The sequence below is a fragment of the Phacochoerus africanus genome, chromosome 10 (genome assembly GCF_016906955.1).
Source record: "Phacochoerus africanus isolate WHEZ1 chromosome 10, ROS_Pafr_v1, whole genome shotgun sequence".
Classification (NCBI taxonomy): domain Eukaryota; kingdom Metazoa; phylum Chordata; class Mammalia; order Artiodactyla; family Suidae; genus Phacochoerus; species Phacochoerus africanus.
The window spans coordinates 70,442,771-70,570,725 of NC_062553.1; the positions used below are offsets into that span (position 1 = coordinate 70,442,771).

At 42.1% G+C, this 127,955-nt stretch overlaps 1 protein-coding gene and 1 long non-coding RNA gene across 6 annotated transcripts; both read right to left on the reverse strand.

Annotated features, from left to right (window-relative positions):
* Positions 1-35,457: 35,457 nt before the first annotated feature.
* Positions 35,458-53,769, reverse strand: LOC125138282 (uncharacterized). The gene is made up of 3 exons (XR_007137617.1): positions 53,573-53,769; positions 35,790-35,887; positions 35,458-35,606 (listed from the first exon to the last, which is right to left on the reverse strand). It is a non-coding gene; the product is annotated as an uncharacterized LOC125138282 (long non-coding RNA).
* A 16,257-nt stretch (positions 53,770-70,026) lies between these two features.
* BTC (betacellulin) lies at positions 70,027-119,016 on the reverse strand. 5 transcript variants are annotated; one of them, XM_047799151.1, is made up of 7 exons: positions 118,633-118,770; positions 112,598-112,649; positions 90,311-90,409; positions 80,430-80,547; positions 75,137-75,283; positions 72,754-72,864; positions 70,027-70,445 (listed from the first exon to the last, which is right to left on the reverse strand). In XM_047799151.1, the coding sequence occupies exons 2-6, from the start codon at positions 112,644-112,646 to the stop codon at positions 72,756-72,758; spliced, it is 522 nt and encodes a 173-aa protein (XP_047655107.1). In that variant the 5' UTR covers positions 112,647-112,649; positions 118,633-118,770; the 3' UTR covers positions 70,027-70,445; positions 72,754-72,755. The 5 variants fall into 5 exon arrangements, with proteins under 5 accessions (XP_047655107.1, XP_047655106.1, XP_047655105.1 ...); XM_047799150.1 differs by lacking the exon at positions 118,633-118,770 and adding an exon at positions 115,395-115,415; XM_047799149.1 differs by lacking the exon at positions 112,598-112,649 and having other exon boundaries at positions 118,633-119,015.
* Between the last annotated feature and the right edge of the window lie 8,939 nt (positions 119,017-127,955).

Here is a 127,955-nt window from a genome sequence, read left to right on the forward strand (position 1 = left end):
TTTGGCTTAGTTTGTATTTGTGCAAAAACATGTGGAATTTAACTGGAAATTAACACTAACTATTTACGTGATTTTTTTTTTTTTCCTTTTTACCCTCCTCAGAAGAGAGGGGTGTTTTCCAGAGTCCAAAGGTGATTTGATCCCAGGGACCCTCTGACAGGAACACCATGGCATGCCACACAGGGTGGGTGGGTGAGGTGGAACTGACCCCAGCTCACCCTGACTGGGTGATTGTCCTGCCATACTTGAAATGCAGCAAAAATTCTGGAGTATGGCCCTTGTTCTCTGCACTCACCTACCCATTGCGTGCAAGAGAAAGCTAGACTCCACTGTCTGGTAAATGATTTTCTTGAATGTTGCAACCAGTAGAAGGCTTATCTAGTGGGTTATCTGCTCACCTGGCCTAGTGGACCTGTTGGCCAGCTGACAAGTATCTGTAGGGATATACAGTCACACTTTCTATTTCTCAAGTTGCTATGCCTTTGTAAGTGATAATAGTGAGTGTCACATGGATCTGAGCACATTAGAATGGGCTTTCCTTTTCTGATCTGTCCTGAGACCTGACGCAGGGGGATTTCTTTTTCAGGGCCAAAGGAACTCTCAGACTTTGACAAGCATGATGGAAGGTAGAGTCTTCACCAATGAATTGATTCAATTGGTCCAATAAATATGCATTGCTCTTGTATCAGGTGCGTTTCTAGGCAACAGTGAATCCCTATCTTCATTAAGTGGGCTTCTGACAACTCATATAACTAAGGATGAGAATAAACTTTTTGTACCTTTCTTCATGCTGTGAGACATAACACAAAGCTCAATAACTTTATCTTAATTCTGTTCCACAAACTCTACTCTTACCCGCCAATCATTGGCAGAAGAAAGATCCTGAGGCATAGTTTAAGTGATCTTGTGTTTCTGAAATGCAGGTACAGGAAATAGAACACAAGGAACTGGGATTTTAACAAAGGTTAAAACATAAACATAAACTATAAACATAACTTATGCTAGAAAAGATGAAAGGTAGAAATGAGGTAAAGATATGTGGACACATATGTAGTAAGTAAAATTTTTAGTATAATCATATAAATTTATATATATAATATATGAGTATTATATTTATACATATACACACACATATATATGAGATCTAAAAGAAGAAAATATTTAATTACTCGTTTCCAGGTTTCATGCCCCAAACCTGAAGCTGATAGGAACCTGCCAATGGGCTGCCTCAACTCTCGGCAGAGGACCAATCTTTTCACATTGCCAAGTATTAAATAAATTTTGAGGGATAAAGAAGAGGAAAAGGAGTATCACCACTGATGTGTGTTGGTACATTTCTGTGTAGAACATCAGGTTTCCTTGGCAGGGAGAGGAGATAGTGAAAGTGAAATACCCAAATGTTCTTGTGTCACAGTGATACAGACTTTGTGCCTCCAATCACCACACTGAGATGCACAATATGAAAAACCTAAAACTGGGAGTTCCTGTTTTGACTCAGCGGAAACAACCCCAACTAGTTTCCATGAGGATGTGGGCTGGATCCTTGGCCTCTTACTCAGTGGGTTAAGGATCCGGTGTTGCCGTGAGCCATGGTGTAGGTCATAGACTCGGCTCGGATCCTGTGTTGCTGTGGCTGTGGTGTAGGCTGGCAGCTGTAACTTCAATTCAGCCCCTAGCCTGGGAATTTCCATATGCTGCAGGTACAGCCCTAAAAAACAAACAAACAAACAAACAAAAAACCCTAAAACTGAAATTCAGCTTCAAATAACATTCAACTCTTTTATCAGAGTTACCTTTGACATATCTGACTGTTTCCACTTTATTTCATTGGGATAAAGTAAGCAGGGAAAAGTCAAGTCACAGCCCTAAAGATACTATGTCATGTCCCTAAAAGCCAGTCAGTCATAAGAGGGAGGTCCAAGTATAAGATCTGAGGATTGATTATCTGTTCTGGTTTATAATTCCCAAACCAGAGCACACCAGGTCCTTGAGATAGGCGTCATGCCTTTGTTTTTTAAAAGGCAACGTTTGAGATCCAGATTCAAGGCTGTGGGTCTATGTCCATGCCAGCCTTTTTTTTAACTTTATTGACGTAGAGTTGATTTACAATATTACATAAGTTCCAAGTGTACAACATAGCGACTCATAATTTGATAAAACAAGAAATGTTGAATGGACACTGTTTTGGACCCATGAGAATGCTTTCCAGCCATTGCAGTCTTTCAGTCTGTGAAATCCCATGAATGTTCTGGACCACAGTGATTGTTCTCAACTTTATCAAGGTGTGTTGCCTTACCAGGGTCTATTCCTTTTTGTTAGCTGGCAACGTGTTAGGAAATGCATCCTCACTTTCATCTATGTCCAAAACTGACATTACACTTTGGCATGGCTTCTGAATAATTGCTGTGTATACAGGGTGGTGATTTTTCTCAGCAGTAGTCTGATGAAGAAAACGATTCACTAATTCACCAAACACTTGATGATCCTACCAAATGCATGACTGGGATATTCTGTAGCAAACAGAAGGACAGGCCCTCTGGTTTAACAGAAGTTTCAGTCCACTGGTGAGAGAAACAAATAAACAACAAACAAAGCTATCTGATTATGTAAGGGTTACAGAGAATAGAAGAACCAGACGACTGAGTGTGACTGGGTGATGATTTTTGCCTAGGTAGTCAGGGAAGACCTTTCTGAGGAAATGACTTTGGAGCTAATGCTTACATGACAAGGGGACTCAAACATGCAAATGTTCTAGGCAAAGGGAATGGCAAGGGCCCTGTAAGTGGGCATCAACTTTGTGTCGACAATTTTTTTGAGAATGAAGAAATAAAATTATAAACAATCCCAAACAACTATCGCTGTTCCTGGAGGAGAATGATCATGGAGAAATAAGAGGTAAGGGTGGATAACGGCCACATTGTGGAGGCTTTCTCGGCCTTGGGGCATCGTAAAGAGTTTGGATTATATTCTAAGTGCAGTGGGGTGTCACTGAAGCAATTTAAATAGAAAGGGACGTGATGGGGTTTCCTAGTACTGACCTATGGAAAAAAACTATCATGTTCCAAGGGAAAGGAATAGCTTCCTGCGCTAAAATCCCAAGCCCCATGAAATAAAACAGGTAAGCTAGCCCTTCTATTTTATCATTTCCTTTAAAGAATCTCCAGCATAAAACATCCTTACATCTACAAACCTAAACACAGGCTATGTCTAAGAATGGCCATTCATTATATTCGTCAAGGACAAAAAGATGTAGAAAATAACTCTTTCCAAAACCTGGTATTTCCTTGCTATGAAAGAAGTTCAAATTATATAACTCTAAGGAGTTCCCCTTGTGGCTCAGTGGTTAACAAAACTGACTATGGTCGATGAGGATGTGGGTTGGATCCCTGGCCTTGCTCAGTGAGTTAAGGATCTGGCATTGCCATGAGCTGTGGTGTAGGTGGAAGATGCTCCTCAGATCTGGTATTGCTGTGGCTGTGGTGTAGGCCAGTGGCTACAGCTCTGATTCAACCCCTAGCCTGGGAACTTCCATATGCTGTGGGTGTGGCCCTAAAAAATGAAAAAAATTATATACCTCTGTGTCTCTCTTAACTGTTTTACTCATTTCATATTTAGGGAGGTGACTGACTTATCTGATTGTTAAATGAGGTGAATAACTGGATATGCTTGGATCAGCTCCCAGCTACTCCTCCTGAGAGTGAATCTGCCCATTGACAGCACAAATTCTGTTCTGTGCTTCCACAGAAAAGGCATTACTAAGACATGGCCCATCCTGGTGGCCCACCTCTTCCATCACTGTTGTAACCGGGTCTGTGCATCTACCTAAATCTGACTTCAGCATCAGCAGCTCCATGTAGTTAATAAACCTGAAGCCCACTTCTCCAATCCAGCTTCTATTAGGAATAAAAATGATATTTTTGCCCTCCGTGTCTATAATTTCTCAGTTGGAAACAAGATGGAGAAAATGAGGTACTTTTTCCAGAAGGGAGCAACTCCCACTTCAGATGTTTAACTGAGAACATATCACTGTCTTAGGTTCTATCGAAGGTGTAAAGGAAAAAGCAAATACACCATCCATAGTGAGGGAATTTATAATCCTTTGTGTTCAAATATTGCCTTGTTGATGAGAAAAACAATTTGTCAGGCAGAAGAGAAAACCTAAGCTCCATTTAAAAAAAAAAGTGATCAGTTTGTAGTTCCCCAACACATGGCCACTTTCCCTATTTACACAGAACTGGACAACCACCTGACGCAGAAGCAGGGGGAAGGGCCAATGGAAAGAAGGCTCGTCTTTTGCATGCAGCCTTCTCCTTGTCTGTTCATCATCTTTCATTGTCTTCCGACTATTGCTGTGCCATCTTTGGCCCTGAACATTGCTCTCATCTCAGTTGTTGTCGACTCCATTCTCCACTCTCTCTCCCACACCAGACAGTGGGAGAGAGAGGCTTCTCTGGGCTCCTTTTCTCAAACTTCTCATATCATCTATCTGGACACAATATATTACTGAAGCCCTCTTGCTTAAGATAGGAAAGATGGTCACGTGACATTGCAGAGCCTGCTACAACTGTCAACCCAAAGAGTGGGAGCTGTTCGACGTAACTTCCTCCCCAACTTTCACGTGGAAAAGGTGAGAGGTAAGTAGATGAATTTAAACTCCTATCTGAGAAAAGCACCTTAGACACAATGGAGGTTTAGGTGGTAGAGGACTCTTGTCAGCCTTACAAGGAAACCAAACATAGGTCTACTTTTCTTCACTATCAGAAACAAAGCTCTGAATCACTTTCTGGGCATGATGTCTGAATGAACCAAGGATCAGACTATGCTGGATTTGCCAAAAAATTTTAACTTATTTTTTTCTTTTTTTCAAGTGAAATAAAGGACCACCTTATTGAACTTTTGAATTAGAATGAGGCATATATGCATATTAAAGTATCATATAAGAGCTCTGTGAAAGTTTTTGTGTATTTACTTGTTTCATTATTTATTTCTTAGGTACTTTAAGCTTCATAAATGGAGCACATTTCAGTCCAAATGTATGAGGCAATCCCAATACTTCTTAGTACACACTTGGGGGTACTGGATCTACATTTTTTTTTTTTTGGACATACCCTAGAGCCCTTACCCAAGGAACTTGGTTACTCTACTGGGCCTGTTTCATGAAAACTGTAGTAGAAACCATCTTTAATGTAAATCGCTGGCCATTTTTTTTCTATTAGAAAATTTGTCCAAAAAGTCTTAAAAAGGATGGCCCTAGCTTTTTTTTTTTACCCGATATGTACCCATAACCAAACAGGTTAAGGCAGGAGTAGTGTAGGTGTATGAATAAAAAAAATAAGGTGTATTTCCTGTGGTGTCACAGGTAGTGAGTAAGCTTGCATAAGCCACTGTATAAGCCATTACCCCTACAACTGAAGTTACAACCTTTAATTCTCTAATTGTCCTCTAAGTTCTGGGGAGTGAGTCAGCCATTTGGCAACCTGCCTCCCTCCTGACTGACTCAGAGGTACTTCCAGAGCAGAGCAGCTGCCACACTTTTTTTTGGAAACGAATAGGTGGAGTTGCTGGCATGAGTCATGAAAGAATGAGAAATACAAGGAGAAGGTGAAAGGTGAGGTGGCTATTCCAATGCATTTTGCAAGGAAGATAAAGAGATAAAAAAAAAAAGCTCAAGAGTAAAATTTCCCCTTGAAATGTTTATAAGAAATATTAAACAAATTTTAATGATGACCCTTTCCTTCTAAAAGACATACTTTCTTAAACTTCCCAGAAATAGGCACCCAAACACTCACACATATTTGAGAGAGAGAAAGAGAAAACTTTGCCCTCATTTCAAAACCCTTTATTGCAAACATAATTTCCCCATGATTTTCTCCATGATGATTCTATTATAGGCTAAACGTAGCATTCTGAATCATTGATTATAGATTAATTGAACAAAATGTTTTCTTTTTCTTTTTTTTTTTTTTTGCTTTTTGCATATGGAAGTTCCCAGGCTAGGGGTCGAATCAGAGCTATAGCCGCCTGCCTATGTATGCCACAGCCACAGAAATGCTGGATCCCCAACACATTGAGTGAGGCCAGGGATCGAACCTGCAACCTCATGGATGTTAGTCAGATTCATTTCCACTGCGCCAAAATGGTAACTCCCTGAAATCAAGGTTTTCAACTCCATCCTTGGCCTCAAACAGTACATGGCCTTAGAAGAATTAATCTGAACATCAAAAACACAGTTTAGGAGTTCCCGTTGTGGCGCAGTGGTTAACGAATCCGACTAGGAACCATGAGGTTGTGGGTTCGGTCCCTGCCCTTGCTCAGTGGGTTAACGATCCGGCGTTGCCGTGAGCTGTGGTGTAGGTTGCAGAGGCAGATCGGATCCCGCGTTGCTGTGGCTCTGGCGTAGGCCTGTGGCTACAGCTCCGATTCGACCCCTAGCCTGGGAACCTCCATATGCCGAGGGAGCGGCCCAAAGAAATAGCAAAAAGACAAAAAAACAAAAAACAAAAAACACAGTTTAGTTATGTTTTTTGTTTTTTCATTTTATGTCTGCACCTGTGGCATATGGAAGTTCCCAGGCTAGGAGTCAAATCAGAGCTGCAGCTGAGGCCTACACTACAGCCATGGCAACCCTAGATCCAAGCCACATCTGCAACCTACAATGCAGCTTTCAGCAATGCTGGATCCTTAACTGACTGAGCAAGGCCAGGGATAGAACCCACATACTCAGAGAGACAGTGTTGGGTTCTTAATCTGCTAAGCCACAATAACAACTCCAGTTTAGTTGTTGATAAGAAAAAAATATTTTTTAAGATCAGTCAGAATCCAATTTTAGGAGTTCCCATTGTGGCCCAGTGGCTAATGAGCCCGACTAGTATTCATGAGGACACGGGTTCCATCCCTGGCCTCGCTCAGTGGGTTAAGGATCCAGCCTTGCTATAGCTATGGTGTAGGTCACAAATGTGGCTCAGATCCCATGTTGCTGTGGCTGTGGTGTAGGGCGGCAGCTACAGCTCAATTCAACCCCTCGCCTGGGAACCCCCATATGCATCCAGTGAGGCCATAAAAAAAAAAAAAAAAACATCCAATTTTAAGACAGAGTGTGTGCAAATTGATTCTTTGAATTTGCAATCGATAATTTAAGATTCTCCAAATAATGTAACGATATGTGGGTCCAAGGGTTTAACCCGGCAGATCTGACAGAGCACAGAAAGCACTGATTGGGGCACTAAGGCTCCACCAACACTAGCTTCTCACTGACCAAAGCAATAGGCCTTGTTTTAGCAGTAAGTCTCCTCAGTCTTTTGGAAGAGGCTGTTGCAGACCCAAGTCAAATTTGGTCTATAGATTAGCAATGGTCTTAAAATTCTTAGGGCCTGATAAAAAGCTTTAGAAAGGACTTTCTAACCCTCAGTTACTTTTAAAGTAGATTTATCTATGTTTCTACTGATTCAAGGCCTGACTAGACAATGAAAATAGGAGAAAGAACTAACCTGTCCCTTTGCAAGGGATTTCTTCCACTGTGTTTATGGATGGGGAGGAGGGGGGATGGGTGTTGGCACAGCAGCATCACACAGTTGTCAGTAGCACCAGCTATCATGATAGTGGGGGGGCCAGAAGCCTGCTCCACCCCCTTAAATAACTTTTGATCTCTCCATGCTTCTCTTTCCCCATCCTTAGGAAGGTGGAGATAATACTCACAGACAGCATTATAGAGATTAAGCCTAATATGCTTACAATAGTGCCTGGCACATAAAAAGCTCCTCAATGTCGAATACAGAAAATACAGAGATGGAGGTAGGTTAGTGATCTTTTCCAGGTTACACAGCAGCAGGGCTGAGATGTGACACCAGGTCCCTGAACCCCTCATCTATGAACTCAGACTTGGTCTGCTCATTGCCTTTTCCCCAGAATGGGGTGAACAATTGTTGCACTAAGTAATTGGCAAAACTTAACACTTCTGCCAACAAGGAATGTTTTACTTGAAACTTTACATGAGCATCTTTTTTTTTTTTTAAATTTTTCAAACAAGGGTTCATAGGATAAGAGACCCCTTCTGAGATATATATCTTCGTTATAAAGGAAACACTGCACCTGAGTTGAGGCCTGGGGTATGGACTTTAACACTGTGTGATCAACAGATTGTTTCTTTCAAGGAATCTTTTTACCTCCAGGCCTCTAAGCTTTGAAGGGCTGCTCTGAAGGCCATGGTACAATTTGTAATATAACCATATTTTCTGTCCCGGCAAATCGACAGAGCCAGAAGGCAACAGAACAATGTCATTATCTTTAGTGTAATGTCACAATCCTTTGGGTCTCGACAAAACGTTTTCTGACATGTGGCTACTAAAGACCCCATTTGTCGTCTCCCAGAGTCATTATAACCATTGCAGGCTGCTACAGTCTTTTTCCTCAAAGGAACACATTTTTGACCCTAAAGGAGGAAGCTGGCTGTGACACAAACTCCCAACCATAAAAGACTGCATTTTCCCCTTGCTACAGGATAAGACAAGTAAGTAGCAGATGTGATGAAACACAAGTCCTGGAAGCAATGGCACAATGGAAAAAGTCAGTAACCCAAGATTCCTTTTACTCATGACTCACTCAGGTGAGATAAAGCCGTTAGTTTTCACGTATTGGTGGTCTGAGGGCACAGCCCATCATAAAACCTTTCAGGAAGTTTTCTGAACCTTTCTATAAATCACCTGCTGACCCTGGAGAACAGCCAGGAGGGCCAGTTGGGGTCTAGTTTGAATGTAACTCTTTCTCCCACAAGGAGTTTTTGTGTAAAGAGAATACATTAATCTGTAACAAATATGTTCAATTTCCATGCACCTCACCCCATCTTTAATATCCAGAAATTCCAGCCCAACCTTGAGTTCTTGTGATGAACTGGCTCTTCAGTGGTGATGAGGAGCCAATTCAATGTTTCTACGTGACATAGAAAATTTAAATAACCCATCACTCCACTTCTTCAAGGACACAACTTCCTGCTATACAAATGATGAGTTGACCTGAAAACCTTTTTTTTTTTTACTTTAAAAAATTTTTTTAATTTATTTAAAAATTTTAAAGAAATGTATTATAGTTGATTTACAATGTTCTGTCAATTATTGCTATAGAGCAAAGTGACCTAGTCACACATATATACATACATATATATTTCTCATTCTATCTTCCATCATGTTCTATCACAAGAGATTGGATATAGCTCCTTGTGCTGTATAGCAGGACCTCATTGATTATCCATTCTCACTGTAACAGTTTGCAACTACTAACCTCAAACTCCCAGTCCATTCCACTCCCTCATCCATCCCCTTTGGCAACCACAAGTCTGTTCTCTATGTCTGTGAATCCAATTTTGTTCTGTAGATAGTTTCATCAGTGCTATATTTTAGATTCCATATATAAATGATATCATATGGTATTTGTCTTTCTCTTTCTGACTTATTTCACTTAGTATGAGAATCTCTAGTTCCATCCATGTTGCTGAAAATGGCATTATTTTGTTCTGTTTTATGGCCGAGTAGTAGTCTATTGTGTATATGTATCACATCTTCTTAATTCATTCATCTGTTGATGGACATTTAGGTTGCCACTTTTAAAAAGAAGTTTTCCCTTCTGTAAAGGGAACCCAATTTAACAGTAATTATTCTTATCAGAGACTCAATGACGAGATTCTATATATTTACCCTGCCTCTCAAGTTGTCTGTATAAATGTTTACCAACAGTTCTGCCAAGAACAATCACAAGGTGTAAAGTTCATAATTGTTGCTGCTTATAGGATCCAAATAAAAAGAAACAAATCCATCTCCTTGGAAATATGAGTACTGGAAGAAATATAAGTAGCTTAAAAAAAATCTGTAAAGTGTGAGAGCTTATGTGGTGAATGAATCAGGAATTCCCCTTGCGGCTCAATGGTAAGTAACTTGACTAGTATCCATGAGGATGTGGGTTTGATCCCCAGTCTCACTCAGTGGGTTAAGGATAAGGCTTTGCCATGAGCTTTGGTGTAGGTTGAAGACACAGCTTGGATCCTGTGTTGCTGTGGCTGTGGTATAGGTCAGCAGCTTCAGTTCCCATTCGACCCTAAGGCTGGGAACTTCCATATGCTGCAGGCGCAACCCTAAAAAGAAAAAAAAAAAGAATGAAAGATTTTTTAAAAATAGGACTGTGTTAACACAAAGTATATGTAATAGAAAGCCTAGAAATAAAGCCATGCACTTATGGTCAATTAATATACAACAAAGGATGCAAGAATATGCAATGGGAAAAGACAGTCTCTTCAACAAGAGGTGTTGGGAAAGCTGGAGAGCTACATTTATATCAATGAAATTAGACCATTCCCTCACACCATATCCAAAAATAAAGTCAAAATGGTTTAAATACCTAAATATAAGATCACGCCATAAAACTCCTAAAAGAATATAGACAAAACATTCTCTGACATAAATTGTAGATGTATTTTCTTAGATCAGTCTCCCAAGGTAAAAGAAATAAAAGCAAAAATAAACAAATGAGATCTAATAACACTTAAAAGCTTTCGCAAAGCAAAAGAAACCATCAACAAAACAAAAAGACAACCAACAGAATGGGAGAAAAATTTGTAAATAATGCAACCGATAAGGGGTTAATATCCAAATATACAAAGAGTTCATACAACTAGATATCAAAAAAAGAAAACAAACAACCCAATCCAAAAAATGGGCAGAAGACCTAAATGGACATTTTTCCAAAGAAGGCATCCACATGGCCAGTAGGCATATGAAAAGATAGTCAACATCACTAATTATCAGAGGAATACAAATCAAAACCACAATGAGGTATCACCTCATGCCAGTCAGAATAACTATCATCAAAAAGTCCACAAATAATAAATGTTAGAGGGGATGTGGAGAAAAGGGAACCCTTGTACACTGTTGGTGGGAATGTAAATTGGTGTAACCACTATGGAAAACTGTGTGAAGTGTCCTTAAAAGACTAAAACTAGAGCTACCATGTGATCCAGCATTTGCACTCCTGGGAATATATCTGGAAAAAATGAAAACTACAATTTAAAAAGACACATGTACTCCAATGTTCATAGCAGCATTATTTACAATTGCCAAGATATGAAAACAACCCAAGTGCCCATCAACAGATGACTGGCTTAGGACAATATAATATGTGTATGTGTGTATGTGTGTGTGTGTATTCCAAATAAAAAGACACAAACCCATATCATAAATGATGGAATACTCCTCAGCCATATGTATACGATAGAATACTATTCAGCCATAAAAACAATGAAATATTGCCATTTGCAGCAACATGGATATAGAGAATATTATACTTAGTGAAGTATGTCAGACAGAGAAAGACAAGTGCTATATGATATCACTTAGAAGTGGAATCTAAAAATAATATAAATGAATCTATATTCAAAACAGAAACAGACTCACAGACGTAGAAAGCTAATTTATCGTTACCAAAAGAGAGAGAGATGGAAGGAAGGACAAATTGGAAGTAAGAGACTGACAGATACAAATGCTATACATAAAATTGATAAGCAACAAGGATCTACTGTATAGCACAGGGAACTGTATTTAATATCTTATAATAAACTATAACAGAATGTAATCTGAAAAAAATAATTGAATCACTTTACTGTATACCTGAAAGCAATACAATACCCTAAATCAACTATACTTCAACTTAAAAAAAATAATAAAAGGCATATGTAGACTAAATCAGAGTAAATAAAACAACACAAAGGAGTATTGCTACAATGAAGTAGAATGCATGAATAATGGCACAGGCTGGAAATGCGTTGAGCGTTACAAGAAGACGTAATTATATTCCACATTTTATGGAATTTACAACAACATATAGGATTGAAAAATAATGTCTATAATTGAATACATGTCAGTGAATATGTGGTGTTAAACAATCACGTGTATTAGAGAGAAATTCTATAAAATATGGAATTTAATTATGGAAAACGATGTAAGAGATCATTTAACAAGTCCATTCTCTTAAATCGCAAAGTTTTGTTTCTACAGCATGGTTTACATTCATTTCATGCACCAGAGGTGAAGATATAATGTTCAGAAAGATAGGCTGACTCCCCTTCCCAGAGTTTATAATCCAGGGGAGATTGAGTCAGGCTAACAGGCAATAACATTTTCACCCAGTTAAGTGCTGTGATGTGGGGCACACACGAAAACCTCGGGGAACATGCAGGATGGACACCTCATGAGGTCCAGGAGGCTCAGGGGGAGAAGAGAAGAGACGTAGTCTGAGAAAGAGACAGGAGTTACTAAAAGGAAAGAAAAATGTTCAGGCAGATGGAAAAGCAAATACCTAGAAGGAGGAGACAGTCAAGGATGCCTAGAAAACGTGTCTCAGTGCAAGTCCCAGAGTATCTGACAGGACCTACCAGATCACAATCACAGGAGGAGTAGTTGGTAGTTATCTTTATCTAAAGGTGGCACTCTTGACCCACAAACTTATCAGCAGACACACCGAGAGTACAGTCAGAAGTATTCGGATACTAGTGACTATGAAGATATAGAGCGAGAAGTGAAACATTTCATTTGAATGCCATTAAAGAGTTCATGTACAAACGCTTAACACCAAGACTGCCCTAATGCTTTTTTTGTTGGTTTTTTTTTGTTTGTTTGTTTTTTGTTTTGTCTAATGTCTTTTTAGGACCACACCCAAGGCATATGGAGGTTCCCAGGCTAGGGGTTGAATCAAAGCTACAGCTGCCGGCCTACACCACAGCCACGGCCACAGCCACAGCAATGCAGGATCCGAGCTGCATCTGCAACCTACACCACAGCTCACAGTAGCGCCAGATCCTTAACCCTCTGAGCGAAGCCAGGGATTGAACCCGCATCTTCATGGATACTAGGGTTCCTTAATCCCTGAGCCATGACAGGAATTCCTACCCTAATGTGTTTAAATCTCTAGATCAGATGTCATGTGCAAAGGAAAGGGCAGAGTTCTTTGGAAGGGTTTTACCCACATCCTCTTCATTGGGCTCAATCTGCTCCCTCCCCAATCACTCCAACAAAAGAAATATTGCGCATATATTATAGGAAATACCAAAGGATTATTAGATGGCATGGTTTTTGGCCCCAAAAGGGATTACATTTTGGGGGGAATGTAAACCGATATAAAAAAAAGTAGAAGAGAGTGACTAGCTAATGTTTACTGTAGTTAATAATGTTAGAAACCACAGTATTTGCCCTTTAGTCTCTTGGTGTCTGATTACTGGTGACTAAGTTAGGTATGTTTTCCTTGAAAGGAAAATGTCATAGAATGGGAGGGATTTGAATTGGCGGGAGAAGGGAGGCAGAAACTGGAGAGGACGTGCTAGACAAAGAAAACAGAGCAAAGCTTCAGAGACAGGCCTGGCCATGGCACCAGGGTCAGTACGCCCGTCCACAGCCAAGCAAACATTTGAGGAGTTAGAAACCAATCACTTTGACTTGGGAAGTGGGGTGAGATAGTAGGGACATTGGAAAACCAGGAGTCATACAGTTTGAGAAGAAGGATCTGGAGCGTCTTTCTTCATCTAATCCTTCCCTCCAAGGAACCCTAGGGACTGAGAAATACAAGTGAGGGGCTACATGGGAAGAAGCTGAATGATCCCGGGGGAACTTCTGCACTGAAAGTAGGCAAGGCTAGTAAGAATGGAGACAAGATGGAGTTCCCGTTGTGGCTCAGCAGTAATGAACTCAACTAGTATATTTGAGGACACAGGTTTGATCCCTGGCCTCACTCAGAGGGTTAAGGATCTGGTGTTGGCATGAGCTGCGGTGTAGGTTTGTAGACGTGGCTAGGATTCTGTGTTGCTATGGCAGTGGTGTAGGCTGGAGGCTACAGCTCCAATGCCACCCATAGCCTGGGAATTCCATTTAAAGAGGTATGGTCCTAAAAAGCCAAAAAAAAAAAAAAAGAATGGGAACAAGGTGGGAAGCACCTTGAGAGCCAAACCAGAGCCTACACCACCAAACCAGAGCCAAACCAGTGCTGTCACTGTGGTGTAGAAAGGGGTTCTGGAAAGATTAGAGAAGGCCTTGTTGCTGAGAAAGTCTAATAACTAACCAATGAGAAGAAAATTTTGAAATTGTATATGATCTCACATTTTAATGAAATGAAGCCCCTCATTTTGGAGGTGATATCTCTTTGACTTTAGTGGATTTTACTCTGGTTTCAGGAGGCACAGTGGCTGTCAAGGCACAAGACTTCTTGGGTGAGAGTCAAGAACTGCCTCTCCCCCCCAAAGCCATGCCCGACTTGACTCTGACCTCACTCCCTTTTATTGTTATAGCTGTGTTCCCAGAGATTGCCCTGGAATGTGGGGTGAATATCCTCACATGTGATTTATCTTCAGATAAAACTCATCGGGCCCGGAAGCTGCAATTTTAAAGAGCTTGCCTGTTTTAATGATGGTTATATCACAGCAAAACCAAGATGTGTGACTAGCAAGCCCACCTGATACAGCTGCACCCTTTTTTGTTGAAAGCCTTCTTGTGTTTTACTTGAGCAAGGAATGTTTGTTTAGCAAGTCACAGGCTTTTATGAATGAGGATATATGGCTCAATATCGTATAACATTTCCAGGGACTTCTAAACACGAAGCATCTTCAAAGACGCAGAGGTCTCCAGGTTTGTTTGGAAAGAAACATAATTAACTCTTCACACAAGGCCATAGTTAATAAGAAACGGGCCTTGGGAGCAGGGTGTGTTTCCTTAACCTGCAGTCATTTTTATAAAAGCAATAGTAGTTATCTTGTTAGAAATGAAGCTCTGCTAATGAGTCTTCCCCAAAGTGTCTTTTTGGTTGTTTTATACTTTGTTTGGTTTTATTTCCTACCTGGTCTGTCCTCACTGAAGATGGAGGAGAGAAGTGAGGAGTGGATGTTGAAAGCAGTGTTGGGGGACACTGGGGAAGGGGTACATGGTTTGAACAACAAAAGCCGGATGGTTAAAGCAGTTGTATAGACTAAAGGAAAATTCATTGTACTCCTTTTTCTCAGTCGTTGGAGAAGATGGTTAAACCAAATTTATAATTACTTAGCTGTCAATCATAGCCTTTGATATGCATTGTTGGATAGTATTCACTTTCATCAAACCTAGCATCTAGAAACAAAAAAGTCATGCATACCTTTATACTTTTATTTATTTCACCTCTATATTGTAACTAGTACAAGGTGGGCACTGCACTCCAGAAGGAGAATTCAGAGATGCTGGAGTCCAAGTTCCTGCTTTTACTCAAATCCACTCTTCCCTCCTTCCCTCCGTCTCTCTTCCTTCCCTCCCTCCCTTCAGCCCTTCACTTTCCATACAAAAAAAAGACAGTTATAAGAGAATAGGCACAGGGGTCTAAGAGGAGGCAGGAGGCTGTTCCCACACAACCTGAAACTCCCTGGACCTCAGACTTCAGTGAAATGCAAGTAACAGTCATAACATTTAAGGGGCTGAGAAACAAACTCAGTGGCTTCAAAGTGCCCACCCCCAACGTAAGTGCTCAATGAATATAGGTATAAAATACTGCCTTTTGTTAGAGAGAAAAGAGGAGATGTGTTCTCCAGGCTGAGGGAATGTCCCATGGTAAAGATACCGAGACAGGAGATTTTGTTCAGAACCATTAATGCTTCATTATAATCCTTGATCAACAGGGAGATGGAACAAGATAAAAATGAAGAAGCAGGCAACTCTTAAGGGCTTTGTTTTCTCTGATAGGGAGCTTGGATATGACCCTGCAGGAGAAGGGATTTAAGCAGAAAGCCATGTGATTATACGTACTGGAGCCGAATGAGATTGAAGCCAGGATGATCAGTTAGGTGTCCGTTAGAACAGTGAGAGCCAACAAGAGACTAAGCCATCATAGAATAGTAGAGATTTGTGGATGTTTAAGAGAAAAAAGATAAATATGACTTGCAGGAGTTCCCATTGTGGCTCGGTGGGTTACGAACCCACCTAGTATCCATGAGGATGTGGGTTTGATCCTTGGCCTTGCTCAGTGGGTTAAGGGTCTGGCATTGCCATGAGCTGTGGTCACAGATGTGGCTAGATCTCAAAATGCTGTGGCTGTGGTGTAGGCCAGCAGCTGCAGCTGCCATTCGACTTCTAGACTGGGAACTTCCATATGCAGCAGGTGCAGCCCTAAAAAAATAAAAAGCCAAAAAAAATTAAATATGACTTTCATAAAAAAAGATGTTCGATAAATCTTTTTTCAAAAAATGCATGGACCACCAATATAGTACTGAAGTCAGAGTCCCCTCTGACTCCCCCTTCCTCAATTTCAGTGTCACCTTGTTGTTAGCAGGAGCTAAGAGATGTGAAAAGTTCCGTTGTTTCCCTAGATCAGTGGAGAAAGGATGGGTCCTAAGACCCCACTTCCATTACAAGACTTCTGTTCAAGGTTTTAATGAATCCCCTATGTTTTCTATAGGAAAGACCTCCAGCCTCCATTGAGCTCAACAATCCTATGAAGTAGATGTGATTTGTGCCACTTCAAGATGAGGGGTCTGAGGACCAGAGAGGCTTGGCTACTTGGTCAAGGTCACACTGTTTGGATGTGACAGAACTGAAATTCAGAGTCAAACTTGTGTGACTCCAAACGTTAAGACTTTTCCAGAACAAGATACCACTCAAGTATAGTCAAAAACTTTGGTTCCCAACATTGGCTCAATGTCAAAATCATTAGGGGATTTTTTTTTTTTTTTAATGCAGAGATGGCTATGTACTGTCATAGATTTACCAATCAGTACTTCCTGGTGTGTATGCTATTTAGACATCCTTGAAAAATTCTAACATGTGAGCAGAGTTGAGAAGTTACTTCATGGAAGCAAGAGCAAAATTTCACCCACATGAGAAGTTAGATGAAATGTAGGGGATTTATGTCCTTGTTTACTGGTTGGGAGGATTGTGGATTAAACCTCTGTGTGGGGCTTATGTTCACCCTTACAAGCAGACTATACAATATCAGAAACAGTGAACTACGGAGAGGTGGAAAAAACTGTCTCGTAGCTTCTCATGCCAGGTTAACTGGTAGGTAAATACAGGACAGAGTATGCCAATAATTCTTAACTCAGGCGTGAATTTATCAATAGGACAGGAAGTCAGCCTTTCAAAGAGATAGCGAAGAGAAATATATTCTTTCTTGGCCCCTTTTCGTGGATGCAACAGTAAGCTTATTGTAATCCTTCGATTAATTTCCTTGAGACCAAGGATCTAGACTAAAAGCTCTAAATTTGGAGTCACCATTTTTCCTTTTTTTCTAGCCAGCTTCACACGGCTTTACTGTAGCTCAGCCTCTATGAATCAACTCAGATGAAGCCTCACCTGATCTCCATGCTGTTTTAGAAGCCTCTCTTCTACGCTCTGCTCTGTTCTCGCCTGCATCTACTGCTCTCACAGTCTCGAACACACAGCCCTGGCTGGTATTGCCTGTCTCTGCCTAGACTCTAAGGTCCCCTATGATAAGGGCTGCTTCTTATTCCAGCTATATCCTCAGACCCTATCAGAGAGCCTAGCACATAATAAGAACTCAGTAAAAATTGGTGGAATGAATGAATTAAAGAAGGAAGGAAAGGGAAGAGGGAAGGGGGGGGAGGAAAGTAGGAAAAAATGGAAGGAAATTGGGAAGGAAGAAACTAGAAATTTCCTTTGGAGATTACTGTCAACACAACCCCTCTTCAATCTCGAGTATGATGCAAAATAGCTATTCTAATAACTGAAAAATAAAGAGGCCATGGGCAAATATATTACCTCGGATTCCGAGGAATGTAATAAAGTTGAAATTTCTTAAAAGGTTTCTTCTATTATTGCACATAAATTACCTTCAATTTTCGCTACATAATTTACTTAGACATCGATGGATAAGAAAGGACAACGACGCCCCCCAGAGGCCAAAGGCAGCAGCTTGGGGAGCAGCCAAGATTTCCTTTCTGTGGGCGGAGCGCTATGGGGGATCTCTGGGAGCGATGGAGAGAAATGGCAGGTGCATGCAAAGAACGGGAAATGGGCAAGCTGAGGTCAGAAGGCAGGGAATAAAGTAGCATCTGAGAAAGCCTCTCCTTTCCACGTTCTCATTCACTTCACTTCCAGGGCGCTAAACGCGGTGTAGTAACAGAAAACACAGTCTCCATGGTGGCAATTGAGCAGCTGCCCCAAAGGTTGTACAAAAACCTAAACAAGATAAAACACCAATATTTCACAGGCATTCCATGATACAGTTGTAATATTTACTTTGACAATTAGAGACTCAGGAGGCGTTTTGGATACATCCCTGGATCCACAGTCACAAAAGTATGAGGACCAGGTTTTCTACTGCTGAACCTCACTGACGGCCAGGTTGCTTGGCATAGAGCAGTTGACAAACAAATGTTTACTGAATGAATGAGTGAGCGAGTGAGTGAAGGAATACTCATGCCTATCTTTTTCTTTAAGGTGGAACCACAAAACAGAGATAAATGCACCTGCTTGCCCCACAGCTAACGTGCCTCCGGGGCTTCTTCACTGGGAGCCTTTATGCTGAGCCTTCTGTTCTCAGCATTATTGTTTATTGTGCTTTCTTACTAAGAGGTTAAATCAACAAAATAATATGAAGACTGATTAGCCCTAGAAATAGGAGTAGACCCAAGCACAATGTAGTACTTCCTAATAGCCCGTAATGAAGACGGGAATCATCAAAAATAAGTAACCCATTAGGCTGAGAGTATAATTGTCAACAGAAACACTGTCTCCTCACCTGCCAGGCGTTAGTCAACCAAGGAACCTCAGCTATACCCTTCATATAGAAGGAATATAAGAGTACATTCCAGCAATTCACTGCCTCCGATCTCCTCCCCAGGCTTTAGTGCTTCAGCTCAGCCCATGAGCTTAACATCTACTCCACTAAGGAAATACAGGTCTCCAAAGATTTCCTCACCTCCTAACTGTGCTCCATGGATGCCCCTGAGTGGGACGGTCCTCCCTTCCTCTACCCCTTCGTCCCAGAAGAAAATGAGCTCCCTCCTTGGGCAGAGCTGCCTTTGGATCTCCTGCCCTGCAGGCTCCCCAGGCAGAGGCTGGTGCTCTCACACAGCCTCCTGGCCATGGCTTCTTTGAGGGCCACCACTCTTGGCTCATTCCTCACCAGTGCCCAGGCTGCTGTCATGCTTACAGTCCCTCTCTGACTCTCTCCCTTAGCTAGTTCCCTCCTCGCCTTCTCAAGTTTGTACACAGAGACTCTCACACACAGATGTCGTCTTCCCTGCCTTCCAGTCGCCCCTCCAGTCACAGCATCCTGGTTTGGTACCCACGTTCCACCAAAACTACAACAGTAAACACTGTTAAGTGCTTCCTAACTAGAGATGCTCAGACTCATTGCTCTGCCTTTACCTTTCTTGACCTTCCCTCTACCGACACCACTGCCACTTTCCTTCTACTAGCACAGGTTTCAGAAAATGCACATCACACAATCTTCCCATCTCACTCTGCTCTGAGCTCCCAGATGGAGTGCCTCGTCCTTGTAGCCTGAGCAAATTTATGCACTTGCAAACTATATTTGAATGCACTGGTCTATATTGCAGCCTTCCTTTTCAGATTATGAGTTTCTTGCCAGCAAAGACAATGTCTGATTTATCTTTGTCTTATGAGTGCCTGGCACAATGCTGGACACATAAAAAGGTGACAAAATTTTAATAAAAAAAGAAAGAGGGAGGGAGACCAATATCTGAATACATCCAGAGGAAGCATGTGAATTCAGTGATTTACAATGTCTGCATATATAATGCAAACAAATAGGGATACTACCTACATCAGATAAGACTCTGTGTTTTAGATCTCATGGAATTTCAGCATATTCGGTTTCCTTAAAGATTATCTTTAAGTGAAGAAAGAGTGGGACAGGAAGGTATAGTTATTTTTCCAAATTCAGGCAACTAATTAGTGGAAAAACTACATCCAGAATCCACCACTCCAACTCCAATGCTCTTTTTGTTATATTACATATTTACTTCCTTAAAAATTAATTGGTTGATTAACTAATTAATAAATAGTTACAAAATATGGGTTGACTCCTTACTAAGTGTCAGGATTGTTCCAGGCGCTCAAGGGGTAAAACCATCCTGTTCCCTGTTCTCATGGGGGGTAGACAGACAATATCTCAACATAAATAATAAAATGTCACGTGATAACTGTTAAAAAATAATGCAATATAAAAGGATGGCTAGTGACTATACTTTTTTAGACAAGCTGGTCATAAAAAGCTTCTCTGAGGGGATGCCATTTGAACATACGATTGAGTTATATTTTGAATGATTTAAAAAGCATGCAAAGACAGGACAAGGAAAATTAAAGTCCCTGAGATGCGAAAGATCTAGGTGTAATTGCAGGAGAGTCGTGAAAGATACAAGTAAAACCTGATATCAAGTGGTTTAGATGTTATATGATATTATAGGTTTGGGGAAATGGATTAAAGCAATCCGATTTCTGTTTGAAGATCAGTCTAGCTGTTGGAGGAACTGATTGTTAGGAGGCAAGAGAAAAAGTACATAAATCAGCCAGGAGGCTACTGCAAGCATCCTCGTGAGAGGCTGGGGAAGAGGTCAGGATGCAGAGCTGAAAAGGCTGGAGGTCCCTGAGTGTGGATGCATTTGGAAGGCAGAGTGTGTGGACTACTCTTAGACTGACTGGAAGAGGCAGGAAAAGGGGAGATCAAGAAGGATTTCTGGGGGGTTATCCAGAGAAACCAAATCAGCAGTGGTACCATTCCCAGAGAGGAAAACAGAGGGAGCAATAGGTTTGGTAGGCATGGAAAGAAGTCAGGAATTCAGCCTGGGACCTGAACAGGTTGAAGTGCTTGGGTGCTTTTTGGTCATTTAACCTATAGGTCATTGTACTTCTCATAGCTGTTGCTACTGAGAATGGTTCAGTTTTGTGGGTGTTTTTAAATTTTCACTCCTCATTGTGTTCAGAGGAGGAAACGCTGGCTTTCCGGAAGCACTCTCTCAAACAGCCAGGAAAATAAGATGCGTTCAAAGGCAAGCATCAAATCAACATTTATGAACCAGTGTGTGCCTGCGATTCTGTAAGGGTTACTCGAGAGTAGAGAATACGGCTTCACTTCTGCCTCCCACTGTCCCCTAAACTGTTCACAGGGGGTCGTGTTCCTCTCCAGCTGGATGAAGAATTGAGTGAATCCCTGACTTTTCTAGTTACCCTTAGGTGTCAGATCAGTTTTATTCGGAAAAAATAGTCTCAACTGAGAACATAAAGTGTCCACATCCACGCAATCATCAAAATTCTGAACTGAACTGAAATGGCCCACTTTCCCCAGCGCAGATCCGGTTGGGGCTGCTTTCTGGTGCTGCACCAGGGAACAAGCAGGGAAGGAGGGGCGATGTAAGAAGATGGAGCGCCCCCACGTGGCCGGTTCACTTCAGACTCTAAGAGGCAGGAAGCCAAGGCTGATTCTCTAAGGGGCCAAGTCGTCAAAAACTTCCTACATTTCCCTGGACCAAAGCAAGTGCTTCTTGAACCTCCTTCCTTGGACATCCACCATCCAGCAGCCACCCCTTCCTGCCTTTGGATTTCCTGGTGGGAGGGAGTCAGGTTCAGGTGGGAGTCCCTTTCGGCTTCCCAGGTCTAGAAGGCACCTGTTCTCCATGGCCCCAGTTCTCTGACTGGCTCCCTGAAGGGCATTTCTGGACTAGGGTTCGTCTGATAGAAACCCCATTATCCTGCTACTAAGGAGGAAGCGGGTGGGGATTCATAGCAGGGCCAGACATTCTGAAAAGAATTAGCTTTACCAGTGTCACAGCCACGGTCCCTTGGCACCATCCCGCTCTCATCTCAGACCCCTTTTTGTAACCCTTGTGTAACTGAAATGGCAAACGTTGTGGATAGTTTCTCTTTGAGATCATTTTCTTGTAAATACGCAGATAAAGAACGGGAAGTTGAGTATCTGAGACCTAGCTGCACGGATGCTCTCAGGCACCTGCTTATTGGGAGCTGCTGTAGGAGGAACAGCTCCACAGGAGTAAGGGCGAGAGCTTCCATCTGACCCTTCCCCAGACCACCTTCCAATCAGAACTATCTTCTCTGGTCCATCTTTTACGTTACCAATTTTCATCAACCGATTTACAGTAGTTCAAAAAATTAATCACAAATATATCCTCCAGTGTAAGTATTCCGTTACAAAGGTGATTTAAAAAACAAAAACAGTATCATTTCCATTTATCTCTCTTTTGTTTTTATTTCAGAGTCCTCTCTGCCCTGCTTCCCTTTCCCAATGTAATAGCTTGAACCATTGTGCCCTCTTGTGGTGAAGTCTAAGTCCTGCAGCGGAGGAGATTGGTCTCCCACTTCGGGGCCATTTTCCCGTTTGTATTTTCCATTGCACCCTAGAGGGTCTTTGGGGTCTACCTTCTTCATGGGGAGTAAACTTGAGTGATATGAATGTTCCCAGTGACGTTCAAATCTATATGCTTCAAGTAATTTTTATCACGTGAAACATTTTGTTTGAAATTAATAAGATCCCATCTCCATTCCAAAGCCATTGGGCATGTGCAGTTTCTCTCTGGCATCTGAGACATTAGAAGTAAGCCATCTCCATTTCTACTGCTTTACCTTTCTTAAATATTAATTTTGAGATAATTATAAATTCACATGCTGTTGTAAGAAATAATACAGAGAGATCCTGTTTACCTTTTACTGAGTTTCTGCCAGTGGTAACATCTTACAAAATTATGGGATAATATCACAACCAGATTATGAGATTGCTGCACTAAAGAGACAGAAAACTCTTGTCACCACGAGGACACCTCATTTTTCCCTTTTATGGCCACACCCTTTGCTCTCCTACCCTAACCCCCTGCCTGGGAACCCAATAATCTTTACATTTCTATAATTTTATCATTTCAAGAATGTGATTATATAAACGGAATGATGCAGTATGGAGTATTTTGGATTTGGCTTTTTTTTTTTTTTCACTCAGGGTAATGATCTGGAGAATCATGCAGATTGTTGTGTATACCGGTTTGTTCCCTTTCATTTCTGAGTAGTATCCCGTAGTATGACTGTACCACCCTTTCTTTATCCACTTACCCCAGGAAGGACTCCTGGTTTTTCCAGTTTGGGGCTATTGAAAATTAAGCTGCTGCAAACATCCATGTGCAGATTTTTGTGTGAACATGAGTTTTTATTTCTCTAGGATAAATGCTCAGATGTGCAATTGCTGGGTTCTATGGTGGGTACATATTTAACTTTTAAAGAAACTACCCACCTGTCTTTGTAAGTGACTATGTTATCGTTTTTAATTTTTATTTTATTTTTTATTTTTAAATTTATTTTTATTTTATTTTCATTTTTATTTTATTTGATATTTTTATGTTTTATATATTTAATTATATATTTTATTTATTTTTAGGTTTTATATTTTATTTTATTTTTTAAATTTATTTTTATTTTTTATTTATTTATTTATTTATTTTTGTCTTTTTAGGGCCCCACCTGAGGCATATGGAGGTTCCCAGGCTAGGGGTCGAATCAGAGCTGTATAGCCGCCGGCCTTCACCACCGCCACAGCGAGGTCAGATCTGAGCTGAGTCTGAGACCTACATCACAGCTCATGGCAACACTGGATCCTTAACCCACTGAGCGAGGCCAGGGATCGAACCTGCAACGGTTCCTAGTCAGATTCATTTCCGCTGAGCCACGACGGGAACTCCTATTTTTTATTTTTTTAATTTTTATTTTATTTACATTTTTTACATTCCCATCAGCAGTGTCTGAATTATCCAGTTTCTGCACATACTTGGCCAGCATTGTCACGCTTCTTTATTTTAGCCATGCTTATAGGCTGATATTACTATCACATTGTGTTGTAGACTTGCAATTAACTGATGGCTATAGGTGTTAAATATCTTTCCATGTGATTATCTGCCATTATTTCCTTCAAAAGTGTCTCTTCGTGTCTTCAGCCCGTTTCCTAATTGAATTGTTTGTTTTTACCTATTGGGTTCTGAGAGCTGTTTATAGATTCTAGATACTGGTCCTTGAGCAGATACGTAGTTTGCAAATATATTCTCTCAGTCTACAACCTGTCTTTAGTTTTTGAGCGGGGTTTTTATAGAGAAAAAAGTTTTAAATTTTGATGAAGTCAGATTTATCCATTTACCTTTGATGGACCATGCTTTTTGTGTCAATTCTTTTTTTAACTCAATGAATTTTATTATATTTATAGTTGTCCAACCATCCTCACAATCTAATTTTAGAACATTTCCATCCCAAACCCCCAGTGCAACCCTCCTTCCCCCCCATATGTACCCTTGATGATCATAAGTTTTTTAAAGTCTATGAGTCTGTTTCTGTTCTGCAAATAGATTCATGTTTTTTTTAGATTCTACTTATAAGTGATATTATATGATGTCTGTCTCTGACTAGTTTCCCTTGGTATGATATTTTCTAGGTCCATCCATGTTGCTACAAAGGCCATTATTTCATTCTTTTTATGGCTGAGTAATATTCCATTGTATATATGTTCCACATCTTTATCCACTCCTCTATTGATGGATACTTAATATTGCTCCCATGTCTTGGCTATTGTATATAGTGCTGCAATGAACATTGAGGTGCATATGTCTTTCCGAGTCATGCTTTTCTACAAATATATACCCAGGGGTGGGATTGCTGGAACATGCGCTAGCTCTATTTTTTTAATCTTTTGAGGAACTTCCATATTTTTAAAATTTTTTCTGTAGCAGCTGCACCAATTTACATTCCCACCTGCTGTGTAATAAGGTCCCCTTCTCTCTACACCCTCTCCAGCATTTATTGTTTGTAAACTTTTTGATGATGGCCATTCTGGCTGTTATAAAGTGGCACCTCGTAGTAGTTTTGATTTGCATTTCTCTAATAGTTAGTGATGTTGAGCGTCTTTTTATGTTTGTTTGTTTTTTGGGTTTTTTTTTTTTTTTGCCATCTCTGTGTCTTCTTGGTATCATTTCTAAGAATTACCTGCCTAGCCCCAGATCCCAAAGAATTCCATTTTTTTTTTTGTAATTTTGTGTTGCACATTTAAGCCTGTGATCCATTTTGAGTTAATTTTTGTATAAGATCTGAGACTTAGGTTGAGGTTCTTTTTTTTTGCCTCTGAATTCTGAATCAATATTAAGTTTTCCATGATCATGGCACATCTTTCCATTTGTTTGTGTCATCTTTCAATTTCTGTCATCAGTGTCTTATAGTTTTCCAAATGTAGATTTTTTTTAACCTCCTTTGTTAGAATTATTCCTAGGAATTTTATTCTTTTTAATGTAATTATAAATGGGATAGTTTTCTCAATTATTCTCTCAGATAGTTTGTTGTAGTGTATAGAAATGTAACAGGTTGCTGTGTATTCATTTTGTATCCTACAACTTTACTGAAGGTTTGGATGAAGGTGGCATCTATCATTTCATCTACAGTGATGCTTTTACTTCTTTCTTCCCAAGTAATTCTTCTGCCTGTATGATGATATTTCCTGTATGATTCCTATGGCTAGGACTTCCAATACTTTGAATAAGAGAGACAAGGGGGCCTCCTTGTCTGTTCCTGATCTTAGAGAAAATGCTTTCAGCTTTTCACTGTAGAGTATGATGCTAGCTGTGGGCTTGTCATTTATGGCTTCTTTTATTTTGAGGTATGATCTCTCTATACCCACTTAATAAATGGATGTTGAATTTTGTTAAAAGCTTTTTCTGCATCTATTAAGATGATCATATGGTTTTTATTCTTCAATTAGTTGATGTGGTATACCACACTGATTAATTTGCAAATATTGAACCATCTTTGCATCTCTGGGATAAACCCCACTTGAGGATAGTGTATGATCTTTCTAATGTATTGTTGAATTTTGCTTGCTAATATTTTGTTGAGGATTTTTATATCTATGTTCGTAACTGATATTGGCCTGAAATTTTCTTTCTGTATGATGTCTCTGTCTGGTATTAGTATTAGGGTAATGCTGGCTTCATAGAGTTAGAAAGTATTCCTTCCTCTGCAAATTTTTTGGAGTAACTAAAGAAAAGTGAGTATTACCTTTTTTAAAAATGTTTGGTAGAATTCACCTGTGAAGCCATCTTATCCTAGACTTCTGGTCATCAGAAGTTCTTTTCTTTTTATTACTGATTCAATTTCATTATTGGTAATTACTATAGTTATATTTCCTATTTTGTTCTGTTTCAGTCTATAACCTGCTATTCCAACTTGCTTGTCTATAATAGGTGAAGAACCTGGCTCTTCTGGAGATTTCTTTACTCATTAACTCTATAAATAATTTTGTAAATCAACTATACTTTAATAAATAAACACTTAAAAAATAATTTCGATTGCCTTCTCTCTGCCTACAATCACCTGTCATTTGATCCAGCGGTGAACCAAACAGATAAAAATTTCTGCCCTTGTGAAGCTTATGTTCTACTAGCTGAATGAAGTAAATATAAAACCTCTTTACAGGGTTACATCTTCAACCCTGGTGTCAAATTTTCCGTTTTGTACTTGCTTGCTAGCTCAGTGATATACTTTCAAAGACTCTTCTTTTTTATTAAAGTATAGTTGATTCACAATGTTGTGCCAATTTCTGGTGACAGCATAGTGATCCAGTCATATATGTATGTATGTGTATGTATGTGTGATTACGTATATACAGACACACACACTCATTCCTTTTATCATATTATCTTCCATCATATTTTATCCCAAAAGACTGGATACAGTTACCTGTGCTATACAGCAGGATCTCATTCCCTATCCACTACAAATGCAACAGTTTGCATCTCCTAACCCCAAACTTTGAGTCCATCCCACTCCTTCCCCTTCCCCCTCCCCCTTGGCATCCACAAGTCTGTTCTCTGTGTCTGTGAGTCTGTTTTGTGGATAGGTTCATTTGTGCCATATTTTAGATTCCATATATACATGATATCATATCATGCCTGATCTCATCTAAAAGACTATTTTTTAATATTTATCTTGTGTTTTTTTTTAACAAAGGGGTGTTCAGAATGTCTAATCCACCATACTACCAGAAGCTTTTTTTAAAAAGTTCATATATTTTGAAGCTCATTTTATGAAATAATCCTTTGGTTTCAAGAGCAACACTCCACACATATTTAAATGTATCTACTACCCAGTACAATACATTAATTCTTGTGCTTTTCCTTTCTCATTTCCATGTATGTGGCCTTTCCATTACTCTCTTGGAGGCATTCCCAGTGTCTAAAATAGAAGTGATATTATTGGAACAAAAAGGGAAAAAAAAAAGGAAGAAAGAATCTATGTTGTTCAGGGGAGAGTGTGTATGGTTTCATGCTAAAAACAGTCAATCACAAAGGAAGATTGCATCTAATGAAAGAATGGGGGAAAGAAGAGGGAAAGGACCAAACTCCTCTCCTCTCTCTGTGTCCCTGACCTTGGAGCCCTGGTAACTTACCTGGGTTGTGTGGGAGATGAAGAAGGATCCCTTGGAGAAAAGCAGAGACAGCAATACCAGGAGCCTGCTCTGATGGCATCTCTGGTCAATGAAGCCCATGGAAACCAGCTATGTAGGATGTTTGGTCCTTCAGGGAAGAGTCACAGCAGCTCTCCTTGCCCCAGAGTACTGGCCTCCTGTGGTCAGTTGCCAGGACAATGCCTGTAAACCTCCAGTGGAACATCCAGCTACAGCCCAACACTCTACTGAAGACCATCCAAACTGCCTTGGGTAGATAACACCACTCTTTTGTCAACAGCACCTGACCCATGAAGTGAAACAGAGGGTAGAGCCTGTGGTTCCTAAATCAATGTGGGAATGTGGAAATGAAGGCCCAGCATAAGTGCCTGGTGTGGAAAAGGAGATACACGCAGATACACCCCGTTGTGTGTCTGTGTCCATACCAACGCCCGCATCCACATACATACCTTTGTCTTCTTTTAGACAGAATGTAGAGTTTCATCCACTCTAGATATCTCTATCTTTATTCAAATCGAGGAAACTTTAAACCCATTTCGCAGCCATGCATTATTTGGATGAGGGTAGGGATGGGCTCCAAAGTTGGAAATGCATGTTCTTTCTGCCTGAGACTCTGAACCGCCCAGGGAACAACCAGAGCTAAGAAGGGCTCTAGCAGACACTTCCTAAGATGGACAAAAATCCCCACCCTTTAGAAACAAGATTAACTCAATTATTTTATCATTACAATTGGTAAGCCCTATTCTTCTGACAACACACTAAACCTTTTAGGGACCAGAGAGGTTGCTGGCGACAGCGAGGCTGGGATTCAGTGTGCCTAGCAGCGGCGGCGGGGGGCAGGGTGAGGGGCAGCCTATTAAAACAGATGCCCCTAAAGAAAGGGACTTTCACAGGAGAGATGTGAGAGTTTGTTTTTAAACAAGAGCCACTCTGCGGCTGCCTCTAATTTTACTAACCGTGGACTAAAAATACCACATGAACATCAACAAACCCCACACCTCATCCATCTCTGTCCTTGGAGGAACACCAGCAAACCTGCTGCCCTCACGGGAATGTCTGAGTCGCAGGAGCAGAGCTCCAGGGACCCACGAAATGGGGAAGGAGGCCTGAACATCAGCCAGACAAAGATTTTCTACAGAGGAAAGATTTCATTGCCAATTTTTTAAATGCCTTTTTTTGGTGGACGTCTGCCCTGGCCATTGAAACATGAATATTTGAAAAGAAGACGCCGTGACCTTTCTTCATCAAAAATAGAAGGAAATGTTGGGCAATTCCGGAAGGATTTTACATCCAGAGCTCTCAACTTATTAGGTGAAAAAATGGCTTTTTTTCTTTCTTTCCTTCTTTTTAGGGCCACACCTGCAGCATATGGAACCTTGCAGGCTAGGGATCAAATTGGAGCTGCAGATGCAAGCTACACAGTCATGGCAATACCGAAACACCTGATGTTAGCTGCATCTTCGACCTACACCACAGCTTGTAGCAACTCCAGGTCCTTAACCCACTGAGCAAGGCCATAGATCGAACCCACAGCCTCATGGATACTAGTCAGGTTTGTAACCCACTGCGCCACAATGCGAACTCTGAAATAATGGCTTTTTTAGATATTCACTTACAGATAGTGAGAAACATGAGGAAAAGCCTCACTAGACACGGAAAATCTAGGAGCTCCAAAGACCCACAGTGGACAGACCTCTAGTCATCCATCCTTCCAAGGTCTTTCAATGTTAAATGCTTCCCCAGGCCATGCACCCTTTCTGTAACCACCTAGAGTCTTCTTTCCCACTCTAGAACAGAGGACTTAACCAATAGACAATTTGCAATAAAAGGCATTTGTATCCAGTGTCATGGAAGAGCCGAAGACATAGTTAAGTTTCCTTTTTTCTTTCTTTCTTTTTTTTTTTTTTTTTGCTTTTTAGGGCGGCATCCACAGCACATGGAGGTTCCCAGGCTAGGGGTCGAATCAGAGCTGTAGCTGCCGACCTATGCCGGAGCCACAGCAACTTGGGATCCGAGCTGAGTCTGCGACCTACACCATAGCTCACAGCAACGCCGGATCCTTAATCCAATGACTGAGGCCAGAGATCAGACCTGCATCCTCATGGATCCTAGTCGGGTTGGTTACCACTGAGCCATGATAGGAACTCCCAAGTTAAGCTTTCTTTTAAACGTTGGTTTCTTTTGCAGAAATCGTCAGGGACTTTTTCTTTCTTTCCTGGGTTGTCCTCATCTGTCCCGCTTATCTTCTGTTAATTCCCATCTACTAGGACCAGTTACCTCCCCTATTAAAGAGACTAACACCAACAAGCTCCTTAATTTATCAGTCCAGCCATATCTTTTTAATTTACCAGTCCAGCCATATCTTTCTCCTAAGACCACAGCTCTGATTAACCCAACTGTGAATCTTCATCATCTTTACACCTATATTGTCCTTAAAGGCGTATCCCAAGTATCGGGAATCAGATGTCTACAAAATACAGCACCCTGCAAGTTGACCTCTTTTTTTTTTCTTTTTAAAAATAATTTCGTTATAGTTGATTTACAATGTTCTATCCATTTCTGCTGTACAGCCGTGTACAACAAAGTGATACATATATATGCATTCTTTTTCTCCTATTATCCTCCATCATGTTCCTTCACAAGTGACTGGATATAGTTCCTTGTGTGATACAGCAGGACCTCATTGCTTATCCACTCCAAATGCAATTGTTTGCATCTACTAACTCCAGACTCCCTGTCGATCCCACTCCCTCCCCCGTCTCCCTTGGCAACCACAAGTCTGTTCCCATGTCCATGAGTTTGTTTCTTTTCTGTAGATAGGTTCATTTGTGCCATATATCAGAGTCCAGATATAAATATAGTATTTGTCTTTCTCCTTCTGACTAACTTCATCAGTATGAGAGTCTCTAGTTTCATCCATGTTGCTGCAAATGGCATTATTTTGTTATTTTTATGGCCGAGTAGTATTCCATTGCATATATGTACCACATCTTCTGAATCCATTCATCTATGAATGGACATTTAGGTTGTTTCCATCTCTTGACTATTGTAAATAGTACTGCAATGAATATAGGGGTACATGTATCTTTTTCAATGAATGTTTTGTCCAGATAGATGCCCAGGAGTGGGATTGCAGGATTATTTGGTAGTTCTTTTTTCAGTTTTCTAAAGTACCTCCATATTTTTCACACATAGAATTCTAATAGAGACTCTGTTGAATTTGTACTATGTACAAAGCATAGTGCAGGTGGAGGAGATAATTAAATAGGAAATATATGCTATGAGCATTAACTTTGGGGAAACTATAAAGAAGTCATTACATAAAGAAAATTTACCCTTTACCTTATTGTCTTCAGAGATTTCCACCTTGTTCATTTTAAAGACAAAACATTACTTACTGATAATTCTAAATCAAGAGTTTTGAATATATTTAACATTGTTTTTTGTTTTGTTTTGTTTTGTTTTTCGTCTTTTTGCCATTTCTTGGGCTGCTCCCATGGCATATGGAGGTTCCCAGGCTAGGGGTCGAATCGGAGCTGTAGCTGCCAGCCTACACCACAGCCACAGCAACGCAGGAGCTGAGCCATGTCTGCAACCTACACCACAGCTCACGGCAACACTGGATCGTCAACCCACTGAGCAAGGGCAGGGATCGAACTCACAACCTCATGGTTCCTAGTCGGATCCGTTAACCACTGCGCCATGACGGGAACTCCTTGTTTTGTTTTTTAAAGAGGGTGCTGGAAAGGAAAAGAAGGAAATGTAGAAAATGAGATCAACAAATAGATTCAATAATTTACTGAAGTTGTCCTCTTTAAGACACAAATACAGGAAGCAAAATACCTATTTCACATACAGTAGAAAATCCAGGGAAAAGGAGACTCCATTTTTTCCCAGCCTCTTTTAGTGCCTGTCTGCCACTGAGTCCTTGACCCCCTCTGCATCCCATCTCCTGTTCACAGGACCCTCTCCCTCACCTCTCTGCTCACAGGCAGACCTTGCCCTGCTTCAAGTGCAACCAAAAGCGTGAATCTCAGCATAGCTGATTTTAGCAATCGGCCTAAAATCCAATTAGCCTCTTTTGTTCTTAAAAATTTCTTCTGCATCCCTGCCACTAGGAACAACAATTCCTCCTCCTCATCTTCTGTGCCTCACCATTTCCTGGGAAAGAGTAAGGTGAGGGAGGCTGAACGCCCCTTTTTGGGATGAGCCATCTCCATTGTTCTATATTACGCATGTTGAAGTCAGATGATGTATCTTTTGGTTTATGAGTGACTAGAGCATGAGTTACACTGATTTTTTTTCTTTCCTAGTAGAATCATATTTTTATTTTTTATTATTTTTATACACTTTCTTTTTCTCACATTACCTTCAATCATGTTCCATCACAAGTGATTAGATATAGTTCACTGTGTGATACAGCAGGACCTCATTGCATAGCCACTTCAAATGCAATAGCTTGCATCTACTAACCCCAAACTTCCAGTCCATCCCATTCCCTCCCCCTCCCCCTTGGCAACCACAAGTCTGTTCTCCATGTCCATGAGTTTGTTTCTTTTCTGTAGATACGTTCATTTGTTTCTTTTCTGTAGATATTAGATTCCAGATATAAGCGATATCATATGGTATTTGTCTTTCTCTTTCTGACTTGTTTTACTTCAGACAATATTACAAAGCTATAGTAATCAAGACAGTGTGATACTGGTACAAAAACAGACATACAGACCAATGGAACAGAACAGAGAACCCAGAAATAAACCCAGATACCTACAGTCAATTAATTCGACAAAGGAGGCAAGAAGATAAAATGGGAAAATACAGTCTTTTCAGCAAGTGGTGTTGGGAAAATAGGACAGCTACATGTAAACCAATGATGCTAGAACACACCCTCACACCATAGACAAAAATAAACTCGAAATGTCTTAAAGACTTAAACATAACATGAGACACCATAAAATTCCTAGAAGAGAACATAGGCAAAACATTCTCTGACATCAGCCATACAAACGTTTTCTTAGGTCAGTCTCCCAAGGCAATAGAAATAAAAACAAAAATAAATCAAAGGGACCTAATCAAACTTATCAGCTTTCGCACAGCAAAGGAAACCTTTAAAAACAAAAAGACAACCTATGGAATGGAAGAAAAATAGTTGCAAACGAGCTACACATTCTTGATGGAGAGGACAACTTATCTCATGAGGATCCTGAACTTGGAGCTGGATGTAGTAACTAGATGAGACTGTGCTGTGGTCCCCACCAGAAAGGGGAATGTGTTTGATGCTCAAGGAGAATGGCCTCTGAGAACTCTGGGCAGTCAAGGAATGGGGAGAGGAAAATCTCTTGGATTATCTACCTAAAAACAATTCACCACACCCTTCCCCTTGACCTCCCATCACTAGAGCTGAAAAGCTGATTATCCACCTTCCAGACATGCTTGCACTTGGAATGACTGAGTAACCCAGAGGTGGCCAGCGAGGCATAAGTGGAAGTCACTCTTGAGACTTCTAGGAAATATGATTGGTTTTTAAGGAACAAACTAGGCTGCCATTCTTTTTAGCTCTTCCTTCTTTTTTGCTGACCCCTTCTTTTTTCTCTTATATGAACTAGGTGTACAATACTTGGAGGCCCAGCCATTTTACAACAGTGAACAAGAAATTGAAGATGATAGAACAGAAAGCTAGAAAGAGCCTCCATGACATCATTGAGCAGCTCTTCCAGATCCACACTTCTTTTTTTTTCCTTTTTAATAGTCTTTTTTTAATTAGAGTATAGTTAATTTACAGTATTGTGTCTATTCCCGCTGTACAGCAAAGTGACACAGTTATACATATCCATACTTTCTTTCTCTCATACTATCTTCCACCACGTTCTACCCCAAAGAGATTGGATAGAGTTCCTATGCTGTACAGTAGGACCTCATTGCTTATTCATGCTAAGTGTGATAGTTTGCATCTACCAACCCCAAACTCCCCATCCTTCCCACTTCCTCCGCTTCCCCCAGCAGCCAGTAGTAGGTCCTCCACGTCTGTGAGTGTGTTTCTGTTTTGTAGATACAGAACAGATCCATGTTCCTTACCCAAAGAAAACAAACTTGTATCTGTTGAAATTACTGTGACTGAATTTTCTGTCCTTTGGAGTTGAATTAATTCCTACTTGAGGCAATGTGATGAAGTGCTCCATAGTCACAGAGCACGCACTGTAGAAAGAAGGGTATCTATCAACCTGCTAATAGATTTTTCATTTAAAAAGAAGTCCTGTGATCAAATGGTTTGGGAAACACCAAGTTAAACCTAATTAAACCGCTGACATTATTTAAGGGCTATAACATCCTGCTTTCTGCCAAACTTAACCACAAACACCATTTCATTGTCTATCTCAATGCACTAGTTTTACTAGAATAAAGTTTGGGAAATTCTGTTGTATAAAATATCAATAATATGTGAAATAGTCAATGACGTTGCTAAATGAAAAAAAACAGTTTATAGATCAAATATGTATCTGTTCACTAAGGTTATGTCTAGTGAATAATTTTATCTATCAAGCTACTTGTTTTCCTTTTCCAAACTCTCTAAATAAATTACCACTACTATACATTATTCCTATAACCAGAAATACACAATTAATACTTTTTTCCCCTGTGGAAGTCTGTTTACTTGAGTGGAATGGGTGTTAGAGGGTTAAACTCTTGTGCATCATAATGAGTAACAGATCTGCATTCCTACAGTTTACCCACCTGGATAGCATGACTATTCTATTGCCTCACAGTTCAGTAAAGTACTGTTTGCTTAAAAACCTGCACATGACCCGCTGGGGAGATGGGCAAGTGAGGACGTGAGGGGCGGGGCCAGGTCAGAGGCTTCTGAGGCATCATTGGGAGGCTTCTGAGGAGAAGATAGGAACCCACCACTTTAAAGGTCTTCATACGAGTTCTAACTGGCCAGGCTCCTAGTACATACAGATGCTTAGTATTTCTTCTACATCTATTTAACCGTATAATGTTGTAATTAAGTCAAAAATATTTTGCCACAAAAAACAGCAATGATTTGTAATTTTTTTGGACAATGATTGCTTTTCTGGGTTTCAGGGGGGCAAGTGCGAAAAGAACACAAATATCAATTATCAAATCATTTTGCTCGGGGGAATGTAAGAAACTGGAATGGGATCTGAGAATTATCTGGAAATAATACATGAATATCAATTTCCTCATTTTGATAGTTGTCTTGTGATGATGGAGGAAATGTCCTTGTTTGTAGAAACTACACATTAACATATCTGGGGATGGAGTTCTCATCGTGGCTCAGTGGTTAATGAACCCATACTAGTATCCATGAAGATGCGGGTTTGATCCCTGGCCTCGCTTAGTGGGTTAAGGATCCAGTGTTGCTGTGAGCTGTGGTGTAGGTCACAGGTGCGATACAGATCCAGTGTTGCTGTAGTTGTGGTGCTGGCTGGCAGCTGTAGCTCTGATTTGACCTCTAGCCTGGGAACCTCCATATGCCCTAAGAGACAAAAAGACAAAAAATACAGTTCTTTCTAGTGAGCGCCTTTGACAGCATCTGTATTTCTACTTAGAAGCTGAAAATACTTTGCTATCTAAGTAACTATTTTCCCCCATGAAAATATCGTATACTCCCAAAAATAGGAAAGGTGCTACTTCTACTTTTTATAGTTTTCTGTATGTTTTTATATTCCCTTTATATTTTCCAAGACATGTCGACATACGGTACATCACAGGGCTCTCATCAGATAGGTGGGAAGCTTGGAGGAATTTGAAGGTACAAACTCTGGACTAGGGATAATGTGGACTATGATTCCAGACCCACAAATCCGAGCCACATGCCCTTGGGAACATTAACGAAACCCTCTGAGCCTCTGCTTTATCTGAACCTCCTTAAGAGTGAATTTTTTATTTATAAAAATTGCACTTCCAGTGTTGAAAGAGTCATGGGGTATAAATCACCAAGCAAGGGATAAATCATACAGCAGAACCATCCATTCCCTCGGCTGACAGCGTACCTGGTACGTGACACAGTTCCAGGCACAGAAGATGTAGCTGTGACCTATAGATGTGGCACCTGCCATCCCGGAGTTCCCAGTCAAGTGGAAGCAGAGGCAAAAGAGACAAACAGTGATGTCTTAATGTACCTGGAGGCAAGGTGCAGAGGGACTTTAGGGAAAGGGACTCACAGGAGGCTTCTCCCAGAAGAGCTGAATCCGGGATGTGGAGCATCCCTGCTCAGATCTGAACAAGTGGCCCCTCCATAGTTACTCACCAAAGATGGCCCTTAGAGGGGCAAGATTACGTTGTGGAGAAACAGGTGTGCTTACCAAGGGAACATCTTCATGTGAGCGCAGAGACAGGCTTCAGAGGCTGTGAAGCACCACAGTCTGCTTGTACTAGTCAGGGTTCTCCAGGGAAATGGAACCTGCACGTAAAACATGGCTTATTAAGGCGACTTGGCAGTACTATTTACAATAGCCAAGATTGGAAGCAACCTAAATGTTCATTGACAGAGGAATGGATAAAGAAGGTGTTGTATGTGTATGCATGGGAATATTACTCAGCCAGAAAAAAGAATGAAATAATGGCATTTGCAGCAACATGAATGGGCCTAGAAATTATCACGCTAAGTGAAAGACAAACATCATATATCACTTATATGTGGCATCTAAAAAAAAAGGATTAAAATGAACATATTTGTAGAACAGAAATAGACTCATAGACTTTGAAAAACTTGCGGCTGTCAACGAGGACAAGTGGGGTGGGGAAGGATGGACAAGGTTTGGGACGGACATGTGCACACTGAGGTATATGGAATGACTGGCCAATGGGGACCTGCTGTCTAGCACAGAGAACTCTGCCCAGTATTTCGTGAGCTATATGGGAAAAGAATCTGCAAGAAAATGGATGTGTGTACATGCACAACTGAATCACTTTGTTGTACAGCAGAAATTATGATAACCTTGTGAATCAACTTTACTTCAATATTTAAAAAAAAAAAAAGAGAGAAATTGACTCACTCAATCACGGGGGTAAAGAAGCCCCACGGTCTGCTACCTGCAAGCTAGAGACCCAGGAGAGCCCACATGTAATTCCGGTGGCGTGTGAAGGCCTGAGAATCAAGGAAGCCAAGGATGTCAATCTTAGTCCAAGAAGAGATGAGTTGTCCCAGCTCAACTGTGACACAGGGAAGAAGGAGATCCTCCTCCTCCACCTTTTGTTCTTTTGTTTTGTTTTGTTTTGTTTTTTGGGGGGCCACAACTGGGGCACATGGAGGTTCCCAGGCAAGGGGTCTAATCGGAGCCACAGCCACTGGCCTATACCACAGCCACAGCAATGCCGGATCTTTAACCCATAGAGTGAGGCCAGGGATCAAACCCGAATCCTCATGGATCCTAGTCAGGTTCGTTAACCGCTGAGCCACAAAGGGAACTCCTCACCTTTTGTTCTATTCAGTCCACCAAGGAATTGGATGATGCCCACTCACACGGGCATGGGGGATGGGGGAATCTCCTTTGTCTAGGTGAATCTCATCTGGAAACCCCAAAACAAGGTTTAATCTGGTTGCCCAATGGCCCCTCAAGCTGACACATAAACCAGCACATGGCGCCTGCTGTGCTCGTGGCACCTGCATAGGGAAATCAGACCAGGTGAACAGAGTTGCTCTAGTTTATGTGTCCCACCCTCTAATTCAAATAGAAAAGACGCAGCTAAAGCACATCCCCAGGCTTCTTGGGGGTATTTTTCAAAGTCTGTTTAATGGTGTCTGTGTGTGTGTCTTTGTGTGTGCGTGAGTCTGTGTGCATAGGCGCTAGTGGATTTTTTTCATGCAGTATTACATGAGAATATAACTTCTGAAACCAGTTGTTTCCCATTCTCCTAAATCAAACTTTACATTCCCATTTAAAGACTGTTTTAGGGCAATCATCCCCAAGTATTATTAAGGAGCTAAGAGCAAATGAAATCCTTGTGGCAACATAGAGGTAGACTGCCTTAGGCTTGCATTGCCACAACCCATGTGAGAAGCAAGAAGCAAAAGGAAAGAGGAGTTATTCCAACTCTAAAACCACCAACTGCCTATCCTGACAGGCATGGATTGTCCACAATCATGGACTCTTGGTTTCATTGCCATTTAGTTTGACCATGCACGCTGGAAAAGTTTTATCACTAGATTAATGCTTTGGAATTGCTTAATGAGAAAAGTTTTCATGACTCAAAAATGGAAAGCTCCTGAATTAGAAAGCCTCGTCGGCATTGATGTGTCTATTGGTGCTGTACGTGATTTCTCAAGTCGACACTTACATTCCAAGCTAAGATTTCTCTCAGAGAATTCTGAAATGCTTTCTATATTTGGTAGAACTGCATCCGAAACCAAAATATGTCCATTTAATTTTAAGAAAACATACCATGCTTTACATGTAATTCTAGCTTCCCTTTCCCCTTACATTTTTCTTCCACTGAAAAAATGCTCTCAAGCTATTTGGTCTGTGACCAAAAATCTCCCAAAGACCCAAGGCTTCCTAGGAAACCGAGGTGTCTGCCACAGATAGTCGGTTTCAGAAAGTGGGACACCCAGCAACCCCAAGATTCTTATCCTCTCCCTCCCATCTGATCTTCATTCTTAAGAAGAAGCAGACTCACAGAACAAACTAGTGGTTACCCATGGTGAGAGGGGCAGTATGGGAATAGTGGAAAAAGAAGTACAAATATTTAGGTATAAAATACGCTCTAAGGAAATATTGTACACCATGAGGGATATAACCAACATTTTATACTAACTATAAATGGAGTATAACCTTTAAAAAAAAGTTGTGGATCAGGGAGTTCCCATCATGCCTCAGTGGAAACAAATCTGACTAGTACCCAAGGACACAGGTTTGATCCCTGGCCTTGCTCAGTGGGTTAAGGATCTGGCATTACCACGAGCTCTGGTGTAGTTCACAGATGTGGCTCGCATCTGGCGTTCCTGTGGCTGTGATATAGGCCAGTGGCTACAGCTCTGATTTGACTCCTAGTGTGGGAAACTCCATATACCATGCGTGCAGCCCTAAAAAGACAAAAAAAAAAAAAGTTGTGAATCACTATATATATGGCATGCCTATAACTTATGTAATATTACTATACATCCACTCTAATTCAATTTTAAAAAAATGAAGCACTCAAGCACACAGAGGTGTTGAGTAAATGTTCCAGAATTAACTGAATATGTAAAGATGACTAATGGTCTCCCCATATCATCTCCCTCTTCCTTTTGATTGCTGATCATTGGTTGAGCAAAAGCCTGCCCATCTCTTAACTACTTCTCCCATCGAGGTGGAATCACATAGCCAAGGGCTGCAAATGGGGTGTGAGTACAAGTTATCACTTCAACAACCCTTTTTGCCCATGAGAAGCTTAAAAACTAGTAGAAAAAAGATATGTTCAGAGGGAACTATAAAGCAAGGGTGGACACACGAGTGCCTCATGGAAAGAAGGGAGGACTGTGACCTAGCAACCTCTCACACGGAATTTCCTGAGCACCCAAAAATGTGAAAAGACAAGCCATCCTTCAAAAAGATAAGAGCAGACTTGTTTTCACTCCTCTTTCCTGCCTGTTCCATATTCTTTCTTCCCACAGCAGCTACCCAGGTTCTTCATGCTGTTACCAACTCCCTTACGGAGCTCCGTCCACTCGGGATGGAACCCCAGATCCACCTTCCTACCAAAATACATGTGTCCAGTGTCCTGGTTCCTCAGCTTCTTACTACCTGGATGACTTGAAAAACGCAACTTGAGCCCAAGGGTTAGAGAGGTAGTGAGTTGCTTCTTCTTTGATAATGACAGCTAACATTTATTAAATATTTACTATGTGCCAGGCACTACTCCAAGTTGTTCGTATGTAACTCACTTAAGATCCATTGCCATCCCATGAGAAAGTTACCTGTGAGTAAGGAAACCGAGGCTCAGAGAGGTCCAGTAACTTACCTAAAGTCACAAAGCAAATAAGTGGTCAGTATTTGAACCCAGGTAATTTGATTCTTGAACCTCTAGATTCAGTGCTCTTAACCACCACACTGCACAACTTTTAGCATTTTGCTTATTAATTTTGGGGAATAAGAGCTTTGAATGTTAAGCCATGTCATCCCAGGAGTTAAAGATGCTCTGGCAGAACCATCAGGAAAGAGAATTTGGTGTAAAAGTCCTCATGTCAGACCTTGTACATAAGAATCCATGGATTTTGTGTCAAACAAACCCACCATCCTCTTCATAAGGTTAAATGAAAACTCTCAAAGAGATCAAAGAGAGCTTCTCACATCCCAAGGGCTGAATACCTGAGACATCCGCAGCATGCCCATCTGTTCTGTGATGGTCTGGCTATCCTTTCAGGGATGTGTGGGGAAGAAAGTCTATCTGGGTACCACTCTAGAGGGTGGCAGCACTTCTCCAAGTGAGGACTGTTGGAATCACCTCCCCTTCCCTCCCTGGTGAGGAAAAGTTTCCATCCCTGGATTATGGGGGCGGTCAGACACACGACCTCTGACGCTGGTGAGAAGAGACAGTTTATTAGTCATATATTCTCTGCCTGGGGGAAGAGAACACTGCACGCCACTGCGGCACGTTTCATTTGGGAACAGCAGGGTTTGTGGGAGGCGGGTTCTGCAATAGCAAGAGGGTAAGGCGATCTCTGGCTCCTGTGGAAGGTGTGACTGGCTTGTTTTAATCATCCTACAGGCAGGCAGGGAACTGAAGCGTATGCAGCCCCTGAGTCTGGTCATTGTGATGAGGAGGGTTGTTTGGCCAGGGACTTTATCCACCATGTAGAGAGGCGGGGCTTGTGGTTAGAACATTCAGTGCCCTCCCAGCTTCTGAAGTCAAAGCAGCCCATGCGTGAAGTGTGGCTTCAGAGCCCGGACCACAAGAAGGGAGGGGAGTCGGGGGGAGTAAGGTGAGTTCAGGTGTTCCAATACCTGCTCATAATCACAAGGAACCAGCTGGTGAGAAAGCTACTCCCTTTTCAGGTCTCCTTCAATTTTCATATTTTGACATTTTGTGCATTTTCCACCCTTTTAATACTTGCTGATCTCCTTTTCTAACAGTAACAAAGGGAGCCCCGCACCTGTCCCTTGGACAGCTAACACCGTCCAGCCGGAATTTAGAAGTACCATTTCCTTTTCTGTGCATTAATATTTGTCATTTGCCTTCCACTCCTAATAGGGGATATTGATTTTTCCAATGATGTGATGGAGGTGCCTTTTAAAATAAATATAAATTAGAAATGCAATTATTAAAAAATATTGAACAAATGATACAATAGACAATAGTGCAGACAGGGGTAGAATTATTAAACAGACAAATCATTAACACTGGGAAACTATTTCTGGTTCATCCACTTTGGGCACAGTATTGACCCCCCCCCCTTTTTTTTTTTTTTTTTTTGCTTTTTAGGGCCACACCTGTGGCATATGGGAGTTCCCAAGCTAGGGGTCGAATCAGAGCTGCAGCTGCTGGCCTACACCACAGCCACAGCAATGCCAGGTCTGAGCCACGTCTGAGACCTACACCACAGCTCACGGCAATACCGGATCCTTAACCCACTGAGGGACACCAGGGATCGAACCCATCCTCATGGATACTACTCAGGTTTGTAACCGCTAGAGACACAAAAGGACGATGACTCAATATTAATTGAATTCATCAAGGTTGGGTAATATATCACTATCTGAGAAAGTTATTTTTCATTCAAGATGCTCAAATACTAAAAACGACAAAAAAAAGTTTCCTTGAAAGACTAGAATCCCTACTATGGGATCAATTATGTACAGTTTAACAGAGTGCATAAACACCACACACACACACACACACACACACACACACACCCCAGCAGTCCAAGGATAGAAATGAAGAGTAATTTGGAGTAACAGAGTTCAAGTCTCTGTCCTCGTTCTAATCAGGTTGCCCTTAAGGCTATCATTTTTACTTCTCTGTCATATGTTTTATGCCCATGTCCCTTTGTTTCTGAAATGCTACAGCACAGTACACAGAAAGGAAATAGAACTTTGAAGCTAGACAGACCTGGGTTCAAATTCTGATCCTGCTACCCTCTTGCTGGCTGACTTAGCCTCTCTGCACCTGACTTCCTCGACTATAAAGTGAGGGTTATTTGAAGAGATATTAGAGCTACTTCTTGAAAGGGGCTTAGCAGGGTGCCCAACAGTGTTGTAAGTCCCTGAGAGCTGGCCAATGTAGGCGATTCCTCAAAGTTTGAACTTTATTTTTTTATTTTTATTTTTATTTATTTATTTATTTTTTGTCTTTTTGCCTTTTTGCGGCCCGTTCCTGTGGCATATGGAGGTTCCCAGGCTAGGGGTTTTGCTGGCCTACACCAGAGCCACAGCAACGGGGGACCTGAGCCGAATCTGCGACCTACCCCACAGCTCACGGTAACACCGAATCCTTAACCCACTTAGCAAGGCCAGGGATCTAACCCGCAACCTCATGGTTTCTAGCCGAATCTTTTAACCACTGAGCCACGACGGGAACTCCAAAGTTTGCACTTTAAAGTAGATTGCTTCTCTGCCTGGACTTTATATGACATCGCATTTCACTCTTTAGCTGTCTCTTATTTGCTGCTGCAGAAACATGACCTCCAAGGATCCTTTAGAAAGGCATTTCCTTGTTTGCCAATTCTTCTCAGCAAAATGCCTCTTAGAAAAATGCCTGTTCCAGTCACAGCGGCAAAGAGAGGCATTCTGTCAACCAACCTGGCTACAGTTAAGGAAAATTCTCCCTCTCCTGGGCTTTCAACCAGGATGGGAACAGTGCCTAGAACTAGAAGCTCCTGAGGGATCACAAAAAGGTTTAGGACTAGAACAAATATATGGGTACCAACCCAGAGAAATAGAAATCTTACTAAATCAAACTTGATAAAAGTTTAGTTGAATAACTACAAAAAGGAATATTGTACTATACTGGGCTGAATGGTGGCCTGCACAATATCTAATCACTAAAAGTCTATATGTGTTAGCTTATTGATAAAAAGGATCTTTGCTGGTATAATTAAGGTAAGGACTTTGAGATGAGGAGATGATCTTGGATTATCTGGGTGGGCTTTAAATGCCATCCCTAGTGTCCTTATAAGAGAGAGAGAAGATTACACCCGGGGAAGAAAGCAAAGTGAAAATGGGGGCAAAGATTGGAGTGATGCAGCCACAAGCCAAGGAATGATAGCAGCTACAGAGGCTGGAAGAGGCAAGGTGCAGAGTCTTCCCCAGAGTCTCCAAAGGGAGGGTGATCCTCTCAACACCTTGATTTTAGCCCAGTGAAACAGGTGTTGGACTTCTGGCCTCAGCAACATGGGATAATTTAATATTTCTATTATTTTAAGCCATGCAGTTTGCTATGACAGCTAGAGGAAACTCATACAGATGCCAACTTCCCATACATACCTCACTTTCATATAAATAATAAAATATATGTCATAAGGCCATAAATTCCTTCTTGGCCACGCCCATAGCATGTGTCATTCCTGGGCCAGGGAACAAACACAAGCCACCGCAGTGACACCACCAGGTCCTTAAACAGTAGGCCACCAGGGCACTCCAAGACCATAAGTTCTTTTTTTTTCCTCTTTCTTCCTTTTTTCCTTCCTTCCTTTCTTTCTTCCTTCCTTCCTTTCTTCTCCTTCTTTTCTTCCTTCCTTCTTTCTTCTTTCTTTCTTTCTTTCTTTCTTTCTTTCTTTCTTTCTTTCTGTCTGTCTGTCTTTCTTTTTTTTAGGACTGCACCTGCAGCATATGGAATTTCCTGGGATAGGGGTCAAATTAAAGCTGCAGCTATAGCCTACACCACAGCCAAGGCAACACCATATCCAAGCCACATCTTTGACCTACACCACAGGTCACAGCAATGCTGGATCCTTGACCCTCTGAGTGAGGCCAGGGATCAAACCCTCATCCTCATGGATACTATGTCAGGTTCTTAACCCACTGAGCTACAACAGGAATTTCAAGACCATAAATTCTTAAACCGTACTCAACTTTATAAAAATCCATTTGTGAATTTTATAGCCGTGAATGATGCATCATATGCAAAGTGGGTATATTTTAATATATTTTTTATGGTGAAGAATGGAGTCTCCAAAAATAAGAGTTCCCAAGAATGTGAGCATCTGAAAATATTCTTGGGTTTGTGGGTCCTGAAATGCTCCCTAATTAATCATCGATGCTCCAGTGGCCTCTTGCAGGATAGGTAATTGGGATACGAGTCTCTAATTTACTGTGTAACGACAGACCTCTTACTTTCCCTCTCAAAGATGAATGCATGGCAATCAAGCACATGGCTAGAGAAAAAAATAAATCGACTTTTTTTTTTTTGAGCCACCCAGACATTGGACATTCCCTGGGCTAAGCTGCAGCTGCAACCTATGCCACAGCTGCAGCAACATGGGAACCTCTAACCCTCTGCAATGGTCCAGGAATCAAACCTGTGCCTCAGCAGCGACCCAGGCCACTGCAGTCAGATCCTTAACCCACTGTGTCAGGCTGGTAACTCCATAATAAATGTACTTTTGATAAGAATAACTGTTTTGCCAAGCCTTACAGTTAAGTAGTATTTTTGTAAAGACTGTCCCAGTTATAAAGATGCATTCGGGTAATTACCATTAGAATGGTCTGCATTTTGTCTGTAACTCAGAACGTGTTTGCTTTCTGCAAGCTGTTGCTCTCTGAGAAATCTTGAGGGTTGGAAGAATGAATAATTTCTCTGAAGTGATTAGAAAGTAAAATAAAATAATTGAACAAAAAGGGCAGAGTAATGTCAGGAAGAACCTCCTGGATGAACAATCTGTGAACCTGGGTGCCCTTGGCTGTGTGTGCTCAGCACAAACTCACCTGCCTGAACTCATCTGTGAACCAAGAGTGACCTGATCTTTAAGGATACCTGGATCCTTCTAAAAGCCTGACTCCAGTGCATCAGAAAAATGTCAAAATCAGTTCGACATCGCCTCTGGCTGGGGATAATGGATGATTTTTCCATCTGAGAATTTTTTGCACATCTTGACTTTTTTTTTTTTTTTTAGGTCTTTTGTCTTTTTAGGGCCACACCCATGGCATATGGAGGTTCCCAGGCTAGAGGCTGAATCAGAGCTACAGCTGCCAGAATATGCCACAGCCACAGCAACTCGGGATCTGAGCTCCGTCTGCAAGCTACACCACAGCTCACGGCAAAGGCGGATCCTTAACCCACTGAGTGAGGCCAGGGATCAAACTCACATCCTCATGGATACTATTTGGGTCCGTTAACCTCTGAGCCAGGACAGGAACTCCCATCTTGACACTTTTGACCATGAACAATATTCCCCTACAGCGTCAGAAAACCATGCACCAGAAATCATGAGAACATTGTAAATCAGCTATATTTCAATAAAACTTTAAAAAATGAGAAAAAGCCAGAAAACAATAAGAATAAAGGAGTTGCCTTAATTTGCATTTGGTTTGGATGTATGTTCTAAAATAGAAATCTGGGCCCTGGTGTGTTTGCTTCAGCACTTACTTACCATCAAAGCCGCCTCCTTGACATTGCCTGAGCCCCAGACCTGGTCCCAGATTTCTCTGATGAAGAAGAGCCTGGCAACACAAATCAAGTTTCCCTCTTTACTCTGCAGGACTCCCCCCTCTCAAGTCATCACGGCTGCGAAGGGCACCTTATCTTATGGCTTATTAAGGTCTCTATCGCAGTGCAACGGAGCAAGCCAGTCCTGCAAGATAGCTTCTAATAGAACCTGCCATTTCTATGGCACCTTCTTTTTAGCTGAGACGAATTTAATTCTTAGTCTCCCTTTGACTTGCGAGATGGCCCAAGGAAACTTGTTTTGACTCCAGATGAATTGCAAATACCTATAAATCTTTACTATTCTTATCAAGCCTTTGCATGTGGTCTCGCCTCCAGGCAGAGACGAATCCACAGGGTTTGGCAGCTGACATATGGAGAAATGGCATTTACCTTTCTAAAGACTTTCCGTTTTATCATCACAAGCACCATTAGGTCTGCCCCGTGAATATCATTAAGGTGAGGCTCACCCAGCTGAGAATTCAAAATCCACAGATTCAGTTTCACATCCTTTTCATTTTTTCCCTCTCACTTCCTAGCTGGTTTCCAAACACAACGCTCCCCTCAGCCCCGCCCCAACATCTTCAAAAGCTGTCACAGATCATGGTCATAGAAAGTACTCCGAAAAGTACTGTTGCCATGGGGATAGATTCCTATCATATCTTTCTTTGCAACCAAAGCCTGACTGGAATATTTTTAGCCATGGACAGTAAAATCTATTTATTAAAAGTTGTTATTAATTTGTGCAAACAAGTTTCTGCGGGTTTAAAGCAACTGTGAATCACACATATCCATGTTGGCTAGACAGTTCTTAAATCTGAGCTTCTACAACTTTTCACTAATTACTATAAGAAGCAAGGCAGAGCGAGAAGAGGAACAGCCCAGCCAAGCGAGAAAAGAAAAGAAAAAGCAAGACTGCAAGCCATTTTTCTTGGGATCAGAGACATCTCAATCATATAACAAGGTTTGTTTACCCTGCTCGAAGAAAAACCAGTTTTACTGACTTAAGAAGAGAACTGGGTTTCCCAGTAAATGAAAGCTGTCTCTGGTGTCTGGTTCCCGCAGCTGTAAGTAGGACCTTGGACCAGCTCGATGGTTCCCATGGTGTCCTTGGAGGCATTTGGAAGCTCTTGAACACAGGTCTTAGGGGCAGCCTGGGGGCCCCACACCTCAGCATTTATCTGCTCTATGCATTAACTCACATAAGATTTTGCTAAAAAGAAGGAGGATTTGGAGCAGGACATCATTGTTTCTTAAGAAGAATTGAAGAATAGGTTAGTGGAGGCTGTAATAATAAAATGTATCATGTTGCTGTATTGCCCTAGCAACACTTCATATCAGCATCCATCACTTCTAGTCCTCCAACTCTGTTGGGGAGGTTTTTTTTTTTTTTTTGTCTGTTTGTCTTTTTGCCTTTTCTAGGGCTGCTTCCGTGGCATATGGAGGTTCCCAGGCAAGGCATCTAAGAGGAGGTATAGACACCGGCCTACCAGAGCCACAGCAACACGGGATCCAAGCCACATGTGTGATCTACACCACAGCTCACAGCAACACCGGATCCTTAACCCACTGAGCGAGGCCAGGGATCGAACCTGCAACCTCGTGGTTCCTAGTCAGATTCATTAACCACTGAACCACGATGGGAACTCCAGGGGGAGATAATATTATTTCTTTTTTACAGATGTGATCAATGACCACACACACAGTCCCTTCCCCTTCTCATATCTTATTTGGAATGTCACAAGCTAGAGATGAGTGAATTACAAGGAGGCCACCTCCATGACCAGCACCTCCATTTTCCCACACTGTTTCAGTATTTTTCTCAATTCTAAATTCCTTGCACATGTACTACTTCTGTCACCCAGGAAACTGGGATACAGAGAAACAGTCCCTGCATTAACTCTCTGCTCTACTAAGGATGAATCAGTGACCTAAGACAGACCCTGCCTACACAGCATCCTCTATTTACTCGACATTCATTCATCCCAAAAAGCCTTCTGTAGAGCAGACACTGGAGACACAGCAGCAATCAAAACAGAGACAGGCCCTGCTCTGGTGGGGTTTCTGGCCTGTGGGCCTGGAGTACTGTCCCCTCCGGTCAGCATCGTAGCAAGAGCCTTAATGCTGACTTCCAAGAGCAAGACGGTCACTTCCAAGGTCTCCTCAATGCTGTCCCCAGCAGGCCCTTTGCTTCTCCTTGAAAAAAGTTGCAACCATCATGACATTTACTGAGCCATTGATGCTGAGGTTCAGTCATCAAGCAGCCTTACCCTCCAAACAGAGTTTAGAAGAAAAGATGAGTTCTGAATTCACTGGAGGAGACACGCAAGCCATGACAGGGACAACATTTCTTAGAGCCCCCCTTTCTCCCAACCGCTTCTCTCACTCCTGTCTGTTGTGCTTCTCCTACCCACCCTCCCTGGAAAATTCCTTCCACAGCTCCATCCTCTCACCCTCCTTTTCCTGTCCTATGTCCTCTGAATTCTTTGCCACAAAAGCCCAAACAACCAGCTTAGCAAGGCAAGAACCTCTCCGGAGAGCGGAAAAGGCAGGCAAGACTGAGGGGAAAGACCAGGTAAATCTGAAAGATAGTTGTGTCACCACACTGCAAAGGGACAAAAGGCTCCTGCTCACCTGCCCTAGTGGGACCCATTCTGGAAAGAAGCATTCCCACCATTCCCATCTGTCTCATCTATATTTATTTCCTCCTGGGAAATAGATAAACTGGTGTGTGTGTGTGTGTGTGTATTCCATAAACATCTATATCCATATATGGATATAATATAGAGAGATATTTATCTATCTATTTATATATTCAAGGAGAAGTATATGCTTATATTCAATATATTTTGTCAAATATATTTACATTATAATTATCTATGGTTATATTTAAATACCTAAAGTGTATCTCTATATATCCACATTTATCTGTCTATATTATTCTATATCTCTATATCTAGATCTCTCTATATATAAATGTAGATATATAGAAATTTATAAAACATATAGATATATAGAAAGAGAGAAATAGATACAGATATATAAAGATATAAAGAATCTGCTTCCAAAGGCTCTTCAGAGATCCATCTTGACACACACACACACACACACAGCTCTGGTACACGGCCATGACATGAGAGCATGAGAGGCTGTCGCTTTGGATGCCATCTCTTTTCCAGCTTAAAAGTACCAGCCAGTTCTGCCACGCTGAGCACTTCATTTATGAAATCACTTTTGGTAGATCATAAAATAACAGTTAGCCATGTGAATGGCCTCCCAATTCTTCCCTAGTTATAACAACTAAGAATTCCAAAAGCCAAGTCAAAGTTCCAGCATGGAAATGAATATTTGAAGGATGAGTCAATTCGCTTTTAGTGCTATTTATTTGATAGAGATGGTCCAGATGACAAAATCATAATTGTGGCACCTTTAAATCTGGAAGGGTTATGAATGATATCGAAACCAGTTCCCTCAACTTACAGATAAGGAAGCTGAAGGCAAGAGAAGTCAAGTGCTGTCCTCAAGGTCACACCGCTAGTGAGACTCAAATCTAGTCCAGTGATAGTTAAACAACCACAAAATGCCACTTTACAGCTCCAGGCTCATCTAGAATTAGTGTCACCTTTAGCCCTGTGACACATTCAACCAAGGTGATCTTTCTTCTGCTAGCTGGTTGCATTTTATGAAACATCCTGCAAAGGATATAAATTGTGTCTCATTATGTGTCATAGGCAGTGTTGCCTAAGTGTTATTAAACAAAAGTTTTCCCCAGGAACATGCCAGTCATGAGGTCTTGCCAACCCCCTTCACTTTCCAAGTCTGAATCCTTCTGTATCTAGTTGCCTGTATCATAATAGAAGCCACCTTTATTGACTGTACTCAGACTCAGCTTGACTAAGCCAAGAATTAAGTGTCCATGTTAATAGTTTAATAGTCAATTTAAATGGAGCTTAAGCAACAGACCTTCAAATGGACAACGTGATATTTTTTAGCATCTACTTTTATAACTAATAAAAGTCATAGTCTTGAAACCCAGGTACAATTGTACCTTGAGGTTAAAAAAAAAGTGTAAGCCCCAATTTTCTATTTCATAATAATCTACTTAAATCAATAATGTTAAAGGGTGTCTGTCTTAATGGAACAATTCCCAACTAGGAAAACAATTTTTAGACCAATAATCATGTGAATTTGGGTAAACCAATCCTCTATGATTCCCAGTTTCTTTTCTGTACATGAATGGGGATGAGGACTGGAGTCAATGAGCTTTCATTTCCCTTCTAGCCCTAAGATGTTATGTCTTTGCTCCTTAACCATCCATAGTCTGCAGGAAAAAAAAACAAAAAATGAGACTTCAGAGGTACTCAAATGCTAAAATGGAAAACGTAGATTTGAGCCTAAATCCTGAAGATATGAGGGTTGGTCCTGTGATACAGTAGTTAATATGTTATAAATCCCTGAAATGTATACCCTTTTTATCACAAACAGTAGGTTAGGTATATGTGTTCAAACAACATAAGCCACCAGAAAAGAAAAAAAAAAATGTGTGGATCAGAAGAGTGACCTGTCCTCAGGAAACAGTATGACAAATGATTCTCCTCATTGGGCTCACTGCTTTCCTTTCCTTTTCTTTTCTTTTTTCTTTTTTCCTTCTTGCTTTTTAGGTCCATACCTGCAGTATGGAAGTTCCCAGGCGAGGTGTCGAATTGGAGCCACGTCTGCAACCTACACTGCAGCTCTTGGCAATGCCGGATCCTTAAGCCACTGAGTGGGGCCAGGGATTGAACCCTTACCCTCATGGATACTAGTCAGGTTCATCACCACTTGAGCCACAACAGGAACTCCCATGTGATATTTTTATCACCACACATTTTTATGAACACAAAATTACTGCCCAAATAAGACTGTAGTTTGAGTTTATTGAGTTATTTCCTGATTCTTGAACCCTTGGTTAGAGCTTCCAAATATAGCAAATGCCTCGGAAAGCAAATTTTTAATTGCAATTATAATATAATAATGGAATTGCATGTTGTTTTCCTTTGCCCAGACATGACACACAGTAGGCATCTTGTAAAATGTTGGTTGAGTGAATGAAATTGTTTCTTACTGCTTCATTCAGTACATGATCTAGTTTGCCTCCTCCCTATCTCACGGATGTGATCATAAGTTGATTTTGTAGCTTAGCCTTCTTCTAAATGCATCATGTCACACGAGGGACAAACCTCATATGATATCATTTATATGTGAAATCTAAAAAAGGGATACAAATGAACTTATTTGCAGAACAGAAACACACTCACAGACTTTGAAAAACTTATGGTTACCAAAGAGGGGTGGGTTGGGGGTTTGGGATGGAAATGTTCTAAAATTAAGTTGTGATCATGGTCCTACAACTATAAACATAATAAAGCTCATTGAATTATTAATAAAATAAATGCATTATGTCCCAGCACCATTCTCCCAAGAATGCCTGATTATTGCAGAAAGAAATCTTTGTATGTTCAGGATTTGTGTTGTTGTGCGTGCGTGTGTGTGTGTGTGTGTGTGTGGTACATTCAAGTGGAAAGCTGCTACAGCACAAGGCTTTCCCTACCTTGTCTCATAACTGCCACTTGCTTAATGCTGAATTATTAAAGATACAAATGGAACGCCTTCCTCTCCACCTGGTGTCTCTCTCTGCAAATCCAGCCACTATCAGCGAGCTTTTGCTGCAGAGCAAACCACCTCAAAATGTAATGATCTAGTAAAACCACCACTTCATTGAGCTCACGATTCTCTAAGTTATCAGCGCTTGATGAGGACTCTCTTCATCTCAGACATTATCCCACAGGAAATTAATCCAGGCTTTTTCCCATGGGGACTCCCAGAACAATAAAGAGCAAACCCTAGAGCACAAGAATTTTTCAAGCCTCTGTTTGTATTTCATTTCTAATGGCCCATTGGCCAAAGCAAGTCCCATAGGAAAGTCCATATTTAGGGGTAGAGAATAGACTCCACCTCTTGAAAGAATGAACTGTTAAATATGCTGGCTATTTTATTTCAATCCACCATGGTCCATTCCCAATGCAAAATCCACTGACCTCCCCATAACTGTTCCCAAAGTCTGATCCAATATGGTATCAGTCTCAAGATCCAATATCTTGCAACTGGCATCCTGTTCAAATGTGGAGGGAATCCTGGAGTGTGGCGACCTCGGTGCACATTTTCTTCATTCAGAGACCTTTATTCTTACAGGAAGATAACTGCTTTTGTCATACTTCACAAGCAATGAGAAACCAGAGACAAAACAATGGTAACAGAGACTCTCATTCAAAAATGGAGGAAACAGGACATGCAGCAGTCGCTTTTCCATAGCAATTCTGAATCTAACCGAGTATATATTGTCAGATTTCTCTCCTATGGAGAAAAGAAATGAGGCGTTCCCATTGCGGCTCAGTGGTTAACAAATCTGACTAGCATCCATGAGGCTGCAGGTTCGATCCCTGGCCTCGCTCAGTGGATTAAGGATCTGGCGTTGCCTTGAGCTGTGGGGGTAGGTCTCAGACGCAGCGTGGACCCTGTGTTGCTGTTGCTGTGGCTGTGGTGTAGGCCAGCAGCTATAGATCTGATGTGACCCCTAGCCTGGGAACCTCTATATGCTGTGAGTGCAGCCCTAAAAAGCAAGAAAGAAGGAAAAAAGAAAAAAAAGAAAAGAAACGATCCCTGGTCAGTGGGCAACACTGCTCCCGGAGAGTGGTCACCTTGTCCTGTGTTTACATCTCTCCCTATGCCCTTGCCTCCATCATCTGAGATGTCCTTTATTTTTATTTTATTTATTTATTTATTTATTTATTTATTGTCTTTTTGCCTTTCCTTGGGCCACTCCAGTGGCATATGGAGGTTCCCAGGCTAGGGGTCAAATCGGAGCTGTAGCCATCCGGCCTACACCATAGCCACAGCAACGTGGGATCCGAGCCGAATCTGCAACCCACACCACAGCTCACGGCAACACTGGATCCTTAACCCACTGAGCAAGGCCAGGGATTGAACCCACAACCTCATGGTTCCTAGTCAGATTCACTAACCACTGAGCCACGATGGGAACTCCAAGATGTCCTTTATTTTTAGCCAACAAGTTCCATGCTCTGAAACTCAAACACGCACTTTCTAGTTCCAGCCTCCCCTGGTGATGCTTCCCTAAGCTCCAGTAAAAATTGCCCCTTTGGAACCTCAAGAAACAGCCCTTGGCTAGCTGACACAATATTACCATTGGTACGGTAGTCCCTCCATGCTTTCAGTGAAGAAAAATTCCCTGAGAAGTTTCTGAGCTGTGGAGGGATAGGTGTGAATGCTTGGCACTCTGAATGACTTGTGTCAGAATATGTTAACCATAGCAGGAAGCAGATTATACTTATTAACAGGAGAGAGGTCTCAGGTTTGAATTTGAGCGATACGATGTGCAGAGGAAAACGCACTCGTCCTTGAAGCACTGCTCATCTTTTAAAAGCAAAATTAGAACACTTCACACTTACAGAATAAATTGCCAAGATACCCTTAGGTAACGAGAGTCTCCAGTGTCAAAATGCTGACAGGAAAATGCCAGGCTGAGGTGCATACGCAGGTCTCTCCAACTCCAAAGCCCCTGTGCTGTCCCCCACCTCCTCCACTCCCAGCAACAGTCGCTGCCACCAGAGGTCATGTGCAATTGCTCTTTTATGAGCTTCTGGAAAAGGGAAGAAAGAGGTAGAGGAAGGGAAGGTAGAAAGCACTGAACTGCACAGAAACTAGGGTTAGGGGATGGCTTTAAGGGTCCCCTGGTGTATCGCTGAGAGGAAAGTGTGATTTGCATTCTCATGGACCAAAGATTGAAAAAAAAAAAGTCACCGAGGCCAAAAAAATCCTTAATATGCAGCCTTCTCCCTCTATTCTCTTTTGGTTTGGTTTCCATGACAACCTATATTTATTGGGCAATTCTGTGTGTATTTGCTGAAGGCAGGTGATTGCTTTTGCTCAGCCCAGGGAGGGAAAAGCAGACTGGAGAGAGGTCATTTGGAAGAAGGACTCTTGTTTTAGTTGGTGGGAACTCTTAGACTAAAGTCTTTAAAAATAACTGAGTTAATTTCTTTCTTTCTTTCTTTTTTTTTTTTTTTTTTGTCTTTTTAGTGCTGTACCCCTGGCATATGGAGGTTCCCAGGCTAGGGGTCGAATCAGCTGTAGCTGCTGGCCTACACCACAGCTCACAGCAATGCTGGATCCTTAACCCACTAAATAAGGCCATGGATCGAACCTGTGTCCTCATGGATACTACTCAGATTCATTTCCGCTGCGCCAGGACGGGAATTCCAATGAAGTTACTTTCTTAAGTTTTGCGGTAGGCACGCTCTGACAGAAGAGTTAAATTAAAATCAATTATGAGAGGAAGAGGAGGAGGGGTGGGGAGAGGCGGAGAAGATGGAGGGGTGGGAGAGAAGGAAGAGGGAAGAGACCCCAGGGTGGCCTGGGGATTTTCTCTGAGGACCCTCACTAAGTTCCAGGCATTTCCACAGCTTACCTTCTTACTCCTAGGGCATCTGGGCTCCATCCGCTCCTCTAAACCTCCTCTCTCATCCTCTGCCCTGACCTCTGCTCCCGCCACACAATGAAGCAGAGGAGAGAGGCCAGCAGCCTTGCAGGGAAGCCCTGTGCCAAAGCTGCCAAAACCGGCTCCTGGACGGCAGTTGCACTGATCCAGAAACACTCCCTTCCCACCTCACGTGCCTCCAATTCTCTGCCTCTTGGCCTGAAGGCTCCCTCCAGCAGAGCAGGGGCTTGTCCATTGGTGAGGAGAACTGCCAAAAGGTACAGGAGATTTAACCGTCAACCAATGAGGGGCAGAGGCCTGTGGACAGAAAATCCATCTTGACGCAGGCTGAGGCGGGGCTCTTCCAAGGGGCCTTCCACAAGGGCCAGAGTGGGATTAAGCTCCGTGTCCCAGAAGTAACTCTCTCACTAAGAGGCCCTTCTGGAGCTTCTCATACTTCTAGGCCTCATTTATCCCCTCCCACACTTGTGCATCCCAGAACTAGCTCCCACATAAATTGTTGCTCCCAAGAGCTCATCTCAAAGTCTACCTTTTTTTTTTTTCCTTTTCTTAGGGCCACATGGCATATAGAAGTTCCCGGCCCAGGGGTCGAATCAGAGCTGCAACTGTCGGCCTATACCACAGCCACAGCAACTCAGGATCCAAACCACATCTGCAACCTACAGCACTGCTTGCAGCAACGGTGGATTTTTAACTCACTGAGCAAGTCCGGGATCGAACCCATATCCTCCAGGACACTGTCAGGTTCTTAACCCACTGAAACACAGCAGGAGCGCCAAAGTCTATTTTTAGGTGAAAGGAAAATAAAACACTAGGGTATCCCTTTATTGGCATTAACGTCTCCTGGAAATAATATCAATAATTCAATTCAATTAATAGCAATGATTAGAATATTAATAATAACTATGGCAAAAAAGAAGTTGATATTCTTGAGGGTAGCCACGGCCCCAAGGCCTCGTTCTAGGTTCCATCAAGGAAGCAGAACCTCCCTGGCTTTCCATGCAGGGAATGATAAGCCCGTACAACCACTGGAAGGCCTGGGGAATCAAAGGTCAGGAGAGCTACACTGGAGGCATGTGGTTCTCAGGAATGCACCTGCAGACGGCTGCCACCTTACACCTGCCGTCTATCCTGTCGTCAGCTTCCAATGGCTGCTGCAGAGCAACAGCTTCTCTTTTCATCCACCTTCCAAATTCTGGGGGGGGACCGTAAGAGGAAAAGGATTCTGGAACACAGGCTTCCAGGTTTCTGGCCTGCAGGGCAGAGTGGCCTGAAAGGAAGTGATGCGGGAAAGGAAGTGATGATGCTGAGATGATAGTAGACAATTGAGCCCAACATAGAAAGATGCCCCTGGAGAGGTCAGGAGCCTGACCTCTGGCAAGGCTCAATCAACACTGACAATTTCTTGGAGTTCCCGTCTTGGCTCAGTGATTAATGAATCTGACTAGGAACCATGAGGTTGCAGGTTTGATCCCTGGCCTTGCTCAGTGGGTTGAGGATCCGGCGTTGCCGTGAGCTGTGACGTAGGTTGCAGATGTGGCTCGGATCCCGTGTTGCTGTGGCTCTGGCGTAGGCCGGTGGCTACAGCTCCGATTAGACCTCTAGCCTGGGAACTTCCATATGCCGCAGGAGTGGCCCAAGAAATGGCAAAAAGACAAAAAAAAAACCTGACAATTTCTTTTATTATTATTATTATTACTTTTTATTAAAGCTTAGTTGATTTACAATGGCGTGCCAGTTTCTGGCATAGAGTGATCCACTCATAACTATATGTACATTCCCTTTCTCACATTATCTTCCCTCGTGGCCTCTCCCCAGAGCCTGGATATAGTTCCCTGTGCTATTCACTGAGACCTCCTCCCTGACAGTTTCTTGCTCCTCAAATGTTCCTTTTCTAGATGCCCCGAGGACTACTACATAGAGTCTTCCACATAGTATCCTGATGAAAGAAAGTTCCATTTTGACCAGTTCAGAGGCTGTCCTAAGCTTACACACCCAGTCACCCTGACTGGCCAAAATGTCCCTTCTTTGATTTCTTAGCCAAGCATTTACAAAACAGCTCAGTGAATCCAAATCTGAAGTTCTCTTCACCATTCTGTCCCACTGCTGGCCACCATCACCACTAAAGCCCGAGTCCTGCTCCTCCCCCAGGTTCTCTAGGTGAGTTAAACCAATGTAACAAGTGTATATTGTTCATATACTGTAAGTCATCTGCTAAGAGCTGATTCTTAGGAGCTTATCTCCAACAGGTCCTGTCTCCAAAAGGGTGAAAAATCACAACTTTTTATATCATCTAGAGTATCGATTAAAACCCCTGGCTTTTGCTTGGCTTCTTCCTCGCTTTTGCTTGGCTTCCTCCTCGTGGGATACGCTCCTGCAGATCACCTTCTCCTGCTCATTTCCTTCCTCGGTTCCCTAGGTTTTCCTCTCAATGACTTTGTGCTCTTCCTATCCCTAGCTTTTCTTTCTGTTCCCTGACTGGACCCTCTTTCTTCGAAATGGGTTGCTCCCTTAGAGGATTTACCCAGACTTTCCTACCTTTGTCTCTATGGAGGTTCTTCAAACGGCAGGCACAACAGATCATTTTGTGAGTCTGATAAACCTAAAGACCCTCCACCCAGGAAAATGCATGTGAGTATGAATGGAGGGGAGGGGACTTTTAAATTTCCCTTGTCTCCTTTTGCCTCCCTGAGGACACAAACCTGCCCCCACCCTCATCTTTCCTGCCCAAGATAGTCAGCCACTAACCAATCAGGAAGCTGTGTGGTTTTTTGTGATCTGGATGCTGCGTTGAGAGTTAGTCACCCAGCCACGAGTCCTGCTGCAGCAGAAGGAGATAACATTCTGAAGACTGTGATGGACCATTGGGTCAGAAGCCAGGGAGGGAGTTCCCGTCGTGGCTCAGTGGTTAACAAATCCGACCAGGAACCATGAGATTGCAGATTGGATCCTGGCCTCGCTCAGTGGGTTAAGGATCTGGCGATGCCATGAGCTGTGGTGTAGGTCACAGACATGGCTCGGATCTGGTGTTGCTGTGGCTCTGGTGTAGGCCGGCAGCTACATACAGCTCTGGTTAGACCCATAGCCTGGGAACCTCCATATGCCTCAGGTGCAGCCCTAGAAAAGGCAAAAAGACAAAAAGACCAAAAAAAAAAAAAAGAAGCCTTCAGGAGGATGGGGGGAGAAGTCACTAAGAATCAAGAAGTCAAGTCAGCAAGCACAGGAGGGTGGCTGCTCCCTGGGATCATGTCTGAGTCATCAGATAGGACCATGAGGTCACTTGCCTCAGAATTCAGCATCCAGGGCCAACAGAACACACTGCAGTCAGACCAGGGGATAGGCAGTGGGTTCCTGCCAGAACAATCCAAGGACCACATGAGGTCTAAGCCCCTTTCCTCATGCCCTGCACGCCACTTTAGTGAGAGAAACAGGAAGAGATGGAAACTCTCGGAAAATTTCAGCTTCTTATTCTAAGGGATTCAGGAAATTTCTGGAAGGGACTTTTTACATTATACAGTAGGGCTAAGTTTAAACAAGATGGGATGTTTCATTAGTTTTTTTCCCACTTACTAGCACATGAGCATTCAAGAGAGAAAAATTAAATCCATAATGGACTGAATTCATTTATTAGATTTTTTTCCTGCACAACCATTTTGGAGTGTGAGTTGCATTTTTTTTTACTGCAGCACACACACAAATTTTCATTTCTTTACAAGGATTTCATAGCACCTCTGAGGACTAAGTCTTCTGCTCTCTATATAGAATGAAATACCTTTCACTTGTGGTGGTTCCATCTCTTTGCAAAATCCTTTTTTAAGCCTTGTGTTTGCTTTAGATATTGCAATCACTGGCCTGACGGCGTAACTTAGATGTTCTATAGACAAGCTGCAAACCAGTGAACGCCCAGGGAAACCAACCTTCTCTTCCAAGAGTCAACTCCCATCTCACCTCACTCTTGCTGTCATGCACAGGGCATTCTGCATTCCAGCCTCCCTTGCTCATCTCAAGGGGATGTATGCTTTCCCCCTTATTTCTCTATTTAACATTATTACCACACACCAAGATACTGCAAATCCCCCCAGCTTCCCCTTGTGATTTCAACATCTACACCTCTCTGTCCATCTTCAGTATTCTTGGATAACTTTTGTTTGTTTGTTTTTTAGGGCTGCACCCAAGGCCTGTGGAAGTTCTCGGGCTAGGGGTCGAACTGACGCTGCAGCTACCAGCCCACACCACAGCCACAGCAACACCAGCGCCGAGCAGCATCTGCAACTTACACCACAGCTCATGGCAATGCCAAGTTCTTCATCTGCAGAGCAAGGCCGGAGATCAAACCCAAATCCTCATGGATCCTAGTTGGGTTTGTTACCACTGAGCAGGAGCTCTGGATGATTCTATCAAGGCTGTAATTTCCCTTGCTCAAGGCTTATTTTTCTCTTGACCTCTCAGTCTACATTCCCAGTTGTTCCCTGAGTCTCCTCCAAGATGTTCTGAGAGTCCTCAAAGTCCCATTTGAAACCAAGGTCATTCTGTTTACTACATCAGGAAGCCTCCAGCACCAGCCCCCTCCAATCCATTATCTCAGCGACTCTAAGAACTGCCTCGTTGTTGGTGTAGGGCTATCAGTCTATTCTCTCTCCTCTTTCACATCCCCAGATTCAATGGATCACAAAATCATGTTGATTCCCTCACCAAGATGTCCTAAGTATATCACAGCCTTTATATTTATACCTCCCAATTCCAGCTCCTGTCATTGCTTCTGCCTTGCATCTCTCAGCTTTCAATTTAGTGCTCACATCCCTACAGAATTATCTTCCTAAATAATATATATTATCATATCACTTGCCTGTGCAAAACCTTTTGTCATTTGCATCCAAGAATTCTTTCTTTTTTTTGTCTTTTTTTTTTTGTCTTTTCTAGGGCTGCTCCCTCGGCATATGGAGATTCCCAGGCTAGGGGTCAAATCAGAGCTGTAACCACCGGCCTACGCCACAGCCACAGCAATGCGGGATCTGAGCCATGTCTGCGACCTACACTACAGCTCACGGCAGCGGCGGATCCTTAACCCACTGAGCAAGGCCAGGGATTGAACCCACAACCTCACAGTTCCTAGTCAGATTTGTTAACCATTGCGCCGCGATGGGAACGCCTGCATCCAAGAATTCTTAGCAGGACATATCAAGTCCACTGTGATCGTGTCTTGCTCCTAGCTGACAGCCTCATCTTCAATATATTCCTCGCAACACCTCCAGTTTCCCTTTTCATACTGGCGTGGTCAGATTTAGAAAGTAAAAATACAGGACACCCAGTTAAACAGCAGTGTCTGGAACATATTTATAGGAAAATGTCATTTGTTGTTTGTCTGAATTCACATTTGACTGGCGTCTTTCTCTTATTGGCAATGCGTTCCACGTGTCTTCTCGCCACGTGCAGCACATTAACAAACCCCTGGGATCAGATTTGTCGTGGCTGTTCTCTTCAAGTGCAATCCTTCCTTCAATCTTCTCACATACTGACCTCCCATCCATCCAATAGCTCCGTCACCAGTGGACAAGAGTCAGCTCTTCTTGCCTTCTGAGATGTGGAGCTCATCTAAAGCCCTGTAGTTGAGGGAACTCAAGACCTCCCCTTGCCTTTCCTAAGTTGCTCTGGATTAAAGAGAAAGTGCTTCGTGATGTAACTAAAGGGGTGAGAGTAGGAGGCATAAATTCTTGCCCAGCAAAATAATGCCAAGGTATTCGTTTTCAAGAAGTCGAGAAATATGGGGAGTTTCCGTCATGGCTCAGTGGTTAACAAATCTGACTAGGAACCATGAGGTTGCAGGTTTGATCCCTGGCCTTACTCAGTGGGTTAAGGATCCAGCGTTGCTGTGAGCTGTGGTATAGGTCACAGACGTGGCTCGGATCCTGTGTTGCTGTGGCTGTGGCGTAGGCCGGTGGCTACAACTCCGATTCAACCCCTGGCCTAGGAATCTCCATCTGCTATGAGAGCAGCCCTAGAAATGGCAAAAAGACAAAAAAAAAAAAAGGAATCGAGAAAAAAAACTCACTAAGGGATATAGATTTCTCTTGCTGCACCACAATGGGAGCTCCAAGGACAGGATCTTATTAACTGCTTTATTTTCCATTGTTTTTCTAGAACCAAGCACAGTGCTTAACCCATACTACAGAGTTAGCTATTATACATCAAGCTGGATCCTTAACCCACTGAACAAGGCCAGAGATGGAACCCGAATCCTCATGGATCCTAATCCGATTCTTTAACCACTGAACCACAAAGGGAGCTCCTATCACTGTATTTTTGAAAGTTGCTAAGAGAGTAGATCTTAAAAGTTCTACTCACAAGAAGAAAAAAATATTTGTACCTGTATAAGATGATAGATGTTAACGAAAATTTTTGCTGTAATCATTTCTCCATATACAGACCTGTCATATCATCATGCTGTATACTGAAAATGAATGCACGGTTCTGTGTCAGTTATATCTCAATAATAAATAATTTAAAAGCCCTGCCACATTACACTGTACTTAGTACCCTCAGCCTCACCTATGGGGAAGGCTGATTTACTGAGCAGTTCCTGGGTGACCCACTGGGAAATAAAATTGCATTGTTAACTCCTAGCAGGTGGTGTGATGCTGGAGATTACACAAGTACATTTCTCTTCCTTCCTGGGAGTAGGTGGGCTTTTGTGATCCTGAACTTCTGACCATTTTGGTCCAGAAGGATATCGGCTTTTGTGTGACCCCTGAAAAAAAAAGTTGCTAGAGAACTGAGGGATCAAACTGATGAAATCAGAAGCCAGACTTTGTGTCTGGATTCTCTTCAATTTTACTGCTTAATAAAAATAAAAGAAATAGACTTTCCTGTTTCAAATGTTGAAAAAGGGAAAGCCTCCCTGTTGCTGGGAAAAGGGTCGGGGAGGAAGGGACAAGGACCAAGAGCAGCGTGACCCCTCGGAGGTTCAAAGACTTCAGAAGCAGCTGACTATGGATCCCGGAAGGATAGGGTGTGATGACCCAAGAGCTGGAGAGGGTGGTCCAGGACCGAGGAGTAGAGATGAAAGCAGTCTGCCTCCATCAGCCCCCAGTTCCCCAGCCTGCGGCCACCAGGGTCCCAGCAGGGCGAGTTTCAGAGGGCTGACCAGGGCATGTGAACAGAGAGGGTGATGTGAGCCTTTGTATATTAGTCATGTTTTTCATACATGCAGGCATGCTTTTTTATTACAGAGTATTTATTACCTTTTTTTTTTCCTTGGTTCAGAATTGTAGAAGGAAATTTGGAGAAATGTGTATAGGGACTCACTTGTTTCTTTTGCTCCAGGCCCCAATATGTCACTGATAAATTGGCAGATCACTCTTGATGACTCATTGTGTTCTTGGGTATCAATTTACACAGTGCCCCCAATTTATGGGGTATTTCACTCGGTAGGTAATGGGTACCGTACACCCACTGGGACCATAGATGTCCCCAAGGACATGCTGGCCCGTTGGGCAGAGTTACTTCCTTTGGTTGGTTACATGCACACGTGTCCTGTTCATCATTGTCTGTATGATCATGGTGCCCGGCCATTTCCCAGACTGCTTTAGACACCTCTGTAACCAAGCACGGACTCTCCTGTGCTCTCATCCGCACTAACACAGCCACTGGGAGGTCTGTCGTCTCACATCCCAGGCCTAGATCAATGCCACCTCCTCTGAGAAGTCTTCCCCAATCCCATCAATCCCTAGTCCATACTGGTAAGGTATTATTTGCCCATGTAAAGCTCTCATCTTCTCTATGAGAGAGTAGAATTCTTGGCCACATAGACCAGTCTAGGTCATCCTTTTATCCTGGACTCTTGGCAAAATGCTACACATAGAGTAACATTCAATAGTCATTGGGTGAATGAATGAAACTTACCTAGCTCTTTATTACAACTCTGCGTGTATGTGTCTTTTCTCCTACTTGAAAAAAAAAAAAAATACGCTATCTCTTGCCCTACTCTTTACTCTCCTGCACTTAACAACTCTTTTGTGTATAAGCCTGTTGTCAGCTCTTGGTAACATTTAATCAACTGAATTAGGATCTAAGGTAGTTTATAAAAATGACGAGTTTAATTTTAAACATGAACTGATGTCACATGAGGTGATGACAGAACCATGAAAACAAAATTGCTACTAAAATGTGCTTTTCAAAGTGTTGGAAAAGTTTATGACACTAATAAGATCCACCATATTTTTTTAAAATATACTGTTTCTTCATTATTGTGAAGGCAAACATCTGCCTGGTCCATGTCTAAATGGTGACAAATTCATTTAAATTAATGAATTTCCACTGAATTCAAGGACCTTGAGCAAATGTGGTGTGAGTTTGGGGTATCAGAAAAATATTTTTAAATTACGTCAATTTGTATAAACTTTACTACTTCTAAAAGCTTCAGGAAGAGCCAAATACTCTCCAGGCTGTTTGCTTCTTCATATCCCTTGTGGTTCAAAAAATTAGTTTGGTCCACTAAGCTAAGTGCTCTCCAATAAGAGTGCTGCATGCACCCCTTAGCTCAATCTGCATGCCCTGTTGCTCAATCCATGTGTGTTTTATTCAATGTCCTTTCTCTTATTTTTTGGCTACTTTAACAGACTTAAGAAAAGTTTGCTAAGCCTGTTCCACCTGGCTGAAAAGTCAAATGTTAAAAACAGAACTAATCAGCTGGTTGTTACAGAATCCTCTTATCTTTTTCTTTTCTTTTTAGAGTCGCACCCGAGGCATATGGAAGTCCTCAAGCTAGGGGTTGAATCTGAGCAACAGCTGCCTCCTACACCACAGCCACAGCAACTTGGGGTCCCAGCCGAGTCTGCGACCTACACCACAGCTCAGGGCAACACCAGATCCTTAACTCACTGTGTGAGGCCAGGTATCAAGCCCACATCCTCATGGATATGAGTTGGATTCATTTGCACTGCATCACAACAGGAACTCCAGAATCCTCTTATCTTATTCTCATTTATTTTTTAACATTTCAAAGTTTTGTCAACCAAGTAGTCTTAGTATGCATTTATTTAGCTAATCAGCAGCCTCTAGAACAACCCATTTGTTTCTTTCCTTTTGGAAGGTAGGTAATTTCAGTTGTACTTTTGTTTCAAATTCTGAGATACTAACGTTAGGAGGCAGATGCCCATGATTTACTACCAATGGGATCCGGCAGGAGACTTAGGCTCTGAGCTTTAGATTCATAATCGTGTAAATGTGTAAAATAATTCCTAGTGGGCGCAAACACTGTAAATAACCAATATGAGAGGTTATTCCCAGGCCCTGGGTCCAAACTATTTTTAGCACCTTCGATAACATTGAGTTTACAAGTAGCAAAGTCTAACTCTACCTCCCTAAATAGCAAATTGTGCATACTTAAAAGTTACTAGGCCTGTAATTATTTTCAATAGCATTGCAATAATTCTTCCTTATTTTTTCTCATTAGGTAATTTCAAGGAAGACGTAGGGAAGAGAGAGGAAAAATACAGCGAGAGAAATGGAACAGTTGCCTAGGGCCAGTCACTGAGTTGGAATTCTTTACCTAAACATGGTTTGTTCAGACAAGAGTACAAAGACATTCCTTTCTATGGGGATCATGAATCTTTAAAAATACTGAGAACTTTTACTGTATCAGCATAGTGACTTCAGTTGGGAAAAGAATTCCTTGTTTTCTATAAGAGTGATCAGAGGAGTTCTCGTCGTGGCACAGTGCTGAACGAATCTGACTAGGAACCATGAGGTTGCGGGTTCGATCCCTGCCCTTGCTCAGCAGGTTAAGGATCTGGCGTTGCTGTGAGCTGTGGTGTAGGTCACAGACGCGGCTCGGATCCCGCATTGCTGTGGCTGTGGCGTAGGCTGGAGTCTACAGCTCAGATTTGACCGCTAGCCTGGGAACCTCCATATGCCGCGGGAAGCGGCCCTAGAAAAGGCAAAAAAAAAAAAGAGTGATCAGAGAACGTCATTACCATCATCGTTATCATCCTTAATTTTATTGATCTTTCTAATAATAACTAAATGTTAATTGAACCTTTTCCTAGAGAATGCTTAAAATATTCCAGGTGCTGGTGCTAAGCATTTTGCTGGCATGATTGCATCTAGTCCTCTCAGCCCATCCTATTTATTATTTATTTGTCCTTTGTTGATGAGAATGTTAGTAAGGTTAAATAATTTGCCCAGGGGCTCACAGTTGACAGTCCTGAGATTGATGCCCAGATCTGTCTGAATAAAGACCCTGTGCTCTGAACTTTTGCATTGTAATCCTAAGCAAGTTTCTCCCATCCCCATCTCTATATAGAACTATCATGAGCACTGGTTTGGTCAAGAGTTCAGGTAATTTGGAGTTCCCGTCGTGGCTCAGTGGGTTACAAACCCGACTAGTATCCATGAGGATGCGGGTTCAATCCCTGACCTCGCTCAGTGGGTTAAGGATCTCGCATTGCTGTGAGCTGTGGTGTAGGTCACAGATTTGGCTCGGATCTGGCATTGTGGTTGCTGTGGTGTAGGCCAGCAGCTGCAGCTTGAATTTGACTCCTAGCCTGGGAACCTCCATATGCCTTGGGTGCAGCCCTAAAAAAAACAAACAAACAAACAAACAAAAAAAAAGAGTTCAGGTAATTTGACCCATAGCTGAAGTTAGGAGGGAGATGGGAATGGTACAGAAGCCAAGACCAGAGTATCGAGTTCAGAGTTGCTAGTTCTCGAGGTTCTCAGACTTCCCATCATGGCACAGTGGAAACAAATCCAACTAGGAGCCATGAGGTTGTGGCTTCGATCCCAGGCCTCGCTCGGTGGGTTAAGGATCTGGTGTTGCTGTCAGCTGTGGTGTAGGTCACAGATGTGGCTTGGATCTGGCGTTGCTGTGGCATAGGTGGGCGACTATAGCTCTGATTAGACCCCCTGTCCTGGGAACCTCCATGTGCTGCCAGTGCGGCCCTAAAAAGACAAAAGACAAAAGACAAAAAAAAAAAAAGGAGTTGCTAGTTCTGGATCATTTAGTAAACAAATGTTCCTAGGGTGTTAAAAAAAAAAAAAAAGATTATGCTAGAAACAGGTTTATTAAAATTTGTTTACACATTTTGGTCTTTCAAAAATAGCTTAACAGAGCAAGTTGGGAAAAGGTTTTCTCTCACATCTTACTAAAACCCAGCATAGGACACATCGTCATCTGGCTTAGATCACAGAGCTCCACAGCATTTTATTATTCTGCACACATCCTGCAAGAATAATTGCACTCCCTCCAGCAAGCAACATTAAGGAGTTGCTGTGTTTGTGAAGAATTCGGTTTCTTTGACTTCTTTGCAATAAGCTCTAGGAGAAAAAAAGAAAACACCTACTGAAGGACCTCTGTTTGTTGCACATTTTTTTCATAACTTGAGTAGGAATAATAAAAATTGGAGGAAAAAGTCTTTAAAAACATGTTTGCTTGTGGTTACCAAAGAAGAAAGAGGGGAGGGATAAATTAGGAGTTTGGGATTAATACATACACATTACTATACATAAAATAGATAATTAACCTGGACTTACTGTACAGCACAGAGAACTATACTGAGTATCTTGCAATAACCTATAAGGAAAAATAATCTGAAAAAGAATATATAACTGACTCATTTTGCTGTATACCTGAAACTAACACAACATTGCAAATCAACTGTACTTCACTAAAAAGTAAAATAGGGATTTCCTGTTGTGGCTCAGAGGAAACGAACCTGACTGGTATCCATGAGGGTGCAGGTTCCACCCCTGCCCTTGCTCAGTGGGTTAAGGATCTGGCATTGCCGTGAGCTGTGGTGTAGGTCACAGACGTGGCTCGGATCCTGCATTGCTGTGGCTCTGGCGTAGGCTGGTAGCTACGGCTCCGATGAGGCCCCTAGCCTGGGAACTTCCATGTGCTGCGGGTGTGGCCCTAAAAAGCAACAAATAAAAATAAAAGATAAAATAAAAACATGTTTGGTTAACATTTCTCTTATAAAAGAGGTACTAACTGTAATTGTTCATTAAACTTTCCTAGATATCCGCATTTTGATATTTCTAATAGCAGAAACGTAATTTATATCTTGAAAATAATTGCTGATACAGTTTTTGAAGTTATGTATATATAGTTTATTTAGTTTCCTAATATGGAATTTCAGACTACTTCAAACACCAGTAGCTGACAGGTCCCGAGGACAAATGAGTTTACAAAAGTGCCAACTAGATGTTATTATAAGACACAGATTCCCAGGATCCAGTAACATTAGCAAACAGGCAAGAATAGACTCTTCGCACATTATGTTCTGGCATTAATGCTCGGCTGCCAAAGTTGATCACATGGGAGCAGGTTCCTTTGCAGAAAAACACCTCGAAGCATAGAGGATTCTTTGAAGAAAAACAGATGGCAAATACAGCACCCATATTCATCGACCATCACAGAAAAATGTATAAACCAAGATTTTACACCAAAGAAATATGAGACTGTTTTTGCTCATGACCGTCATTATTAAAATATATAAATTATTTGGGGGTTAAAAGAAATCTGCTCATTTTAACCATATACTGAGTTCTTTTGTGAATGCTCATTCTGAGTTTCATGCTTCGAGACAGTGGTAGAGGTTCAAAGTCTAATGACAACATCCTCCAGATGACATAACTTCTTGTATAAGCCTTGTTTTAATTCAATGCTGCAAAAGATTATATCCACTGCAACATAAGCTAGTGACCATGAGGTCACAGATTTTTGTTCACTGATCAGGTCCCGGAACCTGTGACACTTGGCCCTGAGTAGGAATTTAATATTTTTGAATGAAGGAACGACAGCAACACCCTAATACATTTCAATTTTCATAACAGAGACCGTGTAGAATATTCTAAGATGAAGGTTTCATTAAGGCAATGATTTGGTCTTAAAACCATAAGCATTGAACTATGTCCTGGAGCTCCTTCACAGAATTTTGCACAAACCTGGACTTTATCCAAATAACAAGTTTTTTGACCCAGAACACTTTACCTCACCCTCTGTGGAACCTGCTCCCACCATGGGCAATACTAGAGAGTGGAAAGTATGAAAAACCCAAATAGCCATTTCAGGAAAGAAAGAAAAACCTCTCCTCTATCTCAGCCCATCACCTAATAATACACCATCATGGGAAACAGGAACACCTCATCCCATGGCCCACATGTCCATATACATTCCATGGCACATGTGGGATATTCTGGAACAAGGCATGCAGCCTGAATTCTGTCTCTTCTCATATTCCCTTGCAGCAATGCCCACTAGTTCCTACCACTACTAGTTTTCCAAGAAATGCTGTACAATTTGACAAGGGTCCAAGAAATATCTGGCCTTCCCCGGGATTGGGGCAAAGACCTTTATTTCTCAAAGCCAGCCATCAGTTTGAATGTCACTTCCTTCTGGCTAAGTCATCCTTCTCCCAATCCCGTAACACCTCGGGCCTCTCTCAGAGCACCAAGTTATATGGAAATGATGAGTGGGTAGCTGTTTGTCCCACTGAATCGTAAATCACTTAAGGGACCGTGTCTTGTTCCTCCTCAGCATTTGTTATAGTGGGTGGCTCAGTGCTTAGGATACAGGAGGTGTCCAGTCAATTCTTCCTGAACTCCTGGCTCCACCTCCGTGCTCCCCTGCCATCATCGTCCTGAATGGCTCTGTGGGGAAAATGGAATATTGCTGCAAGAAGGGCTCCTCTAATGCAATTGAAGGCATAATGCAATAGAATTGTTTCAGCAAGGCTGTCATTTCTTTCTCTTTTTTTCTCTTTTTAGGGCTGCATCCAAGGCAAATGGAAGTTCCCAGGCTAGGGGTTGAATCAGAGCTGCAGCTGCCAGCCTACACCACAGCCACAGCAACGCCAGATCCAAGCCGAATCTGCAACCTACACCACAGCTCACGGCAATACCAGATCCTTAACCCACTAAGCGAGGCCAAGGATCGAAACCACATCCTCATGGATATTAGTCAGGTTTTTCCCACTGAGCCACAACGGGAACACCAAGATGTTATTTCTGCTCAAAGAAAGTGTTGCCCACAATGTCATGATGAACCAGAGTTGGTCAGGATCCTGGATTCAAGTTACACAAATCCAAAAAGAACTAGCTTAAGCCACATGAGGGGCTGCTTATAAAAATATTAACACAAGAATGGAATGAGTCTAAACTTTGAGAATGCACGGCACAGGAACTCAGATTGACAGGAAACTCACCTGTTACCTCTCTGTTCATCTCTCATCTCTCACCAGCTTCCTTTGCTTTTCTGGTCCACATGGAGCAAAACATGGCTGCTGATAGCTTCAAAATGCACATTTTTATACCCCAAAAACCCAAAAAAAGGATGACTTTACTTCATTTCCTTTGGAATGATTCCAATTGCCCCAATTTTATGAAGTGCCCACCTGAGACCCACCAAATACAGCAGGAGGTAGGGTTAAAAAATGTGGCCAGACTGCTGGACAGACAATCTCATAGGTGTCGGCAACATTTCCAGATTCTTTGGTTTCAAGGAAAGCACGTAGTCAGAATAGGCTATTTCAAATGTATTCATGATAGTTGCTATAAAATATAGTTTTTTAAGGCAATAATGTTCAAATTTATTTCTCTTAATAATTCATGGTAACCATAGAAAATTCCTAAGTAAACATGAAACATATATTTGGTTTGTTTTAAAAATAAATTTATTTTGTTACATGATAATACTGACGGTTCATATAAACAAAGTCATTTAGCATATGTGAAACAATTTTAAAATACCCTTTGAAAAGACAGGAAAATCTCTGCAAATCTTTCTTGGTAGTAGAGACCTACCAAATTTCAAGCGACAAAATGCTAATGACATTTTTGGATCAGAATAAAATTCCTGAACTTGAACTGGCTTGAGAGATTTCATTGGCCAAGCAATCTCAGTTCAGGAAAGAAGAAACATTTACAGCCTTGTTTTTTAACTTTAAATGGTCTAATAAGCATTTGTTTCAAGCACGCTTTTTACCAAAGAAGACTGAGAATGAGAGGGCATGAATAAACTCAGAAGGAGGCTTTTCAAAATAAAGGGGCTCCAACATGGATCATTTGATATAATCCCATTTCAAGGATGGTCATTAAACCAGGAGAAACAATAGATTTAGAAGATTATCAGTTGTTTGCCTTAGCTCTTATTGATATTTGAGCTATTTCTGTGTTATACTTAAGCGCAGCCTCAGTTTCCCTTAAAACATGGTGTGTGGTGGAAGGTGATACACGACTTCTCCTTTTCTCTGAATTCTCTGCCTCACTTTGGGTGTGGCGTCTACACTGCCAAGTGAAAATGTACAAAGATTCTGGAAAAGCTCCTTTGCTGACGGGCACAGCAGCCAACATGCAGCAATTGGAGGACATCTGTCGTCAGTTTTTGGAAGGGATCCACCCAGCCAATGCAGGAAAGTCCATATTCTGTGGAATATTGGCTGGATGTGCCTTCTGCCTTTTATGGTTTAAAAGGATCTTTATTACATGCAATAAGGAGTTGAAGGCGCATTTGGTAAGGTGGTCCCAAGCCATAGAGGACTATGGTCATAAGATGATTGCACCAAACTTCACCTAAAAGCAATCACAGGCACTGTCTCTTCGAAGAACAAGCATGAGAATATGGTCACAGCCAGTCTCTGCCTAGACTCTGCCATGGGTCACTGACCTTTCAGCCTGGGAAAAATAGCCCTTCCAGGACTATTTATTCCCTACACTGTAGTGAGCATAAACACATACCGAGGCTTAAAGACTGCCAGGCACCTACTTTCCATCTCTGTTCATTACCCTAGCTATGGGGCAAATCTATTTGCTTTAGTAATATAAGAATGTATGTGTATTACTGGGAATTTATAAAGGAGAAAAGAAACATCAGGAAAATCAAGACTACAGACAGTATGATGGTGACAGTAACACATATTCCAGGGCTCTGCATTCTGAGTTTCTGCAGAAAAATGTGCCAATATCTCAGAGTCATGGCTGAACACTGTCTAATATAAAGTCTTGGAATGTGTCGTGAGTTGGGTTGCGATGACGCCAATGCACAAAAAGGATGGTTAAGAGCACAAACTTTGACCTTGGGTGCATCTTGGTTCTAATTTCAGCTCCACCAATTCCTGACACTGTAAATCTGGTTTAGATTATTTAACTTCTTTGGGCCTGTTTCCATACATGAGAAATGAGGATCACGGGTGCTTGAAAGGGTTAAAAGACATAATGAGGAGTTCCCGTCGTGGCGCAGTGGTTAACGAATCCGACTAGGAACCATGAGGTTGCGGGTTCGGTCCCTGCCCTTGCTCAGTGGGTTAACGATCCAGCGTTGCCGTGAGCTGTGGTGTAGGTTGCAGACGCAGCTCGGATCCTGCATTGCTGTGGCTCTGGCGTAGGCCGGTGGCCACAGCTCCGATTAGACCCCTAGCCTGGGAACCTCCATATGCCAAGGAAGCGGCCCAAAGGAATAGCAAAAAAAAAAAGACATAATGTTTTTCAAGTTCTTAGTGACTGTTGGATTAATGAGAGCTGTACTACTAATTCAATTCCTAAGATGTAAACGCCTTCTGGCTTGCCGTTTTTGTTTTAACGGGTAGTCCTGGTGACAAAACTTAAGTGGAAGTTTACTAAAATGTCTCTTTCTAAACTGGCTGCTTTTCCCAAATACTATATAACAATAAAATTACTTCTTCTTATTATTAAAACACTAGTAAACAACACAAATTTATGTTACAAACAAAAAAGTAAATACATTATTTAAAATTCATTTTGCTGGCTGTTTTCCTGAGACACATTCTGTCCATTTTCAAATGAGTAAGGCATTTTGCAGCTCGCACCAGCCTGGAGGCACCTTCATAGACTGTAGAAAAAAGGATAAAAGAGCAGGCCATTCAAAAGAAATGTACTAGGTAATTACAAAAAAAAAAAAAAAAAGAAAGAAAGAAAGAAAAGAATCTAGAACCAGTATTTTGTTTGCAATTCATTCGTGTCATTCTGGTAGTAAGTTAGGAGAATGTTATGCTTTCTCAATAATCATTTACTACATCTATTAATCTGCTGGGAGTTTCTGGGAAAGGAAATCCTTTGTACAACTGGGAGAGCTATGGCAAGTCACAGCTGTCTCTTGCTGGATGGGAATAAGGACACATGTGGCCTCGACTGCTACTAGCTTCTTCTGTGACCTAAGAAGAATTAGCCAAGGATGCAGCCAACTCTTCAAATCATGAGCAGAAAGACAAATAACATTTCTCTGAGTGAGAATTGATACAAGCAAGTGTAAAAGCTGCCATCCCAGCACTCCTTCCTTTTAAACCAATTTGGTTGGGTTTGATGGTCTTGCAGACAAAGCTACCCTGTTTTATTGTTTGTTTTGGCGGGTTTTTTGGCACCCCGCGGCATGTGAGTTCCCTGGCCAAGGATCAGATGTGAGCTTCAGTCCAGACCTAAGCCACAGCTGCAGCAATGCTGGATCCTTAACCTACTGTGCCAGCTGGGGATCGAACCTGCATCCCAGCGCTTTCAAGACACCATTGATCCAGTTGCACCACAGCAGGAACTCCAAAACTCCCCTACTTGATTGAGCTATCTGCGCTCCGTCCGCCCCTTAGAGCCTTCCTCTGCCCTGCTCTGTGCACCCCAGATTGACTACAGATTGCACCACAAGGGCTCCTGTGCCCTCTGGGATCTCATCGAGTTTGGCTAGTGAGAGACCCCTGGAGAGCTGAAGGCAGGGGAGAGAAGGTTTGGGGTATTTTTCTCTATTTCCAGCCTCCTTCCTTGCTCAGGTGCTGGCCATGGCTATTTCCATCCACAGCTCCAGCTCCATCCTGATGGGCCCTCCCGGTACAGCCACCCTCTCAATGCCAAGGTAACTCTCCCCAGTCCTTCAAACCACAGGAGAGGGACAGCCTCCAGCCAGTGCTGGACTTAGGAGCCGCAATGTTCCCAGGGGTTCCCTCCGCCCTGCCCTCCCAGCCCCTTCATCAAAATCTCTTTACTGGATCATCTGAGAAAATTTGTGGTTCCTGCTGGGATCCCAACTGATAGAACATTTAAAAAAAATTTTTTTTATTAAAATATAGTTGATTTTGAGAGTTCCCATTGTGGCTTAGTGGGTTAAGAACCCTACTAGTATCCATGAGGATGGGGTTCGATCCCTGTCCTCACTCAGTGGGTTAAGGATCCGGTGTTCTCACGAGCTGTGGTGTACCTGGCAGCTGCAGCTCCAATTGCACCCCTAGCCTGGGAACCTTCATATACTACATGTGAGGCCCTAAAAAGAAAAAACATATGTGTGTATATCACATATATATAGATGATTTACAGTGTTGTGCCAATTTCTGCTGTACAACAAAGTAACCCAGTCTATATCTACATTCTTTTTCTCATATTCTCTTCTATCATGTTCTATCCAAAGAGATTGGATATAGTTCCCTGCGCTGTACAGTAGGACCTCATCGCTCACCCATTCTAAATGTAATAGTTTGCATCTACCAACCCCAAATTCCCAGTCCATCCCACTCCTTCCTCCCTCCCCCCTGGCAACCATGAATCTGTTCTCTATGTTTGCGACTTGCTTTTTGTTTTGTAGATAGGTTCATTTGTACCATACTTTAGATTCCACATATAAGGGATATTGGCATGTACCAAATGCTCAGTAAATGTGGTTATCATTAAAACATTGCTATTGCTATATCCTTTCAATGTGAGATATCAAAACTAAAATACTTCTTCCTTGTGCCTCTGGATAAAAAATGTATCAAATATCATAATATTTTATAAAAGCATAAAATAACCATCACAACTAGGACCAGAACACACCCAAACTAAAAAGCAGACTTATCTCTGTACATTACATCAGAAAAAGTACATAAAAGTCCTCGCTCCTTCCAAGTATAATGTAAAAAATAAAAATCATTTCAAAAAATAAATTAAAAAATAAATAAATAAACGTCCTCTCTCCTATATGCTATGTCTGTGGCAACATACAAAAGAAAGCTATGAAACAGTCTTTTATTTAGTTTCAGATTCTATGAAAAAAAGCCAATTTATTTTTAGTTGTTTTTGATCAAATTTCAATCAATCCTTTACTGGATGCAGTTAAGCCCCATTTCATCAGGCAAATGTCCCCTGAATAGCTTCCCTTCTACCAAGTTTATCACACTTACCATTAAGCAATGCTAGTCTCTTGAATATCTTCATTTATAGGAGTTATATCTTTGCCCAAAGTTTCCATTTCTTCTTCCACCTTTCTTCTTTTACGATGTTTCCGAAGAGGACTTGAAAAATGAAGTGTTAGAAATTTGTGTGAGTTTATTAGTTCAGGCAATCCCCAAATAAATCTTCAAGAAAGCCTACAATCTTATTTCTAGACAGTTAAAATTGTATAGGTTCTCTATAAAAAAGGTAAAAGTTTAGACTCTCTTAATCCTTCTCTGGGCTCATATGATAGCTACAGTAGCAGAAGTGTGAACACGGCGCGGTTATACCCACATAGGAAGAAAATGGTAACTGATTATTGATACAGCTAAATGAGCACAGGAAATCTTTTCAGGCCAAGTCTTTTTACAGAATATGTGGATAAGCATTCTTTAGTGTGTAAATAAGGAATAATACAAAACGGGGAAACAGGCATAAGAAAACCAATAGAGGCACCTCTGGGTATATTCATTAAGCTTCTAGATATATTAACTAAGAAATGTGTTAGATATTCTGGACTGGGATCCAGTTTTCCCAAAGTATAAGGCAAAATTAATGTACTAAAATCAGGCATTTCCTAGCTCTGCCCCAAACTTGGCATTATAAAAACTCCTTTTTGCCATAAAGTAGGTGAAGTGTTAAAAATAACTTTCAATTTTATAGCTAGAAGGAATCCTACAGGTTATTTGGTTTAATCCTCTCACCTTAACAAAAAATAAAATTAAAGTTTCAAGATATTAAGAAATTTGTCCAAGGTCTCAAAGATGTTTAATGGCAGAACTGAGACAGAGTAAAAACTCTAGACTCCTAGAAGCCATGCTAATGCTTTTCTACCAAGAATGTTGTAAAGAAAAAGACTCATGTGACACCCTCTTCTAATGAGCATCACAGTGGGGAGAATAAATTTAACAATTTGGAAGGTTTCTCAAGACCAGAAGGTAGCTCTTTAAGAAAAAGAGTCCGATCTGATTAAAAAAAGCAAAAACAAGAGTTCCCCGTCATGGCTCAGTGGTTAACGAATCCGACCAGGAACCATGAGGTTGCGGGTTTGATCCCTGGCCTCGCTCAGTGGGTTAAGGATCCGGCGTTGCTGTGAGCTGTGGTGTAGCTTGCAGACACAGCTCAGATCTGTAGTTGCTGTGGCTGTGGTGTAGGCTGGTAGCTACAGCTCCAAATAGACCCCTAGCCTAGAAACCTCCATATGCCGTGGGAGCGGCCCAAGAAAAGGCAAAAAAAAAAGACAGAAAAAAAATGCAAAAACAAAAACTGATGGATTTCTAAAACTAGCTTAAGAAGTATACCAAACCATTCTGTCTCAGAAAAAAAAAAGGGGGGGGGTTCTCAATTACCAAAGTTGTATATAAAATGAAAAGTAAAGACAGGAAAAACAGTGCAATTATCTTTTATAAACAAAATCCATTATTTTAATGTGACCAGGAAAAAAAGGTTCTGTTTCTGCCTTTCAAAGTTATTACGTCATGGTAGAGTTTAGGAATAAAACTCTTCTTTGACCTATTAACAAACGCCTGTAAAATATGACTGACTTTAGAGCAAAATAATTGACTTTTTAAGTTGAGATATAATTGACAGATAACAGTGTATGCGTTTCAGGTACACAACAAAATGACTTGAGATTTGTTGATATTGCAAAATGATCATAAATTATCATCCAGCACCATAAATAGGTATAATTTTTTTTCTGGTAATGAGGACTTTCAAGATCTCTCTTAGCAATTTTCAAACAGACAACACTATTATTAACTATAGTCATCACACACACACTACATTCCTAGGATCTGCTTATCTCAGAACTAGAGGTTTGTATATTTGGGTCACCTTCATCCATTTCGCCCATGTCTTTTATTTTCAATTAGGAGATTTACATAAAATTTATCTTAAATGATAATAATACGCTCAAGCAAAATGATAAAAAAAATGTGTCATGCATTTTTTTTTATAAATACTTCAAAATAAATGATGGCAAACTGTGAAAAGTGATTTAACTCAAAGCCAAAAGGAAAGTGAAAAGATACGAAGGAGGAGAGGAAGGAAAGAAGAGAGGAAAGGAAACAGTAACCAAGATAAAATGTTCCAGATTTCCTTAAAATTAAATTTAAAAATACTATTACATTTAGAATGGATAAGCAATGAGGTCTAATGAACAGCACAGGGAACTATATCCAATCTCTTGGGATAGGTCATGATGAAAGAGAATATGTGAAAAAGAATATATATTTGTGTGTATGACTGGGTCACTATGCTGTACAGCAGAAATTGGCACAACAATCAACTATACTCTAATCAAAATAAAATAAAAATTGGAAAAAAAATTAAAAATTTTAAAACACTTACTGACAGCATGTGCAGACACCGATCACCAAAATGATAAAAATGACCATAACTGCTATCAAACAAATAACCAGGATCTGCCCTCTATCTCCTCTTAGGTAGAACAAATCGACTCGTTCACATCTGGCCCCGGCGTAGCCTTCATCACAGCTGGAGAAATAAAACAAGAAGATGGCAACAAGGTAAAACACCCAAGACTTTTAAGAATCTCTATTATTTCTTCTTTGAAGAAACAAACACCTTTTTCGTTACTTGGAATTAATAAGTTCCTTTTAAAAAATTTAAATTCCTTAAAGAAATTTTAAGGTGTAGAACCATGAGATCTTTCCTCCTTTGCTTTGCTGAAAAACTGTCATCCACTGACCATCGTTAACAATGTGTCTAATACAGACAGAGGTGATGATAATTTACTGAAATCTATCCTGAAATTTTAGATTCTGAGTGTGAAAGGAAGGGGTGATGAAAATTCCCTACCCAGCACTCCAAGGGCTTAAATACCTCCAGGACGGGGAATTCAAAAATCCCCAGGACTTCCCATTTTATCAGAAGGCCATACAAACAGTTTCAGTGAGCCCAAGTTTCATTTTCATAAACTATGTTTAAGTATACAGTTTTATATGAGCAAATGTGGAACACATAGAAAATGTTCTTCTCCAGAATTTCTCTTCCCTCTTCATCCTCATCCCTGGCCTCTCTTTATGATGTCTACCCTTGGGGTCTGCTTCTACCACGTGCAGAAGTCACAATGCTCTTCCCTTCACCGGCCCCCAGCTGCAGCCCCTCAAAATACGGTGGGCCTTGTCCTCTGCATGTCCTTTATCTGATGCTCTAAGGCCACATTTTTGGATCTGTACACCATTCCTTCTAAATGCGTCTAAATGCTTCTAAACGCTCCTCTAAATGCTTCTCCCCCCTTCTCCATGGCCTTGGTAAAGTGCAGTGACTGGAAATCAACCAGCTCTCCTAGTGGCTCTACCACCCCTAAGCCTGTCAATACAATATTGGATTCACCTCAGCTTAGCAGGTGCCTCACCTCTGAAGTTTCAGAGACAGATTCATTTGACCAAGCAAGACTTATCCAAGCAACACTCAACAAGTGATGTGGCTCAGTGATGTGGGGACTGTCTATAGTAGCCTCTTAATTGTGTCAGATGTTTACAAAATGCATGATAAGTTGTCTTGTGAGGGTTTGTTGGGTCTTATTTTGTTGCTTTTTAGGGTCACACCGAGACATATGGAAGTTCTCCCTCTAGGGGTCAAATCCGAGCTGCAGCTGCTGGCCCAAGCCAAAGCCACAGCAACATCAAATCCAAGCCGTGTCTGTGACCTACACTACAGCTCACGGCAACAACGCCGAATCCTTAACCCACGGAGCGAGACCAGGGCTCAAACCTGCGTCCTCCTGGGTACTAGTCAGGTTCGTTAACTCTGAGCCACAACGGGAACTCTGAGAAGCTTTGTTTTGTTTGTTTGTTTTTTAATTTTGTTATAGTTGATTTACAATGTTCTTGTAATGTTGATATACAATGTAAATTTCTGCTGTACGGCATAGTAGCCCAGTTGTACATATATATATTCTTTTTCTCATAATATTTTCCATCATGTTCCATCACAAGTGCTTGGATATATTTCCCTGTGCCATGCAGCAGGATCTCATCCGAAATGCATAGTCTGCACCTACTAACCCCAAACTCCCAGTCCATCCTAGTCTGCCCCTCCAAGAAGTTTGTCCGAAGACTTTTTAAAACAAATTTATTAGTCGTAACATCAGTACCTTTGCCCTAACAAATAGTTTCCCTTTTATCCTCCTCAGATCCATCCAAAACACAAACAGATATTGGCCATATATATAATTATTTAAATCTCATAAAGATGAAACTCTGCTTTTTGAAAAGATTTCTGTGCAAGTTCATTTTTGGTCTTTGTTTTTAAGAAAGGATCTATTGCCAGGCTGATCTAGAGTTTATGTTTGGTAAGAACCAAGGCAGTTAATTCCCTCAAAGCTTTATTTCTCAATTAAGGAGAACCCTTACTGGCAATACTATAGCTAATACAATAAAAAAAAAAAAAAAAAAAAAAACTAGCTCAGTCAGAACCATCAATTGAAAGGTGAGGTTCAAGGCAAGCAAAAGCGAAAACACCAAATGCTACTATCTATTGCAAAATGACCCCAGGATGGATGAGCGAAAATTGCTTCCTGCAAGATAGCTAGGATCTTCATTGCAAGGTCAAAAAAACAGGAAGAGAGCTTAGAAATATCTTGAAATATCAAAATCCCTTGCACACAGGATTGGAACCAAGAGAAAATCACTTTGAATTGCATGTGTGGAAGGGAGGTTTTTTTAGAGCTGTTTTTTTTTTTTTAAGGTTATAATTAAAATCTACAGATACAGTCTCTTCCAATTAGCTGAAATGTTTCTCTCACAAATTTATGAAATATGGCATTTTTAAACAATAAATTTCCCCATAAAACACACAGCAATTACTTGCTGCTCTTTTAGAATGTTTTTCTAATTATAAGCTCCAAATTCAGTTGTTTACTCAAGTTTTAAATGAATTTCTCAGTCAGTGGTCCTTCTTGTAAGTTATAACCCAGCGAAGCCATGTAGAAGGTCAGACCCTTGCCTAGCCAGTTATACTGGCTTTCATGTTATTTCACTGCTCGCCCAACTAATAACGTATCAGCTGAGGGGCATTTCAATGGAAAAGAAAGAGGCAGAGGGTGAAAAATACTAGGAGATGTTTTTTAAACACTAAGTGAATGAATACATGAATTTCTAACAAACATCTGATAATTTAAAAATTAAAATACGTTTAAAGATGCTCTGACACTTGAAGACTCTGAAAGTCAGGACTGGGAAATCGCTATTCTGGAATAATCACCAGACACTCGTCTAAGAGATCTCTAACTATGAATTCACTTGATCCTTATAACAACCTTTGGAGCAGGTTTTATTAACCCATTTGACAGATGGAGAAACTCAAGTACAGAGACAGTGAGTGAGGCTCAGAATCAAATGCAGGAGGTCTGGCTCCCAAGTTCATGCACCCAACCACACGTAACACTGCCTAAATGAACTGTGCCACATAAATAAAAGTTATGTATCTGGAAACAAAGCATCCTCATTCCAAGAAAAATATTCAGAAGACTAAGAGGGGATTTGAATTGTTTGAAACATGCATTGTTTCATTTTGTTTTTTATGTAAAGACAGAAGTCCACAAATTCCTATGATCTCAAGCAAAAGCAGATATTTCTGGTTTCCCAAGATAGCTTAACCACCAATGGTGAGGCAGGTTTGCTTGATCTGCGCTACAAGAAGTCACCGACAAAGTCAAGCCTAGGCTGAATATCTCCCGTTCTTTTCTGTGGTTCAATTTGTGGAACATTTACCCTGTGCTGGGTACCACGATTAAGTATTTTGGCTTAATGTATTACTTTGCTTACTTTTCAACACTTGAGAGGAAGATATTACTATCTTTTTTTATAGATGATGAAACACATAGGAAAGATAACTGGATGCTGCTCGTAATGGATGGAAACAAAATCTTAACTTAGGTCTCTGCCTCCCAAATCTGTGTCCCGATTCCTATGGTCTTCATCCTCCCTTTGCTTTTGTATCATCCCTCCACGAAGAAGGTATTCCTGGTTCAAATTAAGGTCTGACTTTGGACATTCAGCACAGTACTAGATGCACCGTCTTAGAGGGACATGTTCATTTCTCCACCAGACATTTCTTGAGCATCTAGTAAATTCTAAGCACTGTGCCCAGCACTGGAATATGACAATGAATAAGCCCTGAGCCCTGCCCTTGAGAAGCTCCCAGCTGCAGAAGGGACATTCAAAGAAGCCAACGGTGATGCTCCAAGGGAAAAAAGCTTTCACAGAAGTGTGACCACATCACAGAGGAAAGACATCTCACTCAAGTCAATGCAGGGGTCCAGGAGGAGCTGATGTGTGCGCTGTTATCTTCAAGCATAAGCAAGAATAAATGTTCCAGACTAAGAGAAGAGCTTGTCTACTAAACCAAAAGCAGGCAGGATTTCAGGACATTTGGGAATTTGTGAGAGATGTGACTTTCAAGTCAAGTCAGGATCAGAGGTGCGATGGAGGAGATGAGTTTGAACCTTTGACTGAGAGAAACTGCCTGTGTACTGATCCTAGGCAGGGAGATTACAGCCTATGGTTTTCATTCTAGAAGGCAGCAATATTAAAGAACAATAAATCTACAGACATTGGGACCAGTTAGAGGAATGTATGGGATAAAGGGCATTAATCTTTTAAAAATTCATTAGTCTCCCAAGCCAGGAAGCAATTAAGTGAAATTATCAAAAAATCAGTTCTGTCTTTCCCAACATATGCACAAGTACATTTTCCTTATTCCTTACATTATGTATATTTATTTTAATTAAATTTAATTATAATTAAACTCTTCAAAGTATTATTTATGTATATTTATTTTTAATTAAATTTAATTATAATTAAACTTTAAAGAAGTCCGTGGCTCTTTAATATTCCCCTATATCAGGGCTTAGAATCACTGTCTGAGACATGAAAAAAAAATTAATACAGAGGCAGCTATACAGAAGAGCATAAACATTCTATGAACTTTAGGTCAAACTTAGACCTCAAAAATCACCTTGCTCCTCTAGGAGGTAAGATTTCAGACAGGACTGTAGAGAGACAGCTCTTCAGACGAAAATAAATATTTAAGATATGCCAAAAAAATTGTTTGTGCCTGAGTAAAATTAAACTTGGATTCCATCTACTAAGTGTTGGAAAGAGAACTTTTCTCCCCGTTGCCTGCCGTCCTGAATAAGCTTTGTGAATCTCTAAAAATAGGACCGATTTCCATGCACTTAATTGACACCTGCAAAAGTAACTTTTCATTTGGCAGACATGCCTTCACAATGACATTCACAATGAACCACCTCCTAACACATGCCAGGAGAGTGTGTTTCCATTGGAAACACCTGGGAGTTTATTTGAGCTGAAAAGCATCCTTAACACTGGACAGAAACAGTGCTGCTGACGCAAAGTAGCTGAGGACACCGCCGCGCCTGGAAGAGGATCTGGACTCCCCACGCTCATATTTCAGCAGGAAAGTGTGCCGTCAGTTTCTCCATAAGTAGCCGCTGAACCAGGCCTCTAAACAAGGGGTGTGGGGTGGGGGGGCAGGACCAGGGGGAACTGCATCCCAGCAGATGGCTGGCTTAGCTCAGACTTTCCAGTCCTGTCAAGCCCCAAGCCAGCAGGAGACTGCACCCCTTTGCTGATTGCTGGAGTGCTCCACTTACACACAGGAGGGTGTCTGCTCGGCCACCACGAAGCGACATCTCCCTTTGATGCAGTAATGTTTGTATTGCTTGGGGCACCGAGAGAAGTGGCCTCTTCGCTTTGGTGGTGTGGTGGTAGCTGAAGAATGAGAAAAGGTACAATAAATCAACTCATCTTCAATGCACATTTGTAGGGAGAATCATATTCCCACCTGTGCTACCAGTTTTTCTATAAAACATACTCCAATCTTGCATTGCTCCTTTTCTCCACGCTGGGATATGTCCAGTTGTGTGACCAGAAACTAGCTCTACAGATTAGGTGATGGGCACTGTGATGGGAATGTTTCATATTTTATTTAAGATTTCTGTCCAAACTACCTCTCAGAAACACTGGTGTTGTTTAAAGGAGAAAGCTTAGTTGTGTTAAGAAAGAAGGCTCTTCTTTCTGTGAAGGTTGTCAGAGACATGGGGCTGATGGCAGTGAAAAGAGAGAAGGGTTTTTTCCTTTCCTTTTCTTTTTTCCCCCCCACCTTAAGCACACAGCACTTACTGAGTGCCAGATGATGGTCTATATGCATTATTTTTTACATTAATTTTTTATTAAAGTATAGTTGATTTATAATGTTCTGTCAATTTTTGCTGTACAGCAAAGTGACCCAGTCATATATACATATGTGTGTGTGTATATACTCTTTTTCTCATATTATCTTTCATTATATTCTATCACAAGTCATCGGATATAATTCCTTATGCTAAACAGCACGATGTCATTGCTTATCCATTCTAAATGTAATAGTTTGTATCTACTAACCCCAAACTCCCAGTCCTTTCCACTCCTTCCTCCTCCCCCTGGGCAACCACAAGTCTGTTCTCTAGGTCTAGGAGTCTGTTTCTGTTTTGTAGATAGGTTCATTTGTGCCATGTTTTAGACTCCACATATAAGTGATATCCTACAGTATTTGTGTTTCTCTTTCTGACTTACTTCACTTAGTATGAGAATCTCTATCTGCAACCATGTTGCTGCAAATGGCATGATTTCATTCTTTCATGGCTGAGTAGTAGTATTCCATTGTGTATCTGTACCACATCTTAATCCATTCATCTGTCCATGGACATTTAGGTTGTTCCCATGTGTTGGTTATTTATACAGAGTCATCCCTCAGTATCCAGCTGATACCCAAATCCTCAGATCCCTTATTTTATATGGCATTTATAGTCGGCCCTAGGTATCCCCAGACTGGGATCCAGTGATTGGTTGAATCCGAGGATGCGGAACTGCAGAGGGAAGGACAACTGAAATGACTGTATTAACTCACTGAATACTCCTAATAGCCTTGTGAGGGAAGCACTGTTATAACTCTTATTTATGGATAAGCAAAGCACAGCAATCAGAGGCTAAGTCACTTCCCCAGATGACACAGCAGGTACATGGCAGAACTGGGACTCAAACCCAAGCGTCCCACCCAGAGTCCAGGCTTTTGACTGCTCCGCTCTGGTGCCCTGTTCTGAGCCTGAGGCACCTAGAAGTCTGCTTGTCTGAAATGGGGGATTCTCTCTCTCATCTGACCCCTGGAGGGTTTCTCTTGCCCTGAAGGGGAAAATATTGGAAGCTTCATATCCAGGATTTCCATCCTATAGTGACTTCCTTGTACCTTTTTTTTTTAATTATTTATTGATTATTTTTACAGCCAAACCTGTGGCATATGGAAGTTCCTAGGCTAGAGGTTGAATTGGAGCTACAGCTGTGACCTATGTCACAGCCACGGCAACTTTGGATCTGAGCCGTCTCTGTGAACTATACCACAGCTTGCAGCAAGGCCAGATCCTTAACCCACTGAGCAAGGTCAGAGATCAAACTCACATCTTCACAGAGACAACATCGGGTCCTTAATCACTGAGCCACAATAGGAACTCCCTTTATATTTTAGAGTCTTGACTGCCTATGTTTTCAACATGGAGAGGAGGAAGTAATACGTAACTTCTTCGTCGCTTATATGTAGAAAGTGTCAATAAATACGGATTGTCAAGAGAAACAGTAAAGAAATACTAACTAGATGTTCCACCTGTTAATTCACAACAGACACGTGCCTGCACCCAGAGAAAACAGCTAACTAGCCAGCTCCAGCCCAGGGTGGAACTTTCCATAGTCATGGTAAGATCAACAGCGTGTAGGACTCAGAAACCTGTGCACCCAGAGAGATCATGGTGGTCACTTCAGAAGGGCATTTCACACGAAGTTTGCTATGGCACCTGGCACCCCCAGAACCTTAAGTAATCCTTTTATTAATAGCAATGACCACTATACTTCTTAATTAATATTATGAAAGGAACATATGTAACTGGCCAGGGCCACCAGAGGAATTGCAAAGAACTCTGGGTGATCTGTACACAGCAAATTCCTGTGATGCCAGGTCACAGAGTTGCAGAGGGTGGCAGAATGTTGCCGAGGAACTGGCTGACCTGGTTTAGGTTGGTGACTTGTACTGCTTGTACATGCCAGATATCTGCCCCCATGCATGCCAATCAATGGGACTCTGACTGAAATTTCTCCCAGAAATAACTGCAAAATGTCTCAAAGGCAAAGAGCTGTGTATTTTGGCAAATAAATTGATCGGTCAAATTCCATTGGTTGAGTTCTTCTTTCCAGAGTCCAGTAGTAGGCACTGGAGAATATCAAAGAAACAAGATATGTTCTATCTAAAAATCTCCACTGGTATAAGAGGACAAATTAAAGTCAATAATAAGCAACCAATCAGTAAAAACAACCATAGTAACCGTGTAAACAGTTGTGGTGCACCGAAAACAGTGGGAAAAACTCTGGATTAGGAGGGAGGAAATTACTGTTTCATTTTCAGTTCTGTCTTTCATTAGCCCTGTGGGTTCAGGCAAGCTAATTAAGCTGTCTGAGCCTCAGTTTCGTCATCTGAAAATTGAAGATGATAACATCTACTACCTTAAAGGGCTGTTGAAAGGCTCAAATTAAAAAAAAAAAAAAAAAAAAAGGGAGTTCCCATCGTGGCTCAGTGGTTAACGAATCTGACTAGGAACCATGAGGTTGCAGGTTCAATCCCTGGCCTTGCTCAGTGGGTTAAGGATCCAGCGTTGCTGTGAGCTGTGGTGTAGGTCACAGATGTGGCTCGGATCCCGAGTTGCTGTGGCTCTGGCATAGGTTGGCAGCTACAGCTCCGATTCGACCCCCAGCCTGGGAACCTCCATATGCTGCAGGAGCAGCCCTGGAAAAGGCAAAAGGACAAAAAAAAAAAAAAAAGTTAATTCCTAGCAGAGTATCTGAGACACTCGGTAAATGAACTGATTCCAGAATCTTGAAAATCTTGGCAATTCTAAGAGAAACCTCATACCCAGTACAAAGAGAATTTATCTTTTGTTTTTGGCCACCTGCAGCATATGAAGTTCCCAGGCCAGGGATCAGATCCGAGCAGGAGTTGCAACTTAGGCTGCAACTGTGGCAATGCTGGATCCTTTGACTGACTGTGCCCGGCACGGGATGGAACCTGCATCCTGGCGCTGCAGAGATGCCGACCATCCTGTGGCACCTCAGCGGGAACTCCTTAAGGGAGCTTATCTGATTAAAGAAAAATTTCTGGGACATGTAGAATTTTTTCAGGAGGCAGTGGGCAAGCAGTTGAGTTGTGGAGAATATCATATGCAAAAAACTCAGGGTCAGGAATACGCTAGCCTTACACAGGGGGCAGGAGGCAGATTTGATGGACCTTTTGAGAAGTGGCCCAGGATGGCTATGAATGCAAGTTAGAGACCTCAAATGTCAGTGGGCTGAAGGGTTCACATTTGAAATACGAGGCAGGAGAGAGCTGAAGAAGGTTATATGGCATATGTAAAAACTAAACTATGGAGCATTTCATTGATGTATTAGATAGGAGAATACAGACTGGAGTAAAGCAGGAAGACACTGGGTGGGCTGGACGAGGAAAGCAAGGCAGCCATACAGGGTGGAGGCCCAGGGCTGGGGGATGGAGGGCAAGGTGATGAATTTAAGAAGCAGTGAGACCTACTGATGGATCCGCTGTGCTCCAGAAAGGTCTTTTCTCCTTTTGCAAAGCACACCTGACTTTACATGGAAGCCCTCTGGCTCTATATCCTGAACTCTACTAATTCCTCTGGCCGTCATGCCCCTTTAAACATAGCCAGCCTTTTAATAAACACCACGCAGAGCACGATCCCAAGGAGTGCCTTAACCAGCAGCTGCTGGATACAGTGATTCCATCAGCCTCTCAGTTCATCCAAGCAACACAAATCCACACCAGCGAAAGTGCTGCCAGGCCCTGTTTTGATGGCTCACAGAGCTCTCTCCTCTGCCAAATAAGCCTGCCCTTAAATATTCCCAGCATTATTTGGATTTAAAAACCCTTCCATGCCACCAAGCAGAAAATGTCCTGTGATTCCTCCATGGAACTTTAAAACCTGGAAGAAAAATAAATCACACATGCTGCCCACCTCCGTCACCCCGCCCCACCCCACCCCCCAACCAGATGGGCTCCTCTCTTCCTCTCCCGTGGAAATGAAAAGGCTTATCAGCATTCCCCCTTTCAAAATGCACCTAAAATCCCAATTGCTTTCATCTAATGTTCATCAAGGTCACGTTATCTGAAAATTGAACAGCTGTGAAATCGAACATTTTCTGCCTATCGTGAGACCTGATGACTTAGCGCAGGGGTGACCAAAAAAACCACCCATTCCAGAGATGTTTATGAACAAAAAGGAAAAGTTAATCCTATGACCAAAGAATGATTAGGCCCCTGTGTGGCGTTGGCTGTGAAGATGTGAAAGGCATGGACTTGACAATGGCTTGGCTATGAAGCTTCCCGTGGTCCTGGGGGTGGCAGGGCTCGCTTGATCTCTTCCCCTGCCACCTTACGCTTTCCCAGCCCACATTCCCAAAACTGAAACACTCCTCGGGGAGTGAGTCTGTCCCACAACATTGCGTGGGGAAAATTACATGCACTGGTGGATCAGATCACAACATCATCTCATAAATGGATGGACATCACGGGTAATGGGAAGTATCATAAACTCTTCACAAGATACTAATCCAAAGATTCTACAATCAGAGTTCCCACTGTGGCTCAGTGGTAACGAATCCAACTAGTATCCATGAGGACACAGTTTCCAACCTTGGCCCCGCTCAGTGGTTTAAGGATCCTGCATTGCCATGAGCTGTGGTACAGGTCGAAGACTTGTCTGGGATCTGGCGTTGCTGTGGCTGTGGTGTAGGCCAGCAGCTGAAGCTCTGATTTGACCCCTAGCCTGGGAACGTCCATGTACCATGGGTAGAGCCCTAAAAGACCCCCCCCCCAAAAAAAAAACAAAGACAAAAATTCTACAACAAAGTAAATGAGAAACCACTGGGGCTACTGTAGGTCAGTGATGCCAAAATTTGATTCTAAGAGCTAGTAAAAGGAATCAGAAGTAAGACCATCTTTGTTTGATAGTGTGGACAGAGACAAGGAGTAGTCATCTTCCTTGGATCATATGCATAGTTATAGAATACATGATGGATTCTCTTGGGCTAAACTAAAGTGAAGAATACATCAGACACCCAAATGGCTTAGTTGAATATGGAATTTTTCTCAATTCTACGGGTACTTTGGTTAAACAGCATGGGTCCTTCATCTTATTTTCAAGCCAAAACAGGCTTTGTGATGCCTCAATGATTACAACTCTCCACAATTGATAATTAGGTTTATTTTCCATACAGTCTTCCCTTATTTATTCCAATAGTGCTCATAAAAAAATCTGTTTAATGATTTTGTGAATGATATTAAATTCAGCAACTCTTCTGAAATAAACTCTAAGGGTAATTACTATTGTGATGCTTTTGGGGGTATCATTACAATGTTTATGTCTTCCTGTATCTCTAAACTTTTAGTTAGATACATAGCTAAATCTCCGTGTAAAGTTTTTTAAAAGGGGGTACTAAATTTTTGAGATAGAAGTCCCACAAGTGTTAACAAGGAAAGAGAGGAAGAAAAACAAATACCTACACATTCATCTTTCCACACAGGTATCTGACCTAAAAAAAAAGAGGGGGACAAAATGGAGTTTAAGTGGTCAGAGCAGAGTTTGGAGAAAATTTCTTCCTAGTCTCTGAAGTAGAGCCTGAGGTTTGAATATTCTAGGCATCTTGCCAATAGGGGTTTCTTCATTTTACAAACTTCTTAGGCCAAGAGGGGAAGAAGAAAACTTTTTATTTATATATTTTTAAGTTAATTTTCCTTCTTATCTTGCCAACTCTCGCCTTGAGACAGGAGAATATAAATTCACAATGCCCTTGAAAAAAATGCAAAATTGGAAAATGTACTATATTTGAGGATTCCCATTTGTCTTACATGCAATGCCATTTCCTATAAAAATATAAATGGGTCTGTTTCTCTAAGATCTCAAGATGTACTCGTTTCCCTCCTGGGCGACGAGGATATGTTACCTAGGGGCCAATCCAGCCTGATCAGATGTCCTTTAACCAGAAGCGCTATGTCATCCAATTCTGAGCTTGCGGAAGTGGGCTGTCATGTAGAGTTGCCCTTTTTTTTCCCATCCTTTTCAAAGAAGAAAAATGAACCAATGCTGAAATGTGAGGGGTTTGTGTGCATTTAAAATTATTCATGGTCTGGGACAAAGAAGAATGGACAAGAAAAAAAAAAAAAAGTATTTTCTTTTGTTTTTCAAGAAAGCCTGCAATGTCTCCTTTGCTTGTTCTCCTTGCTGGTTCAGCCTCAATTCCCCAACCTCTAAATTTTGCCAGGCATTGATGCTCCATGCTTTCATGTCTCTTTTCCACTCTTCACTCCCTTCCTGGGTGTTTCCTGGCTTTTAAGCACCTTCATGGTAACAATGCCCACATTTCTTTCCATCCCAAATCTCTTCCCTCAGTGCCACCTGTCTCACTAACATATTTACTTGGATGTCTACCTGGCATTTAAGTTAACATTTCCAAAAGGGAACACTGAATTTTCTCCCTCAAATCTGCTCTTTCTTTATCTCAGTAAATGGCATCTACCTCTCCCCATTACCTCTTTGACCTCATCCTTGACCATGCTGTTCATTGCCCCATCCTTAGCATCTGCAAAAAGGCCTCCTGCATAGTGAGTAGCTCATAGGTCCTGGTGGCTCACTCAAGATAGAAAATGACAAGCTAAAAGTGGAGTGCTCACAGATTGAGGCTATCTGAAAATAAAATCCCCACGTCATCTAGAAACAGGAAGGACTTCTAAAGATCATCTAATTCATTTCTTCATTTTACAAGCTACGAACTAAGACTTGGAAAACTTAAGTGACTTGCTCAAGGTCACACAGGCACTCAATAGAAGCAATCTGTTCCTGCTTTACAGTAATTCCTCTTTCAAGAAGCTACCGTCCTTACTTGAACTTGCAAGCAACTATTTTGCAGCATTTTCCTCAAATATTCAGCATTCTGATTGTCCGACAGGATTCTAGAGTCTTAGTATGGGAATTAACAGCACACAGTCTAGAGCCAGTCTTTGCAAATTCACATCAGGCCACTGGGCTTACCTGTGACCTTAAACAAAGGAACAATCTGCTGTACAGAAAAGAAACAAAAAAAACAGACGAAAGAGGCAACCTACAGCTGCTATGGATACAGTACAGAGTTTATTCAAAAAATTTAAATAAAGAACAAGCATGTGACCCTCCAACACTAAATCTGGGTATGTATCCAAAAAAACTGAGATCCGGCTCTCAAAGAGAAGGGTGCACCCCCACATTTATTGTAACATTATTCACAAGAGCCAAGATGTGGAAACAACCTAAATATTTAGCAAGAGATGCCTCGATAAAGAAAATGTGGTATATAAAGACAGGGGGATATTATTCAGTCTTAAAAAAGAAACATCCCTGCAATATATTTGCAGCAACCCTGGAGGATATTAGACGAAGTGAAATCAGCCAATCACAGAAGGATAAATAATACAGGATTCCACTTATGGGAGGTATCTAAATAGCCAAATGCACAGAAGCAGCGAGTAGAATGGTGGTTACCAGGGGCTTGGGGGAGAGGAAATGAGGAGTCGTTGTTCAGTGGCTGTAAAGTTTCAGTTCAGTAAGATAATTTCTAGAGATCTGCTGTGCAACATCAGATGCCTCCAGTCAAGAATATTGTATTGTACACTTAAACGTTAGAGGGGAAATCCTATGTTCAGTGTTCTTACTACAATAAAAAACATTTTAAATATGTGTAAGAAGATGATGAGGCAGATTTTTTAACACCGTCAATTATCAGATTATGGAATAACCTCCCAAAGGAAATATGAAACTGTCATCATTTAAGACATTGGAAACTGGACTGAGGAAAAGCACGCAGACACATAAAGTTGGCTTTGTCCTTCTCACTACATGGGTGACAAGACCCACAAGCCAGCCCTAAGACAGGGCTGGACCCCACAGCCTGTGGGCGCTCCCCAGACCACTTGCTCGAGTGGGAAGGAAAGACGAAGTTTGGGCAGGAACTGATGACTCATCCGGATGACTCGCTCAGCATGTTCCTGGCTCAGCTACAATGTCCCCAAGCTTCTAGGAAAGGAGCATTTATACCAAGTCACCTTTCTCCCAGCTCAGAGAAGCGGCCAGAGAAGGCAGAGGGCTCTTCTCCACTCTGCCCTACTTTTGGAGTTGGCTTGTGTTGTGTTGTGTTTTATTTTAAAATAAGAGAGAGGAGTTCCTGGTGGCTCAGCAGGTTAAGGATCCATGGTCATCCCTGCTATGGTTCTGGTTACTGCTGTGGCGTGGTTCAATCCCTGGCCTAGGCTTTCACATGCCACATGGACATGGCCCAAAAAAAGAAGAAGAAAAAGAACAACCCCTGTAGAAGACCCAGAGAGGATGATCTATCAAGGACAGACAGAAGCTTAAACCAAGAGCTAGCAAACGATGACTCAAAAGCCATCTGGCCCACAGCCTGTTATATAAAGTTTTATTGGAAGACATCAGAGCCATTCATTTGTGTAGTGTCTATGGCTGCTTTCATAGTTCAATGGCAGAGGTGAGTTCTTGCAAGGAAGACCTCATGGCTCACAAAACCTAAATTCTTACTCTCTGACCCTTTACAAAAGCTGACCCCTGTCTCAGACTAACAGCTTTGAGAACACTGATTCGGGCAGCTCCAAGGTAAAACGTATTTTTAAAATTGTTGCCCTCTTCCCTTATACAATAAAATCTTTTTTAAAATTTGAATAGAACATGCCAACTTTCTGTGAATATAATCCAAAATATCACATGCTAGAGGCTGGAGCCCATATCTGAGATGCCCCAAATAGTATAATGATAAAGAATGGAACCTCTAGAATCAGAAAGAGGGAGTTTCTGTTGTGGCTCAGTGGTAACGAAACCTACTAGTATCCATGGGAATGCACGTTCGATTCCTGGCCTCGCTCAGTGGGTTAAGGATCTGGCATTGCTGTGAGCTACGGTGAAGGTCACAGATGCAGTTCAGATCCTGTATTGCTGTGGCTGTTGTGTAGGCCTGCAGCTGCAGCTCCGATTTGACCCCTAGCCTGGGAACCTCCATATGCCACGGGGGTGGCCCTAAAAAGAAAAAATAGAAAGACCTGAGGGTGAATCCTAGAGTCACCATATACCAGCTGTGTGATCTTTGGCAAGTTTTGTATCCTTTCGAGTTTCACCTTGATATTAAGTGAAAAATGTTATCCAGCTCATAGAGTTCTTACAAGAAGTAAATGAATTACTGTATGCAAAGCACTTAGCCCAGTATCTGGTACATTATCAATGTGCTCAAAAGACTATCTAGTTTTGCAATGACTATATTATCAACAACTTAAAACTTAGGGAGATCACCGTTCTGAGACTGAATATGAAGCTGCTAAAATATAAACACTGCACGTGTTATACATCACCTGGGCAGTTTTCTTCATCATCTCCACAGAGAAGGCTGTCATTTCCAGGGCTCCTGGTTGAATTCCCATGTGCCACAACGCAGTGAAGGATCACTATACCTTCAAGTTCAAAACAGAACCACAACAAACATGAAAACTGGAAAATGTGCTCCATGGGAAAGGTTCCATTGAAGTCATGACCACTTATGAAACTAACAAGCCCATTGCTCCCATTTCCAAGTCATTCTCCAACAGCGTATATCATTTTTTCAGTTCAGGGCTCAAGATAGGCTTTTCAAGCCAGCATTATGTACATCAGCCAGGGCCTAGGAGGAGAGCTGACCATAGCTTGGGATGGAGGCTTGTCCTCCAGGCAGAAGAATAGAGATGTTCTCAACCACCAATGAATACGTGAATGACTTTCCAGGAAAGAGCCATCATGAACCCGTGTGGCAATGTATTTTGTCCATTCCACACAGACCCAGGGTTTTTCAGATATTACCTACTAAGTGTGTTTCCTTCTGGGGAGAGGAAAACTAGATATTCAATTCACAGGAATTATTTTACAATCTCAAGTTCCTCCAGCTAAGGAACTGTCTCCAAGGACAGGCCTCACAGAAAGGCAAGGGGAAGAGAGGAACATTGTGGTGAGGTTAGGAAAACTTAGACTTCAAAGTGTAGTCCTGGAACCTCACCGAGCAGGGCCTTGCAGGGCTCCTGGGCACACATGCCTTTCGGTGTCCCCCATTTCTTATTTTTAGGGAGGAAGCTTCAGCCTCCATGACCTTCCCTGAGCTCCAAAGGACAGGTTCCAACATTTGTTCATCAGGGAAGGGAGGGGATGCAGAGACCAGGGAGGAGCAGCCAAGAGACCAGAGTGCAGCCTGGGGGCAGGGTCCTGGTTCCTCCTCAAGGAACATACAAAACAGTATCTTTGAGCCTTTCTGCTGAACTAACACCCCGCCAACAAATGGAAGATGTTAACTATCTGATGAAGCATTCTTCATTTCAGAAAGGAAGACCATCAGAACTGGTCCTGGGGCCACTAAACACTGGCTTTGAAAGGACAGACTGAACATCTTTGCAGAACAGATGCTGACTCACAGACATTGAAAAACTTAGGGTCTCCGGAGGAGACAGGTTGGGGGGGTGGGGGGAATGTGCCTGGGCTGTGGGATGGAAATCCTGTGAAATCAGATTGTTATGATCATTGTACAACTACAGATGTGATAGATTCATTTGAGTAATTAAAAAAAAATGGGGAAAAAAAAGAAAGACAATGTAAGCTTGCCTCTCCTCTGACCCTTATCTATGGACCTATTTTTCCACTCCCCAAACTATAAAACTGCCTCCTAATCTCTCCCAAGGGGGGCACAATCTTGAAGGCATTAGCCGGCTGTGGCCCCCTTTGCCTGCCAAAGCAATAAAGCTATCTTTTTTCTCCTTTGCCCAAAACTGTCTCTGTGTTTCTATTCAGCAAAGGCAGACAGAAGCCAAGTTTCAGCAACAGTCCTTGCATGGGTCCTGATTCAAACACACCAACACTCACGTAACCTAACCACTTAGGAGGTAATCGGAAATCTGACATGGACTGGACATTAGAAAAAATTAAGGAATTGTTATAGATAGTTTCAAGTATGATAATAATATTGTGGTTTACATTTAAAAAAATAGTCTATATCTATTAGAGATATATATTCAAATACTTATTGATGAAATTAATTTACCTGAGATTTGCTCTAAAATCATCCCGTGAGGGAAGAGGGCTGTGAGCTAGTGAGGGAAAGGCACAGATGACACAAAATTAGCCCCATATTGATAAGGGCTGACGCTAAGTAGTAGGTATTTCAAGGCTCCACCTGTGGTTCTCGCTCTACTTTTATATCCATGTTTAAATGTCTAAAATAAGATGTTGGAGAAGTTCCCATCAGGGCGCAGTGGAAAGGAATCTGACTAGTAACCAAGAGGTTGCAGGTTCGATCCCTGGCCTCACTCAGTGGGTTAAGGATCCGGTGTGGCTGTGAGCTGTGGTGTAGGTCGCAAGATGCAGCTTGGATCCCGCGCCGCTCTGGCTGCGGTGTAGGCCGGCAGCTGTAGCTCTGATTAGACCCCTAGCCTGGGAACCTCCATATACCGCAGGTGCAGCCTTAAAAAGCAAAATAAATAAATAAATAAATAAGAAGTCAGAGAGGGGAGGGGAAGGGGGAGGAGGAGAGATAAGATGGCCTGGGAGTTGGCTGGTTCAGACCTCATAACCTGTTTTTGCCACTTTATAGCAATGCCTCTTGGGCAAGTTCATAACATCTCAGTTTCCTCATTGGCAAAACAGAGATGATTATCTCTTCTTCTGACATTGTTGTGAGGATTCATCCAGGTAAGTAGGCAAAGCACTTAATACAGCGCTGACACATCATCAATGCTCCGTTAAATTACTCATTATTATGTGACAGGTACAAACGGAGTAACTTGCCCACTGGTTGCACTGTCCTTTATACAGCTGGCGGAGGTTCCTAAGCTACCCGTGTCCTCCAGGACAATTCAGTTCAACAAACATCCCTGAGGAGTTCCCCTCGTGGTTCAGTGGTTAACAAACCTGACTAGGATCCATGAGGTTGCAGGTTCGATCCCTGGCCTCGGTTGCCATGAGCTGTGGTGTAGGTTGCAGGTGCGGCTCAGAGTTGGCATTGCTGTGGCATTGCTGTGGCTATGGTGTAGGCCGGCACCTACAGCTCCAATTAGACTCCTAACCTGGGCACCTCCATATGCCACAGGTGTGGCCCTAAAAAGCAAAAAAAAAAAAAAAAAAAAAAAAAAAGAAGAACCATCCCCGGGGACCCAGAAACACACAGGTAGATAGGACACACTCTACTCTCACACTGCTCCCAAGCCACTAAGGCAGGTAAGCAGCCTACCAAGTAACCAAAACACCACAAAGTGTTGGTATTGTTCCAGAGAACAACAGCATCTAGAAAGCTCAAAGGCCAAAAGAGCCTTTGAAGGAGTTCCCGCTGTCTCTGAAGCTCTGGGTTGCTGGGTAAATTCCAGACCTGGAGCAGTGGGTTAAGGACCTGGTGTTGCCGCAGCAGCTATAGATCTGATCCCTGGCCCTCCACGGGGTGGCCAAAAAACAAGAAATGAAAAAAAAAGAAGAGAAAGCCTTTCAAAATAGAGATGCTTTTCTGACTACTGAATTGGGTTTTTTTTTTTTTTTTGTCTTTTTAGGGCCGTCCCTTCAGCATATGGAGGTTCCCAGGATAGGGGTTGAGTCGGAGCTATAGCCGCCAGCCTACGCCAGAGCCACAGCAACCCAGGATCAGAGCTGCATCTGCAACCTACACCACAGCTCACAGAAACACTGGATCCTTAACCCACTGAGCAAGGCCAGGGATCAAACCTGCCTCTTCATGGATACTAGTCAGGTTCATTAACACTGAGCCATGATAGGAACTCAGAAAATATTTTTTTTAAAAAAGATGTGGTGACTAACATTGGAAACAGTGAAGATCCATATCCATTGGTGGTGGATAAATTAGTACTAGTTTTCTGGAGGACAACTTAGCACTATGTATACTGAAAGCTAAAAGCTCAAAAATTGTACCAATGCTTAAGTCCCATTATTTCATTTCTAGTAATTTTTCCTAAGGAAATAATTTAAGACACATAAAAAGGTTTCACTATGGAATTCTCTATATGGAATGGGTTATAAAAAATGAAAAATAACATAAATATCTAACAATAGAGAGCTGATTAAATATATGGAAGTACTTCCATGCAATAAAATGCTCTTCAGTTACAAAAAAATGATTTTCAAACATTTCAATATATTTTTCAGTAAGAGAAGCAGGCTACAGAATTACAATATGGTGGGATCTGTGTGTTTGTCTGCATATGTTTGTGACAAGTACAAAAATATCAATATAGACAGTCAAAAAAAAAGTGGATTGAGTAGACAGAGATTTGCTCACCAAGAATTTTTCCTTAATTTTCCTTATTTGCACTTTCTATTTTTTTTTCCATTTGAGTATTTTGTTTGTTGCAACAAGAAAAAAAAGTGTAACTCAAAATTTTTTTTAAAAAAGCAATTTGGCCACATTTCTAGATTTTTCAAATCTTTTATCCCAATACCTGGCCCCCTCCTTTCCCATTTAAAAAAACCAGAAGCAGGATTAAGGTGTCGGAATAGGACTGGAGCTCAACTTCGCTCCTAAAAACAACAAAATTTACAACCAAATGCTGAGCCATCTTCAACCAAATGGACCAGAAATCTTGAAAAAGATATCCTACTCCAGAAGACAAAGAGGAGGCCACATCAAGAGGTAGGAGGGGCGATTACTCACTATAAGCAACCCCCTACCTCCCGGTGGGAAGCCCCACAGACTGGAAACTAACTGGTTCACAGAGACTCATCTACAGGAGTGAGAGTTCTGAGTCCCACATCAAAATCCCATGTGTGGGGATCTGGCACTGGGAGAAAGAGCCCCCAGAGCACCTGGCACCGAAGGCCAGTGGGGCTTGTGCGCAGGATCTCCACAGGACTGGAGGAAATGGAGACTCCATTAGTAAAAGGCACACACAGACTTTCACGTGCACTGGGTCCCAGGGCAAAGCAAAGTCTCCATAGGAATCTGGGTCAAACCTGACTGCAGTTCTTGGAGGGCCTCCTGGGAAAACAGAGGTGAATGTGGCTTGCTGTGAGGGAAGGACATTGGAAGCAAAGCTCTTGGGAATATTAGCAGCGTACCTTTCTCTGGAGGTGGCAACTTTGGGAAAATCTGGCCCCACCCATCAGCGCTGAGAAGCCCCAGGCCAAACAATAATCCCGATGGGATCACAGCCCTGCCCATCAATAAACAGGCTGCCTAAAGACCAGCCAGGCACACAGTCACCTCTAATCTCACCCAGAGACAAAGCCCCACCCACCAGAGGGATAGGAATCCACCTACCAGTGGGCAGGCATCAGCCCCTCCCATCAGGCAGCCCACAGCAAGCCCCCAACCAACTTCAGCCACAAGGGGGGCAGACGCCAGAAGTAAGAAAGGCTGCAACTCTATTATCTGTAAAAAGGTCACCGCACCAAAAACCTATAAAAATGAAAAGATAGAGAACTATAACTCCAATGAGGGAGAAAGATAAAAAAACCAGAAGCAATCTTTTAAGATCTCTCAAGCACAGGACTCGTGTATTCCTCAGCTTTGTAATCCTGGTCTCTATCACAGAACACAATGGATATTCAACAAATGTTGAAAGAATGACCAACTATGTATAGATCAATCTACAAACAAACAAACAGAACAAATGTCAGCTTCGAAGATCTCAATATCAATTTCAATATCAATATCAATTTATTATAAAATAGTTTTCAATCATTTAAAAAATTCCATACATGGACTTTTTTTTTTTTTTTTTTTTGCTTTTTAGGGCTGCCCTTGAAGCATATGAAATTTCCCAGGCTAGGGGTAGAATCAGAGCTACAGCTGCCAGCCTACACCACAGCCACAGCAACACCAGACCCTAGCTGCATCTGCAACCTACACCACAGCTCACGGCAACACCAGATCCTTAACCCACTGAGTGAGGCCAGGGATCGAACCTGCATCCTCATGGATACTAGTCAAGTTTATTAACCACTGAGCCACGAAGGGAACTCCCATGGACTTTCTTCATGGGCAGAGTCAGAAGGCCTTAATTCTGGAGTTAATCTGTTCTAGTGATGGAAATTAAAAAAAAAAAAAATCTCAGAGAGATTCAACACCTGCAAACTAGGAATGACAGTATTTCCTTCTCAAGGTTATTGTAAAAACTAAATTAAAGTAACATAAGAAAAGGCACACAGAGGGCCACGTGGCTTGGCACACAGTATACAACTTTGAGTCTTCTTGCACCCCTTTCCATCATCATTTAAAATTTCACACGTCATTCTTTTGTTTGTTTGTCTTTTATTTTAGGGCCTCCCCTGCAGCATATGGAAGTTCCCGGGCTAGGGATTAAATGAGAGCTGCAGCCGCCAGCCTACATCACAGTTGACACCAACACCTGATCCTTAACCTACTGAGTGGGGGCCAGGAATAGAACCACTAGTTCTCATGGATACTAGTCAGGTTTATTAGCACTAAGTCGTGCGGGAACTCCCAATTCTTTACTTTCACCTAACAGAGGGAGTCCTGATTCCACTGAATCTCTGCCTGGGCCTCTGTACATTCTGGCAGGCTGTGCCCAGGCTCTCTTCTGCTAAGGTTCACTCTGTGTCATCACTGGCATGAGCTGGCAAAGGAATTCCACTGGGGCGAGCCCCTGGGGAGGACCCTTGTGATAGAGACACCCTCAGGTCAACCAGACGCCAAGCTCAAGCTCTGGGACAGGGCACCCTCCCTCTCCTACTCCCAACAAACCATCTTCTGGTCAGCAGTTGGTGGCCATGAACCAAAATGAACCTAAAGAACCATTTTCTTGGTCTGCGTCATTTGTAAAAGTTGAAGGATGACTGCTCATAACAAACCTGGATTTCCCTGCTTCTATTAGCAAAGCAGAAGGTCTGGCCACACAGATCTGAAACACCTTGAGGACAACAACCGGCTGGAGCCTAGAAGCATGCGACCCCTTTAAATGTCACAGACCCCATCAGGCTTGCTGCTCTCATTCATTTTAACTGAGGCCTCTTGAGTCTGTGATGAATATGGAGCCACTAGAAATCAGAGAATTGCTTACAAAACCATCTGCTCAGTAGTGAAGGCTGCTTTGAAGAGAAAGGACACTGCTGTCCCATCCATAATTCAGCAGATATTTATTAAACATGCTATGTTTGGCACTAGTGGAAGACACGAAGGGTCACAGATAACAGATATCATTAACCTCAAGGAGCTCACAGTCTGACAAGGAAGACACACAAATCTATAAGGTACAGTGTGATAAGAACAACAGAGGTAGCATGGGAATAAAAGACGGTGGAGAATCGACTTCTCCTAGCAGCAAAGACTCACAGAGAAGGTAAGGAGTATGGTCAGTTTTTCATAAGGAATAAATGATTTTTTATTTATTTTTATTTATTTATTTGCTTTTTAGGGCAGTACCTGTAGCATATGGAGGTTCCCAGGCTAGGGGGTCAGATCTAAGCTGCAGCTGTTGGTCTACACCACAGCCACAGCAATAGCAACATGGGATCTGAGCCATGTCTGCAACCTAATACACCATGGCTCACGGCAACGTCAGATCCTTAACCCACTGAGTGAGGCCAGGGATTGAACCCACATCCTCATGGACACTAGTGGGGTTCATAACCCACTGAGCTATGCCAGGAACTCCCATAAATGATTTTTTAATTTTTTCATTATTTATTTATTTTGTCTTTTTAGGGCCACACCCACAGCATTATGGAAGTTGCCAGCCTAGGGGTCGAATTGGAGCTACAGCTGCTGGCCTACACCACAACCATGGTAACACTGGATCCAAGCTGAGTCTGTAACCTACACCACAGCTCATGGCAACACCAGATCTTCTGAGCAAGGTCAGGGATCGAACCCACATCCGCATAGATACTAGATGGATTTGTTTCCACTGTGCCATGACAGGAACTCCCATAAGTGATTTTTTAAAACATCAATTAATAACTTCTAGAAAACAAAAATTAAGCAAGATAATGTAATTATTATTTGTAAACAATTTAACAATCTTAGTACATTATTTGTTTCAGCAGTAGACAATATTTATATGGTAAGAATAATGTAAATAATTTCACAAAATTAGACAAAAATCAAAATTAGTAATTAGCCAACATAGGCCATGTGGGGAAACTGGTTGTGATTAATCATTATCTGTGCTGTGCTAGTTCTTAAGTGTTTTGAGTGTCACCCCTATAGTAACTATACTGGAATTAGAAGAGAAATTCAGTAGGTAAAGTCTAAACTTGACAAGAAATAGCATGACCAGCAAACTGTTTAGCAATACAGAGGGGCCAAGAAGAAAAAGCCCTAGAACTAAGAAGGGAGTTTTTCTAGAAGAATTTGCTCAACTATATAAAAACTGATGGAGAATTAAAGGTAAGAACTGAAACATATGTGTTGGATTTGACAACCAAAAAGCACTAGCAATATCTTGCTAGAGAAGTGGTAATGGCATGAAAGGTGTGCAAATATTTGTAGATTACTCTCCAAACCCATTGACTTGAGAATGGGAGGGGTAAAATTAGTCAATATGTACAGAAAAAAAGAGGGTTGTTTTGTTTTTATTATGAAAGATAAAGGAAGATGGCAAAGGCACAGGAGAGAAGCAAAGGATGGATTAACAGCAGAGGCAGAAGAGATTGGAAAGTTTAGCCCAAAAAGCACAGCCTCTCCTGCAATCATAGTGACAAATATCATTTTATTTTGAGTGAATGGAAAGTCTTTGGAAAATAAAAGTTTAAAGATATTTTATATACAATACACCTTACCTCATTGCTTAAGGAAATTCAAGTTCTGGTTAAAATGAGTGGGAAACATCTAATTAATTGGCTTCTCAATTTTCACCCTATTCAATTTGGGACTGGATAATTCTTTATTGTAGGATGCTGTGCCTTGTGTGATGACTAACAGTAGCTCTGTTTTTTACCCATGAAATGCCAGTAGCATCCCAGCTCCCTTGCTTCACACAACCCTGAGCTGTCACAAACAAAAACCTGTCTCCAGCCATTGCCGAATGTTTCCTTGGGGGAGAAATTACCCTGGTTGAGAACCATTGCAATTCTCTCCAAAATTTTTAAATATTTTTTTATTCAAAATATAACTTCCATTTTTAGTATATTTCTTTAAACGAAATCAATTGCATAGCTTCAAAGGCTCAAATTTTGACTTCTTAAAAAATCTTTTAGGGAAAGTACCATTATCTTGGGGATCCTATTATCAGTCATTAATTCTCCATGTGACCTTGAGTTAATTACCACCCTGTCCTGACCCTTTCCCTCAAGAGAAATCAGGATTTTATAGGTTCCCTGCCTATCCCACGAAAATCAAATGACTTAATATAATTAAAGACTTTTTAAAGGAACATACAATTATTAAAATTATCTTGATCAGAGAACCTGTGACTTGTATTTTAGAGAAAATGAAAGAAAATATGGTACTTCCCCATGGAAAACATGCTTTTCATTCAAAAGAGTCACAACTTATATTAAATTTCAAAATTATTGAAATCTTCGAGACATTCAAATCTCCTACCAGCTAACTCACAATTCCTCCTAAAAACATCCCCTGGGAGTGTTCATCAAGCCCATCTTTAAAATCTCAGCACAGACTTCACTCTCTCCTAAGGCATCCCATTTCCATGAGACGGCTACTCATCCGGCGATTCTTTCAATCACAGTCATTTGCTCATTCAAAAAAAGGAAATCGAGCACCTATTTCTAAAGCTCTATAGATGCTTTGTGTTGAATTGCTTTTCGCCTACCTGTAATTTTATCCTGCTCATTGGAATCGCCTAGAATAAGTCTAATCTCTCTTCCTCGTGACAAATCATCATATCTTGGAAGCCAGAGATGAAGCTTCCTGAACGGACTTCTCTGCCTCAGCCTAAACATTCTGGTCCCTTCAACCATATTTTACCAGACATCATCGAGACCTCTAATTAGCCTTGACAACCTCCCTGAAATACAAGGTTAAATTAAAATGCCGTCTCACAGTGTGGTTTGGCAAAGACAGAATAGCGTAGGGCTCCCAGGCCCCCATTGTGGGCACCATATTTCTGGTGATGCAGCCCCATCGTCTATCAGCCCTTTTTTTAGCTATTCCAGTTTTATTCTGCTTAGAGTAAAATGAAGTTCCTAAATCCCTTATACTACTGGAAAGCAGTGTACTGATGGCTGTTCCGTTCTTTTTGGTTTGGTTCTGTTTCCTTTCATTTTAGTTTTCACCTACAAAATGATTTTGCACTTGCCCCTTTTAAATGTTTTTATGTTAAATTTTACCTGTCATCCTAATATCTCATGGTCTTGTTTTCTTGTTCTTTCATTCAACCCATCATCCGCACCTCCCTGTTGCACATAACCTGCAGAATTCTTAGATGCATTCAAGCAATAAAGATGAAACAAACAAAACAATGCTAGACTAGCGGCATTTGCCAAGTGGCTGGAAACTGAGTTCCTATTTCTGGGACTGGTTTTTAAATATGAACTCCACTCATAAAATTACAGACAAAAAGGAAAATAGACCCTATTCTACTTTAGTGGTTCAAAGCTCCATTGACTTTTATGTGCTTTGAGATTCTCACATTAAAAATTACAGAATGTATTAAAAGTATTATCCCCCGTCAGCCAGCATGGGGAATGAAGTCATTGGGAACAATGCAAGCTTTCAAAGAGACACAGCTTGACGAGGCGCATGACCCGCTGTTGCAAAGTGACTGCTAAGGCTGAGGTAAGTCATGTACCAGCTGGGTCAACTACTTAAAAAGATCAAATGTGAGCAACCTTAAAAGTCATATACGTTGTATTTGCCTCATATCTGAGCTGCATTTTCCATTTTTAGAGCCAAGTACATTTTGCATTTTTAAAATAAATATAACATTATTGCAAAATGTCCATACACGTATATTCTGATGACTAAGGGTATCTTCTGAGATATCAAAACTTCTACTTGTGTCTATGAAATCCAACAATTTCTTAAGATATCATATAAATTTTATTTTAGGATTCAAACCACACTCCATCTCAAATTAGACCATCCAACTGTAAATCAAAAAAGAATGTATCAGTTTATGAATATAAGCAGACATTAGAAGAACAGTTCATAGTCAGAGCTCTGAAATGTCATTTATACAGAGGGAAGCAGTATGGATTAATAGAAAAAGGGTAGGTTTGGAGTCAAACAAGGCTGTATTTGAATCCTAAAGGTACTTTTTAATTACCAGCTTTATGATATGATTAAGTTGCTCAGCATTGAACTTCAGAGTCCTCATCTGTACACTGAAGCCCCTAATACATAAGGGGCATGGTAATGATTTAGCTATTTGCTTAGAGAAAGTGAAAAAAGTAAATTATGAATTATCAATCCCAGTCATGTTTGGCACAAGTTAGGCACTCAACATATAGCACCTATAACAGACCAGAAGTAAAAAAAAGAATTCCAGGAGTTCCTGTCCTGGCGCAGTGGTTAACAAATCCGACTAGGAACCATGAGGTTGCGGGTTCGGTCCCTGCCCTTGCTCAGTGGATTAACAATCCGGCGTTGCTGTGAGCTGTGGTGTAGGTTGCAGACGCGGCTCGGATCCCGCATTGCTGTGGCTCTGGCGTAGGCCGGTGGCTGCAGCTCCGATTCAACCCCTAGCCTGGGAACCTCCATATGCCGCGGGAGCGGCCCAAGAAATAGCAACAACAACAACAACAACAACAACAACAACAACAATAACAACAACAACAACAACAACAAAAAAGAATTCCAGGAGTTCCCGTCGCGGCTCAGTGGTTAACGCATCCGACTAGGAGCCATGAGGTTGCGGGTTCGATCCCTGGCCTTGCTCAGTGGGTTAAGTATCCGGCGTTGCCGTGAGCTATGGTGTAGGTCGCAGACACGGCTCGGATCCTGCATTGGCTGTGGCTCTGGTGTAGGCTGGCGGCTGCAGCTCCTATTGGACCCCTAACCTGGGAACCTCCAGATGCCATGGGTGCTGCCCCATAAAAGACAAAAAAACAAACAAAAGAATTCTAATTACTCTGGTAAAATACAGGTTCTCACACTCATAAATGGATATTGACAAAATTTTACATTTATGGTGTGATTGGACTTGCGCATAAAATATGCTTATAAAACAACCTACGGAAAACAAATACACATGCATGTACATATTATACTTCTACTAGAGTACACTCACACATATATATTCAGTGAGGAAAAGCTGTATGTTGGTCTTTCACATGCTGTTCTTTCCTAGTACTTTTTAAAAAAGTGCACCTCGACCAATTCACAGAAATATATCATCTTCTGCATGTCTGGTTCTTAACATTTTCAGTCCAGTTCTGTCAGTGATTGAGCATGGTGTTTATGTCAGATGGGAGTGACTGACTTGGTTGGTTAGTTAAGTGATTCAGTGATACAAATCTCACAGATAAAGTCAGGTCTTAGATGATACTAGAAAATGGATTATAAATCTAATTTCTAATTCTGAAAAATAAAGTTAATGTAGTTTTTAAATTTATATCAACATGAGGAGGAAAAACTCTAAGTACCTGTGAATGTTCCTATTGTATCTTCATTGCAAAAAGAGAAACAGAATCCCACATATGCATACTCCACACAAAAAGTATTTTCTAAATCCAAAAAGAAGACATGTCTAAAGTGGATCTGAAAAAAATATTAAGGGGTGGAAATGCTGTTTAACCTGGAGCTTCTGAGTGGCTGAGACAAAAACTGTGAAATAGATTGTTTGAGGTGGATATTCTCCTTTATCTTTTCTTGTTAACTCCTTTGCTATCTTTTTTCATTGTTGCCTTTTCTGCTCCTATAAATCAGTATCCTCCCACTGCTTTAACATTTCCCCAAATAGAAAGTGATTTCTTGTATATTTCCCTTTTAAATGTATGTGCTTTTAAAGCAGACCTCCAAGAAGAGAAATTGCTTAACTCAAAAGAAATACTCTAGAATCAAGCGCCTCAACCTGGGTCTTCTGGAAAGCAGAGCCTGAGATACAGATAAACAGGTTATCCCTTTATTGAGAATTACAAACTCTGGGGTCTGAGAATGAGAAAAATAGAAAAGAAAATAGAGAAGGAGGCAAAGCAAAGCAACATATATACCCTTCCTGTTGGGTGCAGCCGTGGAGTGAGCCACAAAGATTAGAAATGAGTAGCAAGTTCACTCCTACACAGGCTATGTCAAGTGTTCAAAAAGGAGTTGCATCTTGAATTGGCCCACAGAAGAATGAAGGAGGCATTTATCGGTCCCAGTCACTTCCATCACCCATTTCCCATTGAACAAAATTTACCCCACTGAGTACTGCCCCCTCCTTCCCCATCTCTGGCCCCTTGGTGAGGGAGAGGCTGGAATGTCAACCTGGGACAAGGCCTTGCATTCCAAAAAGAGGCAACCTGCTGTGAGTGGAGGGCTGAGCAAGGGACAAAGGAAGTGGTTGGAGGGTCCCTGAGAAATGCATGGTTTTGTGTCCCAGTACAGTGAGGATTTGGGGCATCAGGACATCTCAGCAGGAGCCCTGTTGCCGGCCAAGGAGGGGTTTTTCTAAGTTCTCCCCAATCACACCACCTGAACTGCCAGGTATAGAATGTTTTATTCTATAAAACAGAAAGGTAGGCTTCACGATTTTCAGGGCTAGGAGGGGAGGCCAAGACAAGGGCAGAAAAATAAATGAGAAAATCTTCACAAAGAGTGTATGTCTAGCAAAATCAGGAAAGTCAAATATAAACTCCTTCCTCCTTCAACACAAAATTCTATTTCAAATGGTAGAAACAATATCTTGGTGTTTAAGAAGGGCTTAGAATGATGGATAACACTTCTTTTTTTTTTAACTCATAAAAGAACTCCACACTTTTATATTTTTAAAGCCCAGAGAGGGAAGTAATTTAACAGCCTGTCATACATAAAATAACTCATATATCTGAAAGCTGTCAGCAACATCACGATCATGCCTTTGGCAGTAAATCAACCTTTTTTTTTTTTTTTGCCATGACCATTATGAAATCTGTGACAACAATAACTAAATCGAATGGGAACCTTATAGTAACCTGCAGCTAGTTTCTTAGAAACCATCAATTGTCAAAACTTGACTTTTTGATTCCCATTCCTTTTTGATAAGGCTAGACCAGTCAGACACTGTAACAATTTGAATGAAAAACTGAGCTCCCTGAATTTCCGTAATAGCTCCAAGACAGGAGGCAAGGAAAACCAAGGAAAAAGAACAATTTGTTATCAGGGAGGATTATCTGAGTGCCAAGTGAGGAACAACAGTGAAGTCAGCCTCTGGATCCAGTGATAACACAGCCTCTGACCCATGAGAAAACAGTCACCAAACTTTAATAATTGTGAAGAAAAGAATATAGGGTTTTGGAGAAGATGCTCACCCAACCTGAAAAAGGCTCAGAATTTAGGCCCTTAAAATAAATTATAGTACATCAATCCAACGTAACATTAACCTGTTATTATTTTCTTGATCAAACCATTGGCAGAGGAGTTCCCTACGTGGCTCAGCTATAGCTCCTATTTGATCTCTAGCCTGGGAACTTCCATATGCCATGTGTGCAGCCCTTAAAAAAAAAAAATGCAGAGACCGAAAATACCAACCAATCAATCAGTAAGTATTAGAGAGTGTATTATAAGGGCAATGTGTTAGGCAGAAGAAATCATAGGGAAATTTTTCACAAAAGAAGTTGGAAACCAAATCGGACTGAAGGCATAGAAGCGAGCTTACTGTGTTTGGGGAGATAATGAGCAAAGATGGCAGCCTGGAGTGAAGGATTACACAAAGAAGAATTATGGAACAAGGGCCTTCTTGATGCGTATAGTGTGACTGTGAAATAAGTCAATTGATTTTCTTGTGTGACCTATGAAAATAAGACTTATTAAGAGAGAGTCACACCACATCTTTCCAGCTGAAACTTTGCAATGTCTGTTTACCACATCCTGAATAAGGAATCTGACTAATCTAGAAAACCACTCGAGAAGTATTTAATAGTGGTGAATGGTGTTGGGTAGAAGTCAGTGAGAGAGAGCGGGGCTCATTTCTTTTGCTATGCTTCTGAGAAGGCAAATGGAAAATGTATACTTTCATCCAGCGTCTAAATTACACTTTGTTCTTCTTACCCACTATTACAGGATAATCATCATTTACCTAAAAACAAGTAGAGAATCATCTCACAGAAGTTTCCTATCATAGGATGGCAATGTTAGAAATGTGTCTCCTGAAATAATACCATTTGAAATTTTTGTCAATATTATTATCAATTATAGATATGCCAGGATTTTTTCCCATCACAATAGGATTGCAGTGATAATTACTACCCTGATGGATGGTAAAATAAAAACAGTGCAGAGTGTTTAAGGCAAAAGCTGAGCTTGGGGCATGGGATTGGTAATATATCCCAAGATATGCTCTCATCACATCATATGAGGGGTCCATGACAGCTACATGACATTGATGTTGATCTCAATGATGATGACATTGACATTGATATTTCTATCCATGAAAAGACATGGTCACTGAATACAGTGTGAAGCAGGGGGAGGGGTGGGACCCAAGTGATTTTCTCTCTTTTTAAGGCTGCACCTGCAGCATATGGAAGTTCCCAGGCTAGGGGTCAAATCAGAGCTGCAGCTGCCAGCCTACAATACAGCTCATGGCAAAGCAAGATCCTTAACCCACTGAGCGAGGCCAGGGATGGATACTAGTTGGATTCATTTCTGTTGAGCCACAAAGGAAGCTCCTCAAGTGATTTTCTTTGTCAAAATTCTTTACCATTGGCTCTCGGGGACTCCAACTATTCTGTCTCTTCTCTTCTCAGAGAAGTCAGTTTATAGTTTCTCAGTTTGAAACGCCATCTACCAACCTCCAAAGTATTCCCAACGTGAAGCAACATCATAGTAACATCTATCATTCATAGACATATAAGAACCCTCGGTGGCCTTGTGGTCCAGCTCCTACCTCACCTAGGAACCACCTTACACAGCTTCCCACAGATGCCATCCAGACCACAGACACCGCCAAGCTTGGGAATCTCACCACATCCCAAGGAGGCTGATTCCATTTTTTCAGAGCGCTACTTGAGAGAAAATTTCCCAAGTTTAGGTGAGAGCTGTCTTCCAGGAATCTTAGTTCATTAATCCAAGTTGTGTATGCTGAACTACACAGAGGAAACCTTCACTGAGTCAATTTTTCAACTATTTTATTTTATTTTTATTTTTTATTTTTATTTTTTTGTCTTTTTGCCTTTTCTTGAGCCGCTCTCACGGCATATGGAGGTTCCCAGGCTAGGGGTCTAATCAGAGCTGTAGCCACCGGCCTACACCAGAGTCACAGCAACGCGGGATCCGAGTCGCATCTGTGACCCACACCACAGCTCATGGCAATGCCAGATCCTTAACCCACTGAGCAAGGCCAGGGATTGAACCCACAACCTCATGGTTCCTAGTCAGATTCGTTAACCACTGCACCACGACGGGAACTCCCAATTTTTCAACTATTTTAAATTGTCGCTCATAACCACAAGTTTCTCTTTGCTACCCACCACCCAACCTCTACCCTTTCAGTTCTGTGTAAGTGTGGTGTGTGTGTGTGTGTATGTGTGTCTTTGGCTTCTCCATCACTCTCTTGTCCCTTGTCTTCCCAGAGCACCGAAGATTTCCTCAGAGCTCACTCACCAGTGAGCTCCTCGTAAGCCTCAGATTCCCCCACCTCCACAGTATTTGATACAGTTGGCCTTTCCAAATCTTCCATCTAAAACTCAGCCCTCCCTTGGCTCCCTGACTTATCCCTCCCCTTTCACTCAGCCCCATGCATTATTTTTCTGACTCCCACATCATGCATGAGTGCCATCAGCACTCTACTTCCCGTTCTCTTTTGCTCCATCATTTTTAGTGTGATAAAGTCCATATAACATAAAATTGGCTATCTTAACCACTTTAAAAAGTACAGTTCTGTGACATTAAGTACATGTATATGGTTGTACAATCTTAACCCCCTCATCTCCAGAATTCTTTTCATCTGGCAAAACTGAAACTCTCTACCCACCAAATAACAGCTCTCTGTTCTCTGCCCCCTCCCCCCATTCCTGGTACCCACCATTCTACTTTCTATGATTTTGCCTGGGTCTTTTTTTTTTTTTTAATAATGCCATTTGATTTCACAACATAGCACAGACTGAGTATTGGAACAAATATTTACTGAGGATTTATTGTGGGCTCGGCACTGTGCTAGATCCTGCAAGTATAATCAGCTAAATGATTCATTTCCATTTTCAGCCCTATTTTCTAACCAGATGATTGTCCAAACTGGCAGGCCCTTAAAATTTCCTACAGAGCCCTTTTTTAATAAAATTTTTATTTCATAATCATTTCAGATGTACAGAAAAGTTGCAAAGTTCAGAGCATTCCTGTATGCCCCTCCCCCACGTCCGTTTCCTGTCCTGTTACCACCTTGCATTACTGTGGGACATTTGTCAAAACTAAGAACCAGACCTGGCACACCACTGTTGACTAAACTCAAGACTTTAATCTCACTTCATCGGTTTTCCATTAATGTCCTTTTTCTGTGTCAAAATTCTTAGTCTCCTCTGGTCTGTGACAGATTTTCAAGTCTTTCCTTGTGGCCTTTTTTTTTTTTTTTTTCCTGGACATTTACAGTATTCAAACAAGCTCCCAGGTAGGAGACCATACAATATATTAAAATTAAGTCTTAACAAGTAATTAAAAGCATAAACTTATGTACATTACAAAACTTTCTGGCTTTACTTCCTAGGAAATGCAGCAAAGATAGCACTGCATTAAGAATTCAGGATCCTGGGGGTGCAGTAGGTAACACCAGCTGTGAGGTATCGGTGTTGGTGGCTGGGAATAGAGTTGCTTTCTTGAGAGAATCATTTTGGGCCAGAGAGCCAAGGTCTAGAAGGCATGACAACCAGGACATTCCTTGGTGATTAATTAATCAATTAATTAATTCAGGATCCTGCCTAATGTCCTTATTTTGAAAAACAAGTCCTGATCCAGTCATTACCACATGAAGTTAACTCTTTGTTCTAGGCATTTGTGTCTGCTCATTCTCAGCAGCACCAAAAAAAATTATTACTAATTTTTCTCCCATTTTTGCTCCACCGCCGTCATAGAAGAACCGACTCAATTCCCTATTTCCTTGGTGATTTTTTTTCCCAGTCACTCCAGTCAATAATAAATTCTCCTTCTCTGAGATGTTTAGTCTATACTATGTAATTTAAACTTTGTGATGTATTAAACTACTATACAATGTTTCAATTCTGATGAGCATTTATACTCAATATAGTACCCTCTTTTTGCAGAGCCAGTGACTTAGACAATTCTCCTTAATGCTAAACACAGTACAAGACAAACTTTATAATAGCATTAGACACACTTACACAGTAAAAAGTTTTAGCTATGTCTTCCTCATTATTTCATGTTTTAGAAATAAAGACTGTACTTTCCAACAAACCATCCAACGCTATGCCATGGTGGTTTTGGATAAATTCTTTTCTTGCTTTTGGATAAGATCATGTTTTGCTGATGGTGGTAGCTAGTACCCAAATTTCAGCAGCAAGTCTCGTTCTATCCAGTAACCTACTCAGGAATATAAGGTACAGCCGCCATCTCAGTGAGAAACCGTCTAAAATAAATCCTTGTTACTAAATCCAAAGACATTAGAGATGGAGTACAAAGAGTGGTTAGGAAACAAGAACAATTAAGTCATTTCTGATGATGACAGCTAGGAAAGTGTGTGTATGCACATATGCTGAACCTGCAAAGCTGACATCAAGATCGTTGTGATGGGCTATGAGACGCTACTGGTCTAGGAGGACTCCTGCGCTGTGTGCACTCAGATTTATTCGCTAAACAAATATATATTGATCATCTACTATGTACAGCAATGTTCGAGGCACTGGGAATATAGCCATGAACAAATCAGACAAAAATCCGTGCCGTGTTTTCCCTTGTTGACCTCCAGTGATGAATCTTACAGGAGTTTCCTTTGATCTAAGTACAAACACACGTCAATTGACTTAATGACCACAATGATTCTATTTCTCTTTTTAGACAATATCTATGAAATAACTGAAAAGTTATTTACATATTCAAAAAGTTGAGGGTATTAATCACATATTGAACATTTTCTGGCCACTTACTCTGTTAAAATCTTTTCCCACATTGTCTCATTTTACCCTCAAAACAATCCTTGGACTTCTCGCTGTGGTGCAGTGGTTGGCGAGTCCGACTAGGAGTTTGACCCCTGGCTGCGGGTTTGATCTCTGGCCTCGCTCAGTGGGTTAAGGATCCGGCGTTGCCCTGAGCTGTGGTGTAGGTCACAGATGTGGCTCGGATCCCATGTTGCTGTGGCTCTGGTGTAGGCCAGGGGCTACAGCTCCGATTAGACCCCTAGCCTGGGAACCTCCATATGCCGTGAGAGTGGCTCAAGAAAAGGCAAAATGACCGAAAAAAAAAAAAAAATCCTGTATCCCTAGATGACAGGCACTGTTATCATTATTTTCATTCTATAGATGAACAAATGCAGCACAGAGTAAGTAACTTTCTCAATGCTACAAGACAGCTAATATGGAACAAATTCATATTTATGCATGGCTGTCTGCTCTTTAAAATCTGAAAAAAAAATATTTTGTAGGAAAACTTTTCTAAAAATAACTTGTTTATTTTTCTAACATTTATAAATGAATTTTGACATTGCATAATCCTTCATTCTTCCAAAAATGACAATTTTTTTTTGGTTAAGGTGATTATTTATACAATCCCAATATATAAGACCACCCCATTTTGATGAGGCTAAAGGTATTCAAACTATCTTGCAAATATTTTTCTCTGCTATTGAAGGCCAACTTTTAATCTGATTCATGTTAAGATGCTGGGTTTTGGTGCCAATGACAGGAAGTGCTATAAGGCTTTTCATTGCATAAAACTAGGATCAAAATTAGCAGTTAAAGAAGAATCTATAGAGACTTTTTTTTAGAAAGCAGATAAGCATTTTGCTTTGGCAGTGTCATGTCTTCTATTTGCTCCTTTCTATCAAAAGCATCCAAAATAGAACTCTTTTGAGAATTTTTATCTCTTGCCTATTTCATAACTAGTGGAAGCAGGAATTTGAGAAATAAGGGCAAGAGAAAGTTTCTCCATCAGTTGGTGGATACTGACTACATTCAGGAAGTACCCAGAATTAAAATATCCCCATTTTTTTTAAATAAATGAATTTTTCTGTGCTTTCCAATTATTGATTATAATAGCTCAGGTTAATCCAGAATTTACTATGTTCCAGGCACAGTTTAAGTGCTTTATGCAGTAACTCATTTAGTCCACATCGTAGTTGGCTTTATTACTTTCACAGATGAAGAAATGAAGGCCAAGAGGATTTCAGAGATTTGTGCAAGAGTAAGGAGCTGGGGTAAAATCACAGCACCAGGACAGCCCTGCCTGGATGGTCTGGCTCAGAGTCTACACTCTTGACCACAACATCTCACTGACTCACAATATGCTCTTTTTACCCATTCTCAGTAATAAGCCTATGGCTCCAGTCAGGGGGAGTCTAAAGCAAGGTTACCCTTTTCATCTGCCCTGAGGAATGTTCCCTAAGTGTCACAGTGCTGCAAGCAGTGCAGGAAAGTACAAGAGTCACCTCGCAGGTTCGAGTTTACTTAAGGATAGGGTCAGATGAGGATGGCCAAAGTGATTCTTGGCACGACCAAAGTAAAACACCTGGTCTGCCTGATGCCAACTGTTCCCTACCAGCTGGGATGGCCTGGGCCTGGGGTATGAGTAGGCAGGTTTCCTGGCTGGACTAAAGAAACAAGAGTCCAAGAATCTGAGGCACAGGCTGAGCCAAGGATGCCACAGATGCATGGGGAGGCAGCAGGGAAATCAAAGATGGTAGGAGAATGAATTTACATGCTAGAATGAATGTACATGCTTTTTAAATAAGCCAGCAGAACTGGGTTCCTCTTAAATACAGGGATGTGTTTTTGCACTGTACTTTAGTATCCTGCCCTACTATCCACCTCACTCAGCAGCAAATATTTACGAAGATCCAGGCACTGTCACTTCATCTTCATTGAACGGGCCCATAAACCCAGAACCCTAGACAAGTTACTTAATGCCTTGTGCGTCACATCCTTCTCTATCTAGGGGAACAATCATTAGGTCTAGCTTGTGTGTGTAGTGGATAGTGTTATGTGGATGAAACAGGTTATTACACTCTTAGAAGGGTGCCCAGCACATAACTGTCTGAGGTTATATTTGGTGTGAAGGTCAAATGAGGTACTAGTATGAAAACGGTTTTTCAATGGCAAAGGTCTCCAAAATATAAAGAGTTACCACATTGGGATCCCATCCCGAAGCTTAAGCAGCTATGTGAGTACCTAGCAACATCTCCTGTCAGTCACCCTGCGAGACTGGACCCCTCAAGCATCAGAAACTCAACAGGAAGGTGGTCGTGAACAAGTCATATCTGGGTCTCCTGAAATGGCCTCATTCAGCTCCGATGACAATTTTCTGTTCTTATTACTGGGCTTTCTGCACTAGAGGCAGAGGTAAACCTTCTTCTCCTAATTTGGACCTGCCTGGCCCATCCAAAGTAGCGTGGCTTACAATGCTTAAAACCAAATATCAAAGAATCCAGACAATTGATGGCTATGAAATATTTAGGCATAATGTTAGATTAGTTAGAGAATTCCCCAACACCAACAAGTCAGACTGCATTTAGCCTCCCCAGCAAATCGATCTCAACTTCTACAGGAGCCACCAAAGCGTTTTAATGTCTTTATTTATTTATTTGCCTTTTTGCCTTGTTCCTAGGGCCGCTTTCCGAGGCATATGGAGGTTCCCAGGCTAGGGTCTAATTGGAGCAGTTGCTGCTGGTCTACGCCAGAGCCACAGCAGCTCAGGATCCAAGCCATGTCTGCGACCTACACTAGAGCTCATGGCAACACCGGATCCTTAACCCACTGAGCAAGGCCAGGGATCGAACCCGCAACCTCATGATTCATACTCAGGTTCATTAACTACCTCACCACGACGGGAACTCCTAATATATTTAATACTGAAGAGAAAGCCATGAATATAACAACTCCCAGCTGATGGTGACTCCCAACTAGTAAAACACATGTGTGTTAGAAACAGTTCTAATCAAACAAGAGAGCAAATCCCCTTACACCTCACAGAATTCAAAGGGTGTTTTTTTAAATGAAAGTCTAGAAACCACCTTGAGTCTCATGCTTTTCCCGCCCCTCTTTAAACACTTTTTTTTAATTTTTGTCTTTTTTGCCATTTCTTGGGCCTCTGCTGTGGCACATGGAGGTTCCCAGGCTAGGGGTCTAATCGGAGCTGTAGCCGCTGGCCTACGCCAGAGCCACAGCAACTCGGGATCCGAGCCGAGTCTGCAACCTACACCACAGTTCACGCCAACGCCGGATCGTTAACCCACTGAGCAAGGGCAGGGATCGAACCCGCAACCTCATGGTTCCTAGTTGGATTCATTAACCACTGCACCACAACGAGAACTCCTAAACACTTATTTTAAAAGCCTCTATTTTGACTGATGAGATTTTCCCTTGAACCAAACATGTGACAGGTAGCAGTACCAATGCTAAAAAACAGAAGTAAACTTACCACTTACCAAACAAAAGTCTTTCTGTGAAAGGATCTCTTAGCACTTCGGGAAGCATGTCCTAAGTAAGAAGAGATGAAGAAACATGTCTTCTACATCATCTCGGAGTTGTGGGCATGTTTGGCCAACAAGAAAAAGAACTGCTTTCTTTCTTTCTTTTTTTTTTTTTTTTTTCTTTTTAGGGCCGCACCCAAGACATATGGAGGTTCCCAGGCTAGGGGCCTAATCAGAGCTGTTGCCGCTGGCCATAGCCACAGCAACGCCAGATCCGAGCTGTATCTGTGACCTACAACACAGCTCATGGCAACATCAGATCCTTAACACACTGAGTGAGGCCAGGGATCAAACTCGCAACCTCATGTTTCCTCATCCGATTCCTTTCCTCTGTGCCATGACAGGAACTCCCAGAACTGCTTTCTTTATTGCATCTGCCACTTGCATGCATTCATTCATTCAATTAACTAATATGTTTTCAACTCCCACAGTGTGCCAGGCACTCTTTATACACCCCAAAGATAAGGGTAAATGAATGAATAAATTCACTATTTAGCAAAGAGGGAAATGCTATATTAATAACTCATCTTGCTATACAACCAACAGAGGCATTTTGAAATAAGAAGGTTGAACACAAACATTATTACAGTTTTTGGCACTGTTTTGGAAGCACCGATTCTGGTCTACAGATCAAGTAAATAATGTATCACATAGCCTCAAAAAATGTAAAAAATGAATAATAGTATTTCTTGGCTGTTTGACTTGATCTTCTTGATAATCGAAGCAGGTTATTACCTAACTGATGCGAATCAAGATTAAATATCTCATATCTCTCCAACCATTTTAAAAAAATGATTTATTTAAAATCTAGCAATTACAGATTCATTTGAGCTATCAAGATTTCTTTTCTTTTTCTTTTTTTTTTTTTTTCTGACCACACCTGCAGACATATGGAAGTTCCCAGGCCAGGGGTCGAATTGGAACTGCAAGTAAGGCTGAGGCCAACACCACAGCCACAGCAATGCTGGATCCTTAACCCACTGAGCAAGGCCAGGGATCAAACTCGCATCCTCATGGACACTATGTCAGGTTTTTAACCTGCTGAACCACAACGAGAACTCCAAGATTTCTTTTTTATTTATTTTTTGTTTTGGGTTTTTTTTTTTTTTTTCCTGTCTTTTGTCCTTTGCTTTTAGGGCTGCACCCATGGCATATGGAGGTTTCCAGGCTAGGGGTCTAATCAGAGCTGTTGCTGCCGGCCTACACCACAGCCACAGCAATGCCAGATCGGAGCTGCATCTGTGACCTACTCCACAGCTCACAGCAACACTGGATCCTTAACCCACTGAGCGAGGCCAGGGATCGAACCCACAACCTCATGGTTCCTAGTCAGATTCGTTTCCACTGAGCCACGACAGGAACTCCCTCCAAGATTTCTTTTTTAAGATACAAATATTCCTAGGCAAACCAGCAGTCATCAGCAGTACAAAGCATAACCATTTGAACCAGATTGCTTTTCTCTTCAGAGACACTTGACCACCTGGAATACGGATTCTTGGTGGATCCAGGGGCTTATCAGCAATTTTGGAAGTGTATCAGGATGATGGCTTTGGCCTAAACTGCATGCAACCCAGATTCTGGCTTATTTGGCCCCATCTGGGAAGACATAATTCCTTAGTGGAGAAGCTGACAAGCATGGTTTATGGATCAGAGGGGTGACTCAGGCACCTGTTTCTCTGTCTGTCCCCTATGATGCCTGTGTCCTGACATGAGCTGAACACTATTAGAGGGTGTGAAAAATAAGAGCCTGTTTCCCACTGGGCTCTCTGAGGATGTAAGAAGCACAGGGTACGGGGATGAGCAGTCTCAGCAGAGGGGGGGGAGTGCCAGGGGTGTGGACAGACACGAGTACCCTCTGTCCTGGGCACCTTTGACTTCAGCACAGATCTTGGCAAGCCAAGCATCAGCAGGGCCACCTTCCATGGGCACAACAAAGCTTGCCTACACGATGGGGGCCTTTCTTCCAGAATTATTTGGGAATTTCCACAGAACAACTGAGAATGGAGCAATAGCAAAATTTGATTTGTAACAGTTGTTAATAGGCAAGTGTGGCCTGTGAAACCTGGGATTTTTGAAGAGGAAAACTCTCCCAACTCTCTTCTAAGCCAAAAAGCACAAGTGAAGAGGCAAATCCTCAAATCTTCCCTGTGCAGGACTTTGGTTATTTCCTTCGTACATTGAGAATTTACTCTGCCACCACCTACTTCCTTTGCAACTTGAAAGCTAGATATTCCATCAGGAGTGCATTCATAGTCTCAAGAAGAACTTAATACCAACTTACATATCTTAATGGTTTAGATTTTAACAGAGGTGAACACATGTTTGACCTTAAAACTCACTCATTTTTGAAAAAAAAAATCCCCTTTTTCACTGGTTATGATTTTAGCTTTAGCTTGTTTATAGTAATTGGATGAGAGAGAGAAATTTAAAAACAGAACTAAAAGAGAATCCAATTTCTTCAAGGTTAAAAAAAAAGCGAAAACCCTTTAAGCAACATTATTGCCACTGTATTTATCAAAGAAAGAACCATCCATGGTTCTCTCTGTTATGATAAAGTTTATAGAAAACACCAATCCATGAGGAAGTAAGTGGAAGTTAAATAATATTGTGAAAAGATTTTCTCTTACATTCCCAGTAGAAATGTTGGTTAAAGATCAGGTAGAAGGTCAGCTGGGAAGGACCTTAGTCTCATCTGAAGCAGCTCCTTCATTTTGCAAGAGAGAAAAACAACGCCCCGAAAGTAGCAACTTACACGCATCTCAGAGTCACGGACTGGCAGAGCTGCGACCAGATCTCACATCTACTCAGGGCCAGCTCTCCAGGCACTTTCACTGCTGCATGCTCTCGCGCGCGAGTACACACACACACACACACACACACAGACGCGCGCACAAGTACATCACATAGCCATTGCTCACATTCTTTTCGAGAAGTAAATAAAATAACATGTGACTTCAATTAGGAAGGAGACTCAAAAGTTAAGTGCATATGAGAGAAACAGGAGCACATCATGGAAACGCTGAGGTCAACAAATTACACCCTTTGGTGTTTTTCAAGGAGTGGAGCTCTTAGGAGGTCTAGAGACTGAGTTCATTTCCCAAAGCCAGACATTTGACTAGGCCGTTGCTCACTCAGGTTGCCCTGAGTTATAATAGCACTGGATTAGCCTTCTGTTTTGTTTGTTTGTTTGTTTGTTTCATTTCTGCCTTTGGACACATTTTTGAGGAAAAAATGAAGCACTGTGTGATAGAATATAGGGACAAATGGCTATCACCCTGGAACAGTCATTTCAACATAACCTTTCTGCGGGCACCTCAGACTAATCTAGCCCTGAATTGGCTCATTCCCGGATTATACCTACGAGACGATCCTGTCTTCTGGCCCCCTCGCCCCCACTGCACTCCACTGCCAGGTTTGTCTCCTTAAATCATTATTCTCACTATATCACTCCTGTGTTCCAGACCCATAATGGTGTGTAACTGTTTACTGATTCAACTTGGCTGAGGCATGCGGAAGTTCCTGGGCCAGGGATCGAACCCATGTCACAGCAGTGACAATGCTGGATCTTTAACCACTGGGCCACCAGGGAACTCCTCGTGTCCAAATTTTTTTTTCTTTTTAGGGCCACACCTGTGCATATGGAGGTTCCCAGGTTAGGGGTCAGAGCTGTAGCTGCCGGCCTATACCACAGCCACAGCAACGCAGGGTCCCAGCCGCATCTGCAACCCACACCACAGCTCATGGCAACGCCGGATCCTTAAGGGATTGAACCCACAATCTCATGGTTCCTAGTCAGATTCATTAACCACTGCGCCACGATGGGAACTCCAGCAAACTTCTTTCTATCACCAACTTCACTAAAGGCTTTCCCTCCCCCTCCCACCACTGTCTCTTCCCTACTATTTCAAATCCTACCAAGCTTCAGTCGTACCCGCTCAGGTCTTCCAGGCAGCTTCCCCACTGCCCACTCCCTCCCCACTGAGCTCTCCTTTCTCTGGTTTCAGGATCTCCTATTGTTTCATATCGGTTAGCCCTGCATTCCCAAGTTCAACATGACATAGTTTATGGCAGGAATCATGCCTTAGGACTCTCTCGAGTCTCTTCCCACTCCCATTCCCATATGCTCTAGCATCCTGCTGACTGGAGCAGATTCTCAATGAACACACTGACTTCTGGACAGTCCAGATGAGATGGAAGAAGAGAAGGCCAGCATCATCCAAGCATTAGGACTGTGTCTAGGCCTAACTCTCAGCCCTCTTACCCTGCTCAGGCTTTGTGTCACTCCATCATGAAATTGTTTCTGACCTCTTCCTCCGCAGGGTTTGCCAGTCAGTCCATTCTCTCACTAACTATGGTTTAAGTCTGATCCATTTCCACCAAGGTCATGACACCTTTTTAGGCACCTCTCTATTTTTTTTTTTATTTTTTGTCTTTTTGCCATTTCTTGGGCTACTGACACAGCATATGGAGGTCCCCAGGCTAAGGATCTAATCAGAGCTATTGCTGCCAGCCTACGCCACAGCCACAGCAACGCAGGATCCGAGCCCCCGCATCTGCAACCCACACCACAGCTCACGGCAACGCCGGATCCTTAATCCACTGAGCAAGGCCAGGGATCGATCGAACCTGCAACCTCATGGTTCCTAGTTGGACTCGTTAACCACCGAGTCTCGACGGGAACTCCTAGGCACCTCTCTTATTCCAAGGACACAGCCAAATGGAAGTTTCCATTTAGATCCCACCTCTTCTCTTCCATAAGAGAAAGCCTGGTCCTTCCCAGGCCCAGAAAGTAGTATTTTTATCACTAAGACCCTTGAGCCTTGGAAATGCTCCTCCTCTTATAGTCATGTCCCAGGCCCAGGCCTCCCTACCCCTCACCCCAGCTAGGACAACAAATTATGGTTTCCCTTCCTCTGCCCATCCCCACCCACCCCCCCAAAGGCCCTGATGCAGAGGGCATGCCTTGAAGTGGCAGGATTTTCCCACCTAAATAATCTTCCTGCTCCCTTCCCATGCTGGAGGGTGGAGGCAACCTTGCTTCCGGCTGCATCAACTTTCCCAAGCATGGGCATGGGAAGTTCTCTGCCAGCAGACCCCCAAGGAGGTGAGGAGAGCCTCTGGGTCCCAGGCCTCCTGCCACTTCTCCCTCTGGCCACTCTTCCTTCAAACCAGGTGACCACACCCTATAGTCCTTAACCTAACAACCCAACTTTCACCGTCAAAGTGAAGAAAAGGGTTCTCTCTGCAATATCTCCTTCAAGTAGGAAATAATATATTCTAAGTAAAGCATCTCTGTGTTTCATGAATCATGCCCTGGGTATAATGGCACCTCCCTCTCCTGGGCTTCCCCAGCAACAACAGAAGATGCAGGGCTCACAAGTCGAGTCTTTTTTTTTTTTTTCTCCTCCTGCTCCTCCCAACTTCACCAGCAAGAAATGGTGTACCAATTCCTTCCCAGGTTGTGGTCATGTCTGTCTCTCGGAGGTCGTCCCCTCCCATCTCTAGCACAAGCCTGACATGCCCACGCGCCGCGCCCCGCCGCGCACCTACCAGGCAAATCTCTTTCCACCTTGCCCTGCATCCCAAGCCAAGGAGTTCCCTTTTCTCTTCCTCCCACGGGATGTCTTCTCTCTTGTCCCACGCTCCCGCTTTGGTGGATTTCCCTGCCACCACCCCTCGCTCACGGGTACCGCGACCCAAGGCCCGAGGGCACCTGTGCCCTGCGCCAGGCCCTGGGCTTTGCTCTTGCCCACAGGATCCCTTCCACCCCAGGGCCGCCCCCCACCCCCGCGACTAGGGCTTCGGCAACAGCTGCAGCCCCAGGTGCCCAACTGCGAGATCCTTCACCTTGAGCTGCCTCATCCAAGTTCTCAGACCCGTCCCTGCCAGCCGCAAGGCGCCCTCGGGTCCAGATGCCAGCGTTTCGCCCTCCCTGAGACTCCACCCTAGACTTTCCTCCTGGGTCTCCGGTAACCAGCGCTGCCACTTACCCAGGGCGAGGGCCAGGAGCAGTGGCAGGGAGCTGGCGCCGCTGCCGGGGTTGGCCCCGGCCATCAACGCCGCTGCGGGGCCGGGCAGCCCCCAGACGAGTCTCCCGCCTTCTCCCGCGCCCCCTTCCCGGGCCTCGGGCGCCCGACGGGGTGCCTGGATACGAGTCCTGGAGCCAGCAGGAAATGAAACTACTCCCCAGGCTGGCACCCAGGCTACCGGGCGGCGGGCAAACACCCGGGGCAGGCGGCCGTCAGGCTCCGCGAATATGTCCGGGAGGAGGGACCCTCCTATTTATCCGCGCTCTTTCTGCACACACCCCCCCAACGAGGCGCAGCACTTGATCGTGGTGGCCTCCACGCTGTTCCCACCCAAGTTACCCCACACCCACACCCACACTCCGGGACATTTTCGGGCTGCCCTCGGGCCAGCTCACCCGCTCCCCCTGCTGGGTCGCACCTGACGGTTCATTTTCGTGCCCCTGGGGAGTCGCGGAGGTGGGGAGGGAACCGAGAGAGCGCACGTGGAGGGGTCGAGGTGCCAACAGCGCTGGGGGAAGCCAGCTCTAAACTCCTGGAACCCACTGGGCTAGAATCAGAGACCTGTGCGTGCTCCGGAATTCCAGCTTCCCTGAGTTCAGCCGATTGCTCCTGTCTTGGAGGAACCAGAGCCAACCTTCACTGCGGTTAACCGCAGGCGTTTGACAATTTACATACAAGCCTTTCTTTTCCAGATGCAATTTGCTATCTGGGAGTTTGGGCTCTTCCGGAGCTACTTTAGGAAGGTCTTTGGATTTTTTTTTCTCCATTTACTCGTTTATCCATTGTATTTTCATTTATTTATTTAATTCACTGTCTCTTTGGGATCTATGGGGATAAGGAGAACGTTTTTTGCGGGGACGGGGGGGGGGGGGGGGGGGGGGGGGGGACTTGCCAAGTACCATCTCTATGTCATCACACCTCCTCTTTACCCAGAGGTGGAATCTGATGACCCTGCACCAAGCCTTTTCTGGAACACAAAGGCATCCTCACAGCTTTCAAAGACAGTGTGGAAAGTAACATAAAGTCTTTTCTATCAAAGGAAATCTTGGTTACTCCATTTTGCTCTGGCTCCAGCTTCCGTTGAATCAACCCTGCGACCCCCTTCCTCCTTACCTCTTTTCCCAGTAACAATTTGTTTCAAATTAGCCAACCGGGAAGAATGTGCACCCTGACCAGGCCAATGGGAAGGGGACAGGTACAACACTTGCGTTAGGGATAAATAGGGGAGGGTCCTTTGTTCTGCACGCGCACACTTTTTGGGGTGCCTGTGCCCTTCTGCAGAAGTAAAGAGCCTTGTCGAGATTTCTCCTTGTCCACGTGTCTCACTTTCCAACACTGACTACCCGAGCCAGAGTTATTGTAATTTCTAACAATGGAAAGCAGCATCCAGTTTTACCTTACATGATTAATAATTGGCCTCCAGAAGAACTAAAGGGTACAGCAGTGTTCAGACTGATCATGTTGCTCTTGGTAGATCAACATGTGCAATCATGCTCCTTAGTACAGAAGGTGTGTTTCTATAGAATTCGGAAGTCCAATAAGCATTCATGTACATAAGAAATGCAGTTCCGGCAGATGGCTGCCCCTACCTCTTCCACTGTTTAAATTAGACAAATTATGAATGAACTTTTCTTCCACAAGGGACGTGTCATTTCAAAACCAAGCCATGGATTTCCCATGGTGGCTCAGGGGTAAGGAACCTGACTAGGATCCATTTATCCGCGCTCTTTCTGCACACACCCCCCCAACGAGGCGCAGCACTTGATCGTGGTGGCCTCCACGCTGTTCCCACCCAAGTTACCCCACCCAAGTTCCATCCCGGGTCTCACTCACTGGATTAAGGATCCCAGGAAGAGGCTCAGAGCCCACGTTGCTGTGGCTGTGGTGTAGATTGGCAGCTGTAGCTCCAATTGAACCCCTATCTTGGGAACTTCCATATGCCCAGGAGGTGTGGCCCTAAAAAGGAAAAAAAGAAAAAAGTCAACTTATTTTAGTGGGCCAGGCAACCAGTATATCTGGAGGAAAAAAAAAATCAGGACTCCAGCGTTTAAAGAAATCCAGGTTTATGGGCTGGATGTTCCTGCAGCCCAGATGAAAAGGGCGAGAGCACAGGAAACCATCGGGACCTGCCATCGTTCAATCTCCGTCCTTCCCTTTTCTTGCTGCTGCTCTTTCCCTCCCTCTGGATCAGGGCCCTGTGTTGAGGTCTCTTTTCACTTTGAGATGGTCCCCTAACTAAAAACTGACTTGCTATCCTCCATAGAATGTTATTATTTTATTTTCCTTTGCCATAGACATTAATAAAAAATAGAGCAAACCTAAGGAAAAGACACCAAATGTTTACCAAATAAAATGCCAGGCCTTGGTATAAGTGTTCAGTATTCATGCCATTCAAATGGTAAATTAACATTTTCAGGCCACTAGAGTATGAAATTATGTACTTTAACACATGCGATAAGCCAGATACATTAATAACCTTCCCTAGGGCTTTATTTACTGCTAGAAAAAAAATAGGTACTCCAGAGAATGTGCCTTCCACATTTCTTGGTACCAAATATTCAGTCTCTTCAAGATCACGCAACTTTTTTATTCCATTCTTTCCTCCTTCCTGCCTTCCTTGCTTCTCTTACTCCTTCTCTTCCACCTCTTCCTCGTCCTTCTTCTTTTTCTTCTCTTGCTCAATTCATTCACTCATCCAGGAAGGTAAATTCACGGAAAGAATTCCATTCTTTCCTCCTTCCTGCCTTCCTTGCTTCTCTTACTCCACCTCTTCCACCTCTTCCTCGTCCTTCTTCTTTTTCTTCTCTTGCTCAATTCATTCACTCATCCAGGAAGGTAAATTCGCGTTCCAACCACTAACTTTGTTTTGTTTGTTTGTTTTTGTCTTTTTAGGGCCGCACCCACAGCTTATGGAGGTTCCCAAGCTAGGGGTCTAATCGGAGCTGCAGCTGTCGGCCTACACCACAGCCACAGCAACACCAGATCCGAGCCGAACCTGCGACCTACACCACAGCTCATGCTCATGCCAGATCCTTAACCCACTGAGCGAGGCCTGGGATTATACCCGCAACCTGTTGGTTCCCAGTCAGATTCATTTCCACTGCACCACGACGGGAACTCTGCAACCAATAACTGTGACCTTCCCGAGGCCTCATTCATGTAACTGAGGTGGGTCTCCATGATTTAGAGTATAAACTGAGCTGTTGCTAAGGGAAGAACAGGTCAGATCTATATCAGAATCCCAAGGTAGAACTTGTATCTCGAGAATCCTCAAGCCAGGAATTGCTTGCATGGTGTCTCTCCTGTGCCAGCTCTTGGCTGGTAGAACCAGCCCTCCCAAATCTGATAGGAGACTTAAATGGATGCTTTTGGAGGCCTTTAAACATCAATCCTTTCTCCTCCCACACAGCACAGCCTCCCTCAGGGACACTCCTCCCACTCCTCTGGGCAGGACAAAATAAGCTTGTGGTTATTTGTGAGGCACAGCACCTAAACAGACATACATGAGGGGGTCAAAAGGAAAATTCCAGAATGCATCCTTTCAAGCTCAGCATAGATTGTCCAAATGATGACTTTAAGGCATTCAGTAGTATTGGCAGATTTCCTAATGGTCATTAGCATTATCTAACTCCTTAAGAGCAGGTGAATAAGAAGAAATAGGCATGGGGAAGATAATGTCTTTATGGTAATGATAAACACTATGTTTTGTAGATGGTTAAAAAATCATAGTATATTGGAGTTCCCGTCTTGGCACAGCAGAAGCAAATCTGACTAGGCACCATGAGGTTTCGGGTTCAATCCCTGGCCTCGCTCAGTGGGTTAAGGATTCAGCATTGCTGTGAGCTGTGGTGTAGGCGGGCAGATGTAGCTCCAATTCGACCCCTAGCCTCGGAACCTCCATATGCCGTGGGTGTGGCCCTAAAAAGCAACAACAACAACAAATTTATTAGTATAAAACACGTACAGCGTTTTCAAATATTCTTGAAACTATTGAGTTAGTCTCCAGGGAAAACCAGTGGGAGAAAAATCACTGCTCAAAAGCTGTATTAGGTGATTTTGCTTTGCAATCTAGTTTTCTGTAGGAAAGGGGTTATTAGCTGGGGCAGGGGGTTCATACCTATTTTATCACCCTTTCCTCTTCAGTACTTTGGGGATCCATTTTTTATATGTATGCCTCAATCTGTTTGACTTGCTATCTTTTTAAAAGGTAGCTTATTAAAAGTTTAATAAATCTCAGACGTAATCTGAGATATTACATCTATCAGTTTCAGCTCACCATTATGACTTTTTCTTTTCTTTTTTTTTGTCTTTTTGCCTTTTTCTAGGGCTACTTCCTGTGGCATATGGAGGTTCCCAGGCTAGAGGTTGAATCAGAGCAGCAGCTACTGGCCTACACCACAGCACTGCAACGCAGGATCCAATCTTTGTCTGCAACCTACACCACAGCTCACGGCAACGGCAGCTAGAGATACTGAACCCACTGATAGAGGCCAGGGATTGAACCCAAAACCTCATGGATCCTAGTCAGGTTCATTAACAACTGAGCCATGATGGGAACTCCATTATGGCCTTTTCTTTTGACCATATTCATACATGCTTCAGAAAGATATTTTTTATTTCTTAAAGAAAATCTGGGCTTTTGTGTAGGCCTTAGTTGTAGACTAAGGAGGCAAGCATCTAAGTTGCATAATTTTAACGCTGTAACATGGCCAGGCCCTAGTCATACCTCCCTAACACACCTGCCACAGTGGCTTCACCCTTCCTACATGGTCATAGTTTTCCATCAGTGTAGACACGATTCTGGGTTGGATAACAGAGTGGAATACTATATACAATTGGTTTTGTTTTGTTTTTTTGTTTTGTCTTTTGTCTTTTATGGCCACACCCATGGTATATGGAGGTTCCAGGCTAGGGGTCCAATCAGAGCTGTAGGTCCACCTACACCACAGCCACAGCAACGTGGGATTTGAGCTGCGTCTGCGACCTACACCACAGTTCGTGGCAACGCCAGATCCTTAATCCACTAGGCGAGGCCAGGGATTGAACCTGCAACCTCATGGTTCCTAGTCAGATTTGTTTCCTCCAAGCCACGATGGAAACTCGTAGAGTGACTGCTACAAACTTCTGAAAATAGCCTCTAAAAGGGCTGAAATGTGTGCAAATGACTTGGGACCACAAAACTCTTTTTGCTATTTCTTGGGCTGCTTCCTCAGCACATGGAGGTTCCCAGGCTAGGGGTCCAATCGGAGCTGCAGCCGCCGGCCAATGCCAAAGCCACAGCAACACAGGGTCTGAGCCGAGTCTGCAACCTACACCACAACTCATGGCAACGCCGGATCCTTAACCCACTGAGCAAGTCCAGGGATCGAACCTGCAACCTCACGGTTCCTAGTCGGATTCGTTAACCACTAAGCCATGACGGGAACTCCTCTAATTATAGTCTTAATGAAAATATCAAAGGGGGGCATGGCCAGTTGCTCTGTGCCAATGGTGCGACAAACATGACGCACACACTTTCTTTTCAATTTTATTGTGATTTAATTTTTTTTCTGCCAAGCAGAACAAGAGAGAAAATAAAAAAGAGCATCAGAGGTATCAAAGCCCAAGATGATTGCAGATTTTCCTTCTTTTTTTAAAGCTAAACAGTATTTTATTGTATGTACATACCGCATTGTCTTTATCCATTCACTTGTCTATGGATATTTAGGTTGTTTCCACAGCTTGGCTATTGTGAATAGTTAGGCACTGAACATAGGAGTGTTAATATCTCTTCAAGATTCTGACTTCAATTCCATTGGGTAAATAACCAGAAGTGGGATTGCTTGTTCATCTAGTTCTTTTTTTTTTTTTCCTGAGAAAACTTTGGACAGTTTCCCACAGTAGCTGCACTATTTGACCTTCCCATCACCAGTGTGCAAGAGTTCCAATTTCTCCTCATCTTCACCAACAATATTTTTGTTTTTTTTCACTCATAGCCATTTGAAGGGTGAGCTCCGAAATATGCAACAATATGGATGACTCTTGAGGACACCATACTAAATGAAATAAGCCAGTCCCAGAAAGAACAATATTGCATGATTCTATCTACATGAGGTCTCTAAAATGGTCCAGTTGGTAGAATCAAAGAGTGGAAGGGTAGTTTTTAGGGGCTGGGCAGAGGGAGAAAAGAGGAGTTACTAATCAACCAGCATCAGGCTTCATTGAAGTAAGACGAAGAGGCGCTAAAGAGTCCACAGCAATGTCATGGACACTCACAATTTTGTTGGGAGAGTAGCTAGCTCTCGTGTTCTTGCCACAATAACACAGAAATAAAAAATAAAAAATCCAAGCTGAGTGTAGACATTTTAAGAGCGTTCCCAAATCCTTTGATGAACTCAAGCTTTTTGATTGATACGAGTTATATTCCAAGACACCAGGGAGGGGGAGGAGCTATTAGTAATCTATGTGAAATCAGTTCCCAAGACTGAAGCTAAGGAAATCTATTTTTAGTATTCCCCCAAGGGAAGACAGTGAATCTCCTGAGGGATAGGTTGCTAAACCTCACCAGACCTGTGAGGGTTCTGGCCTCTGTTTCACAAATGACACCTCTTTCCGGCTTGTTTAGCCCTAAGCAGAGAGGACAGAGGCAAAGAAGGCAGCTTGCGTGATACATTTCTTCAACTATTTGAAGACGTGTCACATGGAAAATGAATTATATTCATACTGCTCGGTCCCAGGGGTCGCTGCAAGGACCTAAGGGTTAGTGGCAGATGAATTCGGATTCAATGCAAAGAAGCTATGTCTAAAATTCTAACGAGAAAATAGATTCACTCAGGAAATAATAAGTTCTTGGCAATGGAAATGCACATAATTTCATCTCATTCCTAACGTAGAGATTCTGAGATTCCAAGGCTAGCTGACTTTCAGCAGGCTTTTGCAGCCATAAAATGCTAATACGACAATACTCTTTTACAGTGACCATCTGGTCATTAAGAAACCATTTCTGCTTAAATCTGCCATGAAACTAGACTTTTAAAAAATAATTTTGAAAGCTAATTAACATACAAATGGCTAAGAATTCTCCATATCCTAGACTATTTTCAAATTGCAACTTAATTTAAAATTTAATTTAAAACTAGTACTTTTGGTATATGGTCCATAATGTTTATGCGCCCACGGGCTTCCACAGAAATAAAAAGTAGTAAAATGTACTTATTACAAATCGTGGTTGATTGGTCCCACAAATGACAAAGTTTAACAATTTCTACGTTCTTAGCCTATCGAGAAATACAAGATTGGGTCAATTATGAAATCATTTAACTGTGAGCTGCGGAAGTTTAGATTTTGACACAGTTCAAATCCCTGTCTTTAAGTGATCTAGATTATACTTTTTAATGTATTCCTGGAGATTTAATGTGGGTGTATGAACATAAAACTGCATTTAAACAGAGTAAATATTCCCATGAACAAAGAAATCTAAAAGAAAAAAAATTTTAACTACAGTTGATGCTCCAAGAAGAAGAAGGCTAAGACTTGCAATGTAGTCTATACTGAAAAGCTGCTATTGAGACTTCCAGCTGTGATGACAAATGACGTTTGTAAATCTTAATAACTTCTAACTGCACTATCCCTTTCTTTGGGCAAACTGTCGAAATGGTAAATTCAACAGAAGAACAAAAAAAATCCCCTAGAGAGTAAATAACCTTAACTCTCTCCCGTCAAATGTTCATCATTTTCGATTATAGTGTTTCATGGTGTACCTTTCATTTGAAGCTTCTCCATTTTTAAAAAGCCTTGGAAGCCTCCACTCCTCAGGCTGTCTTTTATTGCCTTTTGTTTTGGAAACGAGGCATAAAGAAGTTTTATAATGCAGGGAACTATATCTAATCACTTGTGATGGAACATGATGGAGGATAATGTGAAAAAAAAGAATGCATATAAATGCATAACTAGGTCGCTTTGCTATATATCAGAAATTGCTAGAACATTGTAAATCATTTATAATAATTTTTTTTAAAAAAAGAAGACGTTTCATAATGCAAGTCTTGACAATAGAACTAGAATTAAGGGTTTTTTGTTTTGGTCTTTTTAGGGCCACACCTGCAGCATGTGGAAGTTCCCAGGCTAGGGGTTGAATCAGAGCTGCAGCTGCCGGCCTATGGCATAGACACAGCAAGTCAGGATCCAAGGCACATGTGCCACCTACACCACAGTTCATGGCAATGCCAGATGCCCAGCCCACTGAGCAAGGCCACGGATCGAACCCAAGTACTCATGGATACTAGTTGGGTTCATTACTGATGAGCCACTACTGGAACTCCAAAATCCAAGTCTTTTACAACTGAATCCAGTGCATAGTCTAGCACACTATATCCTTCTGTCACCCTAGTGCTGACAACTTCATTAATAAAACCCACTGCAAGTCCTTCCAGACTTGCAAATTGTCATTGCCTGTCATCCCCCAGATAAGATCGAAATTATGCTTTAGAAACTTACTGAGCAGAAGATGGTGTGGTAAAGAAATTAGAGCATTTATTATAAAAACCTTCCCTCGACCCTCTCAATTTTTATATTTCCACCATCTCTCTCAGTTTAAGGATATAGTCACATGGCAGTTATTTTCAACTATCTCCTTTATTATCATCCAAAATACTCTGTCCTGTGAATCAAAATGACAGCTCTGCAAACAGGACATAGCTTTACAGAGAAAATGTTTCCAAAAGCACGTCTTCCTGGAAGAGAGATTTGAGCCACCTTCACCATCTCCGTGGTCATTTATGCAATGCCCTGGTCAACAAGAAGGACATGAAATAACTAAAGACGGAAAATAGCGTCCTCTTCTCTGCCCCCCTCACAGCCTGACTTCCTGCCTCATTTCCAGTGCTACTGCATTAACTCAGACCTTGACCATTTCGTGCCTGGAATAAGCTTCTGATTTTCCCAACCCCAGTATTATTTCTCTGCTTCAGTTCCTTCCCATGTAAGGGAGAGAATACTAATGATCCCTCTTTCACTGCATTGTTGTGGGAAATCAAGGAATGGATACATAGAAAATGTTCCTCCTCCTCCCTCCTTCCTCCTCCTCCTCCCTCCCTCCTCCTCCCTCTTCCCTTCCCTTCCTCCCTCCTCCCTCCTCCTCCTCCTCCTCCTCCTTCCTCCTCCCTCCTCCTCCTCCCACCTCCCTCCCTCCTTCCTCCTCATCCTTCCTCCTCCTCCCTCCTCCTCCTCCCTCCTCCTCCTTCTTCCTTCCTCTGTAGGAAGGAGGGTTACTCCAAGGAAATTCCGGTTAATGGAGGCTGGATAAA

Coding starts and splice junctions, on each gene's coding strand:
- BTC (XM_047799149.1), bottom strand. CDS start 118,696: ATGGCCGGGGCCAACCCCGGCAGCGGCGCCAGCTCCCTGCCACTGCTC. Junction 90,410..118,632: donor GCTCCTGGCCCTCGCCCTGG/GTAAGTGGCAGC, acceptor TTGAACTTGAAG/GTATAGTGATCCTTCACTGC. Junction 72,865..75,136: donor GGTGTCTGCACATGCTGTCA/GTAAGTGTTTTA, acceptor TCATTTTTCAAG/TCCTCTTCGGAAACATCGTA.